The 134,102-nt window shown below is 32.2% G+C and overlaps 13 protein-coding genes, 1 long non-coding RNA gene and 2 other non-coding genes across 33 annotated transcripts; 6 read left to right on the forward strand and 10 right to left on the reverse strand.

The window, feature by feature from the left end:
- Positions 1-16,962: 16,962 nt before the first annotated feature.
- LOC137825809 (uncharacterized) lies at positions 16,963-18,744 on the reverse strand. 2 transcript variants are annotated; one of them, XR_011083353.2, is made up of 2 exons: positions 18,427-18,744; positions 16,963-17,223 (listed from the first exon to the last, which is right to left on the reverse strand). It is a non-coding gene; the product is annotated as an uncharacterized LOC137825809 (long non-coding RNA). The 2 variants fall into 2 exon arrangements; XR_016515032.1 differs by having other exon boundaries at positions 16,963-17,952; positions 18,427-18,667.
- Positions 18,745-37,388: 18,644 nt separating this feature from the next.
- LOC137823608 (actin-related protein 5) lies at positions 37,389-44,765 on the forward strand. Its single transcript, XM_068628814.1, has 12 exons — positions 37,389-37,939; positions 38,034-38,104; positions 38,600-38,724; positions 38,819-38,860; positions 39,107-39,209; positions 39,425-39,534; positions 42,023-42,132; positions 42,222-42,312; positions 42,392-42,832; positions 43,128-43,255; positions 43,594-43,936; positions 44,057-44,765. Exons 1-12 carry the CDS (start codon positions 37,839-37,841, stop codon positions 44,558-44,560), a joined length of 2,169 nt encoding a protein of 722 aa, XP_068484915.1. The 5' UTR covers positions 37,389-37,838; the 3' UTR covers positions 44,561-44,765.
- Positions 44,766-45,222: 457 nt separating this feature from the next.
- On the reverse strand, positions 45,223-46,687 carry LOC137823609 (FtsJ-like methyltransferase family protein). Its single transcript, XM_068628815.2, has 2 exons — positions 46,079-46,687; positions 45,223-45,771 (listed from the first exon to the last, which is right to left on the reverse strand). The coding sequence occupies exons 1-2, from the start codon at positions 46,641-46,643 to the stop codon at positions 45,647-45,649; spliced, it is 690 nt and encodes a 229-aa protein (XP_068484916.1). The 5' UTR covers positions 46,644-46,687; the 3' UTR covers positions 45,223-45,646.
- A 10,909-nt stretch (positions 46,688-57,596) lies between these two features.
- LOC137825776 (expansin-A6) lies at positions 57,597-59,878 on the forward strand. The gene is made up of 2 exons (XM_068631556.2): positions 57,597-58,446; positions 59,210-59,878. The coding sequence occupies exons 1-2, from the start codon at positions 57,974-57,976 to the stop codon at positions 59,517-59,519; spliced, it is 783 nt and encodes a 260-aa protein (XP_068487657.1). The 5' UTR covers positions 57,597-57,973; the 3' UTR covers positions 59,520-59,878.
- A 468-nt stretch (positions 59,879-60,346) lies between these two features.
- Positions 60,347-69,613, reverse strand: LOC137824317 (protein INVOLVED IN DE NOVO 2). 5 transcript variants are annotated; one of them, XM_068629899.2, is made up of 12 exons: positions 69,260-69,613; positions 67,766-68,113; positions 67,258-67,599; positions 66,595-67,089; positions 66,040-66,393; positions 64,958-65,884; positions 64,357-64,538; positions 63,515-63,604; positions 63,129-63,416; positions 62,020-62,229; positions 61,142-61,384; positions 60,347-60,685 (listed from the first exon to the last, which is right to left on the reverse strand). In XM_068629899.2, the coding sequence occupies exons 2-11, from the start codon at positions 68,079-68,081 to the stop codon at positions 61,148-61,150; spliced, it is 3,441 nt and encodes a 1,146-aa protein (XP_068486000.1). In that variant the 5' UTR covers positions 68,082-68,113; positions 69,260-69,613; the 3' UTR covers positions 60,347-60,685; positions 61,142-61,147. The 5 variants fall into 5 exon arrangements, with proteins under 5 accessions (XP_068486000.1, XP_068486001.1, XP_090149832.1 ...); XM_090293706.1 differs by lacking the exon at positions 60,347-60,685 and having other exon boundaries at positions 60,902-61,384; positions 64,958-65,676; positions 65,763-65,884; positions 69,260-69,591; XM_068629900.2 differs by lacking the exon at positions 67,766-68,113 and having other exon boundaries at positions 60,356-60,685; positions 69,260-69,589.
- Positions 69,614-72,608: 2,995 nt separating this feature from the next.
- PAT2 (protein affected trafficking 2) lies at positions 72,609-82,630 on the forward strand. The gene is made up of 11 exons (XM_068629404.2): positions 72,609-73,129; positions 73,317-73,393; positions 73,629-73,878; positions 74,736-75,353; positions 77,857-78,030; positions 78,194-78,320; positions 78,395-78,504; positions 78,699-78,899; positions 79,367-80,349; positions 80,642-80,911; positions 82,014-82,630. Exons 1-11 carry the CDS (start codon positions 72,911-72,913, stop codon positions 82,375-82,377), a joined length of 3,393 nt encoding a protein of 1,130 aa, XP_068485505.1. The 5' UTR covers positions 72,609-72,910; the 3' UTR covers positions 82,378-82,630.
- Positions 82,631-83,240: 610 nt separating this feature from the next.
- Positions 83,241-83,312, reverse strand: TRNAK-UUU (transfer RNA lysine (anticodon UUU)). The gene has a single exon. It is a non-coding gene; the product is annotated as a tRNA-Lys (tRNA).
- An 817-nt stretch (positions 83,313-84,129) lies between these two features.
- Positions 84,130-87,751, reverse strand: LOC137826761 (ternary complex factor MIP1 leucine-zipper protein (Protein of unknown function, DUF547)). 7 transcript variants are annotated; one of them, XR_016515216.1, is made up of 9 exons: positions 87,476-87,633; positions 87,189-87,305; positions 86,772-87,090; positions 85,970-86,375; positions 85,713-85,817; positions 85,557-85,616; positions 85,328-85,411; positions 84,666-84,783; positions 84,130-84,577 (listed from the first exon to the last, which is right to left on the reverse strand). XR_016515216.1 is itself a non-coding variant. In XM_068632897.2 (9 exons), exons 1-9 carry the CDS (start codon positions 87,542-87,544, stop codon positions 84,269-84,271), a joined length of 1,572 nt encoding a protein of 523 aa, XP_068488998.1. In that variant the 5' UTR covers positions 87,545-87,631; the 3' UTR covers positions 84,130-84,268. The 7 variants fall into 7 exon arrangements, 2 of the variants coding, with proteins under 2 accessions (XP_068488998.1, XP_068488999.1); XM_068632897.2 differs by having other exon boundaries at positions 84,666-84,773; positions 85,718-85,817; positions 87,476-87,631; XM_068632898.2 differs by having other exon boundaries at positions 85,718-85,817; positions 87,476-87,631.
- Positions 87,752-88,016: 265 nt separating this feature from the next.
- Positions 88,017-88,088, reverse strand: TRNAK-UUU (transfer RNA lysine (anticodon UUU)). Its single transcript has one exon. It is a non-coding gene; the product is annotated as a tRNA-Lys (tRNA).
- LOC137826762 (16 kDa phloem protein 1) lies at positions 88,089-89,754 on the reverse strand. Its single transcript, XM_068632899.2, has 5 exons — positions 89,503-89,754; positions 89,327-89,392; positions 88,887-89,022; positions 88,590-88,725; positions 88,089-88,416 (listed from the first exon to the last, which is right to left on the reverse strand). Exons 1-5 carry the CDS (start codon positions 89,552-89,554, stop codon positions 88,342-88,344), a joined length of 465 nt encoding a protein of 154 aa, XP_068489000.2. The 5' UTR covers positions 89,555-89,754; the 3' UTR covers positions 88,089-88,341.
- A 5,626-nt stretch (positions 89,755-95,380) lies between these two features.
- Positions 95,381-96,812, reverse strand: LOC137824506 (16 kDa phloem protein 1). The gene is made up of 5 exons (XM_068630174.1): positions 96,643-96,812; positions 96,358-96,423; positions 95,983-96,118; positions 95,753-95,888; positions 95,381-95,623 (listed from the first exon to the last, which is right to left on the reverse strand). The coding sequence occupies exons 1-5, from the start codon at positions 96,707-96,709 to the stop codon at positions 95,537-95,539; spliced, it is 492 nt and encodes a 163-aa protein (XP_068486275.1). The 5' UTR covers positions 96,710-96,812; the 3' UTR covers positions 95,381-95,536.
- Positions 96,813-99,181: 2,369 nt separating this feature from the next.
- On the reverse strand, positions 99,182-102,390 carry LOC137826181 (Calcium-dependent lipid-binding (CaLB domain) family protein). The gene is made up of 5 exons (XM_068632058.1): positions 102,026-102,390; positions 101,587-101,652; positions 100,215-100,353; positions 99,591-99,726; positions 99,182-99,400 (listed from the first exon to the last, which is right to left on the reverse strand). Exons 1-5 carry the CDS (start codon positions 102,090-102,092, stop codon positions 99,344-99,346), a joined length of 465 nt encoding a protein of 154 aa, XP_068488159.1. The 5' UTR covers positions 102,093-102,390; the 3' UTR covers positions 99,182-99,343.
- A 1,593-nt stretch (positions 102,391-103,983) lies between these two features.
- Positions 103,984-107,483, reverse strand: SCL30 (SC35-like splicing factor 30). 4 transcript variants are annotated; one of them, XM_068633332.2, is made up of 8 exons: positions 107,190-107,483; positions 106,851-107,088; positions 105,689-105,853; positions 105,562-105,602; positions 104,744-104,822; positions 104,482-104,661; positions 104,275-104,384; positions 103,984-104,187 (listed from the first exon to the last, which is right to left on the reverse strand). In XM_068633332.2, the coding sequence occupies exons 2-7, from the start codon at positions 107,078-107,080 to the stop codon at positions 104,276-104,278; spliced, it is 804 nt and encodes a 267-aa protein (XP_068489433.2). In that variant the 5' UTR covers positions 107,081-107,088; positions 107,190-107,483; the 3' UTR covers positions 103,984-104,187; position 104,275. The 4 variants fall into 4 exon arrangements, with proteins under 4 accessions (XP_068489433.2, XP_090150161.1, XP_090150160.1 ...); XM_090294035.1 differs by having other exon boundaries at positions 105,689-106,381; positions 107,190-107,357; XM_090294034.1 differs by having other exon boundaries at positions 106,851-107,082; positions 107,190-107,310.
- Positions 107,484-108,881: 1,398 nt separating this feature from the next.
- On the forward strand, positions 108,882-110,150 carry LOC137826615 (uncharacterized). Its single transcript, XM_068632647.2, has one exon. It carries the CDS (start codon positions 109,049-109,051, stop codon positions 109,952-109,954), a length of 906 nt encoding a protein of 301 aa, XP_068488748.1. The 5' UTR covers positions 108,882-109,048; the 3' UTR covers positions 109,955-110,150.
- Positions 110,151-110,717: 567 nt separating this feature from the next.
- On the forward strand, positions 110,718-112,375 carry LOC137826616 (uncharacterized). Of its 4 annotated transcripts, none has more exons than XR_011083545.2 (6): positions 110,718-110,965; positions 111,331-111,408; positions 111,513-111,581; positions 111,746-111,823; positions 111,928-111,997; positions 112,126-112,375. XR_011083545.2 is itself a non-coding variant. In XM_090294655.1 (5 exons), exons 1-5 carry the CDS (start codon positions 111,149-111,151, stop codon positions 112,310-112,312), a joined length of 435 nt encoding a protein of 144 aa, XP_090150781.1. In that variant the 5' UTR covers positions 110,986-111,148; the 3' UTR covers positions 112,313-112,375. The 4 variants fall into 4 exon arrangements, 1 of the variants encoding a protein (XP_090150781.1); XR_011083544.2 differs by lacking the exon at positions 110,718-110,965 and adding an exon at positions 110,999-111,208; XM_090294655.1 differs by lacking the exons at positions 110,718-110,965; positions 111,331-111,408 and adding an exon at positions 110,986-111,208 and having other exon boundaries at positions 111,775-111,823.
- Positions 112,376-115,577: 3,202 nt separating this feature from the next.
- On the forward strand, positions 115,578-130,932 carry LOC137825344 (uncharacterized). The gene is made up of 27 exons (XM_090294170.1): positions 115,578-115,736; positions 115,831-116,011; positions 116,166-116,262; positions 116,696-116,828; positions 116,905-117,059; positions 117,184-117,304; positions 117,388-117,567; positions 117,669-117,746; positions 117,822-117,986; positions 119,581-119,727; positions 119,809-120,171; positions 120,266-120,369; positions 122,047-122,134; positions 122,521-122,632; positions 123,676-123,720; positions 123,797-123,877; positions 124,530-124,697; positions 124,818-124,892; positions 124,972-125,160; positions 125,421-125,609; positions 125,836-125,925; positions 126,045-126,191; positions 126,271-126,324; positions 126,424-126,862; positions 126,961-127,889; positions 127,976-129,193; positions 129,272-130,932. Exons 1-27 carry the CDS (start codon positions 115,578-115,580, stop codon positions 130,930-130,932), a joined length of 7,368 nt encoding a protein of 2,455 aa, XP_090150296.1.
- Positions 130,933-134,102: the final 3,170 nt, after the last annotated feature.

The following is a 134,102-nucleotide window of genomic DNA, read 5'->3' on the forward strand; positions in this document are numbered from 1 at the left end:
TCCGACTCTTGGAATTCGGTTATTAAGTGGAGAAGAGACTTGTTTGATTGGGAAAAGACTTTGGAATTTCAGTTTTTGCATAAGCATCAAGGCTCGCGTCTTGTCTTGGGTAAGGAAGTTAGCTGGGTGTGGAAGGAAGACGCGAATTCGGGGTACTTGGTCAGTTCGGCCTACAGTATTTTAAGGAAGTCTTGCTTTAATGAAAGTTCACCCTTGTTCAGAGATTTTTGGAAGATTAAAGTGTTACCTTTTACTCTCTTTATTGCTTGGAGGGTGTTGGGTAATTCTATTGCTTCTAAGGCTAATCTGGTTAGACATGGGGTTACAGTTGATTGCTCCTCCTGTTGTTTGTGTTGGGAAGAAGTTGAGACTACTCAACACTTGTTTTTTGAATGCATAATAGTTTGGTTAGTTTGGAGTCAGTGTTATGCTTGACTTGGGATGGCGTCAGTAGATCATTTTGATTCTGGTTCACATTTCTTACACTTTATCTTGTGCAATGTTCCAGGCTATGTAAACGCCGCTTGGGGAAGCATTTGGGTTGCAATCATTGGCGAGATTTGGAGGCACATGAATAATCACATTTTGAAGGACGTAGCGATTGATCATTCTAAAATATTTTCTTTGCTCAATTTAAGGCTTAGTCTTGAATCACTTCTTATTTTGCTTATGCTTGTTTTTTCTTTTTTGATTGATGTTTCGATCTGTTGACATGTTTGTTGTCGATTTAAAATCTCTCTTAGTTTTTGGTCGTGTATTGTTATGTTTAGGTGTTTTCGTTGATTTTGAGTTAGCTAGTTTTCGCAAGGTTATTGGGTCTTTCTTTTGAGTAGAGTAGTTGATATATATACGAGTTTGATCACCCCTTAACTGGTTCATATTTATTTATTTATTCTTTTTGTTGATAAAAAAAAGGGAAGGAAGATCATACATGATTAGGAATGCAATGTGATTTCAAGGTTAGTTTTATGTAATTTTGTATTATCTTTTTAGAAACCTTTTAATTCTAATATTTTGTATAATTGAAAATTGGAGGATAAATATTTATATATATATATATATATATTAAAAAATCTTTACAAATTATATACATACCTGATTTGAATTCAGTTATTTGAAGTGCTTAAGTTTTAATTCAATATCAATTTATTTGACTAATAAAGCAAAAATATATAACGAATTAATTATCAAATCAAGTGTGAAATTAATTGGATTTCTTATGGCCTAGAGGGTTAGATTTGGAGCTCTTGGATTTATTTTGGAAGAGAGGCTTTCTGCTTTGCACACTGTTTCAGTGAATGGTGTGGCTTGCTTGTGTAATAAGGATAATTCAATATCCCAACCTTCTTTTCTTTTCTTCTTTCTTTTCCTATATCAATCATTTTCATTTTTTAAAAGGAAAAAAAAAATGCAGTTTGACAAGACACTACAGGCCCAGTAAATTACAAATAGTCTTCTACCCATAAAAAAAGAAAAACCACAACATGCATACGTGTACGATTAACTTCCAGAATTCATGGCAGACACACTTATTGCATATTTTACACCACTAAGTATTTGGTTGCACTTGCATTAACGCATCTCACAAACACATCATCAACACTTCTTAAAGATAGAGAGAAAGTGATGTTTTGTATTTATATTTGACAAAAACTGAACAAAAAGGGAAAAAAAATATGAATAAGTCTCTACATTTTAGTCTTGTAGACAGTGGAGTAAGAAAAGAAAATGATTTAGCAGTTGAAAGATTCTTATTCCTCTGGCAATGGAGAAATGGTTCGTTCTCAAAGTGGATTTAAGTTCCCATCAATGAAAAATGGTGAATAATGATAGAAAAAAATAAGTGAAAAAGGGTAAAAAGAAAGATAAAGGTAGCAGGAAACCAAGGAGAAAAATATAATCGTGTCATTTCTCACGTCTAATTAAAAAAAGGGTGATTCTTATCAAAAGTACAGTTGAATGCGTGTCCCTTGGACACAATTAATTAAGTACATGGAAAAAGAGAGACACACTTGAAAACAAAATTGACATGATTGATTCAATTCACACTCCAAAGAATCTAAGTACAGCTAATTTAATCTATGTGATTACTTTTTTTGTGATTGTGGCTATAGTATGATGGATTATCAAGTAGAAGCTGTCATAGATACTCCACAATCTATCATTTTCCAATTTTTCTGTACAAAAAATGTTCATACTGCATGCACACTACAACTCTATTTGCTTTCACATTTTGCTTGCCTGAAAACAATAATATTTTAACAACTAGTTATACAAAATCAATCGTGTTGTGTTTAAATAGGTTGGATATGGAGGTATGCTAATGGCTAAAAAATTCTGTAAACTAACTTTTTTTTTTAAATTAATATTTAATTAGTTTATATTTGAGATTTAATTGATATTAGATATAGTTTGAAATATTTAAACTATCAATTTTGATAGTTATTAGATATTAATTTAGAAATTAATTTTTTATTAATAATAGAAATTATTTTAAATATTAATAATCTTTTTATTTATAAAATAATATTTAATTTAGTTCATAAAATATTTAATTATTTTTTATCTTTAAAAATTATTTTTATTTAATAATTATTTATACAAGTCTAATTTATTATTTTTGGTGAATTGCAAAAAAACATTAAAAAAACTATCTACATAAGTTGATTTTGAATTCAAAACACCATTATAACTGAACAATTAGTCGTTTTGATGTTGTTTAACTTTGTAGAAGTAATATTTTTAAATTATGTTAGTGTGCTCCCATAGTAACCAGGTGTTGAAGTAAAGGGCACATTTTTTTATTAGAATTGGAACATCCAATAAGTTCTCCTATTAATTTATTTTTTCTGATAAAAAAAATATATTTATTTTAAAAAACTTTTTTGTAATTATAATGTCTAAGATTTCAGATAATGCAGAATGATCTAAATTTGTTTATTTCCGTTTAATTTATTTTATTTATTGTTGATATAAAAAGGGAAAATTTTATACTATTTTAGATAAATTTGTCTAGGATGCTTCTTCTTTTTTGCAAAATGGGTTTAATTTATCCTTTAGAAATAGTTGTCCCAAAAACAACTATATAATAATATATATATAGTCTAATCAGTTGGTAGAAATAAGTGTTCTTAGTTACCCTTTTTAGATTTGATATATTTTGTTGTTATTTACGGGCATCATTAAAATCCACTCATAAAAAACTAAAGAGTGAGACAAAAATTAGAATTACCGATTCATTAAATTACCTGAATGCACGAGTTGAAGTATGTGTTAAAATAAGCACTTGTCTATTGCCATGAATCGCATTCCCTTAACTTTTTATTTTTTTGATGTTTCTATAACAGCGTGTGTGTTTTTTCTCTTTATTCCAACTCTATAGGAATTAATAGGAAGATTATATATTTTAAAATAAAAGTATAAAATAACATTTATTTACTAATCAATAATAAAAGTTATGGTAAATATATATATAATAATTTTAATTTTATTATCAACAATAAATAAATATAATAAAGGGAAATATTTAGGGATAATTTCTGAAAAGTCGGATTCCTATTAATTAAGTTGAGTATGTGCACCAACATTATGAATTTGGGTTGTTCGAAAATAAGATAGAAAAACGACAACCTATATGGCAACATCTATTTAAAGCAACAATCAAATCAGTGTAATAATAGCACACAAAAGAAAATCAACACCGAAAGAGAAGCATGTCGTTTTGATTAAAAATAAGATAAGAGACAAGCAATTTCACCCTCTCCTCGTAATCCAACTTCAATAGGAAAATAGTAGTCTCTTTCAAAACAAGAACGAAGAATAATGAACTTACCCTATATTTCTTTCAAACCAGAGATATGGAACGAAGAAAAAGCAAATAAAAAGCTAAAAAAAAAACCATTAAAATTGTGAAATAACGAAAATAAAACTCTGCTTAAACTTTCCATCCTCACATACCAAGAGAGTTTGATTTTTTACAGTTAAATAAAATGTTTCAAGTATTCTTTTTTATTTTTAAAATAATAAATATTTAAAATATATAATAATTAAATTTATAAAATAAAATAAATTTAATATTTTGTTAATATAAGTTTTATGTTAAATAAATAAAATAAAAATATTAATTAATAAATAAAATAAAAATATTAATTAATAAATAAAATAAAAATATTAATTAATAAATATAATAAAAATATTAATTAATAATAATAAAATAAAAATAATTAAATTTTCATGATTTATTTTAATATAATTTTATTTTAAAAATTTACTTTTTATTTATTAAGTTTTTATAATAACTTTTATTTTAATTTAAAATTTATTTTAAATTTAATTTTTAAAAATTTGTTAAATATACTATAAGTTTATATTATTTTTATATATATGTTTATAATTATTATATTAAATAAATATTATATTTTTATATTATTAAAAAGAAATTATAAATAAAATATCTATATTTATATTATAATAAAATAAAAATAATTAATTATATAATATAATATTAATAATTATTATTATTATTAAAATAAAAATAAAAATATATATAAATAATTAAAAATTATTAATAATAAATCTATAAAATAATCATAATAAGTTAATTAAAATAATTATAAATAATAAAAAAATAATTTCAATTATATATGTCACATCACTTACAAATTTTTATAAATTTTTCTTCAGTTTGCAATTATTTAACTTAATCTAAACAACTTAAACTTTATCACATTTTTCTCCCAAATCCTCTCCTTAATCTACACAAAACAGTTGAGTTTTTCGTTTTCAAAATTTTAAAGCATAAAACATTTTATGATTTTTTTTATTGTTTTCCTAAACTAAGAAAAATTAATTGTGAATATATTTTTTAGTTTAAAAAAATAATTAATATATTTGGTAATGACTTTAATGGCATCGTCGTTACTATTAGTCGGTTAAGCAATGTTAATTCATAACTAATTTTAAAATTGATTTTTAATTAGAATAGTTTACAGCGCTTAAGGTAACTAATGTGTTTTCATTTTAAAATTCATTTAATTTAATTTGGTTAAATTGTCATTAAATAAAATTTAATTTTAATATTAATTTAATTAGTGATAGTAATTTAAAAAGAATTTGCGTACAATGTTCAATCTTCAATAAAATGAAATACAAGTAAAAGAATAAAAAAACTGTAGTGGATGAAGAAGATGAGTAGAAGAGTGTGGATAAAAGAGATAAGTGCAGATGAATGACAATGAAGAATGTGAGTGTGAATGTATGAAGGAGATGAGTATGAGGAGATTTATAATCAAAGTGAGAGAGAAAAATCATGGATACAAGATTTGTCATCCTTAAATTTTAATCATTAGATTAAAAATAATTTATCTTTTCTATTTATTGTCAGGAAGGCGCAACATTCCTAACATATAAATTAATATCAACAAATATAATGACAACTTAAAGAAATACTAAAGATATATTCTACCAGTGTCGATTTTAAATTAATAATAAGATAAACAAAATTTGTAGGTGTCCACACTAACTTAAATAAATATAATTATAAAAAATAAATAAGACTAGTATTAATTAAACCAATGATAATCTTATTTATTTTAACATTTATGATAGTTAGTGTTGTCTAATATTAACATAAATATTATTAAAAAGTTAAAAAATAGTTAGTGTTCTCTCATAATTGACTAAATCAACTTTATTAGCATCTAACGTTAAGTGAATTTTATTAATCCAATAACAACACAAATATTTATTTATTAAAAAAATTAGAATAATTAGAATTGACTTAGAGTTAAAAATAATTTTATATTTCTAAAATTTAACTTCTTCTTTTTTTTGCGTTGTTTAGAGAGTTCTAAACCAACTCTAATAGAGTCTTAATTTAATAGCTATTAATATTTTGTTGCTTAGAGTCGTCTAAATCAACTCTAATAGAGTCTTAATTTAGTAGTTATTAATATTTGAAAGTTAATTTAATGTTTTCTGGTAGTTTTACTTTTAAAAAAAATAGCTTTCGAAATTTATCATAATTTAAGTTTTTTAAACTTACAACTAAAATCATTCACATCATGCGTGAGTTAAGGTTTTTGAATATGGTGAAAGCCAAGGTGACAAGTTTTTGAATTTTTTTTTGAGTTGGTATTGGTATTTAATATTAGAAAATTTTCGATATGTTGTGTGGGTCAAAATGTTGTTGCTTGTAGATAAATGGAAATATGAGTAATATAATGATTCATTTCATTCATATGGACAATAACCCTTATATTCTTCATCCAAATATACTTAGGATTATATACTTGTGCTTAGATTTCATTTGCTATTAATGATCACAATGGCTATGACTTAAGCGGAGTCTTAAAGAATGGGATCAGGTAGAAAGACTTGATGCTTTTCGTTGTCATTCTCAAGTGATTCCCTAATTATGAAGGGGTTGGTTACATAAAAAGTGTGCTATAATTTCATAGAGTATCAGAAATTTTGTTACATTTAAATGCTACAAGTTGTTGGTGTGGTGGTATGGTGCAAAAATGACGTATATGTCGGGTGTTGCTGGGTTAAAAACTGTGCATGGTGTGTAGTTGAGACATGTGGTGTGTCGAATAGTGTGAGTTGATGGATTTTGTTTGCAGAGCTTAATTGGTTATGAGGCCTTTGAAGCTGTTCTTGAGGTGTATTTGGCTGTAACCTGTGTTCTGGACAGATACATAACAGTGGATATAACGTGTAAGTAAGCTGTGCAATGAATGTCCTTACAGAAGAATTGTGGCTCATATGGTCTGTGATAATGCTGTCAACAGAAGAAAAGATCACGGGTGCCCTTTATCAGGTGTTATGGGGCTATCATTCTGTCAGTTGGTTGCGATAACATGGCCAGAGTTTGGTGTCAATGCCCATTTTCAATCAATGATCTGTTCCAAACTATTTTCTTCAGATGTGCGGTGCTCATTTCTCACCCTTAATGTGTTTTCTATATTCACTTTCTTTTCAGTTTCAGTGCTTCTTCAACTTTCAACTACTCACACACTCTTCAATCTCACTCTGCTTGGTTAGGTGAATAGTTATTCTCAATGTTTTCTATTTAGATTATTAGTTCACAGTTATCTATTCTCACCACCAACAATCACACTCAACAAGGAAGAACTCAGAAAGGGTAGGTAAGGTAAAAAAGGGGAAACAGTGACTTAATCAACTATAGGTAAGAACCGTTTGAATTAAATTCTAAATTTAGACTGCATTTCAACTATGGTGGAAAAACATTCCATATGACAGTTTTTTATGAAAGGGATATTATTTTAATGAGTTCAATTTAATATCTATATTCATTTATAAATTTAATAAAATTTATTAAAAATAATATTTGTACACTATTTTTATCTTTGATGTATAAATTGTATAATTTGAATAAAAAATAACTTTGGAAGTAGGGATGGTAATGTGTGGCGAATCATACCTGGTCCATAGTCCGTTACTAAAAAGCGTGGGACGAGCTCACTAATCTAATTCGTTGATCCACTTAGGTCCGTCTCACATAACCTGCAGTCCGCACGGACCAACAGTGAGGTAGGACGAGTTGATCCGCTGACCCGTGTAAGTAAATAAAAAATAATTATTTTATTTTTTAAAAAAAAAAATCATACATCACTCACCCATTATTACAATGTAACCTTTATTATATTTTATTTTCAAAATATTGAATTTAATGTACTAAAAAAATAATGTTTTATTTCAATAATCTAAATAAGTTAATATTAAGAGTCACATTAAATTTAATTTTAAGTAAAATCTTATATTTAAATTTTGTTAATAAAAAATTATACGAAGAAGAGATCTCAATAAGATATTTGATGAAAAATTAGTCATCTTCATTAAAATATTTTGTAGCAAAATTTTGATAAGATACTCGGATACAATTACATACGTACAGAGGAAAAATATATGCAAAACAAAACTTTAATTGTCTTTAATCAAGTCTTCTAACAATCCAATTTTATTTTCTTAAAAAAAAAATTCTTACACAAACTATCTCTCATGAAGGACAGACCAGTGAAATCAATCGCATTTCTTGTCCAGTATAGGCTAACCCGACCCACATTGCCTCTCCTAACGGGAAGAGAGTGGATAAATAATTTTATATCTACTATTATTATTTTAATGTTGCATACTTAATATAGTTATGTGATTAAAATCATACAATTTTAAGATATAACTAAAATAAAAATAATAACATGAGGTATTATACAGAAATATTATATATAAATAAAAATAATGCTCTATTTAATATTGAAGTTGGGGTGAAGGTCTAGGTAAAAATATGAAACTATAATGTCTTTCTTGTACAAAGATAGAGAGAGGCTATACAAGTGAGTGGGTCCACCGCGAAAATAATAGAAGTAGAGAAGAGTGAAATTCTACGGGGTAATCTTAAAGTGCATGATTATTTGCTAATAAATTAATATTTTAATTATTTGTTTTTTAAAATTTAAAATATTATTATAATGGGTTGTTAAATAAATAGATTTACTTTTTCAGTGTCAAAGTATCACTTTTTATTCTTAAAATATTTCAAAAACATGTTACATATATGATTACATTATATAATAATCCAAGAATTCCCAATTTGGTTAATTCTTTTTCACACAGACACCCAAAACTTCTACCACAAATTCTGCTCGAATAAGAAATTAATGAGTAATTTTATAAACCTCGAAGAAAAGCTGAAAGGGACCCCAAACGCCATAATCAGATTTGCCTTTTGAAAATATGAAATACAAAATATTCGTTGAGTAATAATTTCATGGAATACTTCAGGAAAAAAATCAATTCGACAAGACTTTTCCATTAAAAATAAGATATAACTAAGAATTGTTTTTACATAAAGGAACATTTGTTAAAAGTTTCGTCAATATATAATATAGTGTACATTTGTAAATAGAAATAAAGTAATATTATTGTAATTATTATAATTTCATTGTATATTGGTTAAACTTATAATCTATATATAAGGATCTATTGGTATCAATAGTAAGCGAATTGATATAATGGACTTATCTCTATATCAGTTAAACTTAACTTAAGTGTAAAATATTAAATCAATAGTAAGAAAATTAATATAATAAACTTATAACTTATATAAAAAAAACTATTAAATTAATAGTAAGAGGATTAATATAATAGACTCATTTCTATATCGATTAATATAAAAGATCTATTAAATCTAGGAAAATTAACATAATAGACTCATTTCAATATGGATTATATGCTTAAATAATATAGCAAAGTTTTTTTTTTTTATCAGCAGCATAATATAGCAAAGATACAAATTTTATATAAGTTATTGAATTGCATTATTGTAATCATAGTCCTATTTTATTAAAACGCAAATTAAAGTAGAATATATGATTTTTTTATAACTTTTAAATTAAAGTATTATATAACACATTTTGTTATAAAAAAATATATTATTTGAACAATATCTTTTTTACTCCATTTTTTTCACAAATACTTAAAAAAAAATCAATTTCTCTTTGTTGGAATATTACTTAAACAAAGAGATGTTGTTTGAGAGAAATTTTCTCATAGTTTACTCATAATATTTAAGAATTAAATCATTTTTTTAAATGAATTCTCACTTAAACGATAACAACTCGATTGAATAGAAATATTAGATTAGTAAAATTATCTTGGATATTTCCTCACTTGAGTGAGAATCTCTTAAAACCCACAAATTTTCTTTGGTCATTCCTTGTTTAAGAAAAAATCCTTCATTTAAGCAAGGAATGCAATGCTCAATTACCTCAACTCATCAATTAGTCAAGTTAGGCAAGCCTCTAACACATGTTTAGATGAAAATAATTAGATGCAAAATAATCATAAACCTAAAATCCTCCTAATCAAATGCAAAGAAATACTTCTCTGCACAGTTGTACATATACATTGAAAATGTTGTTGCAAAACCAAGGTCAGTAGAGAGAATTAACTGAATCATGCATATTTGATGTGTAATTATTTGAATTGCATGCAGCAATAGGAAAATTGCAATTGGAGATGTGGTACGACAACATACTGGCATCATTTTGGAGCTTCTTAAAACCTAGCATGTCGCCATGGATAGTAGCAAACAACAACATTACCTTTCAACCGAATAAACTCATTCTTTTGAGGAAAAGGTTAATACTATAGAAGTAATCATCTTTGAGTTGTGTGATGTATATTTGTTTTACCTCACCCAATTAGCACAACAAGTTTACATATAGTATTAGATTAAAGTACTAGTCAAAATATGAGAAGCCTGATTTGGGTACCATATTCCTAACCCATGCTCACATCTTAATTTGAGCCTCACAAAACATGTGTTCTGCATTTGCAATACTATTTTGGAAAACAATTTCATTTTTGTGTTTCCATACATTCCATACCAATGTAACCCACATACCTTTCCAAAAAGTTTCCATTAAAGTTTAGTTGTGAAGTAGCAAACTGCAAAAAATGTTCCCTAGGTTGATTATGACACACAATATTGATTCCTAATCATTTATCGCACATGTGACACTTGCATAGCTACCTTACACTCAAAAAATAGATAACTAATTATTTCTTGCAAAGAGGAACACATTGGACAAAATGTATCATTAAAACCAATACTTTTACGTCTCAAATTGTCCTTGGTTGTTATCCTTCTTAAAAGGACTCTCCAGAAAAAGTATCTTACAATAGATACAGTTGTCATGCGCCATAATTTGGACATTATTTCATGATTCACCTATCGATTCACTTGTGTTATTACGTCATAGGCTGATTGTACCAAATATTTCTCGTTCTGACCAGGTTTCCAAATCCATATGTCTCCCAATTGAAGCCTACTTTGAATCCTCTGTAATTCATCCATTAATGTATAGAATATAGGTTTCTCCCACTCGAACCACTTCCTTCTCCACACTATGTGCCACTTCCAAATTTTATTATCCCAGGTTCCTGCTTCGGACACTAATATAGATTTGTTTACAACATTGACACATATTATGGGCATCTTTACCTTAAACGCTATCCCACATACTGTCATCCTAGAATTTATTTTTTCTCATTTCTCACTTTCCCAAGTATGTTGTCGAAGAACCAATTGTTGCTTTGACTGTTGTTTGTCTTTAATATCCTTCCACCATCTAGATTATTTTGGAAATTTTCTTTAAACCATGTTCCTCTAGTCACCATATCTAGACTTGATTGTTTCTTTCCACTACCCTTGAGAATTTGAGCATAATTTCCAAATCCACTTGGCCAATAGTGCAATGTTAAAGGCTTTAAGATCTTTTACCTCAAGCCCCCAACTCTTCTTTCATACATATATCCTCCCATTTTAGCCATGATATTTTTCTATTCTTACTTTCCCATCCCCATAGGAAGTTTAATTGTATACTTTTAATATGCCTTTCAACCTCAGTTGACATCTTATAAAATGATATAAAATAAAAATACATTGATGTAAGTACAACTTTAATCAAACACATCCTCCCAAAGAGTGAAAGGTGTTTTCCTTTATACAAACTGCTTGCTATCTCCTAAGTTTTGTGATGATTGGCTCTTCAAAAGATATATGTTTATGGTTTCCTCCTACCCATAACCCCAAATGTGATAAACATGGTTCTACAACTCAAAATTATCGAATACATCTCTAGTTGATTTTTGTTGTAACCCTACCCCTCCATCTTAGTCTCTTGGAAGTTCACCTTTAAACCTTATGCTAACTTAAAACATCTAAGAATGCTTTAAATAGTTATGATGTTGTCAGGTCCAGCCTCACACAAGTGTATAGTATTATTTGCAAATTGTAGAAAACCCACCATAACTCCATTCTTTCCCACCTTAGTCCCCTTTAACATATTCGTGGTGTGGGCTTGTCTAACTATTCCAGTCAGCCCTTGTGTTGCTATTACAAATAAAAATGGTGCTAGTGGGTGCCCTTGTCTTAAATCTTTTTTGGGGGGAAATTCATTTGTGGGGATTATATTCACTAAAATAGTTATGATCCTGAACTTAAGCATGCTCTGATCGAAATAATCCGTAAACTACAAAATCCAAGTCTATGCAACACGTATTCTAAATAATCACATCTCACTGAATCATATGTTTTCAAAGTCGACCTTTACTACAACACCTTGTTTGTTATTTTGTTTGATCTCATCTATTGTCTCATTTGCACTTAGCACACTATCTAAAGTCCCCCTACCTTAAAAAAATTGATTATGATTCGTCAATGACTTTTGATGAAACCTTTTTAAGCCTATTTGCTAAAGTTGTGTACATAATCTTATAAAAAACATCATATAAGTAATATAAGTCTAAAGTTGTGTAAATCTTGTGAGTTATCTATCTTTGAAATAAGAGTTATAAAGGATGACATCCTTTGAAAATTCTCCTTTATGCTGAAACTCCTTTATTGCATGTATGTAATCTTCTTTAATCCTAATCCACTCCACTTTTTTTTTATATAAAATTAAAGTTAAAGTCTACTTTTATCATTGTCACAATTCCACACAACCTCTCTTATCTCATTTTCTCTAAATTCAGCAATCAACTCTTTATTACCTTCCTGTGTAATTTTTTGAAAATCTACCACATCTAACTTGTTCCTCCTTCTACATGTTTTCAAAGAGCTTTTTTACTTCTTTCTTTATTGTTCTAAGGTCCTCACCAACTACCTTCCACTATGAGATCATTTAAAACATTAATATTCCTTCTTCATTTAATTTTGGATTGATAAAAATTTTAATTTTTTTTCTCAATTATTACCATTGTACTCTGGCCTTTTGTTCGTTAATGGCTTCAATATTAAGATTCATAAGTTGTAATTCTGCCATAATATTTTCCCTTTGCTTATTCCCTTGAGGACTCAATCCATTCACATTATCTTTCTCATCTAATTCATTAATCTTGTGAATCCATCTTTGTTTATGGCTTTGCATATTATATTGTTTTAATATTACGCATTTAATTGCTACTACGACTTACCTTTCTTTCGATTTTATTTTTTTCCTTTTTTTAATTATTTGCCACATTACTTGGATGAAGAATAATTGTGTATTAAATCAACAAGGAAATAACACTTACATCAAATCAACCCTTCTTACAACTATATACATTGCATTCCATAGGATTAGATACCAAATCCACAAAGGATAAGGACTCTCCATTCTTACGTCAATTCAAATCCTGATACATTCCACTTAGCATTCCATAGGATTAGACTCTCAAACCACTAAGAATAATTACACTCCATCTAATCTTGCACTAATCCTTGTTTAGGATCGTAATTATCTATTAAAAATATGATAATTATTTCTTAAAAATTCTGTTTTTGTGTAATAACCGCCTAATGCTAATGCTTTTCAGCAGTTTGGATTTATCTAGTAAATTGTGTTTATTATTCTCAAATTCACTGAGATATGTAATATTTCTAAGACTCCACACGACCAAAATTCACCACGTACGGAAATGGAAATAAAGGAATAGAATTTGCAATATAATCCAAATTCTAATATTATGAAAATTAATTAAAAATTCAACCCATATTTAAATATTTTTTACATTTTTTTTATTTTACACTTATTTATTATTTTAAAACTAAAAAAAATATAATTGCAAATTTGTTAAAATAGAAGGATTCTCAACTAGTTTTAAGTGTTAGATAAGGAAATTCAAACTCAGAGTTCGACTCTCCAAAAATTGAATTCTAGTTATATTCAAAATCGTGTATTGGGTGACGTGTGCCATCTGAAAATAAACACAAATAGTGGCAGGACAAAAAATTTCCTTAAATTTAACTATTAACGACATTTTTTTAATAAATATATATTAACTATTAGATTTAACATTAAACTAGTAACATCAAAATGCGCGAGCTCTAAACATTTGCAAAATAATCTTTCAACATTTTTTTATATATATAATATTTTTTATTTCAAAATATAAATATATATATAGAGAGAGAGAGAGAGAGAATATTTTTATTCCAAAAAGCCTTGTCTTAAATTAAAAGCTCACACAAATAAATAAACATAGGATAAAGCAAAAGGTTCAAAGTGGGACAATGAGCATCAATTAACTTTTTAATTGTGAGAAATTTGTAAACTTGTTTTTTTTTAAATTTAATTATTAAATAACTAAAAGATGCATCGATTTTTTGTCGTTAATAAAATCAAAAGCATTATTTTACTAATTAAGTTTGTCGCCTAATTAAGATTATTCGATCCATTCCCACAAAATGTGAAAACATTGAGTATACCTTAAATAGTTGTTTAAAAGAGTTAACCAATTTAAGCTTTTAAAATTAAAAACAGGAGTACCATATTTTCTTAAAATCATTTATTAAGTTTCTTTCGCAAAACTTATCTAAGGAATTCTTTCAAACTTTATTTTCACTTAAATTTTTGGTATAAATTATTGAAAACAATCTCAGTTTAAATTTTTTTACAGTATAATAATAACTTTTGGTTTTCTACTTATGAATTTGCTACACAATGGGGATCTTGTTTCTCTTTTAACAAGGTCACAACAAGATAGTGTTTCTATCATCTTACAAGATAGTACACGAAAATAAGAAAAATAATTTTTAATTTTATACTAATATTATTTGTAACAGATTATTTTTAAACGAAACATACAAAGAGTAATTATGAACGCAAACTTCTAATGTGTCAGAAATGGCACCCAGTTTTGAACGACTATGTTTTAAATTTTTTACACAGTAAGAGGGGTCATGCATGCAATTCGAAACCACAAATTAAAAAAAAAAATCATAATCGATTTGCAATAGTTCAAATTAAACATTAAAGAGTATTAGAATTAAATGCTTATTTTATCAATTAATACAAAAATAAATGTCCCTCACATCTATGAAATAATATCCTGAACATGAAAATTTTCAACTTTTGAATTGTTAGGGACACAATCATGTTTGCATGGAATGTGGCTTTATCTTTGCTTTCTTTCCTGCAAGAAAACAATCTTGTGTTTGGGTTTCGTGATGATCGCAACTACGTAAATTATATTACCGTTAACCATATTTCATAAATTATATTTATCACCAATTATAGTTTATAGATCAAAATTATTTTTCATATTACATTATTGAAATACTAATCGATAAAGATTTATCTAACATGTTTAATTCAGTTTCAATAATTACAAAGTGTGGTGATGAAATTATATTATTTATGTATGACCAATTAACGAAATATCAACCATTTATCTTGATTTTTTTTTATCTAGTTAGTTATCCATTTTTTTAGGATTGTAAGACTGGAGAGTAGGTTATGTTAGGTTAAAGTGTTCGTTTTAATTTTATTAATTATTTGTTGATAGAAAAATACAATCAACAAAATATTAACTATTCCATAAAATATAAGTGGTTGTTTTATGTTTTATTTATGGTGTTGTTTGATATTTGTTTGCTTATTCAACTTTGCACAAGTTGTTATTGTGTTTGTGTATCATAAATCGTAATAATGAATATGATATTTGTCAATGTTTCACTAGTTGTAATCATACTCAAAAGATAAGTTAATGATAAAATGATTATTAAGATTAAATGATACTGACCACCAACATTAGATTTTGTTAACATTGTTCAATTATTATGATAAGTGGTAATCTCAATATTCATACTAAGTGACTCACTACAATATCGTATATTGTAAAAAAAAAAAAAAATAACCATTATTATTTTAGATATATTTTGTATCACTCATTCAACATATAGCACATAACGAGCTTAATCACACATAAATATAAATATGGTCAGTTCCTACCTACTATCATCAATCCAATCAACTCAGCCAACACTTTAAGCAATGCACATGACTTCTACAACATCATCTTATAATTCTTATTCTTTTATTTTACCCATTATTACTTTCCTAATTAACCAAGAGAAGTTTAGTTATCATCATCTTTATATGTATATGAAAATGGTAATATAAATATTATTAATCTAATAATCGATTCTGAACTACTCTAAAATCTCCCTTTTTTCTTCCAATTCTCAGGTAATTCTCAGGTTCAGTTGCCACTTATCTCCTAACCTAACTTGAAAATAGCATAAAAATATAATTCAAATTCGAAATAAATGAAGATAGATATAGAACTAAGGTACGTTTAAAAGAGTATTTACATTATTTATATTTATGAATATAGCTTATCACTTTTATTATTATTTAAATAAGTTTTATCATCATTTATGACTGTACATTTAATTAAGTGTTTACTAAATTTAAATGTGAATTTTAAACAAAAAGAATCGTCGCTGATGTAAAACCTTACAACGACAATATCCACAAATCAAGCCAATGCTTTAATTCTCTGGAACACAATGTGTGAAGTCCTTATAGAATAAACGAAATAAAGTAAGTTTGGTTTTGAGAAAAATGTATAAAAAAAGTAGAAATAAAGAGTAAATAAGTTGAAAATAAGAAGTAAATAAAAATAAAAATAAATATGTAATTGTTTAGTAAAAATTTTTTTTTTAAAAGTAGAGAAAAAAATATTTCATAAGATATATAGTTTGATTGATTTGATAAAAAAATAAAGATAAAAAGTAAAATGTATTTAGTTTTTTAAAATGAATTATGATTCTCGTCTCCATAAACCAAATCAACCAAATTAATTTTCCTCTTCTCCCTCTTATGAACCAAAGAAACCCTAAAGCGTTTCCCCTTCATGAAAAAAAGACCAAATGGAAAGTATGAAATGGAACTGAAGTACATTCTATTTATAGGTAGAAAAGCAGCACATGTGCCATATATCTAGTTAAGCAAACAATTTCATGTATTCTGAGGAGCAACTAATCTAGATTTTCCTGCACACAAGTATCAAAATGACTGACAATGCAACACAAACATAAATACATCACACAAAAAGTTAAAAACTAATCATGCCCTCTGATATGATGGCCATTAGCCAATCTGATATGATAGCCATTAACCACTAACCACTAGCCAGTAGGAGATTTTATTGACTCAAGAATAAATTGAAGATTGAAACATAGAATACAAGGGAACAGGAAAGGAGGAGAGGGAAATAATGTTACCCCAAATATCCATGAAGTAAAAGCATTCAATGATTCGAGATAGTACAAAGAGTTCCATCATGGTACAGACATACCTGCTCAGCTTACAGGAAGTTATTTTGCAGTACATATGCCAGAAGGGTAGTGAAAGGACCCCAGCTTCATCATTACTGTAAATTAAACCTCAAAATTGCTCAAGATCAGGGATTATAGTACATTACCACTCACCAGATAGGACACAGGCCATTGCCAAATTATCTTCCTCATTATTATAACTCAAAACGTGGTTCAGCTGCAATATTTAAGTTAATTTATAATTTCCATGTTTAAGTTTAGCATCTATTCCCAAATTATAACAGAGAATGGAAGCAATTTGAAAAGGGGTTTAATTACTTAGTCATTGATAATCCAATTTATGTTGTAACTAGTTAAACCTGTTGGCTTCACCTCTCTATATCCGAGCTGGTGTATAGCATCAATGTGAGTGAATGAAAAATCCTTCAGAATAACCTGGTAGTTTTAGTCGTTTATGGCTGCTGCAGCATCATCAAGATTCCCATATCGAAGGGCAAATTTATTTGGGAGCAATTAGGGACCACCCCAAACAAAATCCCTTGAAGCTTGTGAATCTTGATGATGCTCCATCAGCAATCAGCGACTGTTTTCTTCAACTTTGTGATTATCATCATGAGTGTAGTAGCACCCATGCAAAATAGAAGGAAAAGGCAAAAACAAAAACAAAAGGAGGAAGCAGCCCTAACCCTAGTCCTATACCTCTAAATCCAATCCAACGAAGCCAGAAACAAATGAATAAGAAACAATAGGCCCAACCCCATCCGTGGCCTATACCTAGAACAATCACTTGGCAGTGATTTGGCCATGGTATCACTTACAAGTCCCTATATAAGAAAGAAACAAGCCTATCAGCAAAGTACTATGAATCTATGAGCAGCAAATAAATATGTTGAAAGGGAAAAAGAAAGAAAGACTAGGAGAACAAGGAAGAAGGTGAGAGTAAATGAGAAGAAAGAAGGGAGAAGGGGTAGGATCTTAAGAGAAAGAAATAGGGAAGTGAGATACATTGTGAGAGTGAAGATGGTTGTAGTATATATAGATAGAGTGATAGTATTAGCACAAGGGAATTAAGGTAGTATGTGTTGTGGGGGCGCTTATAAGTAATAAATGAGGGAAGAGATTGGTGGGTGTTTGAGATCTGTCAGTGAGAGTGAGTGAGAGAGAGAGAGAGAGAGAGAACAGTTATCCATCATAATCCTAGGTACCAAATGAACCGAAAACTTAAAAACTCTCTGACCGGGTCCTCCTTCCACAGAAGGAAACAGAATAATAGCTGAGATTTGGAAAACGAAACATACCCTTTTAGAGGATTGGGGAGTGGCGTTTAGGATTGGAGCATGTATATATCTATGGTGTGCGATTGCGTCCTCAATAAGGCTTTTCAGGTTGGGGCCGGAATTGACAGCCTCTGCCTGCACTCTTCATCCTCCTCTCACCTTTACCCTTATTATCTGTGTTAGTGTTTCAACCCTTTCACCTAGGGTTTCAACTTCTAACTTCATTGCTTTGCTTGATTCATCCCATTTCAGATACACCCCCCACTTACCAATGTCACTCCTTCCAACTTGTTCACTCCCTCATCATCCCATCACAACCTTTGGCTCACCCTTCAACAATCTTGTCCACTTTAGATTCTTCTTTCTCGAATACTATATTCAATTGGGTTACCCTCTCTATGTGCCAGCTCCTTAATTAACACTTTGGTGCCTGTTTAATCATATTAAAGTGGATTAATGGGGTCTGGTTTTTTTCTTCTTTTCTATTTGCAATCTAATTATTTCTCATGGGCCGAGTCATCACAACAAAACCTTTAGCTTAATGCACCATTTGCATTAATTCTTGTGTTTCTTTGCTACGGTTTTCTTTGTATCGATTGGAAAAGTCTCTTTCTCTAACTCACTCGTATTTTTTCAATTCTTTGATTGTCGGATCTCAGATTTATCAACTAAGTATTCGATGATATTCAATTAAGTTAATATTTGATATTAATTTATTTATAAAATTTTGTGTGATAGTGGATTTAGATTAATTATATTTTCAAAATTAATTTTTAGATTAGTATGATATTTAATTCAAATTTTCTATAAATCTTATGTTCAAATAATCTATTAGTCTCTCGTGTGTTTGAGATGTAGTTGGTTATACCTAACACATCTCGAGTACTGTATAGAGTACATCCTCTTTTATTTTTTGCTTTCTTTCTTACAAAAATTAGAGCTTTATTTATGTAGATATGAGTATTTTAGACAAGGGTGAAATATTAATTCCATATTGATACATAGGAAGTAAAACGAAAAGAAGTTTAATATAAAAAAAAGGAGAGAAAATGTGTTGTCACATATCACCTGTCACATTGTATCGTATCAATAAAAAATTGGCATAAAAATTAGAAAATATATATTTTTATTTTATAGATAATCATTTTAAAAAAATGCATTTACTTGTTTCTTTGAATAAAATAGGTTGACTACGTAAAGGTTAATAATAGAGACTAAATAACCAATTTTTTAATATTGACAAGAGATGGAACAAACTTTCTTGTAGAGATAAAAAGTTATGTTGCGACTCAATTATTTATATTATATATTTATTAGGATAAACACATGCAAAAGAACGCGTTTCCGTATTTTTTAAAAAAATATTAAAGATAAATATATTTACAAGTGAAAATTAATTTGTTATTTTTTAGTTGAGAATCATGCAATTATCATTACATGGAAATTATACACTTATGTATTTTATTACATCATAAAATTATTTCAGTTTAGGAAAAATAATATTGGTAACACTAGAAACAATTTAAAAAATATATCTCTCTCTATTATATAAAAGTATATATAATCAGTTTTTTTTTGTAAAAGTATATGTTATTGTAATCTAATTGATTATGATATATATAGTGTTGTTATCATAGTTGTTGGGAAAATGAAGAATATTTATCAGATGGGCAAAGACATAGTTGAATTGGAACTTAGAGTAAAGAAGAAATTTGATCGAAAAGGAGTGTGAATAGTCACCACTTTGTAGAGAGTTGGTTGATGTTAAGCCACAAAAAGACTGTCAAAATAAGATAGTTTGGTTAGTTCGGGAGGATGAAGTGTTCTCAGTAAAGTCGGCTTACGATGTTTTACAATCAAGTACCTTGTTCGTACCTTGTCTTGCATTGAAAATTCTATGGGATATAAAAGTGATTCCTAATGTCTTTTCTTTATCATGGAGAATCCTTAGAGGTAAGGTCTCGATGAGAGTTCTAGAAGAGGAGTCATCCTTCCCTCCTTGACGTGTCCTCTTTGCAATCAGACTGAGGAAACGACCCACCACCTCTTTGCAGAGTGTAAGATAGCATTTCAGGTTTGGTCGTTGGTGTCCAGATGAGTGGAGATACAGGTAGCTTATCATAATTATTTGAAACACCACTTGGTACGATTCTACTTGTTCCAGTTTAACCCAAAAAAGAAATAGAGTGTGGAAAGGCGTTTGGGTAGCCGTATTGTGGAGTATTTAGAATCATAAGAATGAGGTTGCTTTTAAAGAGGGTAGGGTGGATGCAGATGAAATCTTTAGTATAGCCCAGTTACAAGCATAGTCATGGATGAAGAAAAAAATTAACTACTTTTGTTTTTCCTACTCCGAATGGATTCTTTATCCAACGAATTTTTATTTTCTCTTAATTAGTCTTGGCTCGACTATGTGGCTATTAATGAGGGGAGTGGTTAGTTAGGAGGTGTTTTATCATGGTAGTCATTGCCTACACTGGTACAAAAAAACTAAAAAAAAATGACTAAGAATAACGACATTTAAAAAAAAACATCTTAAAAAAAAGTGCAATGACATTTCTATAATTATTTTGAATTTATGATGAGAAATAACGACTGTTATCATTATTACTGTAGTTAAAAATAAAGTTAAACACAATTAACAACAATTAATACACTGAAGTGTCGTTAATAATAGAATTTGAGATAACAACGATTACTCTAATGAATTGTCATTATAAAACTAAATATAATTAAAAACCCTTAAAATCCATGCTCGCACTCACTTTTTTTCTCCCTTGCGCTCACTCTCTTCTCTCTTCTGCATCGCTCGCAACTCCATAATCGTCGCTATTAAGCTCTCCATTGTTGCCGACACCGTTCCTTGAGCTCTCATCTCTCCACACAAAACCTCTGATCCACCCTCACACCCTTGCATCGCCGTCAAACGGCTTCTCTTCTTCGTGGACAAGCAAACAGTTGCCTCCAACTCCGCAATCATCCTTCACCTCCGCACGCGGACAACACCTTCTTCCGCATACTGCCCAGCACCTCTACTACACAATTATAAAAATATATTTTTTCTAATAATTATATTGCTCTAAAGAGAATGCTTTCAAATCATTATTCAGATACGAAAAGATCACTTTACCTTTTGTTTTTTAAATAACATCACACGGGTGAGAACCCTGTGGATTGAGTAAGTAACTAGGTCGTGAAATCAAAAATAATTTTGGATTTATCATGAAAAAGTATTCAATAAAATACAGCTACTGTCAAAATCAGTCACCATCAAACGTGTCTCCACAAGAACTAGCCGTTACTATCACTCATTTATCATCATAATTAGAATTTTTTTCTACCATAACATATATTCTTCTCATCTATCATCATAATTAGATATTTTTTCTACCATAACATGGATTTTTTTTTTTCATTTATATGGTATACAATTTTTTATTTAGGTTTGGTTGTTGAAAATTCGAATTCTGATCTTAGATTAACTGATCCGACACCAAAAAATCAGTAGGAATTTTGTTTTTGGAGAACTGAAATTTGAACTGGTTTTTTAAATTTTTTTCGTTCTGATTTATTAAATAATATGAAGGGGGATATTTTGAAAAAAATTATAGAAATATATCGATCATCACAACACTAAAGTATTTATATTTTACTAATTGTTTATCTGTTTAATTTTAATTTTATTTATTTTTATCTAATTACGTGTATTATTTTTATAATTAATTCTTCAAATATTTTCTTATTTATTATACTTTACTTCTTTGAAAAAAATTATATAAACAAATTATTAATATAAGTAAACTAAATCGTAAGGTAATACATTTTTCAACCTAATTTTTAATTTATTTATCATACAAATGTCAATTATATTTACCTTCATAAATTGATGAGCATTTAATCAAGTTCCTTAAAAAAAATTACTTGAAAAAATTATTTCTATACGTTTTTAATTTTCGTTTTATAAATACTTGTTGTAATTCATCGTACGTAACAAATTTTAAGTATAAAAATAATTAATTATTATATTAATTAAATTAAATATTTATTTTAGAGACTAAGAAAATTACTACATAAAGTAGTTTTTATAATTAATAAGTAATTTATTAATTATAAAATTAACTCAAATATTAATATTTTTTTAAGTTATAAAATAATATATAATTTAATTAATATAATGATTAATTATTATTTTTCTCTAAACTTAGTTTTTATTTATTGATTTTTTTTTTGAAAAAATTCAATATTTTCACATGTATTTCTTTCTTTTAGTTATTCTTTTTACATATTTACATATTTTTTCAAATTATATTTCTTAAAAATATGTGCACTTTAATTCATTACTTTACTAAAAAGTTATTAAAAAGAAATTAATTTTAAAGAGAATAAATAATTAATTATTATATTGACTAAATTAAATATTATTTAAAAATTATAAAAATTATTAATATTTAAAATAGTTTTTATTATTAATAAAAATTTTAAATTGATGTCTTAGTTACAAGATTTTAGTTACTTAATTAGAATCTAAAATAATTGGTATCTTGATAGCTAATTAAATACTAAATTAGAAACTAGTTATAAATATTATTAAAAATATAAAATAATTTAGATACAAATAAATTTTTGATAAATAATAGTAGTTATTTTTTATTTTTCTCTTAAATTAGTTATTATTTAATAAAATTTTTAGTGTTTATAAAAAAGATTATTCATCTAAATTTATGTCACACACACCTATTTTTCAAAATTAGTATATTTTTTTCACCACTCAATAAATTTAATTATCTCACGTACATTTCAACTTTTCTTACAATCCTTTATTTTTTTCATAAAATTTCTCTTGTTTAAAATTTTATCTATTATATATATAAATATTTTTTACCTAATTTTTACTTCTCTAAATAATTTAATTCTACACACTTAATAAATATAATTTAAATTTATTTTTATTTTTAAATTTAATTTTAATACTTCTTCCAAACACTTTTTTTTCAATTAAAATACTCTTATAATTTTTCTCCAAAAAATTTCCCTTCCTACTATTTAATAAATTAAAATGTAAAAAAAAAAAAACTCAAAATTGGATTCCCAAAAATCGAATTCTAACTTATTTTAAGATTTAGGGTTTAGATACCAAATCAATTAATCCAAAATAAGAATTCAACTTTTTAGGATTTAGGTTTATATACCAAATCAAGTAATCCAAAGTAAGAAATCAACTTTCTGAAAACTGAATTCTAAGCTAAATAGAAAATCTTGTTATCTAGGTAAATATAATGCAACTTTCTGAAAAGTGAATTCTGACCTAAATAAATTTTTTTTCCTATCTATGTAAATATAATGCAACTTTTTGAAAATTGAATTTCGTTTAAGATCCCACATCCATTAGAGATTATGACATTTCATTGTATACAAGCGGGTGCAAACCTCAACCTCATGAGCCGATTTTATGGGGCTGAGTTAGGCTTAAAGTTCATTTTATAATATGGTATCATAGTCATTTAAAGCATATCATATCGAGTGTTTGGTGGCCTTATCAGGCCATCCGTTATCGGACCGTTATCGGACCACCCATAATATGTTATCCCACGCACAAGAGTGATTTGGACAGGTATTATAGGTGAAATTTGAAATTATAGAAATAGGGTGATTTTTAAGAATGATTGTGTTGATCTTGTACCGCCCAGGTAGTCGGAAGTGATTCCAACGGCGTGCTGATAGAACAGTCCCTGAGGTTTGCCTTCAAAGCCAACAACAATCAGGCAGAGTATGAGGCGTTGATCTCCTGAATCTTGCTGGCCAAGGAGATGGGAGCTAGGGTGCTGATGGCTAAGAGTGACTCGTTATTAGTCACGGGACAAGTAACAGGCGAGTTCCAGGCCAAGGATCCACAAATGGCGGCTTACTTGGAGTATGTGCAGGAGTTGAAGGGTTCCTTTGTCTCGTTTGAAGTGGTGCATGTGCCCAGAGAGCAGAATGCCCGAGCTGACTTGCTAGCTAAGCTCGCCAGTTCGGGCAAGGGGGGTAGGCAGAGGACGGTGATCCAAGAAACTCTGAAGACGCCTAGAACATTTGTGGCAGACCACTTGGTTCTTCAGATAAGCAATTCGACGGAGAAAGCGGCGAGGAGTCACAGGTCCTTGACTCAGGAAACCTTGAGATCGCCGAGAATAAGAGCATGTCGGGGGGAGAGGGTGAACATGACGCAAGTCTGTGCCACGCATGAGCCAGACACGTGGATAACCCAGTACCAGCGCTGCCTGGCAGATGGCCTTCTCCCGCTGGATCCAACGGAGGCTAGGAAGATAAAGAAGAAATCCAGCAAGTTCACAATGATTGATGGCGAGTTGTATAGGTTTGGGTTCACACACCCACTCCTGGAATGTGTGCACGGAGAAAAATGTACAAGAATTATGGCCGAGCTCCATGAAGGGATATGTGGAAGTCACGTCGAGGGTCGAGCTCTGGCTGCAAGAACTCTCCGTGCAAGTTACTACTGGCCAACAATGAGGGAGGACTACAAGAAGTATGCACAGTGTTGCAAGCAATGTCAGCAGCATGCCGATTGGCACAAAGCGCCTCCAGAAGAGTTAAAGTCGATTTACAGCCCTTGGCCGTTTCATACGTGGGAATTGAGATCCTGGGACCTTTCCCATTGGCGATCAGGCAGATGAAGTACTTGGTGGTGGCGATTGAATATTTCACCAAATGGATCGAAGCAGAACCAGTAGCCCAGATCACCGCACACAAGATCAAGAGCTTTGTATGGAAGAACATCGTGTGCCGGTTTGGTGTGCCTAAGCGCCTGGTGTCAGACAATGGGACTCAGTTTGCAAGTCACCTACTGAAGAAGCTGTGCGAAGAGGTGGGAATTCAGCAGGTGTTTGCATCCGTCGAGCACCCTCAGACAAACGGCCAAGTAGAGTCCGCCAATCGGGTGTTGCTAAGAGGTTTGAAGAGAAGGCTAGAGAAAGCCAAGGGATCGTGGGCTGAGGAGGTACCCCGCATAGTCTGGGCGTACCACACCACCGAGCAGTCAAGAACCCACGAGACCCCATTTAGCTTGGTCTATGGATGCGACACAATGATTCCAGTGGAAATCCAGGAGAGCTCGCCGAGATTCCAGCACTTTGTAGCGAAACACTTGAATGAAGAAAGAAGGTTGAATCTGGATTTGTTGGAAGAGGTCAGGGAGGAGGCGAGAGTAAAGGCCGAGGCAGTGAAAAGGAGGATTGAACGAAGATACAACTCGAAGGTGATGACAAGGCAGTTTAAAGAGGGCGACCTGATGATGAGGAAGGCCCACCAGTACGAGATGGAAAACAAGTTATCGCCTAAGTGGATAGGACCGTTCAGAATAACCGAGGCGCTCGGGAACGACGCCTACCGCCTAGAGACATTGGAAGGAGGGGCGATTCCTCGCACTTGGAACGCCACACACCTCAAGTTATATTACAGTTAAAGCTTTGTAAGTAGAAACGAACATGAAAAGATTTGCAAGCTTTCTGTTAAAACAGTTTAAAGGAGGCACTCTTTTTTCCCTAAGGAGGGTTTTTAATGAGGCCACCCAATAAAAGAAGAGTTTTCAAGCTTAAGTTTTGAGTTTGCATACATGTTTGTGTTGAAAGCTTGTAGAAAAAGTGCATGCTCTCAGTTAAAGTTTTAAAGTCCCCATCGTTTTTTGGCGATTGGCGGCACAGTTAAAGTTTTAAAGTCCCCATCGTTTTTCAGCGATTGGCGGCACAGTTAAAGTTTTAAAGTCTTCATCGTCTTTTGACGATCGGAGGCACCAGCAATGATTAAAGACCTCAACGCTCTCGCGCGTTTTGAGGCGAGAAAGAGAAAAGGTCCTCAGTGCATCCGGGGGGGAGGAGATGTACACCCCGGGCAAGTTGAGGCACCAGATAAAGTCCTTCTCGCCGTCGAGCGAGTTCAGGCAAGATAAAGACCTCCTCGCCGCCGAGCGAGTGCAGGCGAGAAAGAGAAAAGGTCCTCAGTGCATCCAGGGAGAAGGAGATGTACACCCCGGGCAAGTTGAGGCACCAGATAAAGTCCTCCTCGCCGTCGAGCGAGTTCAGGCAAGATAAAATCCTTCTCGTCTTGAACGAGTTTAGGTATGGTGTGAAGGGTGGAAGAAGTTTAAAGGATAGCTAAGGTAGGTTCAAAGAGAACACCTCGCTATCCGGCTTTTTGTTCTGAAACTCAGGGAGGTAGAGCAGGATCCGAAAGGCGCCTCTACCCCCGAAACGAGGGAACAATAGCCAAGTTATGAAGGCAAAGGAAGCTTACATCGCCAGAACCCTATGGCGATCAGAAGAATTCCAGGCGATGACAGGAGTCAGGGCTAACCTTGCCAGGAAAATCAGGTAAACTGTATTGGAATACCAGTTTAAGTTAAAACATGTTGCCTAGTAAGTAGCTAATTGCCTTAAGTTTGCAAGTTATATTAAATGTCATCGCTTGAAGAATAATAAGTTGCTCGAATTTTCACTGAGTTAACAGTTGATGAGTTGATATAAGATCGCTAAGTTAATTTGTTTAAAGTGAGTTCTACAAGATAAGTTGATCAACCATACAGCGAGGGAGAAAGCAGATGAAGGTTAAAAAAAAAAAAAAAAAAAAAAAGCGAAGTAAACAGAAAGACGAGGTGTAAGAACGGAAGAAGTTGTACCAGTTCGAATACAAAAGAAGGAAAATTACAAGTAAATATCGTGCAAACAGAAATAAGTGATGGAGGGAAGCGATTAATCTTCAGAAGGCACAATCTTCCCATCCACCACTTCGTTGCAGATTGACACCATGGAGATGTCGAGCTCGGGGTACTGGCAAGCGATTTGCTCCAGGGCGGCGTCGAACCTGGCGGCAAGGACTTGGGCGGAGCTTTGCTCAAACTCTTCGGTTTGTTGCTTCAATTCGTCAGCTCGTTTCTTCAGTTCTTCAGTTTTTTCGCGAGCTTGAGCAAGGTCTTCAGCAACCTTTTTGCCTTCGTCCCGCGCCTGGGCCAGCTCTACAGCAGTTTTCTTGTTTTCCTCTTGAGCCTTGGCGAGCTCAGCCATGGCGTCGTCCCTCTCCTTCTCGACCTTTTCGAGGAAGACCTCCCGATCAGCCAACTTTTTTTTAAGGTTCTCCACCTTGGCTGCATCTGCTTTCATTGATGCCTCCAAGTTGGCCACCTTGAGCCTATAGGGAACCAGCTTACTCACCAGCTCGATTTTCTCTTGAGCTAGGAGGTGCAGTTTCTGGCGCAGATTGGAGGCCTCCTTGCGTGCGCCCCTCAGCTCAACACTCATGGTGTCCTCCAGCCTTGAGTGATCAATTTCTGTCATCATCAGATTGCAAGGAAGTTTTTCTGCCTCAATCCTTATCAGCTGATTCTCCTCCTGGAGCGTTGAGATCTCGTCCTGAAGCCTCTTGTTCGAGCTCTTCACAGCCTTTGTTATGATTGAGTGAAGGTCCTCTGCCATCATCTTTAGTTTAGCTGTGAAGGGCCCCAAGACCTCTTCGATCGAGGGGGGAAGATTGGCAGCTGTTGTTGGTGGAGGTGCTGAAGGAGCCTGGTGCTGACTTTCACCACCACCCTCTTGAGTTGGTAGAGCGAGGGGGGCTTCCTGGCGTGGTGGAGAAGTGGGAGATTCGGTTATAAGTATCGGCGAGTTGTGAGCACCTTCATCTCCACCTGGTGCGGCCCCAGCAATAGAAGTGGTTGAAGGAGGACCCTCTCCAACAGATACGAACGGCGTGGAGGCGCTTGGAGGGTTCTCTATAAAGTTAGGCTCGTTGCCTTCAACCACAGGGAGCGCGACCGCCAAGGGTGTTGCTTGGACTGACGGTGTTGGAGCTGGGGGAGAGGGCGGTATTGGTGTTGGAAGAGCGGGTGGTGAAGAGGGTGCCACCCTTGTTCTTTTGGTGACGAGGTCGTCCTCAGTCGCCTCATCATCCTCATCCTCTTGAACCACTTGAGGGGTTTTCCTTTTTGGCTTCCTCAAGACGAGTTTTTTTCATTGAGGGGCGGGCAGTGTCTCTGGAGGAGCTGGACCTTGAGGAGGAGATTTGCCCTGGGCATCGGCGATCTCCACCACCGAGTTGGGCACGGTTTGGGAACCCGTCGCCAACTTATGAGTTCGGGCGATCGCCCTCAGATCAGCTAGTCTGCCTTTGCCCAACATGAGGTCTGCACAGGGTAAAAATAGACGAGTAAGCACAAAAGCAAAGACAAAATATACGAGTATATGTGCGAATAATGCAAACAAGTGGCACATGAATTAAAAACCAAGACCAGTACGCAACGAACAGGACGTCCAATGGTAGATAACAGAGATACGAAATCAGTCCCAACACCCAACGAAAACCTAAGTCGAGGTAAAGGCTAACCTATATGAGCTTCAAGTTGGCCCTCGAAGAACTCGAAGGAGATTATTGAGGAGGTGGGGAAGGTGATGTTGGCGGCTGCTACTTTCTTCCAGAAAAGGCATAGATCTTTGTCTAGCTTGCCCATGGTGTCGGGACTTTTGGGCCTCCTAAAGCTTTCTTTGGTGTCTTTGTTCCCCTTGTGTACCCAGTACAAGGGGAAGCCGTCGAGCAGGGAAGGATCTTGGTCGTTGGCGCACACCTTCACGAATTTTCCTTTCCAATCTTTGTAAGATTGCTGGAAGATGGAGAGGATTGACCTCCCAGCAATCCCGTTCAGGCTAATCCAGAGGCGGTCTCCCGGATTCTTAGCTTCGAAGAGGAAGAGGAAAACGTCAACCGAAGCTGGCAGTCTCAAGTGTGCGCACATGATCTGGAACGCCCTTACGAACGCCCAGCTATTGGGATGAAGCTAGGTGGGGGCGATATCTAGCTCGGTTAACAGCTCCCTCTCGAAGCGAGTGAAGGGAAGTCGGAGCTTCACCTTCTTGAAGAACGTCGCGTAGGGGAAGCAGAACTGCTCGTCGTTGTTTGCTTTATCGTCGGCGTAGATCGGCTCACCCGGGAGGCAAGGCAGCACGACCATTTTGCTGTCATGCTCCTTATGGAATGAGAGCTCGGATTGGTCCCCTTTCATTAGTCGGTGCACGCCCAACTTCGTGTTTATGGAAGAGGTTTCTTTCAACAAAGCTGAGGAGGCCCAAGGGTAGAGTTCCTTTTAGTCTTTTGGAGGTAGGGGGGCACCTCTGGCGACTGGCGGAGTTGCCTGAGCAGGGTTGGCGTGAGAAGTTGCAGGCCTCTCAGCTTGGGAAGAAGGAGCGCCAGATGCTCGTGTTGGGTCACGCGCTGGTAGAGGATTTGCCCCAGGAGCAACCCTGCGCGCTTGGGGTGGAGGGTTTCGCGACGAAGAAGGGGGATTCGCGGTGGACTTTGTATGAGCCATCGCAGGAACTGCAAAGGAAAAGGGAAAAGGATGAACAAAGGTTACAGAGAACGACTCGATTAAGGACGAAGAAAGGAAAACGAACGAACGGGAGTTCGTTGGGACGAACGTAATGGAAGACGAAGCCCTAAGTTACGAGAGGGAAGAAAAGGAGAAAACAACCCACAACGTATGCACCAGGCAGATAATGGATGATGCGAATCGGTTAAAATGCAGCAAATATCAACAGAAGAAGTAAAATAGGTACCTTTTGATGATCAGATGAGCGTTGAAGGGAGTTGGAGATTGAGAGAGTTGAGGAGCGTCGTGGGTTCGCAGAGAAAACTCAGAGCGTTTGAGAATGCAGAGAGATGATGAAACAGTGGAAATGAAAGGGTTTAAGGGTTTTTCAAACGTTTTTGGAAGCGCAAACGACAGCTGAAGATGACCGTTGATGAAGCCACGTGTCGAGCGATTGGAAAAAGGGGTTTGGTGGAGCGTCAGAAAAGCAGAGGGTACGAACGTTTGGAATTTCGTGCCAGCGCCATGTAGATCGACAGTGATGTGACCTCTTAGTCTTTTCGTTGGACAAGTCTTCGCTTAAGACTGGGGGGCTTGTGTACCGCCCAGGTAGTCGGAAGTGATGACGTGGCAGCAAGCGATAATGTAGGCGTGTTGAACGGGACACCTGGCTGACAGAGGGGAAGGAAGTCGGGGGGCTCGTGTAGTCGCCAATCGTTAAGTTGGCGTGCCCCGATCTCTAGCATGCCTAAACCGGCGGTCACCAAGTTTGTGTCGTAGTCGCCGGATGTGAACCCAAGAGACAAAGCGATCAGAGATCGCCGAGAGGAGGACATCGTCGAAAGATCAGGAAAGCTTGTTCAAGGCTTTCGAAGTGAAGGATGAAGTTGTCAAATGGTCATTCCCTAGCTAGCCAGGGGTTGAGGCCGGGGAACAGCTTACCCGGACATGCACGATGAAGCAAGTGAAGCAGATCATGATGGCGGCCGGCGAGACCACAGGGAAGGTGTGTATGATGACGCCCGTACTCGCCACACAGAAGAGATCGCGCTCCAAGGCAGCTATACACCGAGTTACTCCCTGCATGGGTAACTTAGTCGAACAACCTGAAGAGTAAGAAGTGACGCTCAAGCAGAGGATGCTCTAGATGGTGACACGTGTACAGCTGGATGCGAGCCACGTGTTCAGATGTGTAACTGTCAGGAGAGAGAAAGTGCACAGGTATATAAGGGATTCTAACGAACTTCTGAGGTACGCGCGTTTTAGAATACTTCTTTACGCTTGTGAGAACTAGAGTACGCTGAGAGAGAACATTGCACGGTTCCTGGAGTTCTTAGTTTTTCTCTTAGTATTTTGGTGGTTCAGTCACTGACTTGAGCGTCGGAGCGCGATCGGCCGCAGCGGCGCCGTTCTGTCTTTTGCAGGCTCTTGAGGTGAATCAAGGTGAAGGACGGAAGCTAGCACGGTGCAAAGCCGATCCAGAGGAAGATACCTTTGACGAGGCAAGGCTCTTGCGTTCTGGTCAATAGGCAGGATCAGATCTAATTGAGGTTTTTAGTGTGTAGAAAGGAAGACTTGATATTGGATTACGGTAAATGAAAGATTGACTGATTTCTTTTATTTAGATTGATAACCCTTTGTTGTATGAAATATTTGAGAGATTGATGTTTAGTGATTTATGTTTAACATTTTGTCCAGGTTTGAAAGTTGTGGTGTGTGTTGTGCATGCTTTCTTGGCTTTTATTTCTTTTTGGTAGAGTCGATCTGATAATTTTGGTCTTGAGTTACGGTAAAGGAGAGAGTGATTGATTTATCCTACTCGGATTGGTGTTTGGAACATTTATGTTATATGAGATATTTAAGAGACTGATATTTAGTGATTATTGTTTAACGATTTTTTCCAGATTTGGAAGACGTGATGTGTTTTGTGCAGGTTTTTTGGCTTCTATATCCTTATCGCAGGATCGATTTGATGGGAGCGCTTGAGTGTTTGGTTTACTTCGGTTTGTTGGCAAAGACTGATATTAGTTGTTGGACTTTTGTGTCTTATCTTGATAATGTATTCTTTTAGAGGGTTGATGTAATTGCATATTGATATGCTATTGTATATTATTATGGTATGTTAATGTGTTGTAATGTTTGTTGGATCTCCAGTTGGTCGAATGATAAAAAATTTGTGTTGAAATTACTTGTATAAAGATTGAGACATTCCTAAAATACCTCATTTTATTTTATTTATTCTTTCTTGATTAAAAAAAAATTCACACCACGTTTTCTATTTTAATTATCTGTACAATTAGTGAGTAACATCAACGGAACTTAGCATAATATGTAAGTAAACGCTGTTATAATAATGGATGAACAAATTTAGAGAGCATCGTACTACATATATATGGGCAAGATTTAGACAGGGGTGGTATGATGAGACTTTTGCAGTTTATGAATATTCTCTTATTTTAGGGATTCATTCATGCGCTTCAAAATAACTTTATTCATAGCATACTAGGGCCCTTTATTAATGTCTCCAAACCTTTGCTTAATTATCAATAGTAGCACACTATTTTTAGGTGTTTTTTTTTTGTTATTTTTTAATTTTAATTAAAATATTTTGGTTGTGGATTTGTCTAACTCAATCTTAAAAGACTGAAACATATATTTTAATATCCAATCTCTATCATCAAGTTACTTACTTTCTTACTTATTTTCTGATACTCGGTCGACGTCAATCCCATACATAATCTTACGACTTTGTAGATACCTACAATTTTTCAACTCATTTATATTTTTTAATATATTTTTATAATACTCATCAACTTATTAATAATATTTTTTAATATTCATCAACTTATTAATAATGAATATTGATAAAAAAATATTTTAACATTCTTAATGACTTTTCTTGTAAGTGTCTTTAAAACAATTGTCACATCAATTTTAGGATTTTTTTAATTATATGATTCAGAAATTTATTTAAAATTTTGCGTTTTATTTTGTATGTGATGTCAACATATTCCAATAAAATACATAGATTAGGATCTTAATATTATGACTCTTTAATGAAGATGTTACCCTCATAAGGCACTAACATAATTTTGTTACATAGGAATGGATTAGGTAATGTGTTGCAGGTGGTGGTGGTGGTTGCATTGGAGGAGACTAATTAAAGGGCAATTTCATGAACAGTGATATAAATAAATGAAGCAAAAGAAATTAGCAGTGCAGTGTTGGCCTATGCCTATGAATATAGACATTTAATGGTTTGATGGAAGGGCATGGCCCGGTTCATGTTGGCCCAATTTCATCCATACAGTGGTAGTACCATCTACCACCACCTTACTCACACACACACACACTTTCTTTTTAGTGTAAATAAAATATATGTAATTTAAATGGAAGAAGAAATTAGAGAAAATCAATTTTTGAAATTTTGTTTCTAAAATTTTATTTTTGTGTTCATTGCTTTTTATATTTAGTTTATGTCAATTAAATATAAAATTATCGTTTTTTATATCTTCAAGGTAAGAATATACATTAAATATTTTGATTTAGGTCATCTCCAATCATTGATATTGATTTTTTTTAATGTTTTAAATGATAATTATGTTAATGTTTTAGGTGATGGGAATTTGATAAACAGTATCCATATATGATGAAATCTAGAATGCCTTACAAAAAGAGAAAAGGACAATACATAGTCATAAATGCTCTGAAATTAAATTTAAATAAAAAAGAAATTTTCAAATTTTAAATTTGGAATTCCATTATAATTTCCGTACTCTTTGGGAAATCATGTTTTTTCATGTGCTTTTTAACTATTATCCTCTTGGTTGAACTCTCTTTGCTCCATTACAACCTAAACTGCTATTATAAGTGAAAATAAATTAAACAAATCTTATGATCTATGAGTTATTGAAATAACAAAAAGAGAAAAAAAATATTATCTCCTATTATGCTTCTGATAATCTTCACTAGTTCCTCTTTATGGGTTTTTATTTATTTTTCTTGAATCATGTACTCGTATTAAAACTAACTGCACATTGGGGTGTGAGAAAGTACGATCATAACTATGATAATAATGTGGTCACCATGTGAATTTATATTAAAATTTTAGTTTATCCTTTATTTCTAATTTGATTCTAGTTAGAAAAAAAACCACTCATTTGTTATTTGGTATACCCACAGGGAAGAATTTATTAGCTTATGAAAAAGTTCATGAACATAAATAGTTGAGCATCAAACTAATCTTATTTAAATTTAGAAAAAGAAAAAAAAATTATTTGGTTCAATAGTTAAATGCATTTATAGTTATATTAATGAATATTTAACATTTATATTATAATGAAACAAAGGCCGTTTTGTTCCGTAAAAGCGATTAAATTACATGAGAAATAACTTAATTAGCAATAGTGTGTACCATTTTTCTGCATAATTTAAAATCTGCAAATATACAACTTAAAATGATTTTTTTTTTATATTTAAAGCTTACATTTTATGTTATAAATTAAAATGTAGTATTTATTAATCTTAAATATTAAATCCTAATTACAACACTACAGTTGTAATTCTTAGCTCATTATCATGCAAGGTTTGGCAAACTACTTTCAACCGACAAAATGGAATCATAAAGTATAAGAGTTGACTGTAAAATCGAATTAACCAAATTATGCCCCACACTTTGGTTTGGAAGTCAAAACTCTAAAGCAAGGAACAACTTTATATTTTATTCTTTAAAATTAATATAATAATACATATACATATTTGTACTGGTATGGATTATTACCATCATTCGGTCTCTCTATTCTCTAATCGAGTTGATTGATATCTTCACAGACAGTCACACTTAATTCCTTTAAGGCTCAAACTAAGGTCAATGAAACCAAACTATCATTAAGAATTAGATAATACGACTAATAAAGTTCAATAAGGCAAATCTATTAAAATAATATAAATAACACACATCTCAAGAAGAAATGTACGTCATTATTATTATACACTTTCGAGTGTCAAATATCCTCTTTACTTGAGCGTGAGAGTATCTTAAATACCTACCCCATTTGGCATTTACGTGAAATTGAGAGACCGAGAGTCGAAAAAGTATCTCGAAGACCAGAAAAATCGTAGTGAAACTTTAACAACCTGCCCGAAGAAAGGAAGTGGACAAAACCTTCACTAGTTCTCTATATTTTCCTAAGAAACAATATCCATTATTTTAAAATAAAATATCTTTAACACCTAAAAAATCTATATTTTTTTAATTTATTTTATTTGTATGTATCTTTTTACTTAACGAAAACGCGTAAAGTTACCATTTTTCAAAACACTCGTTTTGCTAAAGTTGAATCCATCGAACATCGCGTAACCAAAATTTAATAAATAAACTACTTGTCTTTCCTAGTTCGCATAGGTACGCCATTAAGAACCATCCTTCAAGCAAAACCCCAAAAAAGTGACAGAAAAAATTATAAAAATATTCAGATTTATGATGAAATCTCAAATATTAGTTATTCACTCAAAGGAATAACCAAATATACAACAAAAATTCCACCAACAGAATATGTACCACACTGTTTCTCCTGTTAATACAAAAAGAAAAAGAAAAAAAAAATTATACAGAGAAGTAGACGCGTACTTCAAACTTGTTCTAATTGTACATCAGAGAAATTAACTTAGCCTAAGCACGTTAAGATGTTAAATCAGTGAAATTCTACAGAAGAAATGGATGATGAACTAAGCAAAAGCTTCGCTGGCGGAGGCAACTCTGAAAATGAGCTCAAGGTCCGGCGGCACAAAGTAGCCGTTCTTCGGCGGCACCCTCTTCCACGCCGTGTGAGGTGGCGGCTTCTTCTTGGGAGCCGGTGGGCACACCATCGCCGCCGGTATCCGACGAGAGGTGCGTTTGGGCGTGCGGCAAGCTTCGTCAACGTTCTTGACCATGTTTTTCAACTTCTGAGAATGTTTGTTAGGGAGGCGCGAACGCTGTTATTTATAGTTACATGGAGGAACTCAAGTTTCTTGCTCCGCAAGGAGACAGAGTAGGGTACGTGCTTTGGGTCGCGCAAGCGTGTGGTGGAATCAAGAGGGAGCCCACGTGGCAAAAAGCGGGGCCCGCGGGGAACGTTTTGGGCCTTTGAATTAAGTCCACAAGTTCCGTTTTGGCGGGAAAATTTGGGTCGGTGGTTAATGGGCCACGTACTTAATGACCACCGCCAAGCCAACCTAAACCGTCGATGCTCTCGTTCCTCCGTTAAATTAAACGTCCTTTTGAATTCGTTACGTGTTTATGCCTTTTAAATCGTTTATTATTTAATGTCGGAGATAACGGTCACTTACTTTGTGGATATACACCTTTCAGACAATAGTAAGTTATGGTCGATGTGCAGAATTTCTGTACCACGACACCTAGTATACAAAACAGTTTTAAATTTTATTTATTTATTAAAATAAAAAATTATTAATAATATTTAAATATCAATATTTTTATTCAATATTTTTTTATATTATTTTTTGACTATGGTTAACTATGTAACATAGACATGGATACGAAAATACGTATAATTTCTAAAATGTAGGACACGGGGACACAAATCTATATATTATATAATTATAAATTATATAAATTGATAATAAAAATTTATGTGCACAAGTATGTTATAGATTATTTATTTTTTTGAACGGAAAGATGTTTTCATGACTGATTCAAAATAATTTGTTTCTTATTTTTATAATCATAATAAAATTTATGCAATAAATTTGAGATTTAAAAAAATTAATGTGTTTTTCCCTTTTAAAATTATGTTAGAACTATGCTAGAATTGTCAGAAATCCAATAAATATTTTTTGAATTTGACACTTCATACGTGTCCTACAAGTGTTATACGAGTGTCGTGTATCCGACACCGACACGCCATTTAGGAGGAGTGTCTGAGCTTCATAGATTGTTAATCAATTGTTTTTGAATCGGTATTTTGACAACGTTATTAGTTGGTTTATTTTGTTGATTTTCAATTAATCTTGATTGTTTTTTAATTAATATTCATAAAAACATACCGTTAATGTTGATGAGTTTTTTTAATCTATTTCTAACAAAACATTAAAAAAGAACATGTTAATTATAAAAAAATACAATACATATTAATTAAAAAAATCTAATTCACATTTTAAAAAATTATCTCTGGAGAAGTATTTCTGGGCATCCTTAATGGGCCATGTGTTCCCTAGGCCTGTGGCATGGGCCGCTGTGGATCTGTTAATAATGCCACAACATTTTTTTAGCAATAATTTTTAATTAAATTTTCTTACTTTAATATTTTCATAATAAATTATTAACACGAATTACTAGTATGACGTTCAATTTTTAATTAATAATACTTAAATGAGACATACCAACATACATTGCAGTTCGAAGATAATGGGGGATGATATATTCATAACTCATTACCTTTGTATTTGGTTAAAATTTGATAATCTTAGGCATTATCAAGAGATTTTCAATTTAATTAAAATTATAAGTATAATTATAATTATAGGTATTATCTAAATCTTAGCTACAACTCAAAATTATTAATGATAATACGTGATTAAATAGGTATTGAAATATTTAGTTATATTAGATTACAAGTTTATAACATTATGTACTTTTTAAAAAATTGTAATTTAGTTGTTATCATTGTATGTGGCTTTTTTGCTTTCAATGTCTTATTACAATTATGTAAATGCCGTTTTAATGGGTATGAAATTATTAATTTTCTTTACACATACATATTTAATATAAAACACGAGAACTAATAAACTTTCTTTAAATAATTTTTTAATAGATTCTTATAATTTTTTTTATGATTTTGGGTTTTTCTTAATTTACGCCCTTTCTAACTCCGGAAGAAAAGTGTTGAAAGGAAGAAGACGCTGAAGCAAAACAGTCAAAACAATGGTGTGATAGTGTTCATCCACTGATGCTCTTCGTCCACGCCGATTCGCTTATCCGTCCATCGAACCGAACCGGTTCGGTTTAACCAACCGGCTCGGGACTCTTCACTAGTCGTCCGCACACACAGGAACCGAAATCCAGCTCAAGAACGACTGCACCATGCCTTTTATTTCCAACATTCAGCGTCAAACCGATTTCAACCTCGTCGATTCCAACACTCCCATTGTGATAGACAATGGTGCCTCCTATTTCCGCATAGGGTATTATAACCCTAATTTTCTCATTTTTTTTTGGTTTACTTTCCCAATTGGATTTATCTAGTTAAGACTCGTTCTTGTTTTCGTGAATTTTCAGTTGGGCGGGAGAGCCTGAACCTCGTGTTATTTTTCGCAACATTGTGCAAAGGCCACGCCATAAAGTAACCGGTACTGCTTTACCACCTTTTTCGTTTTTGCATAAGATGGGAGTTCTTGCTTTAATACTCTGCGGAAGAGTTCGTCCTTTGAGTAGTTTTAGCTGGTTCAAACATTGTTGTTTTCCGTGGAGGATATCTGTGGATTCAAAAAAATAACGTTTTAGCGGCTTAGAATTAGTTTTGAAAGGACTGATATTAACGTTTCCTAGATCAGTTATGCTTTCAATTCAATACAATGAAGATTTTTTTTTCATGCTTTTGTTTTCTTAGGGCATTGGTCTAACATTTGGCTTTAATATTTATTTGTGTAAATTGTTGCTTTTGTGTTGTGCATTGTTTGTTTGGACAATCATTAATTTGGCAAAAAAAAATTAGGTCCCATGTGTGTTTTTGTTTCGGCATTAATAGCTATATTATCTCTAACAACTTCTGTCCCAACATTGGTTCTTTTTGCTTGCCTACAATTATGTGGTGTGGTGTGGTGAATACTTGCTCTTTCTCACAGGGGAAACTGTCACCATTGTGGGTGACCATGATCCCGCCTTACTGAAATACTTCGACTGCACTCGCTCTGGGCCACGTTCTGCATTTGACAGTAATGTTGTGTACCAGTTTGAAACGATGGAATATGTAAATTTCCTCTTGTCTCATGTTTAACCTGTGCCCTTCATTATTTTAGAAGAACCTGGTTAGGATAACATACTGACACTTTTTTCACACACAGATTCTTGATTTTGGATTTGACCGGATGGGTGCAACTACTGAGGTATGTAAATAGTTGAAGTAGTGTTTCATTTTTTTTAATCCCTTCAAGCTGTTAGTTTATTGTCTTTTCTTCCTTGGTTTATTTAGTGTTGTTGATACTACTAAGTCTGGTGTGCTACTTACAGAACATAATGTCCTTGTCTTGGTACATAGTGGTTATTTGGTTTAATAAATATTCGTTCTCCTTTTTTCTGCATTTGGTTAATTTGACTTACTCTTTCTAATTTAATGTCTATCGCTGGAGCAGATTGATCATCCTGTCCTGATCACCGAATGTGTATGCAACCCAGTTCAATCTCGTAGTAAAATGGCAGAACTTCTTTTTGAGACTTACGGAGTTCCATCAATTGGTACTAATACTTAGTAACCTTCAGAAAAAAACTTCACATTTAACTAGCGATTTTCTGTAGAAAAACTGAATTCAATACAAATTTCCTAAGTAACCTGTTTTTGTCACACGATTGTCACTGGTTTTTCCCATTAGGGATGCATGTCTGGATTTTTTGCTAGATGTTGTACGTGTATTTTGCTTCCAAAAGTTAGTTGGGTTTCTGTGTTCTTGCAGCTTTTGGTGTTGATGTGGCATTCAGCTATAAATACAATCAACAACAAGGAGTGTGTGCTAAAGATGGTCTTGCTCTGTGTCCTGGATTCAACACAACCCATGTGATTCCGGTATTGTTTTTATCTTATTTACTTATATGTCAATAAAATGAGTTTCTCATTTGAATTTCTGTTGCAGATTTTTGTAATATCATCCACCTGATCATGGTTAAATTTGTAAATAGGATCTCATTGTATATAACACCAACTTTGTAATTATAGTAGTCAGTTTTATTAATCTACTTGCAGTAACTCCTTAGCCTGATAGACTGTCTTTTGTCTAAAGGTTGATTATGTGAAGACAATTCTTTTGTTGTGTCACATATTATTAACAGTTGAATGTCATTATGTCACATTTTATATTCAATATATCTCATTTGCTCTTTTTTTGCTATAGTAGCTAAGTTCCTATGGTAGTGTTAATAATCTGTATAGCTACTTTTCAAAGTGGCTTAGTAATAATAACAATTATTCATATGCACCATACTGGAAATTCTCCTTATTTTCTTTTTCAAAGTTTTGAAGTAGATAATAATTGTAAACTTATCCTTGTAAAAGAGAGTGCGGGCAGCTGAAAACCACTTTTATAGAGGATATGTGGTGGAACCTCAACTATGGGAATGGAAGAGGGATCTATCCCACTATGTGGTAGCTCCTTTGTAATCAATTAAATCCAAAGTAATTATAGTTATAAATCAAAGGAATCAGATCATTGCAAGAACGTCACCATAGAATATGAATCTCCTCTTATCTTGGTGTTCATGAACATAGTTCAAGAATGGGTATGATACCATTTTCATCCAAGCTTGAGTCATAGATTCAAAGAACTCAAAACAAATTGAAAGGCACTTTAAAAGTAAAAGTAAAATAAGAGCTGGAGTAGAGAAGGGATGAAGAATCATGCCTTTTGCGTAGACTCATGATAAGTGAAGTGAAGAATCACACTACTTTAGTAGACTCAAGATAAGTGAACTGAAGAATCATACCACTTGAGTAGATTGAAGATAAGTGAAGTGAATCATTACTTTAATTCCTAGAAACTAAAGGTAAGACTTCATACGGGAGAGTGCACATCCTCAAGAAGACTCACAAGTCTCAATTTCTCAAAGAAATTTCAATTCATTCTAAGTTGTAATCAATGACGCAAGGTGCCTTGCTTAGGCATGATACTTGCCTATTACAAGATCTAGAATATTCATACTCTTCACATGTGCTACCTTGGTGCCTAGAAGTCCTTGAATATTCTCTTAATTGTCACACTGAGCTTCACATCTTGGAGCATGCTTTCCTTGCTTGTGTTGCGTTTGGATAGGTTCTATATTCTCCTTGACTTGGTGTTTTCCATGCCCTCCTTGGCACGCTTATCTTCACTCCTGGGAGCATGCTTTCCTTGCCATGCTCCTTTGTGGCGTACTCCAAACCTAGAATTTCAGGAGTTTCTTTAGCATGTTTTCCTTGCCTTACTTGAACTGTGATGTGTCATTGGATTGAACCTTCGATTGATGTTGGTCAATTAAGGTCCATCAAAATATCTATATATTCAACTTACACCCAATTAAAAATCCTATTATACAGTTGCAATCAAAGTAAAACAAAGTGAACAGGTCCTAAGGCTTTGGAGTCCATGAATAAAGACATTTCTATGAGCACGAAGGTTCTTGGTCATGCTTTGTGATGGGTTGATACCAAAAGATGGGTTGTTCTTCTTGGAGATTTGAAAAGGGTGGCGGAAGCAATGGATGTGATGGATCAAGGAGGGCTCATATAGAGCTATGGGTTCCTTGTAGGTGCATGAAAGGTATGGAGAGTGATTGGTTGGGCCATATCACTTGGAGAAGGTGGAGGTGAACAACAAAGTGTCTAACCTAGAGAGACTAGACAAGGGAGTAGAAGCTTGCAATATTTGGCAGCATTTTACTCATAAAATTGATCTTATTAAAACATGAGCCAAACACCCCATTATATAGGTGCAAGTGCCTTGGAGAACAAGGAGCAAGGGGAATACACAAAAGAGCGGCTGCTAGGGTTTTGACTAAAGTCAATGTCGCATCCTAGGAGCAAACTTCTAGAAGCTAGGTTAACTTCTTACCCTAAAAGGCTTTACTCAAGCTACAATGATAAGCACACCCCCCCTATTATGCTAAAGAAACCCTATTTTATTGAAATTACAAATAAAGAAACTAGCTCTCATGGCTTGGGCTTTACTTCTTCTGGTCTTCTTTGAACATATAAAGGAACGTTTCTCTGCCATCAGTAGCAGAGTCCCAATCTTCTTGAATCCTCTTTGCCATTGACCTAGTTGTTGGGCTTGAACTACGGCCTGAGCTTGGGCCTCTTCCATCACTTTGTGTAATTGTTTTAGAACTTTCTCGCTCATTTTCTTCTTCCTTATTAGTGCACTCATTAATAGGCCCTCGTAGGGAGAAAAAATATTAAAATTTATAAAATAAGTTCACAAGTTTAATTTCTCTTAAATATTGAAATAAATAAGAAGAAATCCACTGGGCATGTGATTACAGATTTTGCCTTTTGTTGATATTATTTGTTTTGCATATTTCAGTTTGTAGACGGGGAGCCTGTGTATGAAGGATGCTGTCGTACTAATATTGGTGGATTCCATGTGACTAATCATTTGAAGCAACTCCTTTCACTTAAATATCCGTATCATTTGTGAGTATCAAATCATTTGGGTTCTGATACTATCTAAATGAATGTTAAATTTGGGGAGTATTTTAGATTTTATTGAATGATCAATGTAGGACTAGATTTACATGGGAAAAGGTTGAAGACCTGAAGATGGAACATTGTTACATTGCACCAGATTATGCCTCGGAAGCTAGGTTGTTTCAGGTATATGTATGGATTTTTTTTTCCTTTTTCACTAAGTTCTTTTATTGCTTCTAAAACTCCCTGAATGATCTAATAATAGAAAGAACCTGAGCAAGCTGAAGGAAAAACCAGATGTTGGGAACTCCCTTGGGTTCCACCCCCAACTGATGAGCCTCCTTCTGAGGAAGAGATCGCAAGAAAGGCAGCAATTAAAGAGAAACAAGGTCAAAGGCTTCGAGAAATGGCTGAGGCAAAGAGGTCTTCTAAAATTAATGAACTGGAAAATGAATTGCATGGTTTAGAGTTTCTTTTGCATCAGCTTGAACAAGTGGAAGAGAGTGAGGTTCTACCATTCCTGTCAGAAACTGGCTATGTCAATAGGCAGGAGATAGAGTCTGCACGTAATAAAGTTATACAATCATTACGGAAAGCAAAAGGTGAACCAAAGAATGAGCAAGCTGAAACTGAAAAGGAGGATCTTGGCACTAGTGAGAAGTATTCTCTTATAAACATTCCTGATGACATGTTGACTGGAGAACAGGTCTGTTTTTTCATCAGACAGTTATCTTACATTATCAATAAGCTGAATGGTGTATTCTCACTTTCTGCTTATTTTGGAGAAATAAGCATATTTTTGTTGTTTTATTCAGAGATTTTTAATCAAGGGAAATAAAGTCTCCCAAATATGTGATAAGTGTACTATTACATTTTTTTCGAGCCACATTTTCCTACAATCTTAATATGATTATATTTTTCTGATATCTTCTTTGCGTGATGATGTTCTTTGTGCTGAGGTTAACAATATTAATTGCTTTTTGTATATTGATATTTGACAGCTCAATGAAAAGAAGAAACAGTTGTCACTCAAATCTATGGCTGATGGGAGGCAGCGATTAAAACAGAAGCGCTATGAAGAGGAATTGGAACGAGAGAGAAAACAACAGCTAGAGGAGGAGAAACGCCTGTATGTTTGATGCTTTACTTTCTTTATGAAGTTTCAAGATATACTCTGTTTGTGGCTTGCTTATGTAAGATTTCCCCCTCATATTTAACCAAGTAAAATTGGAGAAAGCAAGTGATAGAAAAGAGTGAGTATTCAATCTAATTTTTGGTCACTAGCTTGAATCTGATAAGGATTTTGAAGGACAGGGATAGCAGGAGAGCTAAGTGAATAGTTTACTATCCACATTTACTTATTCCCGGGATACAACTTTTGTTCATAGCTTGATTGCAATTTTGACTAGGCTTTAAATGATTATTATTATTATTATTTTATAAACTTTTTTTCTCTGCTTAATGTAGAGAGAACCCGGACCTATATTTGGAGCAATTGCATGCTAGATACAAAGACCTTTCAGAAAGAGTTGACCAACAAAAACGACTTAAGACAAACGGAGGCCATTCAAATGGAAATAGTTTGTCCGGTGGTATTGGCCGTGGTGAAAGACTGAATGCTGCTCAGAGGGAAAGAATGCGTCTCCTGACAACTGCAGCTTTAGACCGTGGTAAGGGTGAAGATACATTTGGTGCTAGAGATGAAGATTGGCAGCTTTACAAATTGATGAGCAAAGATTATGGTAACGATGATGATGAAGAACCAGATGAAGATGAAACAGAGCTGACCCGCATCTCTTCTAGGCTACAGGTTAGAACGCCTTACAGGATAAAATCCCATAAGATTAGTTTATGATTGTACAAGTTGACTTCTTTATACGGGTCTTGATTTGCAATTCACATAAAAACTTCTACATTGTTAATTTGATAGGACCTGGATCCAACATTTATACCTAAGTTAGATGCCGGTACCAGTCAACCTGCTGAGGTGCCACGGGTTCGTCCTCTTACCAAAGAAGATTTTAAGATTGTTATTGGGGTCGAAAGATTCAGATGTCCTGAAATATTATTTAATCCAAACTGGATCGGGGTTGATCAGGTAGGATTAGACGAGATGGCTGGGGTCTCAATAAGGAGGTTACCAGTCAAGGATGAAACCTTGGAACAGAGACTGACTAGTTCCATACTTGTTACTGGTGGAAGTTCTCTTTTCCCTGGTATAGTTGAACGCCTGGAATCTGGAATTCGGATGATTAGACCATGTGGCTCACCTATAAAAATAGTGAGGGCATTGGATCCAGTCATGGATGCATGGCGTGGGGCAGCTACCTTCGCCTCAGACTCACAGTTCCATATGCAAACTTTCAGTAGACTGGATTATTATGAAAAAGGTGAAGACTGGCTTCGCAATTATCAACTGCGGTATACATTGTAATTGGTCACAGTATAGTACTGTACATTGTCTACAATTTTCGACCATTGTTTAGAAAGTATTCTCACGTAGTATAATATGTTGTCTTGCTTTTGCTGAACCGGAACATCAACAAAAGCATGGTGTTGTTACACAGCAACTACCAATATTTTCAATCCAGTGAATAGCACATACTTCTTGGGCAGGGTCATTGCCTTTTGTTCTTTTACGTTGTTGACATATGCTCCATATTTTGAACTCAAATAATCGGAAAGGCATCCCCTTTTTATTTCTTGTTTATGTTTTGCAGAAAAGATGTTAATTGAAGATGACAGACCGACTTAACTTGTTACGTTCAATGAAATACTAAACTTCTGGAAATAATTAGTGCTTTTTTTTTCGCAACCACGAAGTTGCAAAAGTAGGCATCTATATTATTTTACAATCACGTTATACGCTTTTTTTGCTATTTTGTACCACTGATATTTTCCAAATAACAGGAGATCGATTCATTTAGCCTGTGTTTGGTCCATGTCCACTGAAATGAGGGTGAGGAAAAACGTGGATGTGCTCTCATCTTTACCTCGCTAACATGCAGAGAAAGTTGAGGAAAACTGTGTAAATAGGAGAATAGCCTCATTGTTTGTGTGCATATCAAATATGATGGGAGCAAGGTGCATTCAAACAAAGCATTAAAGAGTGACTGAAGTTCATTAAAGTTCTATTTCTTTTAACAAAGCTCTTTTCATACGCAATTAGATCTAAACCTCAATCAGCAACAATGTTGTATGTATGTAGGAGAGGACAAAGGAGGCGATTGTGTTGCAGATTAGGCAAGCCTAGTTCCAACCGCTCGTGGTGTGTATGGGATTACTGATGGCTAAACAAAGTTATGAGACCTTCTCATATGGGACATTCCAATCACAAATTCATCATCATAACCTTTCACCACCCTCCTACATATCAGGAGTCAATATTCATAGACTAACTATGAGTATCAACAGAGAGCCAGAAAATAATGAATTTTTCACAAAGACTAGTTATCATCATCAAACGGAAGCAAAACTCATGGCCAACATTCCCCCGGACAAAGAGTATAAGAGAATCAATCTATATCTTAGCATCTGGCTTTAAACCTTGACATATCAAATAAATCTCTCTTGACGAAGGCCTTGTAGCTTTAGGTCTCAGCCATGATGCCTTCTTAAAGAACGGTTTAGAAAGCTGGTTAATTTCTGCAGCAAATAAACATTCAAAGAAATCAACAACACATAACAAATACAATCAAAGCAATAGAATTGAACACTATCCACATTTTAAGTAAAAAGTTTCACTTTGGATACCCCAAATTAATCTTTCTCAGTTTTTGATACAAATAAGTTGAAGAAATTAGTATGATAAACTAATGCAATAACCTATTAACTCCATCAATTAAACTTGAAGGGACTAAACTGAAATGTCAAACTTTTTAAACTGAACACCTCAAATTTTATTTTGGGCACATATCAATTACATTATTCAGAGAAGTAAGCAAGGAAGCACCTTTGGCATCTTCACTCTCGAGAAGCTTGATAATAAGGTGCCCACCAACCCTCAAAACTCCTTGACCGTCATCTGAACAAGAAGGGTCATCGTCAATTGGCTCCACGTGAACTCTGTTGCCGAGAGCCAAATCCAAGGCACGCATCCCAAGCTCAAACGACAAGGCTGCGTCTTTGGTAGTGATTCCGGAGACTAAGGGACACATATCTGAGAGTATCACAGAAAACCCTTTTTCCTTTGGAGAAAGTGCTCTGAGTCGGTGGTGAGAGAGGGTGGTGACGTCAGCAGAGATGGTCTGAACCCTAGAATCGCAGTGAAGAGGGGGAACCTTGACTTTCTTGGTGTCGACGCCGAGGACGGAGCCGCCGCCGTTGAAGGGACCCAAGCTTTGACAAGCCACCTGGAGCCACCCTCCGGGGGCGCAACCGAGGTCGAGAACGGTGGCGCCACGGTTGATTATGTTGTGTTGCTTCTGAATCTGAAGAAGCTTGAAGGCGGAGCGAGCCACGTAGCCTAGCCGTTGAGCCTCCTTGTAGAAGAAATCTGCAGTTCCACCTACACCCATCTCCCCTACGCTTCTAAATTATTCATTTTACTCTTTTAAACATAAGTTTAATTCACATAAATTACTCAATTAAATTACTTTTTAAATAAGTGATTTATATATGTATTAATCAGAGGAAATATTTTTTGCTAAAACATAAATTTTATGAGCTATCTTTTTATTATTTATTTAACCACCTAGTTGTAATAGTGTAACACAAAATAAGTGTTACATCGTGTTTCAAACTATAAATCCTTATTTAGGAAATATGATAAACCTATATCTATTAGGTGTCACTAACGTCAAATATATGTTGTGATTGTTTCTATAAATTTACTATTTACAACAATTACCTAAAAGTTGAGTTTTCATTTTTATATTGGAAAACCACACTACTTAAATCCAAACATGTCTTTATTTTAGAACTTCTACTTCCCTTAACTAATGCATGTAAATATGAACGTTACACTTCCTTTCTTGAGTGTAAGAATTGCAAATCAATTTGTATATTGTTTTCACCTTAAACTTTTACTAATTTAATTAATTTAATGCTTGAAATTCATTTTTACTTTAACAAATGACTTGAGAACTCAATACTTGCATCATCTTCCTTTGATGCTTATACACATACACTAGTCTCCTACCTAAACCTTACAATTCCATTATCATCTAATACTTATGTCGATTCAAGTTGACTCTGCTTTCCATGATCGACCAATCATTGAATCTTATGATCAAGGGTAATATATAATTTATTATTTATGTTATGTAAGTTGTTTCATTGTTTGACATTTGCATGACTTTTCTATGTAATTAGGTTTGTTCTATCTAGGGTTGTTTCACAGGCTATCAAAAAGTCTATTAAGCAACAATTTCAATCCTTGGACAACATGGAGAGCGATACCTGAATCTGATAAGGAGCAACACTAGCAACATTTTAAGGTAACATGTTTAAACATATTCCATTGACATATAATAGAATATGCATATGTCAAAATCAAACAAGTACTAGGTATGTTTTTATTTAAAGCAAACCCATTATTCATATGCTAAAGTTTACTAGGTAGTTTTACGTTATACATTTGATATGTGAACATCTACTTGTTTGATTGTTATAAAAGAAGGTTCAATGGCGGCCAAAGCATGAGGATCAAATAAAAAAAAATTCAACACTAAAGTATCTCAGATTATCTGAGATGTTTAGAGATGCTAGAATTATTGGGGAAATGCCTAAATGGCTTGGGGAGCATGTCTAAAATAGGTTATTAGCATGATGGAATGTTTAGAATTGATGACATTCTGTTATGTTATTTGGAATGTGCATGTAAATCGAAATCCTAGTAAATTATTTGGATGTTGCCAAAATTTGTCCATTATCAATGGAAAAGTCCGTCTAAAACCGCATGAACTTCATACACAACACTTGTTAACGATTATATTTGTCATTAATTACTTACAAGTGATTTACTAATGGATTTTGTGTCATCGCAAATCCATCAAAAATTCCCTTTCACTGACAAATTTTAGTGGTTAGTGAGTAGTGATATTTAGTACAACTTTAAGCGTTTTGCTCATTACAACCAAGACCATATATTCAATCACTTTGTAACAACCGTTTTGTGCCTATAATTACAACTACTTCCTTACATAGTTCCTTCTTTTTAACCTTGTCATGGACCCCTTATTTCTCTACCTTTCACATTGATCTTTGTTTAGCTCTCATTGGATTCTTGGAGATTTGATTCATACACAACTTTCTCAACACAATTTAGTAAGTGGTTTGCATTGATGCATGTATATTACCACTATTATTTTAAGTTAGTTTCTTTTATATGTACTATATGGAATAAATGTTGATTTCATTATTTTATAACCCTTGTGTAATGATTTTCAATTTTTCTTCCTTAAATTTGTATTTACTTAAATCATTTCTTTTCGATATATATCGCCTCAACATCACAGTGCTTCGCGTGGCGGGAGATCCATGAGTACTAGGAGGGACCTTGTTTCGAAGATGAAGTGGAATCTCCCTCGTTGGATAGCATGGTATTGGATGAGTTGGATTTTTTGTTCAAAATTTATATGAGTGATAATGTTTCTCATTTGAGAATCTTGGCCTTCTTGAGCCTCCACCTCTCCCCTTAATCTGTTAAGAAATTTTGGACATAAAAGCTTCATCTTATCCTAGTGAGTATTGGACATTTAGATCTATGCAATTTTGACATTTATCGTATTATTAATGTTTTTTGCCTTCTTGATGGGACCCTCTTTCATGTTGTATAAACCTGTTGGATGGATTTTGTGTTATTAACAGTAATTTGTTACAATAGGAAAATAATGGGTGGAGACTGTGAACGGAGGAAACAAATTAGGGGAGAGGGTTTTCAGAAATTCTGTTGAGAGTGAAGATGAGGGAGAGAAATACACTTTGGATTACACGTGGAGATATAATAGTGTCACATCATCACCAATTAACAACATTTATACGAATTTGACATAAGAGATCAAATTGCGTATTTTTTAACAAATTTTGAAACGAAATTTTTTTTTTTTAAAGACCAATGTACCAAATTGACTATTGACCCTTAATGTAGAAACTAAAAAGGTAATTATAGCAAAAAATTAATAACAATATTTTTTATAGGTTGTTAATGTAAAATTATTTACATAAACATAGAAAAAAGAAAAATAAAATTATATAGTACAATTTTATATTTTCATTCAATCATATGAATTATATATAAGATAAGTTTATTAACTTTTATCATAATTATCTTAAAAAATAGGTTAAAGATTTGAACTAATTAGCAACATATGTTTCTTTGGCACAAGCTGTATATAGCCATTACTCTTTTTGTAAATCTTGATAAGAAAGTTATATTTTAATGTAATAACTACAATTAGAGATTAACCATCTAAAAAGAGTTTAACATGTGAGGCTTGTTGAACAGCAACCTTAAAAATGTTAAACAAGAAAAGGAAAATTGGTAGTTGATTTTGTGAAAATTCCTTGGGCCACTGTGTATGGTAGGTAGTTAAACAGGTAGTTTGTCTTGATCAAGCTTTGGTCACTTACTTAGAAGAGTGTGGCAGGGCTAGGTTTGGGACCCATGAATGATTAGAAGGAAGCTTGAGTTCAAAAAGAGAAGAAAGAAAGAAAAAGTTGGTGGTTGTGTTGTGGGAGTGGAATGCATGGGAGAAGAACAAGTACAAAAGTTGAAGATATGATTCGCAGTTACTTGCTTGCTTATAGGGGAAACTAGGGTTTTTTTTTTATGGGGATTGCGTAAAGCTCAATGGAGCCTGCTGATTTTTAGCAACGGATTTCATTTAAAGAACAGACATGCCATTCCAAATGGGCCTAATGGTCCACCATTGTCCCACAAAGATAGGGCACGTTTTCAATTACACCATGCATCAACAAATGGGATGCCCTAAATCATACTAAATACTAATACCATTCTCAAGTGTATTAGGGTACTACTCATTCATTTTTTTCTAACCCTAATTGTTGCTTTTGTCGTCATAGGATATTGATTAGTTCCTAACTTTATTTTCACCCCAGCAACTATCTCTCCACTTTGTCCATCATCTTGTTTTTTACAATCATACCTTTCTAAATTAATGATGTAATACTAAATGCTTATAGTGGAATCATGCACACCTCTCCAACAGTATACTTGTTTCTCCTATTATCCATTTCATTACCAAGATTTTTAAAAGTGGTCTGTGTTGTGCAAATACATCAAACTGTGTATTCTCTCTTAATGTACATGTGTTTTATTTAATATACTAACACTTCCATTACTTAATAATCAAATAATTTATCTTTTTTATTCTCTTGCTATTTCTAAGAGTTCACAACAACAATACAATACTTTCTGTTGAAGATAAAAGATCAAAACTAAAAATAAATAAGTGAATCCAAACCTCACTTGAGTGATTTTATAAAATTGAGTTAAATTTAAAGTTCAGTGGTTAATATAGTATCATAGTAATTTAAAAATTATTGTAGTGAAACTTTATTGTCTTTATTAGACTACTCGGTATCGAACCATCCATAAATATATTGTCTCATACGAATTGATAAGTCTTGGTGAAGGAAGTGTAGTAAATACTTTATCTCTTAAAATAAAGTTGAGTTAGACTTAAAATATTTTTATAATTTTTTTTTAGATTTTGAATTATTCTTCATCCTCGTACACGTAACTGGTATTAGTTTAATGATTTAACAGAGACTCACAATTCACTACATAGTATATATAATGATATCTAATTATCAGGAGCTGGAAGCAAATATATCACCAATAATTGACTTAGTTGGATGTGATCGAAGTAAACTTATTTGGTCATGCCGATAAAATATTATTTGGTGACTTAGAAACCAAACTTCAATCCATAGCTTTATTGCCATTGTAGAATGTCTCATGGAGTGAAGAAGTTACATGTAATCAATTCAAAGACCAATAAAATTTTAAAAAATTATGCAATATTGGCAATATCTAAATTGTAAGGAATAGATTTGGTCTTGAGCACAGGATGGCTTTTAATTATTGATTACTTTGGCATCTGTTAATTGTCAGTGCCAACTGAATTACCTACCATCATATGATTGAGACTTTTCACTAAAGAAAAGATAATATGCATAATGATGTTTTCCAATTTATGTATTGCTAAACCATTCATCATTCTACATTCAAATTCATACCACTCTTATGAGTTGTGTCTGTAGAAATGTCTTGTAATAGAGGTTGTCATTTATCATTAGAAGGTGGACTTGGTGCTTACTCTATTGCAATTGTTATGTGTTACTGTTTTTTTTCCCTGGTGCATGAGCTATGATGAGACAAAAATTTTAATTAAAAAATTGTAAAAAATACAATGTTATTAAGGGGCTCAACCTTATAAAAATTGTTTGCAAGGATTTTCAAAACTCATATCCTTACATCGAGACTCCCTATGCTGGAATTGTCAACTCGTGTGAGAATTTTTTTTCAGTAAAGAATAAATTAATTAAATTAAAAAGAAATATTTCAGAGTGTCTCAATCCTTATAAAAATCTCAAACCTCTCCGCCTCTCCATTTAACTAACAACCATATAATTACTACAAGCATCCAAAACATAGAATTGTTCCCTACACTATAATACAACAATTTGTAATGGCTAAAACTGCATAATTATGCAGTGTACAACAACGTAAAAACAAGATTAGTTTACTTCCATCCTTCATTAGTTGTCTGATTGCTTGGTGCTTGTAGACCCTTGTGACATCAACTCCAATACTCCCTGTAAGGTTATGCTTCAATTGCTGCATAATTATGCAGTAAATATAACAAGTTTGGTTGGTTAAGCTGTTGCCAAGCTCTTGTAAACCCTTGACAAACCAATGTTTCTGCAACATCTACATAATACAACCTGGGTCTTCCACATCGCCTCAGCCAACATAAGATAAAACATAATCCATCGCATAATATTAAAGCAAAACCAGAACTATTGACTATAATAACCTATACAACAGGATTAAATTCAAAACCACCAATAACAAACAATGAATAATTAAACAAATATTGTAGGTGGTGCTTGTATACCAAACTCGTGCGGGATTATATATTTATGGATGGTCCAATAACGATTCAACAAATTTTCGCTAGGATATGCTTTAAATAACTTTGATTTTGATACTATATTGAGAAGTCAACTTTAAATTTAACTCAATCTTATGACACTGACTAATACGATGAAGTTTATACTTAATTATATACTATATAAAATGTTTTTAGTTCGAGTTTATTTGAGTTCTGAAAGGATTGAAATAGGTCTAACAATATTAGGTGGAATAATAAAGAGTTTCACAGGTGCAGAAGGTTAGCATCCCTGCCTGAGAAGAAAAGGAATGTGACTAAGATGCGTTGTTGTTACTTTGGTAGGTAGGCATTTCACTTGTCCCTTCCTTTTTCTTGGTTTTCCACGTCCCTCACTTGTGCCAATAAACAAGGCTATAACTAATGTGAAGATGGAGTAATTGAAAGAAATTAATATGATTTAGAATGTGAGATGTTGAAGTCAAATATGAACAATATTGGATAACATTTCTGCATAGTCATTGATTGAGTAATGGTGCGTGCAGCTACGTAGTTGTTCAACTACGGTTTAATTATGCACACTACGTGGCATATCTGATTGATTTGGTAGATAATACCATCCAATAATTTAACCAAGTCACGTCCTCAAACTCTCAAAAGAAAGGACACTCACTCACTCACTACTCACAAGACTCATCACATTTTTATATTCCATCACCAAAAAACTACCTTCTCCTTCCACATCAATTCTCAAAATTATATTCTTCAAAATATAAATCCATAGTTATTTTATGTATTTGGTCTTTTTTTTCTTTTTATATATATAATCACTCATTTAACTTCACATTATAAATTAATTTTATTTTTAATTAAAGTAGATTTTCAATTCACTCTCTTTAAATAAGGTTGTTAATTTATATTTGAAATTAAGGAATAGATTTTAAATATAATTTAATCTTATATACTAGATTATAATAAACTTTATTTTTAATAAATGTGAAATTTGTGTCATTACTAATTAATTTGGTTGTGTTTTAAAATTAAAATTCATACGCGTCTGCCAACATAAAAAATTAATTATTACGACCGTTAATAGCTTTTTCACCACAGTATTAAACGGAAAATCATAAAAAAATGTAAAATTTTACACAATGCTGAGAGAAATTGTAAAAAAACTAAAGTACAGTATTGTACGATATGATCTAAAGTAAAGAACGGAGTTTAGGTTACTTTTTTTTTGTCCTTTGATAAAATAAGCGGCAGTTCTCCGTTCCGTTGGGTAGTGAGTGGGTGTGACATTATTAGTCGTTAGAATGTGGGAAGACTCAACGCCGTCCCCGATTGTACGGTCAAATGCACGGCGTAATACGTGGAGCGTTGAATGCGGGGTTGAATTTCTTCTTCCTTCTTCACACTTCATACCAATTTTCTAAAGTTTCAAATTCTTGTTCTGTTCTTCATTTTGCAAAAAAACAAAAATTACATTTACCAAAAAAAACATGTTTATTATTACAAGAGGGAATGTAGAAAGACATGTTTATTGTGCTTCTAATTCCCTCTTATTTTTATGCAAATATTTATATTTCTGGCATATAAATTGTTTACAGGAACAAAAGTGCTTAAACGATACGAGATATGAGAGATCCATCCGAGATTAAGACATTTTATTATATTTAAGTAGTATAAACTTTAACTCTATAAGTCGGTTTTATGAGATTGAATTAGACTTAAAATCAATTTCGTAATATAAACCTTACCTAGAACCACTAAATTGAAAATTAATTTGATTTCTATTAAAAATTACAGAAATTGTATAATGAAATTTCATGGTTAATTTCTAAAGTCTTCTCTCATTCATTCCTGATAATTAAAATAAAAAAAAAAGAACCGTGAAGGTTATAAAACGAGAAATTAAATAAAAATACTAGATAAAAGTAAATATAACTATTAAAAAACACTATCTTTTAAATATAGAAGTGAAAGGGTAAGTGCCTGTTTACTTTTTTGTTTATTTCTAAAAACTTATTAAAGATAAATTAAGCTAAATGTACAACTTGCATATTATAAGAAAGGTAAGATAAGTTATTGAATAAATAAGGCAGGACAGTTTAAAACTATTTTAATTTTTAATGTAATCAGAAAGTATTATAGATAACAAACTTATTGTATTACACAATTATTATTATAAAAATTCATTACAAATTTTATTTTCATTAAAAATAATTAAAATTTACTTAGCCGCTTACAATTTGTTTTCTATATCTTAATTTTTATATAGTATAATTTCGAATTATTGGAAATTATTTATTTCCTAATATATCAGGAAATGAGATTTTATCTCTAAAAAATTATAAAATATATTTTATATTTTTTTAATTACTAATTATAATATATTAAAAATATATTGAATATAAAACATTCATTTAGAATAAATCCGTATTATAATATCAAGTTACAGAAATAAATTTTGTAAAATCTAAATAAACTATGAATTTTTTTAATAAAAATACAGTGTTACATGAAAATCACTGAATAAAGAAATGAGACACTTTCATGGTATTGGATTCTGGTTTTCTTATAACTCACACCACACAGTGCAGCAACCTTCTTGAGTATGCTTAGCCTTCTGTGACAGAGGGCAGTGCTATACCATGACACATGATAAGGTGGAAGTAAGAGAAGATAATGAAGAAGAAAGAGAATTGTATTTTTATTATATCATATATGAAAAAGAATACAATATACATATACATAAATATAAGACTCTGTTAAACAGAAACCGAGCAACAGAAATAACAAGAAAATGATAACTTAATAATTTTCTTTTAAATTATTTAATTTTAAAATATTTATTTCACAAGAATTTAAATTTGTTATTTTTTTAATGAAGTATTTCAGTTATTATTAAATAAATAAAATATTAAATACAAAAAAGTATTACTTCATATCATAAGAAATAACTAAACACATTTAATTCACTACTGAAAAACAGGTTTACAATCATCGGTTAATCTGAGCATACTTTTATGTTTTTTATTAGTTACGAATAAATATTAATTACCATTTTAATTTGTATAATCTCTCCATGCATCATACTTAATATATATGAGATTGCTTCTGAGAAAAAAAAATATTGCATTTGCATTATTTGAAAGATGTTGCATGTATTGGATAATCTGGTTGTGCTTTAATTTCATCCTTATTTTGGTTAATCACAGAGGACACATTTGGATGGGTTGGCGCTTAAAATTGAGTAAGTGAGATCAAATCCAGAAAGGAATATAAAGATAAGAAATATGACTTTAAAAAATAAAAAAATATACAAATTTTCAAATTCTTATGTTTTAAGTTAGGTAGGATAAACACGGACATGGTATATACGAATAAAAAATATGTATAATTTTTAAAATGTAGGAAAGGGGACACAAATTTATATATTATATAATTTTAAATTATATAAATTGATAATAAAGATTATTATTTTTTTTTAAAAGATGTTTTTTCACGGTTGGTTCAAAAGATTTATTTATAATTTTTATAATCACAATAAAAAATTATACAATAAATTTGAGTTTTTAAAAAATTAATGTATTTCTCTTTTTTAAAATTGCGTTAAAACCGTGCTAGAATAGTCAGAAATTCAATAAATATTTTTTGGATTTGACACTTCATCAAAACTATATTACACGTGTCAGTATCCGATACGTGTGTCCGACATAGACACAGAGCCTCATAGTTTAGGTAAAGTTTGAAATTTTTCATTTTTAAACTATTAAATTAATCTTATAATTTTTAAATTTCTTATCCAAAACAAAAGATGTATATTGTCACAAAATCATTTTTTATAATAATAAATAACCTGCTAAAAATTATCTAATAGCAACTTAGACATTTAAGATTCTTGTCCAATGTCGTTGTGGGGAAAAATAAAGAAAAAAATAGTTTATTTTCCATAATATTAAGTTAAATGACACTCTATCCATAATAATTTTAAAATATACATTCACATCTCTTATTTAGTGTCAGTCATTTACCTTATCTAGTTTGAAAATATAAAATTGGCTAAAACTTAACTAAATATCATGAAAAATAAATAAAAAAAAGATTTAAAGTATAAAACATAATGGACTTTTGTAAACAAGAATATGATTATTTAAGTATTCACTCCTCTATTTTTTAAATGAAATATATATGCTTCCTAATTTTAAAATAGACATATACATATACATATTTTACACGGTATTAAAAAATAACACTCATACTCCTTATTTTATCAATAAATTTTTGTTTGGAAATAAAATTGTGATTGACAAAACTGATATTGAAACAATTTTAATTAATTTAAAAAAAACGTTAATTTTAAAATGAAGGAAAAAATATACAAATTCAATGTTTTGTTTTAAAGCATACAATGATGCAACATTTGATATTCCAAAAAGTATAATAGATATATAAAAATATTACTAAGATTAGCATTTTCAGAAAAGAAAAATGATTAAATAAGGGTGTTGTAAGAAAGAGATTAATATGAATGAGAATTGAAAGCAAAATAGGAAACATATTACTACTTTAATGTGTGAACTCGACAAACCTGACATGGAATAGCATACGAACGAAGAAGACTAACAAATTTAGCAAGTGTCTTATATAGAGTGATTAACGCAATTTTATATGTTAAGTAAGTACTTACTTTGTTTATAATTCATAATTTCAACTGCTTCTTTATGATAAAGATACGAAATTAGGTTTTACTTTATCAGTTTCTTCGACTTTTGCAGTTTTTGCTACAGACTCTCTGACTCTGAACCTCAAAATATTGAAAAATCAATGAAAATTAATGCATTTTTTTAGAAATTAAGAAAAGGGGAAGTTCAGTATATGCAGACGCAGTGGCCGTGAAATGTGACTTGACTCTGACTTGGGTTTGTCATTGTTTTTATGATAACTTCAAATTTTGATTAACAATCACAAAAACTTAATCAAACTCAAACCTTTGTATTCTCTCTCCATTTGATACTACCAATATGATTTTGTTACCATCACACACTCTCTCCACAATGGAGATTCCTTAAACACCACTCTAATATTTAGTGAAAGAAAAACCCCTTATCATTCGCTCATAATCATTTTTTTGAAATATGTTTTTGAGAATGTGTGTGTGTTAATAGTCATTGTCATTTTATCAACATTAAAAATGTATAGAATGATAGATAATTTACATTAACCTTTGATTTGGTGGTCCCTGAGCACTATTCATATGGAAAATAAATCACATCCGTACAACTATATGTTCATAGTGTGAAGGCTTTTTTCACTATTTGAGTGGAGTTGAAACATTGAGAGAGAAAAAGAAGAGAAACATAGTAAGTTAGTAACATAAAGAACAACCTCAAATTCCAACATAGAAAAAATGGTTTCAATGGTTGCCACAACTTGCAAATGAAGCAAGGAGAATTGATATATATTTTGAGGTCCTAATGTCCCTAACCTCTTTTGTCCCCTACACTCTTCACCGCCATAGTATTCTCTTGCACACTCACTTACGATTACTTCAGTAAAATGGATATGTGGTAAAAAATAAACGTAAACAAAAAGTGTGAAAATCTACGGTCCAAAAGAGATCTCAGTGGGGCCCAGTTTTCTCTGATAAATAGCACGAACCTTTCGCACTTCCCTCCACAGAACTCAAACGCAGAGCGAGTTAGTTTCTAAAACCGTTCTTCTTTTCATAACTCCTAACAAAACCCTGCTCGGTCTTCCCACTCATAATGGCTTCTTTTCAAAAACTCCTTGCCATTGTTTCCCTCGTTACCGTTCTTCTCGCTTCCGCCGAGGCCCGAATCCCGGGCGTGTACGGCGGCGGCGCGTGGGAGACCGCGCACGCCACGTTCTACGGCGGTAGCGACGCGTCGGGTACAATGGGAGGCGCGTGCGGCTACGGGAACCTGTACAGCCAGGGGTACGGCGTGAACACGGCGGCCCTGAGCACGGCACTGTTCAACAGCGGGCTGAGCTGCGGAGCGTGCTTCGAGATAAAGTGCGCGGACGACCCGAGCTGGTGCCACGCTGGCAGCCCCTCGATCTTGGTGACGGCCACGAACTTCTGCCCTCCGAACTACGCTCTCCCCAGCGACAATGGAGGATGGTGCAACCCTCCCAGACCACACTTCGACCTCGCCATGCCCATGTTCCTCAAAATCGCTGAGTACCGCGCCGGAATCGTCCCCGTCTCTTACCGCAGGTAACGTTACTTTCACCCATTTTCGCTCCACACTTCGCCTTAACTTTTTCATTATATGTTTATTTTATATATGTTTTCTGTTTTTACTTTTCCTCTTTTAAATATCAGTTATTAATAATTTGTGTTTCATAATTTAAAACATTAGAGTTGAAAAAAACGGAATTTTCCGCATTTGGGATAGGTGTAGTTTTTGACACAATTGTCTAGACACTAGCAATAAAAAAGTTAATAATTTTTTATAGTAAAGAAAGGGAGAAATTAATTAACTTTAATATTGTAGGAGTATAAAAAAAGGGAGATTTTGATGTTTTATTATTTTATAATAAAATGAGAATAAAGGAAATAGAGTAAACGCGCTTGTTTGGCTTTTGGCCTTCTGAGAGTACAAAGCGCAGAGACAGAAATGCGACGTCGTTTAAACCGACAAAGTGTACTGATATTCTTACACTGTGGCGGGGACTAGACAGTAGACAATAGGTAATTCGTAATTCAGAAAAGTGAAAACAGATGAGAACCGTAGATGCTTATTTGGTGGCCCTGTCTGGAGAAAACCTGAACCGTTTATCTGAAACCGGTTCAAGATTTTGACAAACGTGCACCTTTTGCCGCGTAATTGCACGATTCTCGAAACCAACCAAAACTAAGATTAATCTTCATTACGTGGTGTGATTGTAAATATGTAATTGTACTTATTTGCCATCGTGGATGCACTTTATTACGAATAATGCCACTGACGATTGTGATTGGGTGCGTGGATGTGCAGGGTGCCTTGTCGAAAGCAGGGAGGGATGAGGTTCACGATCAACGGCTTCCGTTACTTTAACCTGGTTTTGATCACCAACGTGGCCGGTGCAGGGGATGTCGTGAGGACGAGCGTGAAAGGGGCTAAGACTGGGTGGATGAGTATGAGCCGCAACTGGGGTCAGAATTGGCAGTCAAACGCTGTTCTGGTTGGTCAGTCACTCTCCTTCAGGGTGACAGCCAGTGACCGACGCACCTCCACCTCTTGGAACATTGTACCCGCCAATTGGCAATTTGGCCAAACCTTCACAGGCAAAAATTTCAGGGTCTGATAACGTTTTCTGGGTCCTTTTTTTATTACAAAAAGCAAAAGCTTTACCTCTATGTAGTTTTGAATTTGCCTTGGGATGTGGATATTGGGAGAAAAAATGGAGGGAAGTAAAGTAAGTGGTGGTAGTGATCAGTAAACTTTTTGACTTTTTCTTTCTTTGTCTTTTGTGCAAGTAGAGGGATATGATGTTGGGGTTGTCTTGGTATACGAGTTTGAAGTGTTATAGGATTTGAAAAAATGGAGGGGAACATTGTGTGAAACTTGTAAGGGGCTGAAGTGGCTTCAAATGTATGAGCCCGCAGCTATATTTCTTAGATATATTTATATTAATGAAAATATCAAGTGTGTTTATCTTTATAATTTTTCTTCACTTTTTTAAGCTGGGTTTTAATGTTTGCTCTCATTCTAGTTAAGTTGAACAATAGTTTTCCAACTATAATTTGGTGAAGTGATGAGTTAATTGAATTTTGACAAGTGTGTTTGATGCATGAAATGAAATGTTCTGAAGCTGATGAGCACGCTTAACTGCGCCGAAAAGCAAAAAGAGAAAAAGAAAATTGTGGAAATGGGCTCTAATTCACCGTATTTGTCTCTTCATAAACTGTTTGCAAAGTAGATTCTATACCTTCCGTGTTGTTTTTCTTAAGTTGTTCGATGCCAAAATAAAAAGGTAGCATGGATTAAAAACTAATGTGCTCTTTAATGGATGCAATTCTATTATAGTTTTTTATTAATTAGTGGACTTTAGAGATTGTTGGGTGTAGAGTTGGGCTTTTAAGAAACTTTCTACACGTCCAATGAAACGTCATATATTTGGAACTCAGATTTAAAGAGGGAGAAACAAATTGAATATTATTTTTCAATTAAAAATACATAATATTTATAAATATAAACAACAAATAGAGATGGCTAAAATTAATTTGACTAGTTAAGAGGAATATGATACGAATGAGTATGAAAATAATGAGAAGTATATGCTGATTTTGAAGCCTGAGGCTCGCGCACACTTGTCATCATCTGGAGCAGAGACAAAAAGCATAGCAGTTTTTGTTGCAATGCATCATTAGTTATCACTTTCTTCATTGGGTTTCTCTCTACAGGAGGCATGTACTTGTTTCTTTTAAGTAAATACATAACTTGTTACATATTTCATTGGTTGAATGTCACCTGATAAGTGAAGTAATTTATTAATTGAATATTAGAACAAGCTCATAATTCAACTTAGAATAATAGGGTTGATAATTTATTTTTCATTTTTAAGAAAGTGTTCATCCTAAGGCTGAACATGTCTGGCCAACCTATAATATGCATAAAACTATGTACAGGCTAAAACTATTTTCTGAACACTAAACATTAATAATATAGTGTTGGAAAGAAACATGCTTATTCCTATAATCAATTCAACTCTTCAGCATTATATTCCATGGTTACGTTGAAACAGTAATCAAATAGATAGGAGGAAAAAACAAATTTTTTGAACACTATAAACTATCTAACAATATTCTAAGAGAAGACGCAACCTCCCCGTAGTCCTTAATTCTTTGAGAAAATTTTCTTTCTAAATGTGTAGAGCAGAAGAAAATTGATAATTATGGTTGTCTTATTTTATAAGTACATACATACCAGCCTTTACGCCGTCCCTCTTTTCTGTTTAGATAGTTTCCATTGCATCAATAACAATTTTACTCCTTCTTGCAAGGTAGCTCTCTTTCCCTCTTCGTAATTCCATAATTCAGAGGTTGTATACCTCCCACTTGGATTATATGTATTGATCTCTGTCACAGCTGTCACCACAGCTTGGTAGACTCCTGCACCCAACTCATTTTGCAGTGCTTTCAACTTTTCATCTTCATTGTCTATGATTTCCTGCCATGAAAAAAATCATGAAACCAGACAAGTTAGAAAAACATATATTAGAGAAATAATGCAATAGATTGTAGATTAAAATGAATATGAAAACCATTGGTTAAATATGGTCCTAAACTAGTGTAATGAGCCACGCAAGTTGGTTAAGCGCAGTAGAATGGAAGTTGGAGATGCCATGTTGTTGCTCGTGTTTTAACCAAACCCACTTAAGAAGTTGGAGATGCCCTGTTCCAACCATAATATGACTTCATTTAAAAACATCCTGATTGACTTTCCTAAAGATAGGCACCATTTATCTTAGTTCTAAAATTAATCATCTAACATCATTATATAATCTACATACTGATCAGAATAGTTCATATAGCAATGTCATTCAGTCAGAATTATTTTTCTTCTAATTTTGTAACCATGAAAAGTTCATATATGGATGAAGGCAGGTAAAATCAACCCTTCGAAAACATGATCGAAGAGATACATGTTCCCGGGCCAAAATAATTCTAACCCAGTATTTAGGTATCAAATACATGGATTAAGCTTCGTATATCCATTGTTTCTAACTAAGTAGATTTCAAGGAGCTTACAACAGAAAATGCCAAATTTGATTAAGACTAAATAGTGATATCTATAAGACACACCTGTTCTTTCCCTTCAATTACGGTAATTTTAAATGGATGCCATTCTGGGTCCTTTATATACTCTTCCCACAATGAACACAGTTCTGAAGCTCTATCTTCTGCATCCTCAACATTGTATTTTTTCTTCATAGCTTCAAGGAATGGTCTAATATCAAGCTCCCCCATTCTCTTCACTCCAACACTAGCACGGCAAGATATCTCTTTAATGCCCTGCAACATATAAAATTTCAAGAAAGTTTAGAAAAAGTTAGAAAAATTCAAAACACAAGAGTACCAAATGAGTATTGAAACCCCCAACACTGTCATAGTTTAAACATTGTTAACTGGTTTGCAATACACTTCAATATGGTAATGTAGGCGATTTAAGGTATGTTACTATATCAAATATATGGCATGTGGGAGGAGACGTATACACAGTTGATATACTATTTGAGTTTGTACTACTTTTGAAATATCAGTTAATGTACTATCAATAATCTTTTTTTTATATAGCATTTAAAATAATTAATATATACACAGTATATTTGAAATTTAAGAAATATAAGCAGGCAGGAAAGAAATTAAATTTTAAACAAACTCGTCACATTTTTCTCTTTTATGTTCCAATAAATCTTTCAGCAATTTTAAGATTCACTTTCCAACTATTTTTCACAAATGCCAATTTTTTTCTCTTTCAAATGTGTTTTGGACTTCAAATGTCCCACCTTCCTTTTCACAAGACTCAATGGTTTCTCTCCTCAGATAGTCCTTTTCTTTCTTGTGAATTCAACAAAGTAAAGAGAACCCCATTGCTTTCCCTCCCCTGTTCCTTCCTATGGTTGCACCTTATGTCTCATCTTAGAAATAGTGGATTTAATGTACCAAAGAAATAGTATGTCCAAGCCCGTCATTCAAATGCATACTGTACATCAGAGCAATTTTATTTTTCTATCAACGTGGGACGTGAAAGGAAGTTCTATAAATAAATTAATATCATTGATTCTTTGGTACAACAATTTTAATGGACAAGTCATCATTTAAAACATGATTGGAGCCATTTTCTACGGACAGCCGAGATGCTTTAACAAAATCATAACTATGGGAATAGAAGACTTTCAAAAAACACTTACATTAATCAATTCTTTTCGAGCTTCCTGTAGCTCATCATTGCTCTGACGCTCTTTAATAATTAGTGTTTGGTTCAGGGCATCTACGTCTCGTAGTGACTGTTCCTTCTCTCTTAAATCCTTGTGTAAGACATTCACCGTATTCAGAACTTCTGAGTCTCCATCATCTTCGATGTATTGCATGACATTTAATTTTCCTTTCAGTTGTTGAATCTCCAATTCTAGTTTTTGTTTCACCTCCAGTTGTTTTTCAAGCCTGATGATTTTATGACGAAGTTGTTCTTTTTGCCGCTGGATAAATAGATTGTCAAATGGAATTAACAACCAGCTATTCTGATGTGGACAATGACACTCAGTCATTAAAAAAGCACAAAAAGGGATACACAAACCTTTTGATCTGCAGCCAGTTTCCAAACATTTACACCAGCTTTCTGTTGCTCCAGAACAGCCATTTCCATAGCGCTATTTTTCAATGCATTCTAAAAAGACAAGCATCAGCATTGCTATACATAACATTCCAACAAATTCTCAGCCACATCGTCATTATTGAAGGATTTCAAAAGCACAAATAAAACATAATGCCAAACCTTTTTTTTTTATAGGTTCCATAGCAAGTTCTCACCGGGAAGGACAAAATAATGACAGAAATAGAAAAAAAAAATCCCAATGACATTCTTAGATACACAACTTCTAAACTGGTAGCTTTTATTTTAGCCGTCCTTTCCCTAAATTTCATCACGTAAACTCCTTAGCATATAAAAACTAAATGGAGTTCATATTATTATTATTATTGACATCCATTTTAGAATACATTACATTAAAAAAATTAAAATATTCATTGACAGAAACAGTCGTGTAATCCATTTTTTACTGGCAAAAAGACAAAAAGGATTTTCATAGAAGAAAATATGTAGCCTGCAATTGCTTACTACTATAATATAAACCAATTAGATTACATTCCCAATATGCGTGGGCTTAGTTCACCCACAAATCAACTGGAAACATTTTCCAATCATTAGGTGATCATCAAACTTGATAAGTAAAAATGGAAAAGTTATTAACTTTGCTTGCCAATTCCTCCATTTAAATCACTAAAACAAATTAATATTGAACATCTAAATTAATTATCCTTAAACAATAATCTTTTCCTTCAATTTCTATTTCACAGGAATCTCAACCACAGCATGATAGAATAGATGCAACAATAACAATAATAATAACAACACTACACCTCCATAATCTCTTCTTCTAACTTCTTTCTTTCGCTTTCGTTATGTGCTTCACGTTTTTCCAGTTCAATTCTCCGCAACTCAAACTCTCTTTTCTGAGATTCCAGTTGCAACTTAAGCCTTTCATGACCATTAAAAATATTCTGGAAGTGCTGAGTTGCACTTGACTGTATTTTCTTCATCTCTGAATACAAGCAATCATGGTATAATGATACAAACGTCATTAAAATAGTATAGCATCCTTTACAAACAATGAAATGGTAGAAGTGTATTGCAAAAGATCCAACAGGACATATGGAAACCATTATAATTATATAGATCAATTCTATAGTGTAATCACCATGATGATGCAACCAGAAGTTTGCAGTGTCTGGACTTTGATTCTACCAATAAAAATTTGTTAAAATCAGATTCAATCCAGTGATCTATAATCTATCACACTGGCAATTATGCCAACGTAAACAATTAGTAATTTCAACATAGAAATGGACCTTTATGACTGAAAAATAAATTGGAAACAAAAAATAGTAACAACAACAACATCAAACGAGTCATGATCCAAATTAGAGAATAAAGCAAGTTAGATTCAATAATAATATATACCTTGATTGTGATCTTGAGTGAGCTTATCGATTTCTCCCATTACAATTTCCATGTGACGTGAAGTCTCATTGTATTTTTCTTCCATCTCCATTAACCGCTTCTTCTTGACCTGAATAGTATTATTCAAGCAGGAGACGAGTTTACCATGTATTCGAGCTTCTTCTTTCATGAGCTCAGATATTGTTTGGATATCCCCCATCTTCTGTAGTTGTTCCCCAATGATATTGTTCATCTTGTAGTCATCAGCTCGAGCAATCCATGCATAAATACCAGACTTTTGCTCAGTATTAGAAAACCAGTCCTTTTTCCCGTGATGATCTAATTCATATGCTCTCTCAAATGCCAAAGCATTATCTAAACCCGTCCAATCTTTATTGAATTCCATAACTGCAGTTCCAGAGTGACCACAGACATCTGATAAAGTGCGCACTCTACAAGGATTAAATCCCCTGCTTCGGTGTTCATCCCTTAGCTTGGAACCACTTCCCCCAACACGTCCATCTTCTGTCTGTCTAGTAGGAATATTAACCAATATCCCAGCCCATGGCCACACAAACTGCTCCTCAGCATTGCCTTCATCCACAGTTATTGGTGGACCATCCACATTCATAAGATCCTTTTGCAAATATTTCATTAAAGCCAGATGATTAGCCTTTTCAGTGGCACTTCTCTTTTGTGAGCTACTCTGACCCACCCCAGAAGCATGTTCAAGGATTTCCCTGTACACATAATCCCTCTTTCTCTTTTTATTAGGGCAGTATGGACATGCGAAAGTCATTTCAGAGGTTTTCACAATGTGACTTACCTTTTTGAGTGCTTCATAGGATTTATGTACATACCACCCACTTATTTGAGTTGCGCTTATATTATTATCTTTTTGAGAGTAGTGACCCATTACAGTTTCTCCTGGGGTTGCTGTTGTTGTGCCTGAAAGAAAAATAGTGTAAGTAACAAATGTGTCATGTTGCTTTATAGATTAGTTCAACTAAGTATCATTCTGAATTGGCCAATATGTGCAAATCTGGTAACAGAGAAGAAGAAACATAAATATTGTTACAAATGTTTCATTAACAGAGGATCACCTTGATCCATAGGTTTTGATGGAAATGAAGCACCCACATTCATAACATCCTTTTTCAAATACTTTTCTAAAGCCAGATGATTAGCCCTTTCAAAGAAACTTCTTTTTTGTGATCTACTCTGACCCACCCCAGAAGCATGTTCAAGGATTTCCCTGTACACATAATCCCGATTTAACTTTTTATTAGGGCAGTATGGGCATGTGAAAGTCTCATCCGAGGTTTTCACACAGTGTCTCCCCTTTTTGAGTTCTTCATAAAATTTATCTACATAGCGCCCAATCTGAGATGAACTCATATTGCTATCTTTGTCAGAGCAACCAATTGCCGTTTCTCCAGGGCTTATTATTATGGTTCCTGAAAGAAAAGAACAAAAACAGTATTAGTACTGGCTGCCTCGAGTTACTTTGCTGATTTTAATTTTGATCAAAATTGTCACTTCGCGGGCTACTTCATTATACATCATAGTGAATTGAATTAATCAATCTAATAATCAATAACTAGAAAAACTTGAATAGAATCTCCGTCTGATCTCTTCATTAACAACAGGTGGATCACCTTCATTTACAGGTTTTGATGATGAACCACTCACATTTGTGAGATCCCTTTTCAAGTCTTTCCCTAAAGCCAGATGAGTAGCATCTTCTCTGACACTTCTTTCTTCTGAATTACTCTGATTCACTATGGTAACTGGGGGGTTACCTTCATTTACCGATTTTGATGGATCATTCATATGCATAAGATCATTTTTTAAATATTTCATTAAGGCCAGATGAGTAGCCTTCTCTCTGACACTTCTCTTTTGTGAACTACTCTGACCCACCCCAGAAGCATGGTCAAGAAGTTCCCTGTACACATAATCCTGTTTTCTCTTTTTAGGGCAGTATGGACAAGAAAAAGTCTCTTCTGAGGTTTGGACAATGTGATTTCCCTTTTTGAGTTCTTTGTAAAACTTATCTACATACCACCAGTTTATTGGAGGAGATGCACTCATACCAGTCTCCTTGTTAGAGCACTGAGCTATTTCAGGTTGTCCTAAGCTTAATTTGGTACCTGAGAAACAAAAGACAGTGTTAGTACTGACTACTGTCATGCTGCTTTACAATTATTCCATTAGATATATTTGTGAACAGGCAAGTTTCTGCATATTCAGTAACTTGGAATAAAGAAAGTATTGAACTGAAATTTTGTTATAGTCATCTCCATGAACTGGAGACTCGCCTTTATCAACAGGTTCTGACAGGCCATCCATAATAATAAGATCATTTTCCAAATATTTCACTAATGCAAGATGATTGGCTCTCTCTCTGGCACTTCTCTTTTCAGAACTACTCCGACCCACCATATACGCATGCTCTAGGAGTTCCCTGTACAAATAATCTTGTTTTCTCCTAGGGCAGTAGGGACAGATGAAAGTCACATCTGAGGTTTTCACATTGTAACTTCCCTTCTTAAGTTCTTCGTAAGATGTATCTACATACCACCAACTTATTTGAGATGTATCAGTATCCTTGTTAGAGCACTGAGACATTACAGTTTCTCCTGGGCTAAATGATTTGACACCTGAAAGTAAAAATAAATAATGTTAGTGCTGACTGTTGTCATGTTATGTTATCAAATATATTCACTATTCTATTAAATATATTGCGAATTGGAAAGTTTCATCTTAAATAACAAGGACAAAATTTAAAACAGAATTTTTGTTCAGTAACTTCATTAACAGGGAGACCTTTATCTGCAGGTTTTGATGGGCCATCCAGATAAGCAAGATCCTTTTCCAAATATTTCACTAAAGCCAGATGATTAGCCTTCTCTTTTGCAGTTCTCTTTCCTGAACTACTCCGACCAACCCCAGAAGCATGATTAAGGAGTTCCCTATACTTATAATCCTGTTTTCTCTCAGGACAGTATGGACAAATGAAAGTTTCATCTGAGCTTTTCACTTTGTAACTTCCCTTTTTGAGTTCTTGATAAGATATATCTACATACCACCAACTTAATTGAGATGCACTTGTGTCAATATCCTTGTTAGAGCATTGAGCCATTATGGTTTCACCAAGGCTTAATATTATGCCAGCTGAAAGATTAAAATTATTGTTAGACTATTAGTGCTAGAAATTGTTTTGTTGTTTTACAGATTTCTCCATTAGATATCATATTGAAGTAGCAAACAAACTGTTCACGATTGCAAGTTTGACCAAACTGTCAAGGTTTTGGGACAATTGAACCCAGACCATGATATGATCTCAATTATGACTATATGAACTGCATGTGTCTGTATTTTATTGCAATATCAAGGAACATGACAAAACCACAACAAGAACTGCAGTTTAAAACCTTTGAGCAAGTACATGATTACTTAAATTAGAATGTGTCTTTAATTATGGAATCAAATTACTTACAAAAGAGAAAAACATACTTTCATATCACTTTTAGTCATTATACTTTAGTAAAACATGTCCAAAATCTTCATACTTTTAATATTGATGAATTTGACCCTCAAAGTTTAAAAATATGATAAGGAATAACTAAATTCACATGTTTATAAAGTTTGATGACCACATTTAATACTATGAAAAGTATACGGAAATAACTATGTTTGACTGAAAATGTAGGAACTAAAAGTATACTTTTTTTGCTTTTTTTATAAAAATATAATGCATCTAAAAACCTAAGTCGCAGGTAAGCAACTTCTAAATTCTATCAGGATGAGACAAACATAACAACATGAAATATTCTAACAGTCTACATAGATATTATAAATTCACCAGCCATCAACCATGAAAGCAGAAGGAAATCTCTTCTCCTTTTCTTTTACTTTTCTATTTTTTTATAACCCATCAAACATTTTAAATCATTTAGCCATGGCCTAATCAACAAGAAACTCAAGTCTCATTGTCCAAAAATTAAAGTGGTCTCTAAGGAACATTCCACAAGTCAGATAGCAAAGAAATAAAAGAGAAATGTTCACGCAACAAAACACAGCCACAACAAACATTGAAAAATATTAAAATAATGTATTTTCCAAAAGGACACAAGATAAAAGAAAGCAACAAGGCCATAAAAATGAAAATGATAACAAATTCACTGCACAGATATGAATTCCAGTGTAGAAAGCATGCAGTACAATAGACAATAGAAGATAGAAGTAAAAAGGAGAGGTTTCAACCACATGCAATCATTCATGAATTCTCAATGGAAAATGCAGGATCTAAAAAAATACCGATTGACTCGAGATTAGAGGAACCAATAGAAGCGCAGAGAGGAGTGTTATTGTTGTTGTTCTTCTTCTTCACAATCACCAAATTGACACAGTAAATATCAACAAGAGCAAAATTGAAGAGAAAAAGTGATGATAGAGAGTGAGGGAGAAAAAAAAGTGGTAATCACAAGCTAGGGTTTTGCTCTGGGAGGTGTGTAGGGCGTGCTATGAACAACTGCCATTGCCGTTAAAGTCCTAGACTGACAGCAGGTGTCCTGATAGGAGTCACTGGGAACACAAAACATACATGCATCGGAAATGAACTATAAATATAGATTAATGATTACTAGCAGAATTACAAATATTTTCTCCCTTGTATTTTAACAGTTTCATAAGTTGATATAAAAAATCGTGTGAGAATTTTTTTATAATATTATTATTATTTTTATTACAATAACTATAGATGACAGTTTTTAGGATGGAAGAAGACAAGAGAAAAAAAATAAGAGTTTGAGATTAGATCTTTTATAAATAAATTATATGACTTCTATAATCTATTGTTTCTGACTTAGGAGTTCTCACTCCATACACAATATTTTCATATTAAAAGGAAAATCTCATATTAATGTGTACGTGCATAGATGTGCATAAATTATTAGTGTTAATTGTGATAAAGATACTTATGGAAACTATCTTTCTTTATATTTTTTAAAAGAAGTTAAAGAAGTTTCAAATTTATTTATGTGGACACGAGAAGAAAAATATGTGTATAATGTATGTCATATTTGTGTTGCAGAGGTAAGATCCAACATTTGGGTTAAAATTAAAGTGGTTATGGACGTCAGAAGCCATGCAACCACCAAATTATATTGTTGTTTGTAAGAGATGAAGGAAGGATTTCACTGACAGTGCCATCGACAACAGAAAGGCAACAAGGAGGAACGTGAGTTCCATCAAGAAACGAAGAAAGCAGCAGACCATCAATAGTGGCAAGAACCTGTTGTTTCCACAACAGAAAATTTACGTCATCCAGTTTAAGTGGAATAGGAGTAGTAAAGTGATGCAAAAAGACAAAAGAGGAGCTTTTCATGGAGAAAGTCTGTGGAAGAAGATGATGGTGTAGAGGAAGCGGCGGAAGCCATGAAAGAAAAAAGAAAAAAAAAACTTTCTAGCTCACGATACCATGTGATAATGATGAGAGAGAAGAAAAAATGTTTGATATAAAATTGATGTGCATTATTGTGCTAACAGAATAGCTATATATACATAGGGTACCACAGAGAATATACATAAGGTTAAGTATGAATACCCTTAACATTAACCATAACAAGTACACTCGTGACTTTCATGATGAAGAAAATTTCATAGGTCGCCTTAGATTCTATAGTGTGTTGATGGATGATCTTCGTACAACTTAAGACTCATGGATGTTTATTTGGTGGTTTAATGTCGTATTAATGTAACAATGCACTAATTAATATTGTCAACTTGTCTTGTTCTTCTTCGACTTGTCTTATTCTTCTTCATTTTCATTATATGTCATACAAAACTCAAATCAAGACTATCCCTTTTACTTAACCTATTTCTTGCTTCATGTTTCCGAGACCACATTAGTATTTATCTTTGTTGGAGAAATACTTAGATATTGACTCAATTAATAATAGACTTCGTGGATAACAAATAAAAAAAAAGGAGAAAATTGATCCAAATGAAATTTATATGAAGGACAAGCCTAAATAAAAGTAGGGATGTTGATTTAAATATTGAATATCCATCAGAGAAGACTTTTGAAAGGCTTGAGGTAGAAAGTCTTACAACAAAAATTTCACATAATATTTTTTTTTTGAGAGTTTTCATTGCATCTATTTTAAATCTATGTGTGAGTAGTGTAGATGTATTATAATTTTTTTTATTATTTTTGCATTTAGCTTGAGTAGATCTAAGATTATAATGTTTTAAAAAAAAATTAAAACATGAAAGATGATAATTAAAACAACAAAAATATAAAAAAAAAGGTTATATGAATAATGATTACAACTTTTATTTTAAATGTTTATGTGATTATATTGAGATGAATTTGGGTAAAAAAAATGAAGAATATACTAAAAGAGTATACTATACTAAATTAGTATGACAGATACCAAAGTAAAAAAAAATCATGCTTTATCAATTCATAAAACTATTGCCAGTTTTTCTTCTTCTTAAAGTATACTATATGTTAAGAATATATTTAAACATGATATACACTATTGCATCTTCTTAGTGATTTTTCATGTTTGAAAATATATGTTATAAATTATTATTAGAATATTTTGAAAATTATATTTACACTTTTATGAAGATATGGATCGAGGTCAATCATGTGGTGAAATGATCTTAGTGGTGCTCATATATGAAGTTAGGTTGTTTTTTCCTGTACCTAACACATTTCTTCTTGCACTTCATCTTTTTGAAGAAAACTGTTTTACCCCATTTAAAAATGTCTTCCAGATTGTTATTTTCGAAATATTTCTAGAACATATTTTTAACAACACATTTTATTAATTATGGATTTACCAATTTGAAAATAAAAAAAATGTATTTTGGAAAGGATATTCCAAAATGATTTTTGTCTTTCAAATATCCTATTCCGGAACACTCTTTGCTTACGGAACCTTTGTTCTGGAAACATTTTTTCTTACAGAACTCCTATTTCGGAATCACATAAAACTGTGAAAGGATAATTTTAGTATTTTAAAGAATGTAGAGGTGTAGGAAGAAAAATGTAAGGATGCAGAAAGAAAGTCTCATAAAGTTAATGATTATGAACTTATCAGGCCTTGTTAGCTTATACCTGAGGGTTGTAAGGTCATGGGACAAATCCAAGAATAGGGTGAAAGCAGATCTGATATCGATGTATGAAAATGATGTCATTTACTCCTCATTAAGAAGGGAGAACGTTAATTATGGAAATTGACTAGATATGCGATATTGTAATTCATTTGGAAATATAACTTAAAACAAAACCATATATAAGGAGAAGGGAAAGAGAACACTATTGTATATAAGGGAAAGAAGATGACCTAATCAAGAGGGAATAAAAAGAATTTCAACTCATATTTTACACTATACTTATTATATAAACTACTTGTTTACTGCGTCGTGAAATTTTTTTATTTTACTTAACAAAAAAATTCATGAAATTTGTAAGGATATGATCAGATGACTACTTTAGAATTTAACCGACAACAACTATACTGCAAACAACTATATCTTAACTAAAACGACTCTTGTATTTATTCCTTGTAACATTAGACTTTTTAATAGTTAACATTTATTTTATATGATCTAAAAATTTGTAATTATTCTTTCTAAGGTTTTCTTTTAGGTTGAGAACTTTTGTTTTTCAAATATCAAGTCATAATTCTTAAAAAGATGTAAAAGTTTTATCTAGGAGTGACTTATTTTTTCTCTATCAAAATTAAAGTGATGATTTTTAATTATTAATTAAAATTGAGTGGAGAAGAACCTTATTCAATGTGTTAAGTTTGGTTTTGGATCATCCGAACTGTCATGAGTGGAGTCTCCCTGCACCCTGGGGCTTGTAGGTAGTACTTGTTGGAGTGCAGAGGCACAGATCAGAAACAACTATCAATCCATTCAGAGATTAAGAAAGAAATAAAAAGGAGAGAAATGATGTTCCCGCAATTTGGAGCGACGGCGGAATCTCTGAGCAAGGCTTCCACGGCTGTGTTCCGGATCGGCACCGATGCTCACCTCTACGACGATCCCGAGGACGTCAATATCGCCCCTCTTCTCGACAGCAAGTTCGATTCGGAGAAGTGCGAAGCTCTCAAGCGCCTGCTCGCTCTCATCGCTCAGGGCTTCGACGTCTCCAACTTCTTCCCTCAGGTACCCTACGCCTCCTCAACCGTCATCTCAATGACCTCTTCCTTACATAACGCGGATTTCTGTTTGTTTCACCTTTCTCTATGAAGAGGCATTTAGACAGATTGCGCATGGTAGTTTATTTTTAATTAACATGATTAGGAATTCGAATTGATTTATGTTCCTCGCTTTGATTCAACTACGAGTACAGGTTGTTAAAAATGTTGCGTCTCAGTCCTTGGAAGTGAAGAAGCTGGTCTACTTGTACCTACTGCATTATGCTGAAAAGTAAGTGCCTGGATTTAGTTTATAACACTTTTGATTTGTGTAGAGCGACTTGAAAAACAAGTGCCGCTAGTTGATTAGATGTATTTTTGTTTGCACATTTGTAATCACGATTTAGGTTTGAGTGTGCTAGAATTATGCCTTTGGAAGTTAATTTAAGCTGTTGTTTATGTGCGGTCTTAAATTTTGTCAATTACGAGAGATGTTGTTTACTTAATATTCATTTTCTTCTATTCAGGCGTCCGAATGAGGTGTTGTTGTCGATTAATTACTTTCAGAAGGACCTTGGGGACACAAATCCATTAGTGAGGGCATGGGCACTTCGAGCCATGGCTGGAATCCGCCTTCATGTAATTGCACCTCTTGCTCTTGTTGCTGTGCAGAAATGTGCGAGAGATCCTTCTGTATATGTTAGAAAATGTGCTGCTAATGCTCTTCCCAAGCTTCATGATTTGCGGATGGAGGAACATGCTTCTGCAATTGAAGAGGTCTGGTTAATGTCGTGCTATTTATTAAAGTTATTGAGATATGACTTCAACTTACATAGATGACATGATAATGTTGGAGCCAGTAATGTGATGTTTCCATCAGGGTTTATGTTATAAACCTAGTAAAATAAGTAACAACAAGATGAATGTGGGAAACAAATCAAGAATAACTATTATTGATTCAACGACAAGTCAAGGTGACATTTGAAGGGATATCCCTTTATTACATTCCACTGCTTTGTTGTTTCTAATTCCCTCGTACACTATCTTTGTGCACACTAATCCATAGTTATATGGTATGCTATAGTTTATTCTCTTGCCGCTGTGACAGTATAACCCAGTAATCTCCACTCTTTCTAATTACTTAAATAATGGCTGTTCCTAGAACGCCCCTAGTTATATTAACTATTAACTAATGGATTATGGAGCTACTTCCTGTCACCTCTCCTTTCCCCGTATAAACCTTCTAGATTATCTGTACAAACCTTCAAGGATATCCCAGGTCACTGATTCCTGTTGCTCTTTCATAAACTTGCTCTTTCATAAACTTGACCCTGTACTGTGTGGTCTAATTTTTAAATAATACCCAATCACTTTTCTGAATGTTAACTGGTCTGCATAGTACTTCAAACCATATCCGACTAATTTGCCTACCAATTTTTCTGATTTTGAGTTATAACCTGTTGCTCCAGCAAGTGTCTCTAAGGCTCTTTTGGTCCATTCTAACAACTTCGTTGGGCTACATACTTGAAATAAAAATTATTAAAAGATGGTTTTGTGCCAGATATTTGATTTAATCAATATATTGTTGGAAAGCCAGGATCAGTACAATTTTTTTGATCCTTCTTATGCTGCAGATCGTTGGACTACTTTTAAATGACCATTCCCCAGGAGTTGTTGGAGCTGCTGCATCTGCATTTACTTCAGTTTGCCCTAACAATTTTTCATTGATTGGAAGAAATTATAGACGATTATGTGAGATTCTTCCAGATGTGGAAGAGTGGGGTCAAATAATTCTAATCGGGATCCTTCTGCGGTATGTGATAGCAAAGCATGGGCTTGTCAAAGAATCTGTAATGTTTTCTTTGTCTAGTAAAGATGTTGGCAATTTAGAGGAAGATGAATCCCATATTGCTTCAAAAGAAGATTCAATTTATGCCATTGATAAGACTGTATCTGAATTAGCGAAAATGATCTTCCAATGTTACATTGAAGGGCCAGATGAGTACTTATCACGCTCAAGTTCTACAAAAATGGTTGCTCCTAAATTAGATGCATCACAATATACATCTTGCAGTAATGATGTTGTGAAGATCCTGCTGCAGTCTACGTCACCATTGTTATGGAGTAATAACAGTGCAGTTGTTCTTGCAGCTGCTAGTGTGCACTGGATAATGTCTTCTAAGGAGCACATCAAAAGAATTGTTAAACCGCTCTTGTTTGTGCTGCGATCATCGTCTGCCTCAAGATATGTGGTATGCAACATTCCTTGAATCCGTTGTTAGTTTGTTTATCATGTTTTGCTTCTGTTTTTCTACATGGTCTGTTACTTTCATTTGTTTGTTATTTGATATGCTTCTTTTATTGAGTTTTTATTAGATGACATTTCTATTTCCCCCCTTGTTGATTATATTATGTTACCAATCGTCGATGTGGCTCAACTGTTAAATGAGTTTAGTTAGAAGCCGATTAGTCTTCCTAGCCTCTGAAAGGAGAAAAAACCTGTCTGTATGTATGCTGTCATTTAAATTAGTTTTAGAAAGGATAGACAATTTTTTGCGTGCAGGGTTATTGAAGTGATGTGATAGCCACCATAAGAGAAGAATTATCTATTGCTTAGTGTTGATCCAGGAGAAAATATTTTGATAAGCTACAATAGGATATTGTAATAATTATGTGTACTGCTGGAAGATTCCAGATATCTCTTTGTAATATATGGAGGCTTATGTACGGTTTCATTGAATCAATTTAATAAAAAAACTTTTCTCATACAATTTAATCTTTTTCAAGTTGGTTGATATCATATTTCCCGATGTAGTTGGCTTTGCTTATTTTCATTGCTGTCTTAGCTGCACTTCCCTTTTCTTAGGGTTGTCTGAACTGCACCCATTTCCTCTTATTATCGGGTTTGCTTGAAGTGCACTCAAATTGTGTTTCACAGCCACTGTCATTGTCATTATTGTTCACAATGCTGTTGCTGGAACCTCCAATGGGCTGGTGACCACACAAGAAGATTTGCCATTGGAGCAGCCACACGCCATGTCTCTCGACTATGCAAGTGGGCTTCATGCTCCATGTGTTTCTGGTGTATGACGGGGTGTCACATAGTTGTTCCCATTGTCGCTTGCTTCGCCAGAGTCAACCTGAGGTGGCAATTCCAGTCCTGGCACTGTCTTGCCCTTTTGCCTCGGGTTGCATCTCTTTCCTTTGAAAGAAACACTGTTCATGACATTGTTCGTTGTTTTTGTTCTTCTTTTCTTTTTCTCTGATCTGTCTTATTTTAAAAGGCTAAGGAATCTCTTGCTTTTGGCATGACAACTCCACTAAACAATGTTGATCTTCCACATTTGCTTGATGATAGCCGTCTTAATGGTCATAATTATCTCTAGTGGGCTTAATTTATTAGACGTTGAAGGGTATGATTACTCTCAACCATATAGAAGGAGAGGCCATATCTCATGATAACCCTTATTTCCAAATTTGGGACAATGATGACTCACGAACTATGATATGGCTATGTGGATCCATGACTACAAAAATTAGTAGAAATTATATGGTCTGCTCTATTGCTTATGGGATTTGGGAAGACCTTGGAAATACTTTTTCCATGCGACATGACATCTTTACATGTTGAGTTAGAAAGCAAGATCTTTGGTGTCAAGCAAGGTGTCCTTTCTGTTGCTAAATGGTTTGTGGATTGAGTTGGACCAATATCAAATTTGAAGCTTAAAAGTAGAGATGTCACTTTTGCTCAATTTTTTGAACTGTCAAGGACCAGGGAGGTTGTATTACCTTGAAAACTTGGGAACTATGAATAGTATTAGTACACAAACAACAACCTCTAGATTTGCAATTATGATGAGCCTAAAATATTAAATGATAATTGTTTTTTGGTCTATGTACCAAATGTGGGTTGAATGAATACAGTTTATAGTGTATGGTCTGGGATACCTAAAGCATCCCGTTGTAGTTAGTATGATCTTATTTTTAGTCTTATCCTTCATTTATTACATTTTGATGGTTTCATGACACCTCTAGGAGTCACTTCACTACTTTGATGATTTGCCCGATTTCTTCTAGCTAGGGTGACAGCCCAATATCTACGTAGGTGGTATAGGTATGAAGTTAGAACTTTTCATGAGCCCTAGAACTATACCTTTAGCAGGCCATGCTAATGGCCTTTCTTTTAAGTGCTTGATCTAATTATTATTATTATATACACGGATGGCATTGTTGTCGTGTTTTAGGAATTGTTTCACTTTTACTCAAGGAAATTTTCAGTTGTGATGAGTGGTGACAGTTGTCAAGATATGCATTAATGAAGAAATATTTGCTCAGACATCTAAATAAGAATGCTTGGTTTCAAGAATGGATGTAATGTTTGATTGGTGGTTCATTCATTTAAAATTTCAAAGTATAGATGCAGTTAGTGATTTCTTTACATAATGTAATGAGAGATAATGTTAGAATTTTGCAAGGTTTTTGTTTTTACGCTGATCCTTTTGAGAGGTAATGGGGTTTGATTGTTCTTGGGAGATAACTTGGTTGCTTTTTTACCAATAACATACTATTGTGAATTTGAAATGTTGGAAAGTATCTCTTTGTTGAATAATAAAATGTTATTTATATATAAAATGATTATTAGGAGCTATAGGGTACATATAACACGTAATTAGATAAGGCAAGTAAATATTCATTCTTAATTTCTTTTATAATTAACTTCAGCATTAATTATTGTCCGTTCTTTGACTTCTGTAGGTATTGTGCAATATCCAAGTGTTTGCTAAAGCTATGCCATCTCTCTTTGCTCCACACTATCAAGATTTTTTCATATGCTCTTCAGATTCCTATCAGATAAAGGCACTGAAGCTGAATATACTTTCTTCTATTGCTACGGATACATCCATGTCGTTAATTTATAAAGAGTTTCAGGTATTTCACATTGATATGTATTTTTTGTCAAGATAAGTTATGCAGACATCCACACTCACCTGCTCACAGGGTTCATTAATTTTTATGGCTCTTTTGCCTTTAACTCTTCGCAATGACATTTAAATCATGTTGTTTGGTGACACTCTTCTTAGTGTGTTGCTAGGATTATATCAGAGATCCGAATAGGAGATTTGCTGCTGACACAGTTGCTGCCATTGGTCTATGTGCTCAGCGACTTCCTAACACTGCAGCTTTGTGCTTGGAAAGATTGTTGACTCTGGTTAGACAAGGTGTGTGATATGGTTGTTTAGTCTATTTACTAACGAAATATATCACGTTTCTTGTTTAATATCCATATTTGCAGAATTTTTTTGTGGTGAAATTAGATCCTTGGATGGAGAAGAGGGTGTGCTAATTCAGGCAATTATATCCATCAAATCAATTATAAATATAGCACCATCCAGTTATGAGAAGGTATTGTTCTTACAAAATCATCTCCCACAGCACTGTTATTCCTTTTTTATAATTATATTGAGTTAAAACTTGCTTCGAGATACAATATGGTGTATATCTTGTATGTGGGATTTCAATTTTGAGTTAGTAGCACTTGCAATCTTTTGGTACATTGCTCACTCATGACTGAAACCTCTAGTTTTGCATTTTGAAAGGTTATAATTCAGTTAGTCCGTAGCTTGGATAAAATCAAGGTTCCTGCTGCCCGTGCAATGATTATTTGGATGTTGGGGAAGTATTGCTCTTTGGGCGAGATAGTTCCAAGAATGTTGATTACAGTACTTGAGTATCTTGCCCAATGTTTTACTTCAGAAGCATTGGAAGCCAAGCTTCAGATTCTTAATACAACTGCAAAGGTATATCATCAACTTATTTTTATACTATTGTATGAAACAGACTTTTTTTTTAAAATATTGTTAATCGGTTGATTAATTTTTTAATTGGACAATGTGATGAGCCATAGCGTAGGATCTAGTCACAGTTATGAATGTGGAAAATCCTTCTTGTTACCTATCATACATAGAGCATAGCAAACTTATCCTTGACAAAGGCCCCTCTAAGACCAACTTAAGTAAGAGGATAAATCTGATTGCTTCTTTTTGAATAATGACAGCCTTTTAAAGACCGCTAAATAATACAAAGGAAAGAAATATTGAATTTTATAGGACCATATAATGACTGATTTAGAACTGAGGACCTTACCTTTTTTTCTGAATTTTATATTCATGCCTTTGTGCTCTTCTTTCTTATATAAGAAAAAAAAGGTAAGAAAGAGTTCCATTGAAAGTGACAAGTTTATGATTTAAATGTCTTTTGGTGACAGATCTTACTGTGCATCAAGGGGGAAGATATTTTGACTGTGAGAAAAATTTGGAGTTATGTAATTGAACTGGCTGAGTGTGACCTCAATTATGATATTCGTGATCGTTCACGTTTCTTAAAGAAAGTTCTCTCTAGTAATTTGGAGTGTCATCATGGGGAAGAAGCAAATAGTGAATCAGAAAAAAATAAACAGTCCTCCTGTATGCTTGTGGAATGCATATTAGGTGGAGAGACAAAAGCATTGAGAGTTCCATCTGAACCCATTGATTACCGATTTTATCTTCCGGGGTCACTTTCACAGTTGGTATTCCATGCTGCTCCAGGATATGAGCCTCTCCCAAAACCTTGTAGCCTGCCATACACCGATCTTGATCGGTATGATGGAGCTGCTAAGAGTGATTCAGATGAGGAGGATACTGACACATCTGGGCCTTTGGATGAGGAAAGTGCTTCAGATTATAGTTCTGAACAGTCTATTACAGCTTCAGGCAACATTAGTGGCAGCGATGAATCTGTTTCTGGAAATGAAGCTGAAGATAATGCTGATCCATTGATTCAGATTTCAGACACGGGCAATGTCTGCGAAAATCAGAATGTTGGGGCTACCTCTGGCACAGAGGCTTTTCAGGACTTGATGTCAACTAAGTCTCTTGAGTCTTGGTTAGATGAACCGACCAAGTCATCTAAACAAAGTGAGATAGAACAAAGCCGAGTTCGTAGATCTTCAGCACGAATAACCATTGGAAATATTGGAAGCCGAGTTAAACCCAAATGCTACACTCTCTTAGACCCTGCAAATGGAAATGGGTTAAAGGTGAATTATTCATTTTCATCTGATACTTCTACCATATCCTCTCACCTTGTATGTTTGGAAGTATTATTTGAAAATTGTTCTCTGGAGCCCATGGTTGATATAGTCTTAATAGATGAAGATTATAGCAAAAGCTCTGATTCAACTGATCAAATATCATCACCAACTGAAAAGTAAGTTTTAATCTTTTCTGATTTTGTATGGTGGTTGTCTTCATTTTTCATCTTTTATAATTTGGATTTTATACACTTATTGTGTTATTGATGTGTTCTAAGAACATATATGTTTTTTTTGTTTTTTAACTGGGTTCCATAAATTGGTACCTATCACTATAAGGTGAAAATTTGAATTTAGATTACATTGTGTAAACTTTGGTATTATGAACTGGCTAATTTACCAATGTGAAATCTTTACATGCTAGCTTCGAAGTGCTTAATGCAGACTACTTTTATGTCTCTGTTGCAGTACCTTGAAATTTCATGTTGATAAACCTGCACTAGTTTCCATGGAGGAGATCCCTTCTCTGGAGCCTGGTCAGACAGCAAACCGGATGCTGCTAGTTCGTTTCCATCACCACCTTTTGCCTCTGAAACTGGCTTTATTTTGCAATGACAAGAAATTCACTGTCAAGTTAAAGCCTGACATAGGATACTTCGTAAAACCACTTGCCATAGGTATTGAAGATTTCAGAGATAAGGAATCTCATCTTCCAGGGATGTTTGAATATGTGAGGAGGTATGGCTGTTATTTGTTGTTTGTTGGGTATATCTGTTCATGTGCCTTGTAGTTGTAGGAAAACTTATGGTTCATCGTATTATCATAGACGATGGCCCTTTGGATTTTATTAATTATATTGAAAACTTAAATACTATAATAGAGGGTTAGATATTGGTTAAATTCTTATGAAATGCCATCCATATGCAAGTTGGGAGTGTGAGGGAGAAAACTGAAAACTTGAACTCTTATGAATAAAAGGGGGGAATTAGTGAATTTAAATTTAAATTATTTTGGTCTTTTGACCATTTATTTAGTAATTTGGCCTTTTCGGCATGTCAAAAATAAAGGAGGCTTAAATTTTGAATGGCATGAATATTGCTTACTCAAGCTCTTTGTTTTATTTATGTATCCTTCAGGGGCATGCTTGGGAAAACATCTCTAAACTGTAATGATTAAATCAGTATATCCCGCATGTCGTTTTTTACTGTTAGAATCTAGAATAATTAGGGCGCCTGTTTGGTTAATGAACATTTTTTCTGTTTTCATCAATTTTTACGATACAAAGATGTCTTGTTTCTTTGTACAAATATTTGAAAGCAAGAAACAAAGTGAAAACAATGTGACAATTTTGTAATTATTATGAAAAATAGAAAAACATTTCGACAAAGCACATAAACCCTTGTAGTTTTTACCTACATGGTTATGCAGATAGCATATCTTAGCATTTTGCCCAACTGGTTTTCACTATTTTTTTCAAATGACATTTGTCAAACAAAATGATCTTTGTAAGTGTTTGCTAGCTTCAGAATATTAAATATCTGGTGCAGGCAATTCTTGTCAGATAAATAATGCTGCATCTTGATTTGAATAGAAATTGTGTAGAGATGGGCATTGGAATTGCCTTGGTAATTTAAATGGCGCAAGAAACAAAATATATTTTGTGCATTAATCATCAGTTATATTATATCTGCTTATCATGAGCTTTTATGTTCCATGAACCTTCAGACTTTTTCTCCCCTTTATCTTTACCTGTTTCATTCTTGGGACAAAATATTTTTTTTTCCTTTTTTGTTTCATCGTGTCATTCTAAATTTGATTTTGTTGCATAATTTGCATACAGTTGCACTTTTACTGATCACATTCTCGAGGTGAACAAGGGAAGCAACTCTTTGACAGAGGACAAATTCCTTGTGATCTGTGAAACGTTAGCACTGAAGATGCTGAGCAATGCAAACCTTTCTCTTGTATCTGTGGATATGCCGGTTGCTACCAACCTTGACGATGCATCTGGTTTGTGTTTGCGTTTCAGCTGTGAGATCTTGAGCAATTCCATGCCATGCTTAATCACAGTTACTGTTGAAGGTAAATGCTGCGACCCATTAATTGTGTCTGTAAAAGTTAACTGCGAAGAGACCATATTTGGCTTAAATTTCTTAAATAGGGTTGTCAATTTCTTAGTTGAGCCTTCTGTTACCCACTTGTAAGATTTGATATCGGATAGAAATTTAGTCATTGGTTTGTGGGTAAGTAGTATATTTGAAAAACTTTCATGCAGTCCAAGTAATTGTTTTGAATATTTTTTATGGCTTTTGGCGAGGCATTGGAATTCAGATTTTTCCTTTTTTATATATTGTTGGGAAGGAAATAAAAACGGGTAGGGTGGGGAGTGAGATGTCTGTATCTCTTTAATGTTTGATCTCTAATTTCCTATGATTTTATATCTTGTAATTCTTATTAGTATGTGTTGCTACTCTTTTATCCATCCTTTCTGACACACTATTATTGAATGACTTTTACTCAATAAATTTATCCAATAATATCGATTGTTCTAAGCTTTTATTGTTTCTCTTTCCTCGTGGAAAGGAACTCCACTGACACGCAATATTGAATTACCATGTAAATTTTGCCACTTTTGTGATTTATGACCGTAATAAAAAAACTATTATTTTTGTACAACTAATTGTGTGTGTGGAGCCTATATATCCTATGTTTGTTGTGTTGGAAATTTTAAAGGGAAGATAAAGGAGCCTATATATCCTGGGTTATCTTTCAAAGGTATCTGCAAGGTGTGGTTTATCTTCCATTTAAATCAAAGTCCCCTCTTAGGTAAAGTTGGGTATAGGGAAAATCCCTTAAATTTCTCAGACAAAGCTCACACTATAAACCAATTTCTTTTGTTTGGAAGCTTGTAACAGTCTCACGTAGCGTGTGAATTTAGTGATCTAGGCTGCATTTGACAAAAAGGAAATTAAAATAAAATATCATTTTACCAAATTCTCGAGGCAATATATATACATAATTAATTGACGTGCTGATTTATAATTATGAGAATGAAAAAAATAAAGATTGTCGCCTGTGGGGATCGAACCTACGACAACGTGGTTAAAAGCCACATGCTCTACCTCTGAGCTAAGGCGACTATATATACTGTTTTGAATTTTTCAAAAATTAAATCCCACTGTAATGTTGTGCATACCAATTAGGGGTGGCAAAGCGGGCCAGCCCGCCTTGCATTGGCCCGCCCCGCGCTTGACCCGCAAAAATGCGGGGTGGATTGGCCCGCCCCGCAAAGTTATTGCGAGCTAAAATTCCCGACCCGTCCCGCATAAGAGTTGGCCCGCGGATTTACGGGCTAGCCCGCATTCTTTTATTTTTTTTTACATTTTGTTCTTAAAAAATTGGCAAATTAAACCTATATATTTGTTACTATCAAACCTAATTTTTTTTTTCTTCCTTTTCAAACATCAAAACATTAAACATTAAGATAAATATCAAATATCACTATGCGGGCTAATACGGGTTAGCGGGTTGAAAAGGTCAACCTGCCCCGCGTTTTTTACCAGCGGGCCGCGGGCCGACCCGCACAGCCCGCCCCGCTTTGCCATCCCTAATACCAACAGATATTCTATCTTATGCAAAAGAAACCTCCTTTATTTCATTCCTAAGCAGCAGAGAACAAAGAGCAAATCTGATTTATTTTTCATCCATTTGCATAAAAATAAGATTTAGGTAACATCAAAAGAGTAGTCCCCAAACAAAAAGTTAATAAGAAAAAAAAATATTATTACCCAAAAATAGTTATATTAATCTGGGTTGGATTCCAGAATTAAACCCCTCTCAATTTATTTTATTTTTCAAATACTGTCAGAACCATGAAATTCTTTTTGTACATGCCGTTTCTTCCTCCTCCACACACACCCCTTGCCCTCCTTTATGATATCTTTTTCCATTCTTTAAGATTCATGTCAAAACTTTCGTACTTAGTAGCAATGTTCATAAATTTAAGCTAGTTAATGAAACATATATATACTTTACTACTAATTGAAAAAATTCAAAAAAACAAAAAGTAAAAGGGTCGCATTTTACTTTTTTTATTTATGTAACAAGGAGGTAGCGGAATTCAGATTCATATGGCTGAATTTCTACCATCTTAGACATGGGATATTTTGTTTCTCTAATGAGTCTCTCCATCGTGACCCTCTTCAATGATCCTGAGCGTGGCAATTGGCTATAAATCCATTCTAGTAATGATTCCATCTCATCTGCAAAATCATGCATATGCCACTCCAAAAGCTTAGGCACAACTATCTTTCTCTTGTTTGTGATACCCACTGAAGCTTCCAAGTATTCCACTTTAGCCCTCCCCAATTGGTTCACAACTTCGTCTGAAGTGTACACCCTTAACTGCAACAAACACCATATATGTAATATATGTTTATCAAATAAAAGTCTTCCTCAATATGCTTCAACAAAGGTTGTTAAATACACTTACTGCTGGTGAGGACCAAGTGCCTCGACAAAGAGCAAAGGTGACATTGGGTTCTGGATATCCCAGACCATAAGCATGCCGTAATAGCAGTTCCTTTTCGTCCACAGCACCCTTTTGTCAACTATATAGTTAGTTGGGTGTTAAAAAACATCAATACACGTTACATGCAGGAATTTGACTCATCTAAAATTAGTAACAATAAAATAAGTAATCCTAGTCATTGATGAAAATAATCAAAGGTTGATATTCTAACACATTCATGATCTGTTCTGAGTACACGAAATATCAATGGCTGATTTTCCAATCAGAGACCGAGTTACTTATTTTATTCTCTAAAGTACGTTGTTCGTTTTGGAATGATCGCATCCCACACGCAACAGACATTGCATTTGCCTAGTAGCATGGTTCCCTTTTGATTCAGGAAAGGTAGAAACAAAACCACAGCTCAAAGTTTATCATTTCAAACTTTTATGTTGCCTGAGTTTTCACAAATTGTTTTTTTATAGAATCTAAAATCATTGGATGTTAAGTTAATTTCAGAAAGTAATAAAGGTTAAGACGAGTAGCTTCCTACCTTAGAATTGAAAAGAAAATAAAGTTAAAAGGAAGGCTATAGTGCAGTGATTTGAGAAGTTATTGTTGCATAAATAAAATATATATCATACATGTTTTGATTCACATGGGTGCCGAAGAATAAAGTGTTCGATAGCCAGAGCATTCAGTACAATCCCGCCAACATTCATTGCAGCCTGTGTCAGCACATTGCTGCGTAGTTAATAATAATATTACCACAATCGCTAAGAGAAAGTATCTGTTCATGCTTCATAACTTCCAGAAGAAAAAAAACATTGTTCAGTAACTCTAGACTTTTCACTGACATTGACATTGACATACCTTATTCATAAGAGACAACAGTTTTTCCTGACTAGAAGGAAGGCCATGATCTAAAAATGCCTGTATTTAGACCAAAACACAAAGGTTCCTGAGATTTACCACGCAGAGATGTTTGATAAGATGATGTCAATGAAGGCTTGAAATGAAATGCCTTACAGTACATTCATTATGCAGGCATTGTAGATGTTGATCCAGAACGCCAACTTCTGCTTGTAGGTCAAGAAACTTAAATCCACATCACATAGCTTATTCATCAACACCCTATAAAAGAGGAAATAGATAATAAGAAGAAATGGGCTTTGAAGGTAGTATAACACAACCACATGTAGACAATGTTTCACTCTATTTCCTGTTTTCAAATATTTGTGCAGGAAATGAAATGAACCAAGGCTCTAATAAAGGTAAAAATCAACCTCAATTTCCTGAATGCTGGCAGGCATTGTGAAAAGCGGTCTATGTCCAATGAGCTCCTAGTGATTTGAATGAAGTCTTTATAAGGTCCTACATCTCTTGCTCTGCAATCCAAATCTGATGATATGCCATAAGGATCAAGACACGAGACATTGCTATTTGAAGGTGCCTTGCTGTTTGATGAGGTCTTTGTTATCAAGCCAGTGGACTTCATGCATGGAAGAGTGAGTCTAGGGACAGTTTCCGATTCTTCTCTGTCCAATGATGCTTTGTTTAATTCCAGAAAAATGCCTATCAGACACTTAAGCAGTTCTTCTGACATTTCATTTGGTTTCTCAATGGCATCTTCTATATGGATAGGGTATTCTCTTGCTATCATACTACTACTCCTTCTTGGCACTTCATATTCTGCAACACATATCCAAACCACATTGTGAGAAAATTGAGCCACAGAAAAATCACAAAAAAGCCAAATGTATTTTTGTTAGTTTAAAAGACTTTTACAAGATTAAGGATGTTTTCAAAATAGGAATCAAAGTGCTCTTTTATAATCACTCTTGAAAGCATCTGAGAATTTAGATATATGCTTAATTCAATCACAGAAAATAGTTTTAGAATTACTGGAGTTATTTTGTACTTACAAAAAGCATTATGCATGGTTTGTTCAATCCCAAAATCTAACTAATGAAATGATGATTACATGGTACACTGTTTTGGTTTAATGAGATCTTCAACGGCAGAAAAAATAAATATAGGGAAATATTTGTGAAGCCAAATGTGGCGTTAGTAGTGCCACGTGTTTACCTGTTGACCTTCTTGGTGTGGAAAATAGGCTATGGAAATCCAATGCAGAAACTAGAGAGGCTCTTCTATTGCTTATCTTTCTTTCTTTACTTATGACTTCATAATTGAGAGAACTTGACCTCTGCTCCGTAATCATTGAACCATACCTTGACGATCCTCGGAACTCCTTATGTAGTTTAGGCTGTCTCCTATGGTGTATTTCCAAATCTATGTTCTGGTATCTCTCCTGGAACAATAAAACTTTCAGTTCCTGAACTTTTCTTTCTAGCATCATGATCTCTTCCTCAACCTTTGCCAATTCTTGAAGAAGATTCCGAATCTGCAACCAATTAAGTCAAAATAATCCAATGTAAAATATATCATATAAAAAAATGAACATTATATATTTACTATGTTAGGTATTTGTTTATACTATACCTGAGGTGGAAACAATGGGGGAATGAGTGGAAGAGAGAAAACAGGTCCATGAAGAGCACAACTTAAGATGCTATTGAGTGCCTCTTCACACTTCAACTGAGCTTGCAATTGGACAACCTGAGACAACATAAGAAATAAAGGAAATCATAATCAGAAAACATTACTCAAACATCCTAAGCTATATATATGTACCAATCTCTTATGGTCTTTTCTTAAGAGGAATATGCATATCATGAATGGATTTTGGAGAAACAATGATCCAAATGAGGCAAGTTGCTCTCACTCACCTCTTTCTCAAGGCCTTGTCTAGTGTGAGGCTCTTGGCTTTTCTCCATGAGATAGTCTTCAAATTTCATTGCTTGTGTGAATCCAAAAGAGCCCTTTGACTTTAAAGTAAGAAATATATATTTTTGGTGTGAGGAAATTGGTGGCAGTCAAGAAGTTCATATGTATTAATGTAATAATTGGTTGTTAGTGGGTGACATTAAAGAGTATAGTTAGCTACAAAATTAGAGGGGGTGAACAAGATCGATGATTATGACCCTTAAATTTCAAAGAGTGATAAAAAACATGAAAAGTGGAAGTGGTAAATTTATAAGTGAGAATGTGCGGTGGAATGGGACGGTGGAGAATCTGTCTTGGGTTTCAAGTGCATCATGATCATCTCATGAATGTTGGAACTGGATTTTTCATCACCCAAGGTTTGAATTTGGTGGTGGTGACGTGAACCCCATGAATGAAGTGGTTGTACCGTGAATACCATGAACCAATCAACAAAACACTTTTTAGAAAATAACAAAAAATGTGAAAACAAAATTTAAAGTAAAACGCCGACTGTGGGGATCGAACCCACGACCACGTGGTTAAAAGCCACGCGCTCTACCACTGAGCTAAGTCGGCTTCATGCTTTTACTTTGCATGCTTTTCTAAATATATTCTAATTACAATTCATACTACATTATTTGTTTTAAACTGAAGTAATGAAATCCATTTAATAAGCATAAGTTAGAGAATAGTACAAATTGATTTGATAGCACAACAATTTATTAAATGTATCTTTCTAAAAAGAATTAAAAAAAATTGAAATACAATGAAAATGATTTAATCTATTACACAGAACAACTGCCATCCAAAATCAAAATTCTGATGAACATTACTTTTTTCTATATCCTATATCCTTGCTAATCTGTGGTAGATAGTGCTCACGTTCTTCATAATCGTCTTCCACCTGCATGAAACCAATTAGGAACATAAATTTAATAACTATCCATGCTGAAAAACCTTAGCATTTGGATAGTTATTCGTGGATTATAACATGTTAAAGGTAATTTTTGTTTACATACTTGAAAAAATGTTACATTGGTAACATATATTTATACTTTACAAAAATGTGAAAAATACCTGTAGGGTGAAAGTAACACCAACATCAATTTCACCACAGTAAGATTTGTTTGCACGAACCACTCTGTATTTGAGAGTTTGTAGTTTAGCTTCTCCATCGTCTACTCCTTGGGCCAATAAATCCCCTACATGGATTCTACATATAATAAAACAAAATTTCCCTTTTAAACTATGAATATTTAATAAAAAGTGAGGCTCACTTAGAATTATAAATGAAAACTTTCATTATTACTATATATTATTACAAACAACAAACTAATCAAGAAAATAATATAGTGTTTTATAAAGAACTCTTACATGGATTCTCCAACAAACTCATCTGTATACAAGTCTTGGTCCATAATTTTGATGATGATCTTGTGTTGATGATTTGATAAAGGGTATTCTACTTTGAAGATAAATTTCTCATTCCATACCGGATTTATGCCCTGGCCTGCACAAGACACCATTCAAGATTCAAGACTGTGTTTAACCAAAAAGGTTAAGCATTACAAAACTCTAATCATATTTCTTATCATTATTAGTTAGGCTTAGCTGTGAAAAAAACTATTTAACTAAATTAATCATAGTTGAAAGGTCTCTGCATTTAAGCAGTGATTTGAACACAAATATGTTATGCACAGTTTGAAAGGTATCTGATCTCTATTCAAATATAGGTAAGTTTCTTCTAAAAGCAAAAAATAAGTAACTTGTCATAAGGGAGATTCAAACATGGACTTGGTTACACCAGAACATACCAATGGCGACACTACTCCTTTGCTCTTGGTCTTTGTATTGTATCAGAACATAAGGGTCCATTTCACCTATCACCAAAGGTAAATAAGTAAACAACACAAATTGGTGAGTAAATAACACTCTATATTAATAATTAAGAAGTAGTGTAAAATGTTAGGCAAAGTGAGTTGTTACATACCAATGATATCAGAGTTATGCAGGCCCTTTGCTTTTAGAAGTTGCACCTCCATGAAGCAATTGCCATGTTATTATCTGTGTCTCTGAAGACTCTAATTGTAATTCAGCAAACTTTGCAACGTGCTTGAGAAGTATCTGTTTTAGGCTTATGAGCGTTAAAGTTGGAAATGTTTATATTGGGTCCTTAGCATGAGCCTTTGATATGACCAAGACTTGCACATTCTACAAAATCAAAGTATGAATAGGACCACACACTTGGTCTTCCCATTAAACCTTACACAAATACTTGTTAAATTACCACTAGTACATAATTAAGTGCCAACTATGTACTTTTTTTTCTAATGAAACATAATTATATATCTATAATCCAATAGTCTTATACGTGTTCTTAACCAACCCACTGAATAAAAAAAACTAATCATGAATAAAATCAATAGATAATGAATAGTGGTAATATTTCTAGAAGGGAGGAAAGGCTGCTACGTATTTGTCTTGCTTAAAAGAAAATGGTTCTTTTTTGTTGGATTTATTAATTTATAATTTACAGTGTCCATTTTCTGACTCAGTTTGGTTGAAATGTCTTCAAAACATTAATAGTATCAAAACAATTTTGACAGAAAACTGTTGCTTGGAATCATCGTGGATATGGTCTGGTCTCATCTTTAATTTTTTTTAACTCAATTCATTGAAGCTATGGAGTTTACGTACTCTTAACTTTCTAAGGAAATTATTTATGCATAAAAGCCAAAGAATACCTTTAAGAAGATAACACTTTTTATTGCATAATATTATTTTTTTTGAAAATTATTGTATAAAGTAATTTTAGTTTCTATATTTTATAAAGTTCGCAATTTTAGTCTCTAATGTTTTTTCACATTTAGTTTTTAATTATCCTAATTTTATTTTCTTAGTTTTATCATACAATTTTGATTTATTTTATTTTATTATAGTATCGGAAGATTAATTGGAACCATATGGAGGATCCAATTTTTGAATGATTTAGATGAATTATCAAACTTTATTAAATGATGATCAGAGAGTGATTCATCTTTATAAGATTTTCCAATCATAAATGGTTGAATTTTGTTCCATGAAGATCAACTAAGATATAAGACTATTCAAGTAATTTGTTGAGATTGAGTAAGTAATCTTTGAAAAATAAAATTATATTTATAATATAGTGAGATTTCCAATACAAATATTAGAATGATTAATATATGACTATAAACTAATTTATATTGGGAAAAAAAATCAGTTTTTGAATATATTTAAAATTGTTTGTGATATATAGATTTGACTTGATTATCTCAAATAATTATTATAAATTTTTTAACATTAAATAATACATTACACAATTTATTATTGACTTCGCTCAATTTTCAGTTCAAGTGACTGGAATTATTGATAATTCAAAATTATCAGATTAAAATTGTGAAAAAAAATTAAGAACTATAATTGTAGATTCTGTAAAATTTATCAAAACAACGATGCTTGTTCAAACAAAGGAGTGTCTAAAGTTCAACTCTTATAATTTTGTTCCAATATGTTAAAAAAAATTCAAATCATATATGTGTATATATATAAGTATTTTATTGAAAGAAATTAATATAAAAATTATTTAAAATATTAATATTAAGTCAAGATTATATAAAATTAATTTAAGCATTCATTTTACCAACTTAAACCTTTGAGTGAACTTTTTGAATAGAGTGTTTAGACTAGTAAAATATTATGACCTACAAAATTAAGATAAAGATCTCATTTAGATAAGTATGCAGTGTAATGTGTAATATGTAAAACATGTAAGAAATTATTTCAAACATTATTTAGTTTGCAAAATACAATCCACTTTAAATTCAAAGTCAAACCAAATATTCATAAATGAGTGGATCCACTCTTTTTTACCAAATCTAGCATTTGACCTGTGAAAATAGGTTAAATTAAATTAGTTGACATAAAACTTATGAATTATTTTATATTTTGTTTGAGTGACTGAGACCCAGGCAAATATGTACAAGTAAAAAAAAAATAACTCTAAAAAACTTTTTGACATTATTTTTTATTTCAAATCTCAGTCTTTTCTAAAACATTAATTAAAGAAAAGGACTTGAACATGTTACACCTACAACATTAATTCAGGATGTTCATTATGGAATTTGCAAAAGAAATAAGGTGGGTTGAATTAATATTTCAATCGAGTTGCATGTATAATTATTTGTGTGAGATATGATTAAATATTTTTATTTATTATTTTATCAGTATAATATAGTTGATGGTTGAAGATAATTATATTAATTTTTTTTATCAATTATGAGTTTAGTGAGCAAGTTGAAATGTTATAAATTATAAACTATTTATATTTATTTACACTATTAATTACAAGTAAAAGTTTTGGATGTTGTGAGATTATTGATACCAGACATCTATGCCATTATAATTAGTTTGTGCTGCTACTTTTATTTTGACAAATTAGTGTAAGGCAAGTTAAAAATGATGGAAATGTTGAATTGAGACAATTAATTATCATTTGAGACAATTAATGAGAATAATACAAACTAATTTGATAGTAACATTTTAATACATTTATTTTGATTGCTTGTACTTGCTAAAATAATTAAAGAATGAAATAATACATTATTGAAACTAATGAAATGTGTTGCACAATCACTATTCTAAAACTACTTTCTATCTACATTTCGTTTTCATATGTTGGCTCTGCTAATTTACGGCAAATAAATTTTACTTTCTTCTTGCAATTGTTTAAATAATAAATATGTTGTATTGGTAATATATATATATATATATATATATATATATATATATATATATATATTCATATACTTTAAAAGTAAACATATATTAACTTTTTTTTTATATGGCTAGAGATGAAACCAAATTTTGAAATATCAGTTTTATGAAATTGAATTAGAGATAAATTTACATCAGTGTTTTTTATTGGATTATCCCATAAAAATATTTGTCCATAATTTATTTTGAGAGTGTGATTGCTTAGTCCACATTGAAAAGGCATGGTGTCACAAATCTACTCTTATAACAATTTTTCTCATAAATTTAAACTCTTTGGTCAAAAACTAAATTAATTAATTTTAAAAGAGTGATTTGGTTTATAATTTAATTTATATTTAATCTGGTTTGGTTTTTTATAACCCGAAATTCATATTGTCACCTACTATTTTCTATTATTTTGTATCACAAAATAAGATTTCAAGAGCCATTATATAAAGTAATTACTCCATGCAAGAATGACAAATTTTGCAAGTGCTTTGTGAACATATATTATTTGGCATGTACTGCCAAGAATTTTGGTACCTTTTTCTAGTAGAGAAACTCTAACAAACTCAGTAGAGAAACTCTAACAAACTCTCTATATAAGCATCTATCACACAAACCATAATCCCAAAAAAGAGAGAACTATACAAACATAAATGATGGAAGGTAAATTAAGAAAAAATAAAAACATAAAAACAAAATGTTTCAATTGAAATGTTAATCTGTTCACAACAAAATTCACTTTAAACAAATATTATAACTTAGATTTTTCTTTTTAGTTCAATTTTAGTTTAACTATTCATTCTCTTGTTACAACGACGACGGTAGTTGAAGTACAATACAGTCCTTCTCTTGGATCAACTAGGTCTAGATGAACAGTTCGAGGTTTCTAGTCTCTCTTCATAAATATGCATTGAGATTTCTTATAACCTTCAACTGGAAGAAAGGTATGAGATGACGAAGTGCAACTGAAGTTATTTAAAGATGTGAGTTATACTTTTTTTTATATAATTTTTTTTTATGTTAGACATCACTATGCTACTTGACATCTCAGTTAGGCTGATACCTCAAGTAACAACAATCATTTGTCATCACATGAAAAAAATATTATTAAAAAAAAGAAAAAGAAAGAAAATACAAAAATATGGGGGACTAGACCAAAACCCATATGTTAACAAAAACGATACATAAGTAGACTATACCTATTAATAAAGAATTTTAAGAACAGACTAAATAGAAGTCTATTATACCAATGAAAGGATTCTTTGTGAATAAATCCTAAATTAGCCAACTTATCAGCACACACATTCCCTTCACGAAAAATATGAGTAACCCTAAACCTGATTTTTCAACAGTAATTAAGACAAGTATTTCATCGATTACGAAACATCCAAGGAACATTTGTCCTAACAGTAAACGCAACACAAACTAAGGCAGAGTCACATTTCAACCAGACATTAGTAAGATCCAACTTTTGAGCTTCCTCCAAAGCATATATAACTCTATAAAATTCAGCAACCAAAGCAGTCTGAACGTCAAGAAACACAGAGAAAACTCCAATAAACTCCTCCATACTCCCACGGAAAATACTTCCACAAGCGACAAGACCTGGATAACCCCTAGCAGTCCCATCAGTGTTAATTTTAACCCAGTCTGGTAAATTATATTTAAAATAATTAAAAAGATTAAAACTGGTTTTCATAATTAATATGGAGGTAGAATATATGGAGGTGGATGAAGAATTTACCGAGAAACTCACAGGAGGAAAAAGTCCAAAATAAGTTTATAAAATTAAAATACGAACAAAAACTTGATGGATTAAATTAATCTTTTTGAGACCTTTAGCTTTCAAAAGCTACACCTCCATCAAACCAATTATGGTCATGTTGTCTAAGTCACCCGAATAGTAAAGATTCTAACTCAGCATTCTCTTATAATTAACGAGCTTAAGAAGTATATGTTTTAGGGTTATGAATAGAAAAGTTGGAAAGTGTGGTGAGCTTGTGGTTGTTTATATAATGTAGGGTCCTTAGCATGAGCAGCTATTAGACCAATACTTGTCAAGTTAGCGTTGTACAAAATCAAAGTACGAATATTCACCAAAAATAAAATCAAAGTATGAATAGGACCACACGTCCCATATTTCATGAACTGTGTCACTTGGCATTAAAGACTAAAAATTTAGAGTTGGTCTTTGTTTTGTTTTACGAAAGTTTCTTGTTGATGAAAGAAACGTGTGTACCAAGTAGGACAAATAGGTTTTAGAAAATATTGGAGTTGACTCACGGTCTTCTAATAGGTTTCAATTACTCATATTCACGCAATTTCACTCTAAAACTATACAGCTTTCACTTTTCCTTAACTGAGACCACCACTAATTATTATTGGATTTTCATTATTAGTGTTAGATTTTGATTTACTATAGTATGCAATTTTTGTTGATGTGAAATCAAAAATTGAAAAGTATGGAATGGATTAAATTTTTGTCTCTATATTTAAAACCGATCCAATTCAAAGTGTATTCTGTACTCAATATTCTTTAATAATAAGCCACATTGTCATTTATCTACGATAATTTGAATTTACATTTTTGTGTTGAGTTCTGCATATATTATATGTTGAAAGTTATGTAAGATTAATTAATGAGGATATTTTATAATTGTTGTTATCAGAAACGATTGCGAGTCTCTTAAATGGAAAAGTGGTCTTTTTAAAAAGTGGAGTTTATACTTCCGAGGTAGTGATAGTTGATGAAGTTTGATGGGAGATTTATCTTAAAAATCGACCTTTAGTAAAAACTAGATAAATTATAAAATATATGGATATAAAAGTAAATAAGAGAATGGAGTGAGAACTTCACATAAAATTAATTAATATGTATTTATAAGTTGTTGAATTTATGTTAAAATATTTAAAAAAATATGATTGATTAGTGAATATTTCTCATTGAATTAATTATAATCATATATATACATACATAATACATAAGTTATATATTATATCTGCGCATTCAATTTTGTTGTATAGCATAAAGTAGGTTAACCAATGATGAACCATCATGAAGCAAAAGGGTGAATTGAGAATTCAGATTTGGGATAACGAAAATGATATTAAAAAGTATAAACGATGGAATAATACAAATTAAACTAAGTTGATAATACAATTATTTGTTAAATGTGTCTTGCTAAAAAGAATTAAAAAATGAAATAACGTGGAATTGAAAATGACAATCCAAAACATGGTTTTCATATGTTAGCCTTGCTAATCTTCGAGAAATGCTTGTGACTTTCTTTCCATCCTCCTATCTCTTCTTCAACAAATTTGTCTTCCACCTGCACCAATCCAAACAAAATTTAATTAATCTTAACGTAAATTTCATTACCATTTTAACATTTAATTAATCATTGGGTGGAATAGTATAATTCATAATTAAGTAGATCATGCAATTTTACGAAGAATACCTTTGGAGTAAAAGTAACACCAACATCAATTTCTCCACAATAAGACTTGTTTGCACGAACCACTCTATACTTTAGAGTTTGTAGCTTTGCTCCTCCATTCTCTACTCCCTGGGCCAATAAATCCCCCACATGGACTCTACATACAAAACAACAATTTTCTCTTTAAAATCGTGAACTAAGTAAATTGTTATAGTGACATGAAATTTATAATGAAGCCATTGAACTCTTACATGGCTTCTCCAACAAAGTCGTCTTTATATAAATCTTTATCCATGATTTTGAAGATGAGCTTGTGTTGATCGTTTGATCCAACATAGTCTACTTTGAACATAAACTGTTCATTCCATACCGGATTCTTGCCCTGCCCTGCACAAAACACCATGCAAGACTACGTTCAACAAAAACTTAAAACCATAAATTATTATGCATCTCATGATTTTCATTACTCTGCATTAAAGTTGTTTCTGATGGGTCCAAATGAAAACGAAGTTTAAGCAATCTTTTGGACAACTATAATATGCCATGCACATTGTTAAAGCTACCCAAGTTTCTTGCAAATTGAAGAAAAAGATATAAGGACTTGAATATATAGGGCATAAACGTACCTCTAGCAACTCTACTCCTTTTCTCCTGGCCTTTGTATTGTATCAGAACATAGGGGTCCATTTTACCTATCAACAAAGTAAAAGATTAAACCAACCATTCTAGCATATTACTGATACCATGTCTGATTCAGCTTAATTTAATTAGCTTCATTAGACATGTACTAAAAAGTTCTTATCCATTGATTTGAGTTTTTAAAGAAAAGAAGAGGAAAACTCAGAAAAACACTGATGTTTTCTGAAGACAAAACAAGACAAAGGTAGTTGTTAATAATAATATGTAGATACCAAAGATATCAGTGTCACGTAGGCCTTTTGCTTTCACAAGTTGCACCTCCATGAAACCAGTTGCCATGTCTCTATTCCTGAAGAGTGAAGATTCTAATTCTCCAAATTCTTACAATAGATGTGCTTAATAGAGAAGTAATATCTGTTTTAGGTTTATGAGTGTTGAAGTTGGAAAAATGGTAGCCTTGTGTTTGCTTATATAGGGCTTCCAGTGCATGACCAAGACTTTGGCATTGTACAAAAAATCAAAGTATGAATAGGATAAGACCATACGCGCATGCACCTCAAACTTGGTCTTCCAATTTCCAGAAAGCTACGGAAATAAATTAATGTCATTTGGCCTTAATAAATTGTTGAAAAGGACAACTAAGTACTGTTTTCTATGAAAAGTATTCACAATCAAAAGCAGAAGTAAATGACTTAGTAAGACTTTTAGTCTTCTACTCTTTATTGGGTGAAGGAGGGTCCAGAAGGGCTGCCATGTGCTTCCTTGTTAAATAATTCTCATTAGTAACCTCGTGTGACAAATTCAAAATTAACTTATAGTTTTTTACCTTTATTTTTCCCTTGAGTTTCTGTAGCAGACTCGTTTTGAAGACGAGTCTTTTTCTTAGGGTAGAATCGGTTTGAATTTGACTGATGACAAACCTAATTAACTTTGTTTGGTGTCATATAAGTTTTGATGACCAGTTCAACCTACTCACTATGAAATGTCTGCTAGTCTATATTTTGGAATACATCAAACAATTAGGATTTCCTTGAAGCTAGTTGATTTTTGTAGAATATTGTTATATGTTATAAAGTGAATTAATATATATATATATATATATACAATTTTCATTCATTAAAATATATTTTAAAGATAATTTGTTTTCTTTTTAAAAAAACTTTAGAACATGTTAAGGTAACATTATAAAATCAAAAGTTGAATTGAAAATAGTTATTTGAATAAACGTAATAAAATGTTTTTAATATATTAGTTTTGTTAAAAATAATATTTTTAAAAAAAATATTAAACCTAAAGCAAATTAATTTTTATGTAGCTTAACACATTGATACAAAAAGAATTTGAAAATTTGTTTCTCTTTAACAAACTAATTTAAGGTTGTGACACCGATTTTTGAGGGTTGGATATATAAATGCCCATATAACTCTCTTAAGCTTTCTATTATATTATATTGGTGCTATTTTCTAATACGTGGGGCTGTAGTTTTTATTATAATTATATTAATATTATCATTTTGTTACAACATTATATTACGGTTTGTTATATTATATATTCGTTCATAGAGGAGTATTATATTGGATTATTGTAATTAAAATACTAGAAAAATATCTAAGTCTACTGTCAAATTTTATGATGAAAGTTCCAAAAAAGATTTGTGATATTTATATTTGTCTGTTTGATATGTCATTTGAGTTCTTGAAAAAACTTCCTCAAAAAGTTATAATTTTATTTTTACATACCAACTTCTATCTTATAGAAATTTGACCCAATTAAACTAATTAAGTTTCACATCAGGGAAAATAATATCATAAATCCATTTTTTTTCCTAACAGCATGAAAATGATAGTGTATGTTTTTTAACATTTTTAAATAACTGATGTAAAGAGATGTTCTAAAAAAAATCAGTAGCGCGAAATTTATTTACTGGCGATGAAGCTCTTTGCACATGTTTAGAGAACATATTTTGTAAACACCTTTTTTTTTCACTCTAAATTTTTTTGACAATCCTTTGTCTTTGTTTTCTTTTTGAAGCCATGAGCTAAGAGTAACTCAAAATAATTGTATTTTAACCTGACAAAATTTTGGTAAGAGTAAATTTTTTATTCCTTTTAGTTTTTTAGCTCTCTTTCTTTTGTGTGCATGTGGTCACAGGAATCTCTCGTATGTATGATCAATTAAGAAAATAATTTGTGTTAGTTTAAATCTATAATAGTATATATTTGTCTGTTAAGTTTGACTTTTTGAAAGTAACTTAGAAGATCTTTGAGTATCCTCAGCTCATGCTATGCTCTAGAAATAGATTTTTTTTAAAAAGAGAAAATTTACAAGGAAGTTAATAAAAAATGGCATTAGGATTTGTAAATTTGGATGAGATTTTATGTTTTGAAATTAAATGGTTGATTTTCTTATTCTTGTTGACACTTTGTTTGAAATACAGAATTAAGACGTTTTTCAGTTGTTAAAGTGGAAATGTTATATTATATTTTAAACTAAATGATTATAGAATAACAAATAAGTATAAGTTGAGATTTTTGTTCATTTTTTATATTTTCCATATAAAAACTGTTTTGAACTATGATTTCTAATTTGTAGATAAATCATAAGAATTGTAATAAATTTGACTTTGAAAAGGAAATAATATGTGATTTTAATTAATGGTTAAGTTTTAGTCCAGATTGATCTTGTATGTGAGTTGATGGCATCTATTTTTATCGCTAAACACTAAGTAATATAATTTGGTGTCAGATAATCCAGTGTTTTTAATCAGAGACCAAAGTTCCATCTAGTTATTATGTACATTCACTCAGTGTATGATGATTAAAATTTTACGATTAAACTCATTAACAACCATCTTAATGCCAAGTGTTTTCATCACATCTCAGTCACTAGAAGGGATTTCAAAATCTGCATATTCAACTACATACAAAAAAGACTTAATGTTCCGTTCAAAATCCATATCTGAAGCACACTGAATTAAAAGCCACTTTGCTTCCATCCTCCAGCATCATCATCATCATCATATTCCTGTTCCTGTGAATTCCAAGAACAACATTAAAGAAACTCCTAAAGTCCTAACATACATGTTGACAATACTTCATTTCAAATTTTCCATTGTGCATAACAACTAACTAGCATGTTTTTTTCATATGAACTCAAGCTTACATTCTTTGCTGTTGTTTGCATAACAAGAAATATGAGCACTCTCAAACTAAAATATTACCTTTAAGGTGAAAGTTATACCAACTTCAATTTCACCACAGTAAGATTGGTCTCCTCGAACCACACTATACTTGTGAGGACGAAGCTCAGCTGATCCCTTCTCTGTTCCTTCTGCCAATAAATCCTTTACATATACTCTGGATACAGAAAATTGACCCTTTATTATGAACAAGAAATAAAAGTAAGAATATGCTTTATGATCTTTTTCTCATGATCCCGGTTTAAGGAAGGGTGACCTTCTCATTATTCCATTACGTGCCACCCTTCTTCATTGGATACAGAGGAATCAAAAAAGCTTAATTGCATTCTTAACAAAAAGTTAAGATGAGAATTTAGAAACTAACATGGTGATTCCTTCGTATCAAGATGACTTGAATTTTAACTTCTTAAAATTTTTCCCAAGTGTTAGTATTTCCAGGTGATAAAAGCAATGTATTTCTTGAGAGAATGAATTTGGAGAAATTGTTGACATATTTATTGTTATTATCAATATGTGTGAAAAAACTTTAAACTACATATTTTGAGACTTTTGAGACAGAGAGGTACTAGTAACAATTTCATTCAGTCAATAAGAGCAACTCGTCTTGGCAAATTCAGTATATTTAAGAAGCTAGGAAAGTCTTACGCAGCCTGGCCAACAAAGTCATCTGCAGAAAATACATCCTTGTCCATGATTACAAGGTTGAGCTTGTATTGGTCACCTGATCCAGGATATTCTACTCTGAATACAAACTTCTCATTCCATTCAGGATTTCTGCCTCCCTCTGCATCAATAAAAAAAGTCATCTAACCAAATGCTTATTCATGGAAAAAAACAACAACTGAAAATCCATCTCAGCTTTTATTAGCATGTATGTTACTTTGAAGCTAGTAAGACCCACTATCTATTTTAGTGTTTCAACGTATGTGTGAGTTTGATGCTTTAGCAAACATTATCAGGCGGTTGAAAAAGGGAAGAAAACACACTTATTCTGCTTTTGCTTGCCCATCTCCTTCAACAAAGGAAATAGTGAAGGAAAAAAACTAGTTACAGTTTTGTAGTTGCTTTTAGTGTTAATCTTCAATTAGAATTAGAGGCTCACACCAGAAATCCACATAATAAAGGTTTCTATCAGATAGGTCAACATAGATTATTGAAGTGAACTTCAATTTTAATTGGACAACACTAAAAACAGTTGTGGAACTTTATTTAAGTTTGGTCAGAGCGAAATACACACATAGGGAAGGGAGGGAAGAGAAATGAAGGGATAAAACTCCAGGTCTGACAGTCCTTAATTCTTATTCCCTCCTGTGGTGCCCTTTTAGCTTGAGATTCTTGAGCTCTAAGCATCTAATTACAAAAATCTTAATTCCTTCATAAAAAAAAGAAGGAAGAAAACACATATTGCATCAGAAAAAGCATACCACTTGCAGATGAACTGCATGTTCGCTAGAATTGGCCTAACAAAATTCTTGCTTTACATTTCCTTTTCTCCACTCTTGTAATCTCACCAAGAGAATGAAATGATTGAGCAATTTCACACGAAGTTTAAGTATGGGAAAAGCTTCTCACAAGTTTTGAGGTCGTGTATATGAATATGCTGTGTAGGTGAGTGGATCCAATATCTTGTATGAACTACAGTTTAAAGAAGAATTTTAAACTGAGTCCATTTATGTGTCAAATATATGCATCTCTCCAAATTAATCCTTGTACTCTTTTGGGGAAATTAACCACTACCTTGAAGTAATTGAACTTTGATTTGCTAGGGTTTCCCTCATAAGAACAGCCAATCATGTAATGAATTTAAGAACTTCAAAATACATAGTTCAAGAAACCAAATCTATCAATGGCATGTCACAGGCGATCATTGTAATCGGTGATAAAAAGTTTTACCTATTCCTCCATGCCAAGCTATACAGTTTAGCACACACCACACAATAACCGTGAAATACTAAGCATTTCCAGACTTGATAGTTAATGCTATACAAATTTGTAGGAAAATGAGCATCTAACTAACCATGAATTACACGGCTCTTGCGCTCTTGACCTTTGTATTGTAACAGGACATACGGATCCATATGAGCTATCAACAAAAGAAAACAGATTAACAAAAAACAAACAGCACCTTGTTAGAATCAGATAATAAAAAGGTATTAAACCATTGCATGTAAAGTGAGCACTTCATTAATTACTTCCTTTTAAGTGAAGAACAACTAATCAAGAAGAAAATCATCATAGCAGTGCCTTGAGTCCATCTAAATTAAACTGGACTCAAGGAATTGAGATGTCAGATGATTCAGATCAGAATGATGGGAACAAGGAGTTGAATACTGATGAATGAATGATTAGAAAAATCCCAATTTTAGAATAAGAAAAGGTTCAAGTAATCAAAAGGAACATAAAATGGAAAAGAAAAATGAGAAAAGAAAGGAATCTGAGCTAAAGATTCAATGTACCAAAGACATCGGTTTCATGAAGACCCTTTGCTTTCACCAGCTGCACCTCCATGAACCCAAATGCCATCTCTCTCTCTCTCTCTCTCTAGAACCTTCCCTGGCTTACAATGAAGAAAGAAACCTTAAATGGTCAAAATGAACATCAAGTAATACAAACGAAGACAAATGTGTAAACCTCTGAATAGATTTATTCTAATCCCCTCGTAAAATGTTTATCACGTCTGATTAAAATTTGCTATTACAAAGCACAGAAAAAAAAATAACAAAGTCCTCATATCATCCCTAATTCAGCAAGATGCATTTTCTGAGGACAAACAAAACTCGCAAACGTTCTTTTTATTACAGAAAGTTTCTCAAATCATGATAATAACCTGCTTATATATTAGTAATACTATTTAATAATTTCCATTTAAAACATGCTATTAATTACTAATTAATTTAAGAAATTGATAGGAAAAGCAAAAATTTACGTCATCTAAGTGAAAACAAGTGAAATTATTTTAACTGAAAATTAAAAGTCAGCAACCTTGAAAGTACGCAATGTTGTCACACGTCATTCCACTTTTTAATGACTTGTTCTATAATTCACACGTTGTGCTGTTATATATATATGAATGTTTTGTTTTGCGGTATTTGAGTCAACCAAGATAAAAAAAATGTTTCTTAAACTTACAGAATAAATATATTAATCATTAGCAATCAACACAATTTTTAAAAATTGAAATTAGTAGCTTCTAGAAAATGTCATTTTCTGAAAAAAATTGTTCAGAGCAGAAGTAAGCAACTCCATTTTTCTTAAAATTAAAAGAAGTTGAAAATGCTCAATGAGTTTGAGTTATTTTGAAAAGTTAATGTTTTCTGCAAGTACTACGAAAGCAAGATTACGTAACCTTTGAAAATAAATATAAAACTAAAACTAGATTCGACTATTAAAATAAAAAGTAAAGTGATGAATATTCTTGAATATTATAAAACAGAAAATAAAAACACTATGAAAAAAGTTAAACACGCCAAGAATATAGGGATAGTATATATGTCCCAGGAAAATGTTGGCCAGAAATTGTTTAGCTTATTAAAAATCATGACTTGAACTTGGAAACTCTTTCTACTATTAGTCTTGCTTTTGGGTTCTCATCTCATAGAGCTAGTGATTCCAGCTCTTCACACACTTTAAGGTGCTTCAAACTATGTTTAAATCACAAGAACTAAAAATATGGGCTAAAAGTCATTATCTTGTAAAATTCATACCTTGAGCTTGAAAGTTCCTTTTTCCCGTGAATCCTGCTTCTGAGTTCTCACAACACATAGAAATAAGATTATAGCTGATAATACCTTTTTAAGGTGCTTCAAATGGTTCTGTACTCAGCAACACATTAAGCTATCATATTCCTAGTTGAACCTCAAAACCAACAGCCATGAAAACATAACAACAACCTTGAATTTGCATGTGGCTTATTTATTTAGGTCCAAATAACTAGAGGTGAAACCAATAATGGAGATTAACTTATATAATTAAATCTTTAAAACTTTTAGAATGTTACATAGTTTTACTTAGCAATTGAATAATTATAAGATTTAAGTACAAATTCGGGGTCGAGCAAGAATTGTCCAAAGCTACTCGACCTTTCAGAATTCTGGTCTGTAAAATGCCACAATCACGCAATTATATTTAACAGGCTTTCCAAGAATAAACATTTATTCAAGGTGTTTATCAAATCAAGGGTCCAGATTTCAGTGAAAATTCGTGGGAAAAGTGTTATTTTATTTTAGTGGCTAGTTAAGCATTTAGTGCAGTTTGGATTAGAATTTGCATACATAAAATTTAATCAAAAGTTTAAAAGCAAGTTGACAAAACTAATTTTGTAGGAGGAGCCCGAGCGGCTATCCAGAGATGCTCTTAGTTCGCAATTTGTAGTTAACGATACACTCATAAAACAGCAGCAGTTGAAGTAAGATCATAGGGTCATAAAGCAATCTCAATAAATAATTCAAGGTTGTAGGCTAAGTTCAAATGGTCCAAAACAAACCGCACGTGAAGTCAGTTGTTATACATTCATCCATCGTATTCGTAAACATCAGGCAAATACAGGTTTTTGCAAATGTCTTAATAAATTGCAGGAAATGTACAGAAGCCCAGCAGCATATTGTCAGTGGCCTGCAACCTGCATGAAGAAAACCATCAAAACAAAATCAAACCCAAGGAAAATCCAATCTCCTAATATAAAAAAATCCCACTCTGGAAATTTTACCTCATCTTCCACGCCTTGGTGACAGGTCAGCAGATCTTGATCTAGATCCAACGGGTGATCTCGATGACTTCCACTGGCCTCGATCAGCTTCAGACTTGTACATAGATTTCCTTTTTCATAGAACGATAATAAATAAGTAAACACACAAGGGGAAAATAAAGGCACATGGTCAAGTAAAGAACCTAAACAGAAAATAGATGGACTCACTCAGCATATCCATTGCTTTGATTCTGTTCAATACCATTGCCATATCCAGGAGAATAAGATCTACGCTTTTGCTCACCATCTCGCTCCCGGGGAGGACCTCTTGGTGATCTAGGATGCTCTGCTTGCCTCCTAGGGGAAACAGAGTAATCACTTTGCCGTCTTGGAGCAGGAGAATAGGACCTGATAAATATCAGATTAAAACCATGATTACATGCTTCAGTGAACTATAAACGAAGACACTTTGAACTTTGAAGAAACTTGCCTTGAACGATATCGACTTCTAGAACCAGAATGATAAGGTGGTGAGCGTGATCTACTAACTGAGCGAGATCGAGAACGCCCTGATAACAAAAGGCTAGGTCTTATCAAGAAAACAGAAGAACAAACTTCAATACAGCGCAATTCTTCAAAAAAAAATGGAAGCATCCCGTGAAACAAATTAGTTATTAATTCTGAACTTAACAAGTTAGCAGCGTCCAGTTCCCCATCACAACAATGGTTGATGGAATCCGGCACCAAAGTAAGGAAATCCTTAAAATGGTTTTCAGTAAGCTAACTACTATGTTAATTAAATTAGCCTTTATAGACACAGGAAGGTTCCATATAGGCTCAGATGTCCTCACTATTAATAACTGGAGCAACCAATATGATCATAGAAGTTAACGGTATAACAAAGTCCAGATACACAACTATAAGAAAGCAGAACAACACCATTACTCTCATACATCAGATTAGATTAAAACAATGGCTTAAATACACTAATGCTAATTCAGATTAAAATAAGCAAAAGTCTACACTTAAGATTAATTATTGCGACAGTCATATTCATGACAAACAACAATTATTTTTAGATAACTAGTAAACACTGATTTTTCAAATCAACAAAACAAAGATGATCAAATTATTAATTCAATCAGATATCCATCTAAACTATCATTTCATTCTCATGTTCACCCTACAAGGACAAATGTCCTAACATGAAAGAAGAATGAAAAATGCATAAGAATTGCAGGTCGAACAGAGTTTCATATCTAACATGGAGGAAAGCCCAAGTTATATATATTTTACAACTGATATTACCGTAATGAGAAGACCTACGTCCTCCATAGCCTGCTGGTCCTCTGTAAAATACAAAAATCATGTAAATATATTTAAATAGTTAAGCCAAAATAAAATTTAGACAATGATGAGAAAAAGAAAAAAATACCTGGCTCTGGTCCTGTGTCGCATCTCCTCTGGTCTTTTTCTTGTCTCTTCAGCCACAACTACAGATATTTCCCTTCCAGCAAAAATCTGTCTGTTCATATGGTACTGTGCCTCTGAGGCATCATAAGGATCCACAAACTGCACAAATGCAAAGCCTCGAGGTTCTCTGTACGGGAAAAAAGTGGAGCTTCATTCTAACACTGCTAGAAAAAGATTGGCAGACAGATTGTAGAATATGCTGACTAGGCAGAATTTGCATAGCCCAGTAAACCACCTCAAATCACATTACTTAGTATAGCTTTCTTTACACACAGCAGTGGATGCTGAATTTACTAAATCTTCTAAAAATCCAAAAGCTTAGTTGTAACCGGGCCTTTCCTTTACTTACACTCAAGTAGTAAAGGGAAGAGACTTCAAAAATTCTTCAACACTTATACTTACAAGAAGCACTTGAACTCAAAGCTCCCACAACAAACTAAAAAAAACTCCTCACGAAGCCTTCAATTGGGACAAGAACCAACCAACCAACCAATCTTGCATTCATTGTGTTGTGTATTTATATAATTTCTCTTGGTATGAAGTATGAACACTAACACACTTGAGGACCAATATGTTAAAAGAGTTAGTAGATCTCCTCTTCAAACGTGGGGCTTGTTCTTGTTTTAACTTGAACAATTTCAAACCAACATACCCCCTGACAAACCAGTCCAAGATCAATTCAACAATCCAATAATTTAAAAAATAACACTTAGGCCTATTTGGGTAAACTTGTCAATAAAACACATGAAAGTACAAAATAGAGGTAAAGTGAAATAAGCTTCTTTCACAAATTAAAATTGACATATGCATAAACTAATTGGTAGAAGCTCTCTCATTTAGCTTCTCTAAATGTTGAAATTCTCACATGCATAAGCTAATTTTAGTTTATGATAAAAACTTATTTCATTCTCCGCTAAGTGTATATTGAGAAGTTTATCCAAACACGACCTAAATCAAAATCAAGGTTAACTTCTGCACCCAGCAGCACTTTGACATCCTGAAACAATTAACTACTCAACAGACTCCCTTCAATTTGAATCAGAAGCAAAACCTAGCCCTAAAAAGCTCTTAACTTGAAGTAAACCCTAGGCGTTGTGAAATAACCAAATATTTAAGTGGCTCACCCAGAGTAATAATCCTTGGGTATGTAAACATCGCGAACAGGTCCGAATCGCTCGAAAGGAACCCGCAGCTCCTCAGGTCTGCAATCGAGAGGAATGTTCCGAACCAAGAGGCTTCCATTGCTGGTGTCCCTGCGCCTGCCTCCACCGAATCCCCTCCTATTGGAACCCCCTCCTCGGCCACCGTATCCTCGCCGCGGAGGACTGTAGTATGCAGGACTGTTCCGCCGCATCCCTAACCCTAACAAACAATGAAGCAATTCAAAAACGTCAGAGACAAATTGGAACGTGCTTAATTCCTTTACAACCATAACTGCGAGAAAAAAATGAGATTGATGATACCTTGAGTGAGGACAGAGAAATCTCGCAGGTGCGTACCAGGAAGATGAAGACTACGACGACTTCGAAGGTTTAAACCCTAGCACCAACACACACCTATGATGTCTTCTTTTTCCTTTTATTTAATCCATTTGGTTTGATTTAGGTTTTTAAATTCATCGGATTAATTTCAAATTATGGATATTTATTTTTAAGTATTTAATTGTTTTTTAAAATAATGGATGGATAAGAAAAACATACATTAAAAACTACAATGAAAATATATTACTAATACTAGATCTCAAATTTTGTCAACATAGGAAAATGTCAGATTCGTATTACAAATTTTAGTCTTAAGATTTTTTTAACAAAAAAATAAAATATTAGAAATTAATATAAATATTTAATTTTTTAAATTATCAGTCTTTAATTGTTACCTACTTTATGTCTTTACCTAATTTCTTCATTTTCATATTTTTTAAAATAAAATACATCTAAGTAAAATATTTACATCATACATAATTAATACACGAACTATTACATCACACCGTAATTATTTTAAGTTAAAATTTAAAGTTAAATTTTTTTTAATTAATTTTAGTATACCATTTTTTTATATTAAGGTGGGTTATTTGCAACTAATAAAATATGATATGTGATATGATTTATTCAATGTTTCTTTAATTATGCAAACATTGAATATTATGATATGTGACATGATTTTATTTTGTCAAGAGAATGATATCTTTTAAATCTTATTATAAATGCATGAAAAAAAAAACTAATTTGCTATAATTGGTATATATGTGATACTAATTATGTACAAGTGTGTAGTTTTTATAATTTATATAATTATTTTTAATATTAAAATTGAATAAATGATATCATTATTTACGTACTTATACTATCAATATAATTTTATAATTAATTATTATAAAAAATAAAAACATAGTATGAACAGTAATAATAAATATGGAATTATAAGTAATTATTAAGTAAAAAGTGAAAAAATAATAATATATTTTATTCAAATTATTTCGTAAATAAATTAACGGTTATGCTAATTCAAAAAGAAAAGCAACAAATAAAAAATTAAATTTAAAATTGTCTACAAAATAACAAAAAACGATTATTTAGGAGAATTTTCTTTATATTTAACTGTTATTTAAAAAAAAAATCATATATAAAAAAAACAGTTACAAAATAATAAAAATAAGAATAAAATAGAAATAAAATAAAATATTAATATATAAAATGTTAATAAAATATAATTGATTTTGAAAATAAGCGCTCATCCACCTCTCTTTCAATTCATAAGTGTTCCTCCAAATCTCTTTCAATTCAATAAAAAAAAAAAAAAGACACAATGACTGACCATGATATAATAATAAAATTAAATATTAATATAAGGATAAAATAGAAAAAAAAATAAGAACAGTTAAGAGGGGAATCTACTATATATAAATAGTATATAAATATATAAGTATAGATATAGGTATAGATTAAATTCCATGTAAAATAAAGAGAACAATAGATTCTACAACTATTTTAAATTACACTATACAAGTATTTTTAAATTATACTTTAATAGGAGATCACAACCATTTAATTTTTTAAATGAAAAATAGTTTTACAACACATTTAGTTTTTTTTATTGAGTTTTAAAATGTGATCCGTTTAATACATCCAAGGGTTGAAATTAAAGCAGAGAGAGAGAGAGGCTTGGTGGGTTATCAGAGTAGAGATTGTGTACAGCAACATAAATAGCCAAACAGGGGATTTGGTTAGGGTTACTTTCCAGCAAATCGGAAATCGCAAAGAAGAGAAGGCGCAGTGAAATTCTTCGTTCACATTCAGTTTGGATTTTTCTTTTCGTCATCGGAATGGCTCGAAATGAGGAGAAGGCGCAGTCGATGCTGAACCGCTTCATCACGATGAAGGCGGAGGAGAAGAAGAAGCCGAAGGAGCGCCGTCCGTTCCTCGCCTCGGAGTGCCGCGACCAGTCGGAGGCCGATAAGTGGCGCCAGCAGATAATGCGCGAGATCGGACGGAAGGTGGCGGAGATTCAGAACGAGGGTCTGGGAGAGCACCGGCTGCGCGACCTCAACGACGAGATCAACAAGCTGATTCGGGAGAAGTCTCACTGGGAGCGCCGCATTGTGGAGCTCGGCGGGGCCAATTACGCGAAGTACTCGGCCAAGATGACGGACCTCGACGGCAACATCGTCGACGTCCCCAACCCGGGCGGCCGTGGCCCCGGCTACCGCTACTTCGGCGCGGCGAAGAAGCTTCCCGGTGTCAAGGAGCTTTTCGAGAAGCCCCCGGAGCTCCGCAAGCGGCGCACGCGGTATGATATTTATAAGCGGATTGATGCGAGTTATTATGGTTACCGTGATGAAGAGGATGGTGTGCTGGAGCGGCTGGAGGGCCCGGCGGAGGAGGCGATGCGGCGGGAGGCGGCAGAGGAGTGGAGGAGGTTAGATGAGGTGCGGAGGGAGGCGAGGAAGGGGGTGAAAAGTGGGGAGGTGGCGGAGGTGTCGGCGGTGGCTAGAGAGATGTTGAGGGAGGAGGAGGAGGAGGTGGTGGAGGAGGAGAGGGAGAGGGAGAGAGAGAAAGAGGAGAATAGGGAGAGGAGGGAGTTTATTGTGCACGTGCCGCTGCCGGATGAGAAGGAGATTGAGAGGAGGGTGCTGGAGAAGAAGAAGATGGAGTTGTTGAGTAAGTATGTGAGTGAGGGGCTTATGGAGGAGCAGACTGAGGCCAAGAACATGCTCAATATTCAACGTTAGCGGGGACTGTGCAACATTGTGGTTGGAAACTGTTTTTTGGTTAGGTTTTTTTATCTTGTGTTTTGAAAATTTTAGTGTGTAATTAGGCTGGTTATAACACCTTTTGCAATTGAATTAGTGCAAAATGTAGAGGAATGAATGTGTTGCTCCAGGATGCTTTTTCTGAAATTTTATGAATGGGCGCAATTCATGATCACCACTTGAAACCCAACACACATTCTCCTATGAGTTCACCACTGCCACAAATATGTGGATAAATATCTATAAATATAACAAATAGAAGGCACTTCTAGGGTAAGTTTTAAAAAAAATTCAAAAAGAAAAAAATTCAAATTTTAACTAAAAATAGCAAGCTGAAACTCATTCTGGGAGTGACAAGTGGCACTCTATATGACTTACACGTGTCCAAAATCCCATTTCTTTAAATACTATCTTTCTTTATATACCCTTTCAGCCTTTCTCTCTCCTATTACTCAACTTCTCCGATCTCTCTTGGTTTCTTCTCCTCTGCGTTTCCTTTATTCTTCATTTCTGGGTTCTTCATTTCAGCCTTCTCCTTCTCCAGGTGACTATTTCTTCATCTCATTTACGATTTCTTTGTTCCACCGCATAAACATGAAAACTTATTTTGTTTTTCTTATCAAAGTTTCGTTCTTTTCATGTTTAGGATGAACTTTTTTCTTCTTTGGGTTTCCTGCACCGATCTTCTCTGGGTTTCCTGCGGTTCTCTCCTATTTCTCCAGGTTATTATTTCTTCTTTTTGGGTTTTTCTTATCAAAGTTTCGTTCTTTTCATGTTTCTACCGTTTATTTTCCTCTTTGTTCTTCACATGCTTGATTCTGTGTTTTCTCATTTACGATTTCTTTGTTCCACAGCATAAAAATGAAATATTTTTTGGTTTTTCTTATCAAAGTTTCGTTTTTTTCCATGTTTCTGATGATTTTTATTCTTCTTTGGGTTTCCTGCACCGATCTTCTCTGGGTTTCCTGCGGTTCTCTCCTATTTCTCCAGGTTATTATTTCTTCTTTTTGGGTTTTTCTTATCAAAATTTCGTTCTTTTCATGTTTCTACCGTTTATTTTCCTCTTTGTTCTTCACATGCTTGATTCTGTGTTTTCTCATTTACGATTTCTTTGTTCCACAGCATAAAAATGAAATATTTTTTTGTTTTTCTTATCAAAGTTTCGTTTTTTTCATGTTTCTGATGATTTTTCTTCTTCTTTGGGTTTCCTGCGGTTCTCTCCTATTTCTCCAGGTTATTATTTCTTCTTTTTGGGTTTTTCTTATCAAAGTTTCGTTATTTTCATATTTCTACCGTTTATTTGCCTCTTTGTTGTTCACATGGTTGATTCTGTGTTTTTTTGTTACTTTTGACAGCATCAAAATGATATTCATCTACATTTCAGTTTCTGCAGCAACCGGTAGTGGAAGTGGAATGGATTTTCAAGCACCAAGGTGAGATCTTTTCCTTCCTCGGTTTGTCTGTCATCATTTTTTTTTTCATTTTTCACTTTGCTGTTGATTTAATCTTTTCTGGAGTTTTTCCATCTACATTTCAGTTTCTGCACCAACCGGTAGTGGAAGTCGAATGGGATTTTCGTTCATATCAACCATGTTCAAGCACCAAGGTGGATTTTGTTAATCTCATTTAGGATTTCTTTTTTCCACCGCATAAAAATTAAATCTTTTTTTGTTTTTCTGATCAAATTTCGTTCTTTTCATTTTTCGACCGTTTATTTTTTTCTTTGTTGTTCACATGGTTGATTCTGTGTTTTTTTGTTACTTTTGACAGCATCAAAATGATATTCATCTACATTTCAGTTTCTGCAGCAACCGGTAGTGGAAGTGGAATGGATTTTCAAGCACCAAGGTGAGATCTTTTCCTTCATGTGTTTGTCTGTCCTCATTTTTTTTTTCATTTTTCACTTTGCTGTTGATTTAATCTTTTCTGGTATTTTTCCATATACATTTCAGTTTCTTCAGCAACCGGTAGTGTAAGTGGAATGGGATTTTCGTTGATATCCATCTTTTTTTCAGCATCAAGGTGAAATCTTTTCCTTCCTTGGTTCTCATTGTTGTTTTCATTGTTTATTTTTTTTGCTGATAAAATCTTTAATGGTGTTTTTTTGTGTTTATTTCATAAATCTCATACATGTGTTTATTTTCTTTTAGGATCTTTATCCTAAGGCCAAAAAAAGCTTCTGTTAAATTTGGTTGTGGATGGAGGAAATTTTGTCAGATACATGTACTGTGTGAAGACCACAAACTGATCTTTGAAAGTGAACTAACCCCAATTCATATGATGGTGTTGTTAGTGCTTCAAAATTCAATATTGTATTCAGAATTTATTTATAGATAGATGTAATTTCCAAATTGTTGTAATGTCGAGTATAGAAAATTAATTCTTTACTTTATTTTGGTTATCAATTTTGTTTTAAATTTTTATTCGCATTAATGTACTCTTCAGACAAACTTTAACCTTAAGATTATTCGCATTATATTATTCTTCAAAATTCAAATTCAAATTCGAAATTCAAATTCAAATCTATAAATACATTTAAAAGTCCAAGATCATTAATTACCTGACTTATTTTGCTGAATCAAATCTTCTTTTTCTGACTTATTTTGCTGTTGCCGCACACTTTTTTTCGAATTCCAAGATTATTATTATTATTATTATTATTATTATTATTATTATTATTATTAATCTGCAAATATTTAATTTTTGATATTTTCAAATTGTTTAATTTCCAAGATCATTAATTACCTTTTTTATTCATATATTCTTTTTTCTAACTTCCCACTTATTTTCAATTCCCAGATAATCTTCAAATACATTTAAAAGTCCAAGATCATTAATTACCTTTTTGATTCATATCTTCTTCTGAATCATATCTTCTTTTTCTGACTTATTTTGCTGCTGCCGCACACTTTTTTTCGAATTCCAAGATTATTATTATTATTAATCTGCAAATATTTAATTTTTGATATTTTCAAATTTTTTAATTCCAAGATCATTAATTTTTTCTGACTTCCCACCTATTTTCCATTCCCAGATAATCTTCAAATATTTAATTATTCATATTTTTAAATTTTACAATTCCAAAGATCATTAATTACCTCTCTGATTCATATCTTCTTTTTCTGACTTCTCTGCTTCTGCACAGTTATTTCCAATTCCCAGATTATTAATTACCTTTTTATTCATATATTCTTTTTCTGAGTTCTCTCCTTCTGCCCCATTTATATATTCATATTTTCAAATTTTACAATTCCAAGATCATTAATTACCTTTCTGATTCAAATATTCTTTTTCTGATTTCTCTGCTTTTGCACACTTATTTTCAATTCCCAGATTATTATTATTAATAATCTTAAAAAAATTTGATTATTCAAATTTTCAAATTTACAATTCCAAAGATCATTAATTACCTCTCTGATTCATATCTTTTTTTTCTGACTTCTCTGCATCTGCAAACTTATTTCCAATTCCCAGATTATTATTATTATTTTTCAAATATTTAATTTTTCATATTTTCAAATTATACAATTCCAAGATCATTAATTATTTTTTTATTTGTATCTTCTTTTTCTGATTTTTCTGCACACTTATAATTCCAAGATTATTATTATTACTAATAAACTTCAAATATTTAATTTTTCAGATTTTCAAATTTAAAATTTAAAATTTAAAAATTTCAACAACATTATTAATATTAATTACCTTTTTTTTATTCATATCTTCTGCCACACAATATTTGGGATTCCAAGATTATAATTATTATTACATTTGGTTCCAAACTTTTCTAAACTTCTAAGATCTGACACTCCCATTTTCATTCTAAATCCTTAATCTAACATGTTCCCACATAAAAATTAGGGGTACATAATAATAGTCAAATATTTTCATTCCTTGAAGTCATCTTTATCATCAAGGGGAATTGGTTTGTTCCTCCAAAACACAACAAGAATACTCTCACCGAGCTGCATGAAACCATACTTTCAGTAAACTTAGATCTGATTTTAAACCTTTACCCGCATGCGTTGCATTGATTTTTTTGTTTCTATTTCCTTCTTGGCTTAAGTCATTAATGTTGTTTCTGTGCTCTTTGTATCCAACCTTTTCTCTTCTTTGATTTCCTTTCCTTTTTCATGAATCTGTCAACCCCACAGCTACTTTCAGAGGTTTGTATCTTCATTTTCCTGTTTTGCTAAGTAAGTATTAAAAAGTTTTCATTTTTTCAAATATAATTTTGCAGAGATCTGATTTGGTTCTTTTGTTTTTATTACCTGATTATGTTAAGCCATTATCTCACTTTTTCTTCTCTTTCATTTGTTTAGGGTTTCAGTAATCTGTCAACGCCACCGCTACTTTTATAGGTTTGTTTCTTGATTTTCATGTTTTCAAATTGATTCCCCAGTATATGAAGCACCAAGGAAAGATTTTTTCCTTCTTTCGTCCGCATGCAAAAGCAAGAGTCTATGGTTATATGAAATTGGTAAGATTTCTCTGTTAGAGTTTCCACTTTCTGTCTATCTGTGTATTATTTCAGAAATTTCAAAGTAGGGGTTTTTTTGTGCTAAACAAGAATCATCTTTTTCAAATCTCCTTTCAAAACGTACCTAAAATTCCATTTCTTTGCAAAGTAGGGTTTTCCGATCATGCTGGCAATTTTCAAAAATTGTGTATTTTCAACCTTACTTTTCAAATTCAAACCACAATTTCATTAATCGCAATCCTTGAAGTTTAAATGTTTGCCCTTTTTACAGTTTCGATTTTTTATAGGCTTAATCTCTTCTGTATGAAACCTGACATGCTTAACTTTCTTTTTTTCATTCATTGCAATTGTAAATTTGTTTTTTTGATATTTTTGATAATTTCAAAGTAAGGTTTTTTTTTGTGCTAAACAAGAATCCTCTTTTTCAAATCTCCTTTCAAAACGTACCTAAAATTCCATTTCTTTGCAAAGTAGGGTTTTCCGATCATGCTGGCAATTTTCAAAAATTGTGTACTTTCAACCTTACTTTTCAAATTCAAACCACAATTTCATTGATCGCAATCCTTGAAGTTTAAATGTTTGCCCTTTTTACACTTTCGATTTTTTATAGGCTTAATCTCTTCTGTATGAAACCTGACATGCTTAACTTTATTTTTTTCATTCATTGCAATTGTAAATTTGTTTTTTTGATATTTTTGATAATTTCAAAGTAAGGTTTTTTTTTGTGCTAAACAAGAATCCTCTTTTTCAAATCTCCTTTCAAAACGTACCTAAAATTCCATTTCTTTGCAAAGTAGGGTTTTCCTATCATGCTGGCAATTTCAAAAATTGTGTACTTTCAACCTTACTTTTAAAATTCAAACCACAATTTCATTGATCGCAATCCTTGAAGTTTAAATGTTTGCCCTTTTTACAGTTTCGATTTTTTATAGGCTTAATCTCTTCTGTATGAAACCTGACATGCTTAACTTTCTTTTTGTCATTCATTGAAATTGTAAATTTGTTTTTTTGATATTTTTGAAAATAATTCCTTACCACCTCCTCAGTATATATATGGGTATGTTTTGTGTTTCACATTGACCATTGCATACTACATTTTCCTTTTACTCAAAGGTCACCCTTACAATGTCTGTGTCAAGACAAAATACAAATTGTGTGAAAGATGTTAATCCACAAAGTGAAAATTGGATCCTGATAGCAAGGGTTATACGTTTGTGGTTTGTTTCTGATTTCAAGAAAACAAAGTTTCCATTCTCCATGGAAATGGTCATACAAGACAAAGATGTAAAATACTTTATCATTTTCTTCCATATTTTTTTTTATTACAGTTTAATGTCATTTTTATTAATCATGCTTAATGTTTGTTGCTATCTTTCAGGGTGATAGAATTCATGTTTCCGTTAGAAGAACTCTAATTTATAAATTTCAAAATGATATTTTTGAGGATAAAGTTTATTCCTTCAATTTCTTTAGTGTGTCTACTAATTCAGGATCTTATCGCACTACCTGTCACCAATACAAAATCAATTTTCAGTTTGGAACCAAAGTAAGCTCTATTGGTAATGATCTGGTCTCATGTCCGAAACCTCATTACACACCAATTTCTGTGTTAAAGGCGCCTGGATTTGATACGGACTACTTAGTCGGTTAGTAATATTCTTTTACTTCAACAGATTTGTTTGAACATGTTTTTAAATGAATATGTTTTTACAGATGTTATTGGAATATTAACTGGTGTGGGAACTGAAAGAGAGCTGAATAGATCAGGGTCAACAACTAAGTTAAATGCAATTTCTATTGAAGCTGATGGGTAAGCTAATATTTTGTACCATAACTAATCCAAAATATTTGTTCTTACAATTGTAATTTTAATTTACAATAGCTACCGCATTGAGTGTACTTTATTTGGTAACTATGTTGATGAGCTCAATGCATTTCTGTCATCTGGAGAGCTGGAAAATATTGTCATCAGTGTGCATTTTGCTAAAGTCAAAATTTTCCAGGGTATGTCAAGTGTTGAATTTCTAATTTATTTATATTTTTTATTTTATTATTTTATTTACATTATATTTTAATTTTAATGTAGACAAGGTTTTTATACAAAATTGCTTGGAATGTACGAAAATAATATATAATGATAGGTCCAAAGATGCAACCGAACTCAAGAAAAGGTTAGTTTAATATATTATTTTTCGATAATTAAAATGTATGAACCTTTCTAACTACAACTTTTACCTCTGTAGGATGATTGAAAGTTCGGATTCTCCTACACAGGGACTCAGTCAATTGTGTGACTCTGGAAAACAGAATGTTGAGGATGAATTCATCACCTTCATTCATAGAAATACTATTCAAGGCCTGAAAGATTGCAAAGAGGTATTACTAATGTTTTTTAACAGTGTATTGAAATCGATTATTAATATTTGAAGATAATTTTTTTTTCTTTTTACAGGAAAGCACTTTTGTTATCTTAGCTACAATAAAACATATTGTGTCTGATGACGATTGGTGGTACACAGCTTGCTTATGCGGTAAAGCTGTTTACCCTGATTCCAAAATGTTTTTTTGTGAGAAATGTAACAAACATGTTATCAAAGTCCAACAGAGGTAGTGTTTGTACTTGCATGAATTTATTTTTAATAATTTGTTAATGATTAACTATTAATTATTTTCGTTAAATTATAGATATTATAGATATAATTTGTAAACCTTTCTGTATTTTATATTTCAGGTATAAGCTGAAGCTGCGAGTGATTGATGAAACGGATTCTACGACTTTCGTTCTATTTGATAGGGATGCCACTACACTGATCAATAAATCTTGCGCCGAATTATTTGAAAGTCATGATAAGGTAAATTATCGAACCATGCATTTGTTTATTTATGCATTTAAGAAAAGGTTATTATATTAATTGATATTTTTTTTAATATTTAGAACGGTGATTCTGGTGTACTACCAAAAGACTTTGATCTTTTGATTGACAAAGCTGTTTTGTTTAAAGTTGGTTGTGTTAAAGATCAATCTCTTAGGTTTGATCAATCATTTCGTGTCAAAAAAGTTTGTATTGATGATAGTACTATACAAAGGTTTTGTGAAGGTCGTGTTGAAAATGTGGTATGTTTCCTAATTTGAGTGTATTCTTACTTACATTTTAACCTTAAATTCGTTATTTATACTGTTTTTGTTTAATTTAATTTACTTATCATTTTGTGAAGGAACTTCATTCTCAGAAGAAACGACTGTGTACTATTAAAGATGTCCAACAGGATGAGTCTTCTGTACCACTTTCTCAGGTAATTATCATTTAAAGTATTAAGTTAAAAAAGTGAATAATTTACTCTTACTAATATGTTTTGCTATCATCGCAGGATTTATTTAATAAATTCTCCACTGAAGCTGCTGAATTGCAATCTAAAACTATTGATTTAGGCAGTGATAGTGTGTTAGGTACTGTTACTGAATTTGTTGCTCCACGGGTTACAAGAGATTTTGCTTCACCTGCTCACACACCTGATGATGATATCCCGCTTAGGGTATTAAGGAAAAATATCAAGATCGAAAAGGGAGTACTATAATTTCATACTATTTCTCTAACGTTTTGTAACTTGAACAATCTATTTTCATGTATTGTGGGCTTTCTTTAATTTCTATGTAGAACATGTTATGGTGTATCAGTACAATTCTATTTTTAAAACTGTTTATGTAATATTGTTAGTTTCATATGTTGACATTATCTTTGAGGTACGTACTTATTTTATAGTTCATTTTGAAGTTGTTATATTTTTGTTTTTTTTTTCAATTTTATGTCTACATTTTAATTTATTTAATGAGTTTGTTTTTGTGTAATTCATATTATTCCATACTTTTTGTAACTCTATTTTGTAACAATGGTTCTTTCATTAAATATCAGAATCGTAATGGTAAGTGCCTCAACTTTTACTTTTTCTTTAATTCATAAATTTATATAGAATTATATAATATTTTAATAATTATAATTTGTGTTTTTTTTGTGAAGGTTATTGAAATATTCTTTTCCTTTCCCAGGGAATTTTTTCCTTTATTACAGGTATTGTTTTCCTTTATTAAAGTTATTCTTTTTTTGGTCAATTCATTTTTTATACATAATATCTTAGTATGTGATAAAAAATAATTCTTTGTGTAATGATATGTTTGTCCTTACGAGAAAGAATTTTTTTAAACAAAAATTAACCTTACACTCAACTTCTAAGAATTCAAACGGATTTAGAGGATAGCATTAACTACGTGTCAGAGCAATTAATGCATCAGTTCATTTTTTATTTTTTATTTTTGCATCAACTGTCTCTTCTATATCTTTTACACTTTTTTCAAAGTATTCATTTCATCTTCCAAGACTAATTTATTAAAAATTATGGATAGAAGTAATAATTACAGAAGTTAAAAATATTATATTTTAAATTCAATATGAAATTACATTTTCAATTTTAAATTTTAATTACATGTATGTTATTTAATGTTAGACGTTAGGGTTTAAGTATTTAATTTAATTATATGTATATATATAATATGATATATTAATAATATTTAATATGTTTAATATATTTTATATTATATTTATTTTATACTTATGTATATATATATTTATTTATTATTTATTTATTTATTTATATATAATACAGTTTTATGTTAACTATTTTAATTTATTATTATATAATGCTAATTAATTATTAATTATACGTATCATTAATATTCATTTTATTTATCTATTGAAATAGTTGTATTTTTATTAATTTTTTATTTTGTTAATAACTTATTTAAACTGAAAAAACACTGTTGTATAAGGCAATGTAAAATGGAACGTCAAAGAATAATTACAGCTAACACCTAACACCTAACACCTAACCTACTATGCTTTTTAAAGTTTTGTCTTTTCATATTCATTTTTTTTACTTTAATATTATTTCATTATTAATTATGAATATTTTTTCTTAATTTATTTTACTATCATTATTTGATTTTAATGATTTTTTTAATTATTTAATTTAGTAACTGAAAAGACATGTTGCTTCAGAGGAAATTTAGCGCAGATTTGGGATTGAAAAGGTATGATTGCTATATATAAGTAACGTAGGGCTTTCTATTACTCAGAAACCTATTGCTATTAGTCTTTTATACTTCTTCCCTACTTCTATTATCTTGATCTTTCTTTTTCTCATTGTCATGGTTGTCATTCCCGAAGAGATCGTAAAACTTAGTGGGAAAGGTTTATTTACAACAGTTAACATTCGTGGGGAGGTATGTTTTTGGTTCTTAAATTCCTTACTTTTCATAGTTTTTTCAGTTCTTTAAGTATTTTTATGGTTTTAAAATGGATAGAATGGACACGTGGATCGTGCATTCGCCATCGAGTTTGAAAATGAACTGGAGGAGGAATGGACCCTCAGCGACAGTCAAGGCAATATTCATATAGTATATTATAACAAAGATATACTTTGTCCCCAAATTGTGTATGGATGGTCCCGTCTGAGTGATTTTTATGGGTTTAAAGGTGACCACAATATATTGTTCCGTTACGTGGGTAATAACTCCTTCCATATAACTGTTTTTATGGGGGAGTTATGTGAAATGATTTTGACAAAATTTCTGAAGGAAGTTGAAGGGAGGTTGCTGCTCAACAGTGGCCCCTTTATACATTTTGGCTTAAAGTTGAGTTCGAAACAGGTCTTTGGAGGATATGTGGTAAGTTTACCATCCTTTCTTTTTAAATGGATATTAATATATTCTATTTCTTTTATTAACTAATTATTAACTAATATTTTCGTTATTGTTTAAGGATCTGCCTTCTCCTTTTTCTGAATATATTCGTAGAGGGAAGTTCAAGAAGGTTAATCTACATGGATGGCTAGAAGCTGTTGAATGCACCATTTTCAAGTCCAAGTTTCCTTCCAGAAGCGTTACACTCTGTAACGGGTGGAAACAATTTTGTCGTCTTCATTCTATTCGTGAAGATGACAAAATTATATTTGAATGTAACAAGAAGCCCTATTCTGATATCAGGGTTCTACTACTGAAGACGTGTCACTACAAAAGACTTAGTGCTTAGGATAATCATTTATTGTTTTGAACTATATTAGTTTGTTTAAGTTAATTTATTTTTGCAAGTATTGCTTCTTTTTGTTGGAAAGTATCCAGTTTCCACTTTGAGGAAACAAGAACAATTTATTTTGTTTACTCTTTATTTTTATTTCATTGTGGTTCTGTTTAATTAGCTCATCTTATTTCTTTGTATTTATTGTTTAGTGTTTCTTTTGTTTCAATATGTATATATATATGCTTTTAATTTTTCATTTCTTATCTGGCATATTAATAATGCGTTGGCATTTCTAAATATGCTCAATGCTATAAGAATTGCCAGTATATTAAAAAAATCATAAGCCTGTTTTATATTTTTGAATGCATGCATATTAATTGGATTTTCTATATAATGTTTATGTTTATATTTTTTATTATTAATTATTATGTTATTATTTATTGTTGTATTAACTATTTTTTTATCTCGAAACCTTTTGATGTACATTTGTTTGTTTTTCAGTATTATTTTTCTAATTTTTAAAAAAATTTATGAATACTATTTCATTTTCAAAATATTTCTTATTTATTTCTGCAGGTGACTTCATAGTTCAATATGAATTTGCCTACAATTCGTTTCTATTGGAAGAAACACACATTTTTTTATTTACAAGGACTTCATTTGATATAATGTAATGAATTATACTTTTACTTGCAATAATTATTTTGCAGTATTTTTTTTGCTACTTTTACTTGCAATAATTATTTTGCAGTATTTTTTTTGCAGGTTCAACTTAACGAAGGAAGTTGGTCTTTTATACTTTATTTTTTATGTATATATATCTTATGGGAACATAGTATAAGAAATCGTTTTATTTAATTTAAATTAGTTTAAATTGTAATGTATTGTAATTTACAAGTCATTGTAAAATTATGTAATTTTAATGTTAATTTTTTTGTGTATTATATTTAATTTAATTAAATTAAATTTAAACTTCTGAATTTCAATATTTCTATATTTCTATATTTCTATATTTATATATTCCTCACTTTCAGAATTTTTATATTTAACCAGACTTATTATAATGTTAAAGTTCAATAAAAAAAACAGTTAAAATGTTATATAGCATAAAAATATTATTAAGAAAAATTAAAAAATCCGAAGAAAGGAAATATATCTTATTTTAAAATAATAAAAAGTTGTATAAAGTATTATTTAAGAATTCCAGAACTTTCAAGTAATCATTAGTTCCACTGACTACAAATTTCGAAGTTAAATTAAAAAATAAATAAAAAACAAATTAAAATAAATATAATATTAGTGTAGATTCAAAATAAGTTAAGAACAGAATTTTGAGTGTAAATCATTAACAAAATGAATGAAGAAGTTTCTGGGGAAGCACATAAAGTTGGTTCTATTAGTTCAAACTCATTTGTCCCTTATCATCTTCATCTTCTTCGACATTCATAAGCCAACTGATATCTATATTTTACATTTTAGAAACAATCTTTGTCTCAACATCTTCTTTTTGTTCATTATATTAGATATCAGATACCAGATCTGCTCTCCATGGTGTACTATGTTTCTGCTTGGTTCTGGGAGGTACAACTCAAACGCTTTAGAACGGAAAAGGTAATTAAAGCTTTGATTTTTTTCATTCCGACCATAAATATTAATTAAAGGTGCATGCATTTAAGACAAAAAAACTCTTTCTCTTCTTCTTTGATTTCCCAGTATAGAACTTGGTAAAAATAGGCACTGCAGAGGTATCCATGGAATGGAAAAGGTAATTAAAGTTTGGATCTTTTTTCATCCTAACCCTAAATATTGATTAAAGTTTCCATTTTTAAATGTTTTAAGTTCACAGATTTAAGGTATAATAATTATTTTAAGTTCTGTTTTAGTGAAATTAGTAAATACAAAATGAGAATATCTGTTTTAGTCACTTTTTTTTGGCGGTATACATATAGTACATGTTTTTGCATGTTGTGTAAAAATTCCTTTTTTTTGTTAAACAGAAAAGCTGTTCTAGAATGGTGCAAAAGAAAGTTAGCCAAAGTTCCTTTTTTTTGCTTAATAGGGTTGTGGGATCAGGGTATATTGATGTACTTTATGTTTCTGTTTTTGGAGGTTGCTTCGTTCATCTGTGTTTTAAGAGATGATTGTTCCTAGATAAAAGTCCGTCCACATATATTACTATATTTATTATTTACTATATATATTATTATATATACAATCTGATAAATTTATTCCCTGCAGGTTTCCTCTTTCAAAAGTCAACCAACAATTCATTAATGAGAATGCTTAAAGTAGAACGTTGTTCTTTTGCACTGGAATAGGAATTTGTTTTCATATCTTAAAAGTTAAGTTCCCCTTTTTTCACAACAACTTCTACACATGCATTTCTTCATCGAACATTGATACTACCTAAATTTTTAAATTTTTTATTCTTCTTACATTTCGAAGTTTGATTGTTTATTATGCAAAATATAGAAAAATTGTGCAAGTGTTATCCCTTTTGGAAGGTAAATTTTTGGTTTAACATTTTTAAGTATTAAATATAATTATTATATAATTATATAAATAGATATGATTATTATATAAAAATATTACACATTTTTTTTCAATATTTTAATAGTTAATTAATAAATTTATTATGTCAAAGTAATAACATAAAAGGGAGTCTCGTGCGTGACCATATACCGTCAAAATTGGCGCCAAAACAAAGCTACTGTGAACAATATATTATTTTACATACTTACTGCTGAAAACAGTACATACTTTTATGGCTGAAAATATTTGTTCTTACTACAATACTCCCTGAAGTTCAGTCATTCAACTTTCAATAGTTATGGAGAAACTGAAGGAAAATATTAATAGAAGAAATAGCATTCTTAGCCTTTCTCAAACAAATTCTAATGCATCAGGTATACCAACTACAATGTATATTTATATTTTTAAGTGTCATATATACATACATATAGATATAGATATATATTTCAAAATTATTTTTAGAAAACAATTTCATAGTCTATTATGATCTATATATAATCAACTGTCACGCCAATTTATGGTAAAAATATATAAAAAATAAATGGTATGTTATAGTTCTTAATAGATTTATTGTTTGTTTATGATTTGACCTATTTTTTTAAATGTTTTTTATTTTCCAGAGAATCAAAATCCAAACACAACATGCATATCTGAATCCCGCAATGGTAAGCATAAGTTTAAGCATATCTGAATCCCGCATTTTTATTTATCATTTTCACTGTCATTTTTTTTTATTGCTAGCAGCTGATAATGGAAAAGATGCCAGAAGAAAAAGAAAAAATATATTGTATGAATTGCGAAGAGAGAATGTCAAAACAACAGGTAGTGAACATAATTACCTTTTTTTTATCATTAATAATACTAAATGTCAAAATTTATGCATGTATTTTTATTTTTAAACAAGTTAATCCAAATGCAATACACTTAACTCATAATTCTATGAACTTAACTTTACTGTTATCTAATTTTTTTTATTATATATTTAAAAATTAGGTTCATAAAAGAAGTTAATAATCACTTATGATATAAGAGTGAATCAACTCTCAACACAATTTATGGTAAAAATATATAAAAAATAGATTGCATGTTATAGTTTTTAACAGCTTATTATTTTACATGGGTTTTATTCTCCAGAGAATCAAAATCCAAACACAACATGCATATCTGATTCAAACAATGGTAAGTATAACTTTAACAATATTCTTTACTTTCAAAGTACTTTATCCTATTTATATATGATTTTCGTTCTAATTTTTATTTATTTTAGTTCTCGATGATAATGGAAAATATAACAGAAGAAAAAGAAGAAATATATTATATGAACTGCGCAGCAAAAAAGTTAAAACAACAGGTACTGAAACCTAAATACCTTATTTTTATATATATTTAGATTTAAATTTAGATTTAAAATATAATTAGCATTATTTGTCATCCCTTTACCTTATTTATCACCAATTATGACTTATTGTTGTAGGTGGAAGTACTCCTAACTCATGTGAAGATCTTGGTTCTCCAACATCAAGAATTATGATAACAAATATCCCAGTTTATGAGAAGTTTACTCCCAACAATCAATTAATGCATTCAGCAACCAAAGTATTGTCATCAATGAGTACTGTTAGTAATTTAGAATTGCTTCAAGGTTAGTGAAAACGTATTATAAGTTTTATTCATAACAATTTAAACTAATACTACATCAATAAACATTTCAATTTTTATATATACTGTTTTTGTGGAATCATTTTTTTTTTTTATTAATCAGATGTTGCCAAATCTGCAAAGGTAGAAGAGGGAAACTTCATTTATGGTCAGCGAGAAAAGGTTAATCCAACAAGAGGTAATAACAGTGACATTTTATTTCATAAACATTTTATATTACTAAAGTCAAATCTTATGCCTAATTGATTTTTTTGTAGGTCAAACTATTGTGAACTCAAGTAAGAAATTTTTGTGTCAAAGTTCTCAAAATACAAGCATAAATGATTCTATCTGTGCAAAACTGACTCCTGACAATGAATTCAACACCATGCATTCAATTCCAAAAGTATTATCATCAATGAGTACAGTTAGTAATGAAGAATTTGGTCTTACGGTGCAACTTCATGGTTAGTTTTAATGGATAATTCAACTGTTTTCATTACAATTATAGTACTAATTTATGTTTTACTATATTTTTTCTAAATAAACTGAAATCATTAAGTAGTAATAATTATCATATATATATGGTTCAAACACACTCAAATGCTAAAGTTCTTCAAATCATTTTTCTAAGATTAAGTTTAATGTAAAATAATTTATAAGTTTTTATATACTGATGTTAATTGATTTATCTTATTCGATCACTCATTGAAAGTTTTTGTTTTAGGTCAAAGTACTCTTAAATCAATTCAGGATTTTGATTCTCAGACATCTGGAATTACAGGCTCAAATTTCCTTTCTTCTCATCAGCTTACTCCTAAAAATCAGTTAAACATGATGAATTCTACTACCAAAGCAATGTCATCAATGCAAACAATTACTCATGGAGACATTACCCTCACTCAACTTCCTCATGGTTAGTTTACGACCAGTGATTCGTTATATTTGATTAAACTATCTAGCAATGGCACATTATAATTTTATTTCTTTATTTTTTGAAAAAAAAAATCTTTGATTTTGTGCACATTTGGATAAAGCTGCAAAATGGTGATCAAGCTAGAGGTAGTAGAAATATAGACTGAATGAAAATTCATTTAATGAAAAACATTTTTTTAACAAAAATCATTTTGTTTTGCAATTAGTGACCCCTAAGAGTCATGTGAACGTGATGGATGCAACTTCTCAATCATTGTCATGTTTACAAACAATTTGTACTACCCCTAAATTTCAAGGTTAGTTCAGGAAACCAATGTAAATGATTTTTCGTTTATCTTTTTTGTCAATTAAATTTCAAAATCATACTCATGTTTTAGTACTAATTATTTGTTGCTTTGGAACATATTTTCTCCAGGTAATTCAGTTGCAGGGAGTTTAGGGTATGTATTTAGTAACACACTAAACTTACATAACAAGTCCGGTACACACAGTGTTGAAATCATAGAATCAGTGACTCAGAGATTGAATTTTGACGAAGATATCCAAAATGAAGAAAATAATGGTACTAAAAATTGTTAATTTATAATTCTTTTTTTTTTAATTTTGTAACAACCACTTTCTTTTATTATTTTTTGTTTCAGATGACACCAGACAAGTTTTTAGTTCTGAATTATATTCAAAAGCTGAAAATGAAGGTGCATATCTTTAACTATAACTTCTTCACTTCTTCATCAAACTAAATCAATTTATATCAAAAAAGTAATAGATCACCTTTCTTAATTTTCTGAAAATAGCTACTGTTGAATTTGGACAACCTACTATTCAATGTGAATACTGCTTGGGCGAGGTTTGGTATGAAGAAAGATCTCAGAAATCTAAGATTTATGTTAAGGTTGATTTTTCTATTTGTTGTCAAAAGGGAAAAGTACAACTCCCTTTCTTACAAAAACCTCCTAAATTGCTGTTAGATTTATTAAATGGGAAAGATAGTCGAAGTCAACACTATCTACAAAATATTAGAAGTTACAATAGTATGTTTTCATTTACTTCAATTGGAGGGAATATTCAGTCTTCGATAAATGATGGATCTGGCCCTCCTCAATTTATTCTGCATGGACAAAACTATCATAGGATTGGAAGCTTGCTCCCCAATAGTGGATCATCTCCTAAGTTTGCACAACTTTACATATATGACACTCAAAATGAAGTGTCAAATAGATTATCTCACTTTGGGTATGTGTTATTTTTAGTTACTTTACTGACTTACTTTCTATTTACTGGATTAATTCAAAGATTATTTTTAATGATATATTTTTAAAAATTGCATGTAGGTCAAAAGTGAAAAATGTGACGTTTGACAAATCCTTAATTGAAGATCTTACCAAGATGATTGACGACAACAATGTTTTGGCCAAAACTTTTAGAAGAGTAAGAGAATTTCTACATGATGATGTAAATTCAGATTTTGCATTGAGGTTATTTAGACACCGATGCAAAGATCCAAGAGTGTACAATACCCCTACAACAGATGAGATAGCTGCATTAATTGTGGGTGATATGAGCAACATGGAAGTAGGGCGAGATATCATAGTGAAAAAATATTCAGGACAAATGTATAGACTCCATGAAACACATACAACCTTTATTCCATTACAATATCCATTAATATTCCCCTTTGGAGAGGATGGGTATCAAGAACATATTCCAATACGGAATTCTGGAAGTAATAGCAGAGAACGTAAGAGAAGTCGTATTTCATTAAGGGAATTTATTGCATTTAGAATTCAAGAAAGAAATGTGGAGTTTGGGAATATAGTCCATTCACGTCGATTGTTTCAACAATTTTTGGTTGATGCATATACAATGGTTGAAGCTCAAAGATTGTCTTTTATAAGGCTAAACCAAAAAACAATCCGTTGTGATATTTTGCAAGGCGTACAAGAAGCAATGAATCGAGGAGAAACAAATTCTTCTGCAATTGGAAAGCGGATAGTTTTACCTTCATCTTTTACAGGAGGAATGAGATATATGTTCAACAATTGCCAAGATGCTATGGCCATTTGCAAAACATTTGGATATCCGGATCTATTTATCACTATTACCTGCAACGTAAATTGGTCAGAAATACGTGACTTTGTTACCTCAAAAGGATTAACTGCTGCTGATAGGCCAGACATTGTTTGTAGAGTTTTCAAGATGAAATTAGATCAAATGATGATTGACTTCAAAAAAAATGACTATTTTGGCAAAGTTAATGCAGGTAATCCACATTAACCCATATTTAACAGTTTGTTTAATTTATTATTATGTATTACATTTTGAAGAATTTTTTTCATATTCTTTCAGGTATGTACATTGTGGAATTTCAAAAAAGGGGTTTACCTCATGCCCACATACTACTGTGGTTGGATGGAGAGAATAAGTTAAGAAATCCAACTGATATTGATGGAGTCATTTCTGCAGAATTACCCGATGCATTTTTATATCCTAAATTGTCAAAGGCAGTGACAACCTACATGATACATGGCCCTTGCGGGGTAAGTCGAATAAGTTCACCTTGCATGATTAATGGTAGATGTTCAAAATTTTACCCAAAGAAATTTAAACTGTTGACTACTATTGATGAGGATGGATATGCATGTTATAAACGTCAAGATAATGGAACATTCATTCTTAAAAATGGAATTAAGTTGGACAATAGAAATGTTGTGCCATATAGCCCTTTGCTACTACTGAGGTATCAAGCCCATGTTAACACAGAATATTGCAACAAATCAAATTCAATCAAGTATTTGTTTAAATATGTGAACAAGGGTCCAGATAGAGCCAATTTGAAAATTACTACTGCTGATAAAGACTCTACAGAGACCCCAGTTATTGATGAAATTAAACAGTATTATGATTGTAAATACATATTTCCATGTGAAGCTGTGTGGAGAATATTTGCCTTTGATATCCATCATAGATGGCCTCCAGTTCAACGATTAACTTTTCATCTATTGTATGAGCAACCAATTGTTTTTAAAGACAATGAAGACATTGATGAAATATTGAACTTCAATCAACATAAAACAACAATGTTTTTAGCTTGGTTTGAAGCTAATAAAATTTATCCACTGGGAAAAAATTTGACTTACTGTGAATACCCTAGATTTTTTGTTTGGATGGCAGACAGAAGAGAGTGGAAGCCAAGAAAAAATGGTCTTAGTATTGGAAGGTTAACATATATTCCTGCAGGGTCAGGGGAATTATATTATCTGAGGTTATTGTTGAATTATCAAAAGGGTTGTTGTAGCTATGATAATATCAAAACTGTTAATGGTTTCATTCACAAAACATATAAAGAGGCATGCTATGCAATGGGGCTATTGGCAGATGATAAAGAGTTTATTGATGCAATTATAGAGTGCAGTGTCCTTGCTTCAGGAAATCAGTTGAGAAGACTCTTTGTTACCCTTTTAATGATGAATACTATGTGTAGACCAGATGAAGTGTGGAACAAAACATGGAAGTTGTTATCAGATGATATTTTATACCAAAAAAGAAAGGAGTTTGTCCTACCAGGTATAATTTTATTATTTTATTTGAAATTTATAATTTATAATTTTATAATTGCTATATGACATATAATTTCTTTCCTAGGTCTTAGAATTGAAGATGCTCAAATTCAAAACCTTTGTCTTCTACAAGTAGAAGAGTTATTAATTTCAAATGGTAAGTGTTTGAAAGATTTTCCAAGTCTGCCAGAACCTATTCATTCTGATTCCTTTATTTATCAAAATAGATTCATTATTGATGAATTGAATTATGACAAAATACAAATGTCTGAAATGCATTGTTCTCTTTTTCAAACTCTTACTCCTGAGCAAGTGGAAGTTTATGAGAATATAATGACAGCAGTCCTGTCAGACCTTGGTGGATTTTTTTTCTTATATGGTTATGGGGGAACTGGAAAAACTTTCATGTGGAAAACTTTGTCCACTGGTCTTAGATCAAAAGGGTTTATTTTTTTAAATGTAGCTTCTAGCGGTATAGCTTCTTTGTTACTTCCAGGGGGAAAAACAGCTCATTCTACCTTTTGCATTCCTTTTGTAATAAATGAAGAGTCAACATGCAATATTCCTCAAGGAAGTCTTAGGGCCAAATTGTTGATCAAAACGAAATTAATTATATGGGATGAAGCCCCAATGATTAATAGGTTATGTTTTGAAGCCCTAGATAGAACTTTAAGGGATGTCATGAGAGCTGTAAGTGAAGAAAATGCTCTTAAACCTTTTGGTGGTAAAGTAATTGTATTGGGAGGAGACTTTCGTCAGATATTACCTGTTGTCAAAAATGGATCAAAGTATGACATTGTGAAGGCAACAGTAAATTACTCTGACTTATGGAAACATTGCAAAATCTTAAAACTTACAGAGAATATGAGATTAAAGAGTGATACATCAATTCAAAGTAAAACAGAAATAAAAGAGTTTGCTGATTGGATACTTCACATTGGAGATGGAGATATGGAGTTAAATGAGTTGGGACAAGGAATGATTGAAATACCGGAAGAGAATTTAATTTTAGATGTTGAACAACCTTTACTGCAGTTGGTTGAGTTTGTTTATCCCTCCTACATAAACAATGTGACATCTGATGATTCTTTTGATGATGGTGCAATATTATGTCCAACAAAAGAATGTGTGGATCAAGTGAATGAATTCATTTTATCATTAATACCAGGATCTGAAGTTTGTTATTTAAGTTCAGACAGTCCTTGCGAATGTGAAGAACAAGAAAATGCTCAAGCTGAGTGGTTTACAACTGAATTTTTAAATGAGATCAAATGCTCTGGAATTCCCAATCACTGTGTTAAATTAAAAGTCGGAGTTCCAATAATGCTTCTAAGAAATATTGATCAAGCCAATGGACTTTGCAATGGAACAAGATTACATGTAACTCACTTGGGGAAAAATGTTATTGGTGCCAAAGTTATTACTGGGAAAAATATAGGTGATCAAATATTTATTCCCAGAATGAACTTGACTCCTTCGGAAACAGGTTTGCCATTTATGTTTCAAAGAAGGCAATTTCCAATATCTTTGTGTTTTGCCATGACAATAAATAAAAGTCAAGGTCAAACTCTGAATAAAGTTGGTCTATATCTATCCCGTCCAGTCTTTACACACGGACAATTATATGTTGCTCTTTCAAGAGTAAAATCTAAGAAAGGGTTGAAGATATTGATTTTGGATGATAATGGTATTCCCACAAATTTCACTACTAACGTGGTTTACAAAGAAATATTCGAAAATGTTTGAAGTATTAACTTACAGCGTTACAAATGAGGTATGAAATTTCTTTATTTATTTGAAATATATTTTTATTTATCATATTTTTTTGTAATATATGAACAACAATTTAAGAATTGATATACACTATCTCTTATAGGTTTTAATCAATGCTTTTGTTTGACACAATTATTCATGGTCATCTTGAAAGTATGGTACGTATCTTTTATTTTGACATATCTTTGTCAAGTTTGCTTAATTTAATTAATGTTTTACAGGAATTACTTATAAGAAGTAACAGTTTTGTAAAATTAAAGTTCAGAAATGATGAATCTGTAAAGCACTTGGTGACGTATGTTTACTTAAATTATTAATTACATAATTTATTATTACTATTACAAATTTCGTGTACCTATTTGTGTACTTAATCTTTTATTCAAGCTCTTGAAAGGCAATGTGAAATTCTTGATTTATGGAGTCAAATTCTATTGAGGGTTGCGTACTGGATGATCATATCTCATTCAAGATATTAAGGACAAATATCAACATTGATTCAAAAGGAAGTAATTTTAATGAAGAAATTTGATGTAGTATTAGCACTGCTTGGACAATTTTGCAGTATATTCGTTACTCTCTGCTTATTATTTAATTTATATTCACACTATATTTTGATGATTTGTAGAATTACTATTGCACATTTCTTTGTATAATGTTTTGGTCTCACCACAGGACACAATGTTTCAGGTACTGTTAATATTAGAGTTAAAACAATTTCTTAAATTTCAATACGTTTATATATTATATATATAAATTTTTATTATTATCTTATTTTAATCAGTATTTTTTTTTTATAACTGATATAATTTTTTTTTATCTAGAATATTTCAGGTGAGTTATTTGTTTCAAGAACCTTTACAGGTATTGTCATCATTTTTGTGTACATTTTAATAGTTTGTTTTATTAGTAATAAATATGTGTTTTATTAATTTTTAGCGTTTTTACTATTTGGACACTTTTAATTTCTTTGTGTAATGTGTTACTGTGCTCAAATTATATCTTAAATCATAACTTATACCTTAAATGATTATATAAGTTACTGTGCTCATATTATATCAACATTATGGTCCACAAGATAAAAGGTAGATCATTTCTTATTTTCAAGCTTTTTGTTTATTGATAAATGGTTGCATTAAATAGCTATCAGACTAATTAAGTCAATAATTTATTTTATTCTTTTTGAGATAGAGTGTGCCCTTTATATTTTCCTGATACACTTTTTTCGAAATTTATTTGCTTTTTCCTATGCAAAACTTTTTTCGAAATTTAATTGTTTTTTCCTATGCAGAGTTTGTGAAGTAGGTAATCATTTCATCCCAATTTCCAAATTTAAGGATTTCAAAATTTATTTTTTTAAACAATCATTTATTTTATAAATTATTTAAATTTTAACCGTTGGATTTACATGCTTATTATTATTATTATTATTTATGTCAAATCATTATATGTTGTGAGAATTGATTTTTTTTCTGGGACGAATTCTTTTTATGTTATATTTCTCATCATCAAACTTCTTAAAAACGAACAAATTCATTATTCAAAAATATTTATTAAATCAAACAATTTTTTAAAATAAAAAAAGATATTTAAAGGCTTTATTTATTGATAAATGTGTGCTTTCCATGTATCTGATAGCAATCAACTCACAATTTTTCAGATTGTACTTTTTTTAATTTAGTCTGACTTGCTTGATTTTGTATTTTTACAGATACACGTGGCTAATGTAATCTCTCTTACACATTTCTGAAAATATTGATTCCTCTTCCCTATCAGATTTGGTAGATATAGATAATCATTTCAACATTAAACATTAAATATTTCGCTTCCCAACAACCGTACTCATTTCTACCAAATCTTCTATAAAATATCCTTAACCCTACTTTTTTTCTGGTGCTCTACTACTTTGTTTCTGGTGGTTTCTCTATTACTCTTTTTCTCTTCTACTCAGTTCTTGGTGTTTTCTCCACTACTCATTTAATGGCGTCCACTGCTGAAGAAATCATTAGACTTCCAACAAGAGGAGTCTTTTGGTGCATGAACAGCCGTGGTGAAGTATGTATATTTGTTTTTTTTTCCAAAATTTCTTCTTTTCAACATTGTCTTCATTTCCTGACCTTTTTTTTTCTTTATTTCATAAAAAATAGCTTGGTTATGTAGATCGGGCTTTCGCCATCGAGTTTCAAAAAGAACTGGGAAAGGAGTGGACACTGGCTGATTCAGAAGGAAACGTCCATATAGTGGAATATAACGAAAATTTATTGTCGCCGGAAATATTGAGTGGATAGTTTAATTTATTTGATTTTTATGGTTTCATAGATGATAACTACATTTTATTCCGTTATGTGGGTCACAACGCCTTCCATATAACTGTTTATATGGATGACGTCCCTCAGAGTGGAGTAGATCGTTATTTGGAAGAAATTGAAGGGAAGGAACCCTTAAGCATTGGTCCCTTTGATCATTTTTCAATAAAGTTGTCTCGATCAAGTATCCAACTCAGTTATCTGGTTAGTATAAAATTTATTTATTTCAAAATGCTCTTTATTTTATTCTACTTTATTTCTATTTTCTTATTATTTCGATATTGTTGTAGGATCTTCCTGCTAAATTTTCACAATATATTCGACAAGGGAGATTCAACAAGGTTACTCTGCATGGTCTACTAATGAATGTGGAATGCAAGATCTTGAAAGGGAAGCCTCCTTTTAGACGGATTAAACTTGGAAAAGGGTGGAAGAATTTCTGTAGTCTTCATTCTTATCGTGAAGGAGACAAGATAATCTTCGAATGTGATACGAGAAATCCTTCTTCTCATATCAGGGTTTTGTTACTTACTTCTATTCACAGTTTAAGTTATCCTGCATAATTTCGGTTATTATTCTCATAGCATAATAGTTACCAAGGACTAAGAAAGCTCATACATATTTATGTTTCTGCTTGGACTTTTTTGGAAAACTGAACAGTTAGGTACTCTTTATGTTTATATTATATTCACTATATGTTTCTGTTTAGTATTGTTCATATTCTATTTGTTCATCTGTTTATTTATAAATTTGTTTCATTATCTGGTATATTTATAATAGGTTAGCATTATTACATATGCTTAACACTATAACAATTGCCAGTATATTAAAGTCAGAAAA

The sequence above is a fragment of the Phaseolus vulgaris genome, chromosome 8 (genome assembly GCF_051622355.1).
Source record: "Phaseolus vulgaris cultivar YP4 chromosome 8, ASM5162235v1, whole genome shotgun sequence".
NCBI lineage: Eukaryota > Viridiplantae > Streptophyta > Magnoliopsida > Fabales > Fabaceae > Phaseolus > Phaseolus vulgaris.

Coding starts and splice junctions, on each gene's coding strand:
- LOC137826616 (XM_090294655.1), top strand. CDS start 111,149: ATGTTTCTGATGATTTTTCTTCTTCTTTGGGTTTCCTGCGGTTCTCTC. Junction 111,209..111,512: donor GTTCTCTCCTATTTCTCCAG/GTTATTATTTCT, acceptor TCTACATTTCAG/TTTCTGCACCAACCGGTAGT. Junction 111,824..111,927: donor ATGGATTTTCAAGCACCAAG/GTGAGATCTTTT, acceptor TATACATTTCAG/TTTCTTCAGCAACCGGTAGT.
- SCL30 (XM_068633332.2), bottom strand. CDS start 107,080: ATGCGGCGGAACAGTCCTGCATACTACAGTCCTCCGCGGCGAGGATAC. Junction 104,823..105,561: donor ACGTAGGTCTTCTCATTACG/GTAATATCAGTT, acceptor TTTTGTTATCAG/GGCGTTCTCGATCTCGCTCA. Junction 104,662..104,743: donor AGAAGTCGATATCGTTCAAG/GCAAGTTTCTTC, acceptor GATATTTATCAG/GTCCTATTCTCCTGCTCCAA.
- LOC137826615 (XM_068632647.2), top strand. CDS start 109,049: ATGGCTCGAAATGAGGAGAAGGCGCAGTCGATGCTGAACCGCTTCATC.
- LOC137824506 (XM_068630174.1), bottom strand. CDS start 96,709: ATGGCAACTGGTTTCATGGAGGTGCAACTTGTGAAAGCAAAAGGCCTA. Junction 96,424..96,642: donor ACGTGACACTGATATCTTTG/GTATCTACATAT, acceptor CTTTGTTGATAG/GTAAAATGGACCCCTATGTT. Junction 95,889..95,982: donor GACTTTGTTGGAGAAGCCAT/GTAAGAGTTCAA, acceptor TTTTGTATGTAG/AGTCCATGTGGGGGATTTAT.
- LOC137825776 (XM_068631556.2), top strand. CDS start 57,974: ATGGCTTCTTTTCAAAAACTCCTTGCCATTGTTTCCCTCGTTACCGTT. Junction 58,447..59,209: donor GTCCCCGTCTCTTACCGCAG/GTAACGTTACTT, acceptor GTGGATGTGCAG/GGTGCCTTGTCGAAAGCAGG.
- LOC137826181 (XM_068632058.1), bottom strand. CDS start 102,092: ATGGCATTTGGGTTCATGGAGGTGCAGCTGGTGAAAGCAAAGGGTCTT. Junction 100,354..101,586: donor CAAGAGCCGTGTAATTCATG/GTTAGTTAGATG, acceptor TTATTGATGCAG/AGGGAGGCAGAAATCCTGAA. Junction 99,727..100,214: donor GACTTTGTTGGCCAGGCTGC/GTAAGACTTTCC, acceptor TTCTGTATCCAG/AGTATATGTAAAGGATTTAT.
- PAT2 (XM_068629404.2), top strand. CDS start 72,911: ATGATGTTCCCGCAATTTGGAGCGACGGCGGAATCTCTGAGCAAGGCT. Junction 78,031..78,193: donor TAATTTATAAAGAGTTTCAG/GTATTTCACATT, acceptor GTGTGTTGCTAG/GATTATATCAGAGATCCGAA. Junction 80,912..82,013: donor ATGTTTGAATATGTGAGGAG/GTATGGCTGTTA, acceptor ATTTGCATACAG/TTGCACTTTTACTGATCACA.
- LOC137825344 (XM_090294170.1), top strand. CDS start 115,578: ATGTCTGTGTCAAGACAAAATACAAATTGTGTGAAAGATGTTAATCCA. Junction 117,568..117,668: donor AAGGTCGTGTTGAAAATGTG/GTATGTTTCCTA, acceptor CATTTTGTGAAG/GAACTTCATTCTCAGAAGAA. Junction 125,610..125,835: donor CCTCACTCAACTTCCTCATG/GTTAGTTTACGA, acceptor TTTTGCAATTAG/TGACCCCTAAGAGTCATGTG.
- LOC137823608 (XM_068628814.1), top strand. CDS start 37,839: ATGCCTTTTATTTCCAACATTCAGCGTCAAACCGATTTCAACCTCGTC. Junction 38,725..38,818: donor AGTTTGAAACGATGGAATAT/GTAAATTTCCTC, acceptor TTTCACACACAG/ATTCTTGATTTTGGATTTGA. Junction 43,256..43,593: donor CTAGAGGAGGAGAAACGCCT/GTATGTTTGATG, acceptor TGCTTAATGTAG/AGAGAACCCGGACCTATATT.
- LOC137823609 (XM_068628815.2), bottom strand. CDS start 46,643: ATGGGTGTAGGTGGAACTGCAGATTTCTTCTACAAGGAGGCTCAACGG. Junction 45,772..46,078: donor CGAGAGTGAAGATGCCAAAG/GTGCTTCCTTGC, acceptor TATTTGCTGCAG/AAATTAACCAGCTTTCTAAA.
- LOC137824317 (XM_068629899.2), bottom strand. CDS start 68,081: ATGGCTCAATGCTCTAACAAGGATATTGACACAAGTGCATCTCAATTA. Junction 67,600..67,765: donor ATCAAAACCTGCAGATAAAG/GTCTCCCTGTTA, acceptor TTTTACTTTCAG/GTGTCAAATCATTTAGCCCA. Junction 63,417..63,514: donor AACTGGCTGCAGATCAAAAG/GTTTGTGTATCC, acceptor CTATTTATCCAG/CGGCAAAAAGAACAACTTCG.
- LOC137826761 (XM_068632897.2), bottom strand. CDS start 87,544: ATGAAATTTGAAGACTATCTCATGGAGAAAAGCCAAGAGCCTCACACT. Junction 86,376..86,771: donor CACACCAAGAAGGTCAACAG/GTAAACACGTGG, acceptor TATGTGTTGCAG/AATATGAAGTGCCAAGAAGG. Junction 85,818..85,969: donor CCAGCATTCAGGAAATTGAG/GTTGATTTTTAC, acceptor CCTCTTTTATAG/GGTGTTGATGAATAAGCTAT.
- LOC137826762 (XM_068632899.2), bottom strand. CDS start 89,554: ATGGAGGTGCAACTTCTAAAAGCAAAGGGCCTGCATAACTCTGATATC. Junction 89,393..89,502: donor GCATAACTCTGATATCATTG/GTATGTAACAAC, acceptor CTTTGGTGATAG/GTGAAATGGACCCTTATGTT. Junction 88,417..88,589: donor GTGTTACTTTCACCCTACAG/GTATTTTTCACA, acceptor GGTTTCATGCAG/GTGGAAGACGATTATGAAGA.